Source organism: Haliaeetus leucocephalus, unplaced genomic scaffold (genome assembly GCF_000737465.1).
Source record: "Haliaeetus leucocephalus isolate CR32 unplaced genomic scaffold, Haliaeetus_leucocephalus-4.0 Scaffold340, whole genome shotgun sequence".
Taxonomy (NCBI): domain Eukaryota; kingdom Metazoa; phylum Chordata; class Aves; order Accipitriformes; family Accipitridae; genus Haliaeetus; species Haliaeetus leucocephalus.
In genome coordinates, this window is record NW_010972776.1 from 3834613 (window position 1) to 3978791 (window position 144179).

The 144179-nt window shown below is 36.0% G+C and overlaps 1 protein-coding gene across 1 annotated transcript; it reads left to right on the top strand.

Moving 5' to 3' along the window:
• Window positions 1–69210: 69210 nt before the first annotated feature.
• Window positions 69211–112916, top strand: KLHL4 (kelch-like family member 4). The gene is made up of 11 exons (XM_010572428.1): window positions 69211–69632; window positions 93846–94019; window positions 94477–94613; window positions 97569–97765; window positions 100929–101141; window positions 102224–102410; window positions 105472–105696; window positions 107218–107380; window positions 110138–110350; window positions 111986–112157; window positions 112857–112916. The coding sequence occupies exons 1-11, from the start codon at window positions 69211–69213 to the stop codon at window positions 112914–112916; spliced, it is 2163 nt and encodes a 720-aa protein (XP_010570730.1).
• Window positions 112917–144179: the final 31263 nt, after the last annotated feature.

A 144179-nucleotide genomic window follows, 5' to 3' on the forward strand; every position in this document is an offset into this window, starting at 1 on the left:
TCATTACCTCCATATCTCAAATAATAAGGAAAAATGACATTTACTGCAGAATTTAAATATTTAGAAGAACAACTGAATAATGACTTGTGTGGCCATCAAATTCAGTTTTGTAATTGAACAATGAAAGAATAAGAACTACATCAAGAGGCTTCTGGGAAATAGAGAAAAAATTAACTTTCTAAAACCTAAAATTTTGACATAAATTATTTGCATGCACGTGTCCAATGTTTAGCCCTGCAAGCTGATCTCTGTTGATCTTAATGGTTTGGACATGACATTCTATTATCAGTTCTTGAGTAGAGGTTGGCTACTAAGGAATAGCTGCAAGTATTAAAACAAATGATTCATCAGAACTTCCTAAGTGGCTGTCATGATCATGTCTGTTTAATATTTGCAGTGGTATGGATATTGGGTAGAGCTTTATAGATTGTGCAATGAAAGCATAGACATATTTTCCTTATTGAACAGAGACTTTCCCTGTAGGAGTGAAAAATCCAGAGCTAGACAGACGGACACCACAAGGAGAAATGGATAAAGCACAGTTAAAGAAGTGACCTTGTTAGGAAGCTCCTTGTAGTAGTACAAAAAGTGAATTTTAAACCTCATGTGGTGGAAAATCAGATACTTAAAGGATTCAAAAAATATTTGCAGGGACAGTGAAGTGGGCAAATAAAGCAATCTGAGGAACTGCGGTTTTTATACTTGTAAGGAAGCAATTTCATTGTTGGTAGCTCAAAGCTTAAGAGACTGCAGTAAAAAAAAAAAGGAAGATATGATGGACTGTAACAATTTGGTTGGATTTGGAACAGTTATGGAGAAAGCAGCCATATCACATTTAATCTGGTGTGCTGCAATTAAAGGGGGGGAAAGGGTTAAAGACTTTAAATTTGCTTGCCTAAGATAAGCAATTCCTTGAATCCTTAGCAATTACTAAGTAAGACCCAAGATTTTGAATTGATGAGAATGTGAACTACTTTTAACAGCACCTAAGGTGTTAATTTCTGAAGAATATAAAGTAGACATTCCTACAGTAATTTTTTCCTAGCTGAAACAAAAAGTGAAGACATCATTTAGCCCAACTTCTAAGGGTTCTTTAGAACTGGTGATGTGAGAATACTATGGCAGCACCACCAGGCCTCCAAACATTTGAGTTTAATTTTACTTTGAAGATCTGTTGCACTGTTTTGCCTTCTCTGCAAAACCTTACTTGGCTAAAAACTTCATTGCAATAATTTCATTGTAATAAATGCTTTATTTTTTTATTAATCTTCACTATTTTGTTTTCCATGTTCATTCTAGAGATCATAGTGGGATAGGATTTAGTAGCTTCATATGTGTGAATTTAGGTTGAAGAAGCCAGTTAGATTAGTTATCTGGTTATACTGCTGAGTTATTTGCTATCCTGATGGCACTGAATTAGATTGCTAAAGTACAACCTTTACAATCTGTCACTTTTCCAGATCTTTTAAGTGCCGTTGATATCATCCTAGAAATTTCAATCACTAGAGTAGGAATAGCTTTGGAAATTATTGATGTCTATAATAAGGTAATATGTCACAGCAACAATGTCATTTTTGTATGGATTCCAGCCTGTGTAGATATTAAAGGAAATGAAACGGGAGATAAAGCAGTCAAAAAAGCTTTGCAAAATAATTCAGAAGTCATTGAGAAAAGAGAATTTGGTCAGTCAACAAACGGAAAGGCAAAGCCAAACAACTAATTCTGGCAGCTGAAGGTTAAAGAAGGGTAAGTTAATTTACAATAGAAGAATATTCTGCTTCTGTGCCCAGCTACTAAACCCCACAGAAATGGCAATAAAATAACACCCAAGAACCAGAGGGTGTTTCTTCCTACGTACTGTAAGGCAGACTAATTACACCTGTATGCTAAAATGCTTTTTCTTAGATGCGAGTCCCTTTCATATTCCTTTCCTACAATTAACATTCTCATCCAAGACTGCTTCAGTGTAAACTTATTACAACAGTCAAAATATTGTTCAGCAGTCTACAAGATTTTATATGCAATTTAAGAAACCTAATCTTTGTAGATGTGGACATGTTCTCGTATTTGAATAATTGGTATTAAATGCAAATACAGAAGATCCAAGAAGAATGAAAATTCAGATAGTACCTTACAGCTTGCAATTACTGGAGCTAAAACTATTAATTCATACTTCTATTTTTTTTTCCAACTAAAGTATAAGTAAAATATTAATACTATATAGTTTACTATATATGCTTTCTTTAATGACACTATTATTGAATTTTACTTTGAGTTACTGAGAACCCAGTAAATAAGAGGGTGACCAAAGCACTCCCAACACAATGTTTAGGGGAACGAACATCACCACTAAAATAGACATCAGAGCTGACCATTCTCACTGAATGTCATACTTCAATTATAAAGTGTGTTCCCAGCCTTATACTGGGGAACACTCCCCAGTGAGAAAGAGTATTTTTAAGACACTATGATCAAGAATTCCAATTCCTTTACTTATCTGAATAGTTGCTTAAGCTAGGGAAAAAAAAAAAATTAAAAAAATCCTAAAGGCAGGGAAACAATATACGTTGTGTATTGTTGAATTTTGTTTCAACAATATACTGTTGTAAGTCAATAGGTAGATATTTACCTCCAGTAACAAATTATACATGAAGTATGATATCTTAAAATTGTATTTTTATGTATACACAGCATGAGGCACCTTTACATGCGTGTATATGTAAGATGTACATGTTGTACATCAAACAGCAGTATGTTCTAAAAAAATGTAGCTAAGTCTTGTATGTCATGTATACTATGAAGTATGCAGTAATGTAGTAACACTGGATGATCTGTTACGTGTAGAATCACATGATGTAGAGTCACATTTCCACAGAATGGGTCAATGATATTTTTACTCCAACAGTAATATATATGCATGTACAATATAGTAATAATTATAGAAAACAAGAAATAACAGAAACTGCATTGATATCCATACACTTCTTTCCCTTTCCATTCTCATTTAGTATTATTATTTACCTTTATAAGATAGTTAAAAGCAAGACATTAAGCTCAGCTACAGGCATCTTGGGTAACGTTGCAGTAATAGCCAGAAAAAGTGAACATCACTATCTAAAGATACACTCCCAAATCAATCCTCTGACACTTAATGAAAATCAATATGCAAAGACACATACAGGAACCTAAATTTAGGTGCAACATAGATTTTTTGAAGAGACTATTGATGTAATTTTTCAGCATCTCTCTTTTTGTATGGCCACCCTGAGATATCTTCATTCGGCTTGGTTTAGTAGAAATTCTGAATTGCTGAGCACCCATCATTGAAGGCTACTGTCCTTTCTGGTTTTGGTGGCATACAGATATGATAGGAGCACCACATTCCTATCTGAAAGGGACCCACTACTTCATCCAGTCTTTAGGAGATTGGGTCATGGTCAGAGCATGGCCCTCTACTGTCCAGGGAACAGTGTATTTAAGGAAGAGAGACTGCATTTAGAACCAATACCATCAATAGATATGTGGTATGTAAAAAGCTGTATTTTATTTTTAAAATCATGTACTGGGAGCTGACATCTATCCATGCCAACGCATGACTTTCAATGCCCTTATACCAACACCAAAGGCTTTCCATCATGGAAATCTTAATAAACATTCGACCATCAGATATGGCCTCTTTTCTTCCCTCTACCATGATCATGGCAGGCATTTCTTACCTGTGCGTTTGCAGAGTGCTGCTTGTCTGGCTGCAAAGAAGTCGAAAATACCTCTCTCCCCTTTGCAGGTCTCGTGTAGAGGTACTTAGACATTCTGCCAAAACAAACAGCAATGGGAACTATGCTGCTCCAATTTGTGTGGACTACCAGGGAGAATTCTGAACTTCATAATGCAGACAAGACCTAATACAGCATGAAAGCTCTGTTTTCAGGGAATGGGAGGCTTTGTCTCGAGGCAGGACAGCGCCTTCTTTCTGCCTGTGGACAGGACCAGCAGCAGTTCCTGGACAGCAGTCTCTCTTGTGGAACATGATCTGCTGCCAGTTCACCATGCATTCAACACTCGGGAAAACCCTCACCATTATTTCAGCATATGTCTTTACTGCTCTGAAATACAGTTTACCTTTCAAGAGGGGAATGAAAACTGATGACAGTGCTGATCTATATTTAAGCCTGAAGAACTCTCCCCCACCTTTTGCAGCAGAAACATGAGTCAGTGCAAACCCAACAAGTCACGGAAGTATAACAGAGCCTGAGGTGCTCACACTAACAACCCCCCAATCAAAACCTTTCAAAATACCTGACATACACAATTTCATATACACAAGAGCAGGAAGGAGAGATCTATTAGCAAAAGTAGAAAAGTCCTTATGACTTATAAGATCTGGAGGTGGAGAGTATGGTACTGTGTAAATCACCTTTTTAGAAATCGGTATATGTTTTAACAGGAGTTCAAACGTTAAAAAGAATAGAAAAAAAAGGAAAAAGTAAAATAAAAGGGAAAAAGAAAGGGAAAACTTGAAAATATTTTACTACCCTCTAGTGGCTGAATGTGAGATGGACAAGAACAGAAAAAATTAAGGTGTATATGTGTATTTCTTCAACTATCAAAAAGAATTTTTTTAAAAGCCTTTATTTTGTATCTTGCTGAATTATACTAGGTAGTATAAGACACGATATGAAGACAAAACTCACTGATTTAATTCTTACAACTACTAGTGTAGAATGCTCCTTACCATGAGCTTGATCTTCTTAAGAAAATTTGTTTGAGATATCATTAAACAATGGGGTTATTGAAGATATTTCAAATATTTCATTTAATATTAATCAATGAAACCAACCCAAATTTTTAAATGCCATTTTATACTTAACTGAATACAATCTTTATATCTTGCTCAAGGAGCAACACAAAGTTCAGTCAAGATCATTTTGTATCAGTTTTACGCATTCCACTGATTTCAAATCTCCCTAAAATATTTCAGAGCTTAGAAAATGAAATTATGTTTAAGATTAGAAAATACATATATATGTATGTCAAAACATAGAACAAGTACAGAGACATATCAACCTCACTGCAAATCTTTCTTTCCCATCCCTAGTTCAGGCAATGGAATCCTAGCATGTCCACTAGGGTATCAAATTTTAGCATGATCTTGAGATATTTAATCAGGGTTTTTTTGGTATGGTGGTTATTTTTTTGTTTGGTTGGTCGTTTTTTTTTAACAGGTGGGAGCCTCAAAAATGTCATTTGATCTAGCATGAAAGGCTGAAAACAGTGGATTATGCTGATGTAAATTAACTGAACCAGTACACCCAACACCAAAGCATCTCCATCTGCACCAACTTTGTATCCTCGTGCCAATGCTTAGTCAGAAGGTTGTAGGGAAAGGTCTTTTAAATTGTTAATAATTGAAGTACAGGCTGACCTTGGCAAATATTTTCCATAAATCACTGACACCACACTAATTTTTAGCTGACCTTTTACAATTTTGTATGTGGCCCCTCCAACAATTAAAATTCATCCATACTAATTCTTCAACAGATCTAGGTCACTGGTAGGTAGCCATTCAGATAGTGAATTTGCATCAGATTGTTTTGGGTCTTGTCTGAAAGTTAGAGATATCTTTAAATGCCTAATCAAGTAGAAGCAATATAAAACAACATATTACATCCCTCCCAGCATTCCTAAATCCACTAATTCTTCACTAAAATAGTGGATGCTGAGATACTGTGAAACATGAGGAAAACACCCAGCAGTGCGGATCTCAAAAAACACGGTAGTGTGCTGCACAAACATCTGTGTGGCTCTACTGGAAGGTGACCTAAATCTCAAAAGGTTGAATCCTGCAGAACCAGGTCAGGTGTCTGAAAAATCAACAGGTGAAGCCAGTGAAGCTCTCCATAGTGCTAAATAGCACAGTACAGACTGAATGGTCTTTGTGATGCTATTGCAGCTTAGTATAGGGCCCGAGAGAAAAAGTCTGGCTAGAACTGAGCTGCATTGGTGCTACTGGCATCCAGAAATACAGATGACACATGGATATTTGAGATAGTCTTGCATAGAACCTGTTTGCCCTGCAGAGTTTATTAATTTGTCATTCAGCTGTGCAAAAACATCTATATCACTTTCAACCCAGGCTGTGAAATGGCCAAGAAAACAAGTCTTCACTTCTCTGGGAAAAACCATACTTCCTTTCCTCAAAATGCTCCAATGCCCCTGCTTCAGGGGATATTCCACTATCGCTCTCCTTCTGTTGAGACATATGACTACAAACCTGCTCTTCTCACAAGCAGATAAATGTTTCCTCTCAATCACAGTAAGCTATGTCTGTCAGCTGCTCTTTTCTTCACAGTAATTCATTGTATATTTTGTATTGAATTGTATTTTTGCATGAAATTTTCTTGCCTTATTTAAAGTGGAAAAAAACCCAAAGAAAACAAGCCACTGGAAAACCCAAGGAAAATCACTGAGCTATTTGATTGCTATAGTCTCTTGTTTCCATTAGTAGCTGCATTTTACAAATAGCTGAATATCTGTACTGGGGAGCGCATCAGCTATGAGGTCATACCTGTCAATAGTTGACAAAGTCAGTTCTTCTGAGCCCAAAATTGTCTCTAAAGCTCTCTGGACTTGGCCACTCTGGAAAACAAAGGACAATTTCTCATTTTGCATCTTTGTTATGCTCTGCTGTTCCCCCAACAGCTCCTGAGCTTCTGTGGCTGGGCCACTGCTTGCTCACAAGTATCCTTCTGTCATTCCTGACCACCACATGTCCTCACTTACAAACTAGTGACAACTGATTCACTTCATCACCACTCTCATTACTTACAGTGGTACCACCTCTGTTGTTTCTGCTTCAAAAATAGAAGACTTCTCTAATGATAGATTTATGTCATACTTCCTTACCTTGTTACTGTGCTCCCACCCTCTGTTTTTGTAAATTTCTGTCTTTAACAAAAAATTTCCTTTCAAGGAAATTCAAAAAAGGTATAATACATGCCTCAGCAAAAAGATATTAGGGAACGTAAAGAGTGTGTACCTTGAATCAACTGCCAATACAGCTACAGAACATGGTACGAATTAGCTACCTGCAGTCAGTGATTACCTGCAGTCTTTAATTTGTTCAAGTCCCTAAAAATTTCCCCTTGTTCATATTATATGCAGTGTTAACAGAAAGTTTGTCTTTTTGAGCAGTTTCTGAACCAACTACACATATGAATTGTTCTGAACTTTTAAATTGAAATTTACTTTCTGGGGGATCCCACCTTCTATAAAACATTAACTAAGGAGCAGCAATTGCTGAATTTCCTTTATGAAATCCCATGCATTACTGTAATCTGATAATATCACACACAGTATTCCAATACAAGCAAATATCTATATGTTTTCAGATACTTCTTTTACATCTTCAGCTATTTGTAAAATGCAGCTACTAACAGAAATGAGACACCACAGTAAGCTTCGGATCTCATAAGTAATTGAGCCTTAGGAATCTTATTCTTACTGTAGTGTATACAACAGATACAACTTTGATTCTCTACAAACAATTTTTCTGCCACATTTTTTCTGATCTATTTGTCCTTGTGGAAGTGACAACTATCAATTCCACCTGGCTAATATAGATGTGCTTGAGGAAAACAAAAATGTCACTACTTTCAATTACAAGAGCAGAAGATAAACGTCAACTTATTATAGATTACTTAAAGCTTGAGTCTAAACTTACTATGAATTACTTTCTAAATCTAAATGCCAATATTATACTTAGGTTTATTGATTTAAACATATAAACCTATTTACCTTTCTGGGTCAGAGTTTGCTTTTCTTTTTTAAGTAACTGGTTACTACGGTAAGGATAAGAGTAGTGGTTTTGGATAATAGAAGGAGTTTGCCTCAAGCATCCAGCTTCATTAGTAGGTGACAAAAGCCTGGGTTTTTTTCAGTTTTTGTGGCATGCAATGCATATGGCACATCAATGCATACCAGGCCATTTCTATACTTTACATAATGCTCGAGTCTGAAATTAGATGCTGAAACTCCAATTCAAAACAGCACTTTGACATGTACAAACAGTAAAGGGACTTAAGAATACACTTGAAGCTAAACAAGTTCTTCATTGTACTGGGGCTTCAGAGAGGCCCTCTCTAAATTCAGTTAATTGGACAATAGTCATTGCATCAAAGGCAAACGCACACAATGGAGCTCACATTTCTTAGTGACTCTTTGCCATTCCTTATGTAATTACCTTTTTCTGCAAATTCTAATGAGAAACATAAGTCTCTAAAAAGAGATTTTCTATCTCCCCTCCCACTTCTGATGCCCCTGCTACATAATCTTGGCTACAGAAATGATGATAGCAAAGGGTCTAACGATTCCTTTAAAGTGTCAGAGATTTTTCTCAGAAACCCAGGAAAACTAAATTACTTTCCTGAAGGCCCACAGACAAAGCTCGTTACTAAAAAACAACACTAGCAAAATTTTAAATGATAAAAACTTTAGCAGCAGGCAGAAGGATAAGAGAATAAACTCGAGGAAACCAACAATTAACGAATATCTTCTAAGTAAGACTGATACTCACCAGCAAGCCTCCTTCCCGGAGCTGTCTGTACCCGACAGAACCCCGCCATGCTCCGGAGCACAAGCGGATCCAGGCCAGCCCTCAGCTGAAGCGCGGAGCCCACGCCTGCGCCTCAGCCCAAGCTGCTCTGAGCTGCCCTAACACCTGCCAGAGCTGAAGGAGAGACGCCCTCGCAGCTGCTGGTGGTTACAGATAACACCCTTCACAGCTGCCGGCAGGAAAGCTTGAGGAGCCTTTATCAGGGTAATATTGGGTACAGGTGTGGCCTCTGTGAGGGGAGGTCAAGGCGGCCTCAAGGCGGCCCCAAGCCGGCTGCTGCCAGTTCCAGCCGAGGCCGCAGCTGAGCCAGTCAGCGGAGTCGGCGCTGCCTCAGGGGAAGTGTTCCCTGAGGAAGGGCAAAAGGCTGCCGGGAGCGAGGGAATGCTGTGAGGAACGGCCCTGGGAACAGCGAGGCCGGGGGAGCGGGAGGGAAGGAGGTGAGATTCCCCTGCAGCCTGTGGAGAGAGCACGGGGCAGCAGATACCTACGCTGTAGCCCAGAGGGGACCCCATGTCAGAGCAGATGGATATTTCCTCACAGGAACTCTGGTGCAGGGGAAAGGTGTGAGGAGAAAGGAGCAGCAGAGAGGAACCATTATGGACTGAGTGCACACAGCCCCCCATTCCCTCTGCACTGCTTGGAGGGTGGGGGGAAGGTAGAAGGGTTGGAAATGAAGGAGTGGAGCTGAGCCTGGGAAAAATGGTGTGTATGTGTGAGAGGAAGGTGTTGTTCTACATTGTCTTTGTTTCACACTAAGCAATTCTATTTTAATTGGTGATAAATTAAATTAATTTTCCCCAAGTCAACTCTGGTTTGCCCATGATGGCCTGTTGGTAAGCAATCTCCCTGTCTTCAACTTGATCCACAAGCTTTTTCATCATATTTTCTCCCCGTGTCCTGTTGAGAAGGGGGAATGCGAGAGGAGCTGGGCTGTGTCTGGCAGCCAGTCAAGTCAACCCACCACACTCAGGTAGGCTTCACTCCAAGACTTCAGTGTAACCCTTGTAAGCATTGCTCTCCCTCTAGCCATTCTGCACATGGGTGTCAGCAGAGAGCTCATTTGCTGATGCGTATCTCCATATGCATTCTTCGGATGCTCCAAAATGCCTACCTTCTTCAATAGCAAGTGGTAATACTCAGTTTCCTACTTCATATCAAGTCTAAGATTCATGCTTTCATCCCTAGAGCAACCCATTTATAAGGGAAGGGGTAGATGATAAAAAGCATAAAACAGAGGGCTGCTATTTTTCCCCTACATTGCCTGCTTCCTATTCCCTTATAAATACCCTTGGCAAAGAGGGATGAGAAATTAATTTTCATCCCTATAGCACTTGCTACCACATGCTGGAGGAGATTTTTTGTCAGGCAGGTGTCTGGCAAAATCTACTGTATTTACCTATTTTCACTAGTCTTTGTTCTCCTTTTTGCTAGAAACACCAAATGATGAGGAAAGCAACATATATTTGGAGAAGTACTCTAACATTCCAGGTATTTTAGTTTAGCTAACTTTTCCCCCAAAGGGCAGCACTACCCAGTATAACTGAACAGTGCTGAGGAATCTACGCACACACTGCTTTGCTGAATGTCTCAAAGGAATGTTTTAATGAGTGTAAACCACTTTCCGTGATCCAGCTCTAAATGTAAACTCATAGGACACTTAACAGAATGGCATTCAGCTTCTGCTGTGCAATCAATTGCTGCTTCCTTCTGATATGTTCCTGCCCTCCTACTAAATTCAAGTACAAACACTTCAAACAGCAGGAACTGAATACTTATGATGGAGATTGAACAAAGAGAGATCGGCACTTTCCTTCTGGAAGTTCTGAGGCAAAGTAGGTTTTGTTTCCCAAATGCTACGGCGTTTTGGTTTTCTTTTCCAATCAGGAAGAAAATTATAGTCTACAAGTAGTAATTAAAGTTTACACTACATGTCTACTCTGATTTATTTTTGACGATTACATTTACAACTGACTTCAAAGCATGTATCCTGATTGAAATCGTAACCAACCAAACAGTGAGCAGTAAAAATGCTATGTTTTGGTTCCTATTACATATTTATGATACCAAATATAATAAGTAATAAGTGGACATTATCCATGCAAAATGATATCTTGAAACATATGGTCTACAGTAACCAGCAGATTATTTGCCATGCTATTGTGAAGTATTTCTAGGCTGGGATGAAGAATCCTCTTTTGCCGTCAAGGTAAAAAGTCTGGAAATAACAAAAAACTGACCAGTGATCTAAACAGCTGAGATAATGGCACATACTGATGAGTATAATGGTAATTCCATCCAACCTGAACCTCCTTTTGACCTTTGGTTTAATAGGAAAGATAGAACAGAAACATATAGAAGTGATGGTTTTCACTCAGCAGAAAACTGCTGGAGTTCAGGGCGGGGTGGAAGGTGGGGTTCTGGATCTTCATGCACTCTGGCAGGTTGTTTACCCTATGCAATAATGTCTAGATAACAGAATCAACCAAACCTCTCACAGAGCTCCTGTGATCTACTGTTGAGTTAATCCGTTTTTGCTTTCAACCTTCTTGCAACATGAAGAGCTAACAAGCTGATTTAAATTTGGTGCTCTACAGCCAGCATTTTTATAGAAATAGAATGGGAAAACATCTGACAGCATAAAACAACTGTGGTGCTACCTGTAAGCACACAAAACAGTCTGGTAAAGAGCACAGATGCTGAGATGTTTTATAGCCTATTTCAAGTTCTTGGCTTTGTACATGCTAATCTGGATTGGAGTCAATAATAATTGGGACAATAAGGTCCAGAAGAATAAAGGACAAACCTACAATACTGTATGCTATATCTAAAAAAATCCCCTTTTGATAAAAGAATCTTTTTATGAGTGGAGTTTTGGACAACAGTCACCTAGGATGGGGAGAAAAATGACTGCACCAGAGTTGTGTAAAGTGACTGCACACTTTGATTCTTGGGTCAGGATCCTCACAGATCTGGAAAACAAAAATGACAACAAGAAAGAAAACCTATCAATAGTCATATGCACTCTCGCTTTCTACATATTTCAGTCAATCTGCAAAAGAGAGAGAATCAAGGGAAAAGCATACAGAAATCTTTCAAAACTTTCAACCAGAATGGCATCTGATAGAGATTCCTGACCCTGTTTTTTAGCAAGATCTGTGACACTTTCATTTGGCTCTGGGAACAAACAAACTTATTGTCAACTGGCTCTATTTGTGGGACCTGTGGGAGCTGCCTGCTCACATTGACAAGGATGCCTGTTGAAACTGCTCACAGGAGTTGGAAGAGATGAGTATGTGATTTTATTAGAAGTGGGCTTCACTGGTGACATTCTACACTCACAGCCTTGTTGCTTCTCAGCAGGCTAGAATGAACTTGCTTTCCCTTATTAGTTTAGTAATACATGATGGTGGAAAAGTCTGTGATCATCTCTACGTGGTTACTCAGGAGAATCTCAACATACACTGTGGATATAACAAAGTCTGAACATCCTGATGTGAAGGAACCGCTACTCAAAAAAACCTCTGACCTGAGCCAATTGCTTGTCTGAAGAGACTCCCAAGCTCTGATGAATGTGTTCACTGTGAGTATTCTCATCAGTGGAGGAGGATATAATTGTATATATCTGACACACTCCTGATACTCTTCATCAAATCTCCAAAGAAAAGAGTGATAGTTGGGGACTGATCATTTGCTGAGAAAGTGGCAGTCATTCTGACAGTAAACTGTATAAAGCCACAGCTGCAGGACCCAGAGATGAAGCCAGGCATTAGGTGTCACGAATACACACAGCTCCATATGCTCCATCAGAGACTGGCAGGTTTATAACATAATGGGCTGTCATGTTGAATGGAAGGTGATTAGAGGACCTGTTTAGAGGAAGATAAGTCTTTACAGAAGCATAGTGTATGATTGTCCCAATCAACTCTGTGGACTGAGCCAGAACAGGATATAATTTTTTTAGAACTGTAGCACTCTTATTACTGGCTGAAAATGTATCAGTAACAGCAATTAAGGCTTAATTTGCTGAGCTAAATTAAAAAAAAATAAATCTTTAACTTGAATACTTATCATATGCAATATGAAATTGCTATGTGATTCATTCAAAATTCCATAATCCTATTTTTCAATAAAAGTAATTCTTCAAAGGCAAGAGTTTCCATTAAAAGGAGTTGCACGCAAATTCTTAATAGTAGTGGGAAACTACAAAACAGAGAAGTCAACAGAAATTCTTACATTATTGAAGTATTATCTATCTAATTATCTATGCTTTTCAAGCATTGTTATAGGCATTTCAGTGCTTTTTACAGAAATTCTGATCAAAACCACCTAAAACTGAACCTACATCTTCAAAATCCCAGCCCAGTGCTGATATTCATATTTAGAACAGTCCTCTCATATTCATTAAAAATATAAATAATATTGATAAACATTAAAATTTCACATGTTACTCTTCTAAATCTCTTTGACAGATTTATAGGCAATCTAACTCATAAATGGAATTAGTCTCTAAATAAAGTCAGGGACATTGCTTCAATCAGGTAAATTTTTTTATCTTAGCATTTTGCTTCCCATACAGAGTTGTTGTTTTTTTAAATGGCCAAAAAGGCATAAGTACTTAAAAGAGGGACATTATCCTCCTTATAATTTTCTTCAAATATAGCTATATTATATTGTATTTTAATTATCATTAAAATATCATGAGAAAAAACAATCTTTTTCTTGCAAATGTCTTTGTAAAACTCATTTCTAAAATCATGTGAAGACAGCTGCATTCACTATGTAATGAATATTTGTCTGCATCATTATGAAAATGCTCTGTATTACTAATGGTGCACTTACATTTCAAACACCGTCCCCCCCCAGCCTGTGCAGTGAATTATGAAATGATCCAGCAGAGGGACCCCTTCAGTTAAAAATTAAAAATCATCCTTGAATCAACCCTTGAATCAGAACCCACAAGGGTTTTATTTAGACACACAGCCCCAGATAGTGCCTAAATTAGTAAGATCACACAAAGTGTAGCAATATTTCTGATCCAAGACAGAGAGGTTTAAACCATAATAATAAATTCTCTCTTTGTGTTCATACATTTCCAAGAAAAAGATGTACAAGGTTACTTTGCTATGTGATATTTTAAGAACACCCTTCAATTACATGTTATTTGGGCTGACTGGTACCACTGTCCCCAAGTTGCTAAATAACACTCTGTCAATATTAGAGGTAAGAAAATTAGCTAGACAAATTTTATGTTCTTACCTGACAGTAAAAGAGGAAACAGTGCTACGGTTGGAACAGAAATTATCATCAAAAAAGGTCTCTTCCTTATTTAATCTATTGCCTTCATTAGAACTAAACAGGATGCTCATTGGAATTTGACCGTATGAAAACAATCTCAAAATGAAGTAGCACAGCAGAAACATCTGAATTCATAAAGCATCCTGTAATGTTGGAATTGAAGCATGTTGATGACTGGTACTGAAATACATATATTTAGAAAGTACAGTTCTGAAGCAAACACTTCCTAAATATATCTTTAATTTGAGGGGAAATTTTATCAGGGAATGTGTCTTTTGCAATAGTTGCCATGGCAGCTTACCCAGTCACACCATTGTAGAAAAGCTTAATTTTTCACATTACAGGAACTTGGTATTTTATAACTTTCTGCTTTTTATTCTTAGATTCTGTGAACTCCCAGAATATTATTTCAGTCTATTCATAAGTAGTAAAACCCTTGTAACCAATGCTTATTCACACTGCAATCTGACAAACCCCCATGCTTCTAGAACATTTATTCTAAAAAAAAAATAAATTGTAAGCTATGAAATTTTGCTAGTGTAAATTCAGAAAAGATAGTTTATTGTGCTGTCCATTTCACAGTGCTTTACGATGTTCTAAGATATTTATTACATCTAAAATGCTACTTTACAGCATGGGCCATAACATGGCTATGGTATTATACCAAGAATGAATAGTAAATCAGGTTCCACCCATTATGAATTTAACCAGGTTGTACTTCTTTGATATGTACTAATAACACTCAGATATGGTTTTCAGCCACAAAATAGCCATGGGGAAAAGCATTTAGTTTTATAATGAATATTACCATTTCATAAATTAGGCTATTTACACATAAAAATGTAGTCTGGAATCTGTAAACCCCTTACCTTTAAGTGTATGCTTCCTTCATTAATAGACAAAATTCACAATCCAGCAACTTACTGTGATTAGACAGGAAACTGATCGCAGACTTATCTTTGAACCTATTTATTAATGATGATACAAAAAGACCCATTTTTCTGAATGTAACAGTGATATTGTAATAATAGCAAGACACAAGGAAGCCATTTCCCTGCACAGAACATAATACTTTCACTGTGCCCTTTGTCTAAAAATTCATCTCCTTCCTCATCAGGCTGTCTTGAAGCTTCCTTCTTTCTCTCACTGCAATTCTTACCCATTCCCTTATGTTATCTTAATTACTCAAGTCCTCCTTCAAACATTTTTGTACTTGCATGGCCTTGCAGCATAAAGTGATTGTCAGGATGTCAACATGAAGTGATCATATTTTTTTCAATTCTTCATCAATTTTGATGGACATGTAAAAATTTACCTAGAGTTAAAAAAATCATTTTGGGAAATAATTTTTTAATTAAGTATGCCAAGATGATGGAGAAGTTCATAAATGTATCAGAATAGCAACATGGGAAATAACAGAAAACAGTTTGCAGAGAATTACTGTATGACAGGACAGTATTGATAATTTTTCATGATAAAATTTTCATTTAGTGTTTCAACAAAAGAGACAACTTAAACATTAAAAATAAATGCTCTTCTCTATTCAGAGGCTATCTTAATCTCTAATTTTCACATTCCTAATACTTTTTGGGTTCTCCTTTTCCCAGACATTGCTAGAATGAAATGAAATCCAATTGTATCTACCAATACATACGCAGGATTTTTTTTTTTCCCCACACAAGCAATGGGATGATAACTATCACACTCAAGACAGACAGCAGATGCTAATTTCTACCCAGTTGACACACGGTGAGTTTTTTATCACCATGTGGGGAAAGAATACAAGAACCTGTAAGTTAGTTTGAAAGCCTCATTAGATGACCTGAATTCGCTGGGCAGAAAGCATATGGTCAGCAAAACTAGAAAGAAATGAAAAGGTATGTGATTACTTTTCCTGTCTTCTCAAACCTGTCTATTTGAGTCTATCTGAGTATTTCTACAGAGGTTTCTTACCTCATACATATATATATATGTATAGGTAAGTAAGTAAATGTGAAGTTGAGGAACTCTAAACAGTATATATATCAATATCTATGTAACTATATATGTGTAACTATATATATTAGAAAGTCCAGCCATTTTTCTAATTCTTGAAGTTTTACAGCACTTACATAGTAATAGGGGCTAAATTTTTAGCATCTTGGGATTACAGAAACTCCTCACTAGTCATTTAAAAATGCTACATTTCTGGAGTGCACAGTTAAAGAGAAAGGGAAGAAAACATAAATTCAGAACTATAGGTCTATAAAAATATTTCTCATTTTTTAAAGTTTATGGTCTGACTGCACTTCATTGCTGAACACTTCAGATTTGCAGTAGCATTCAGCTCTACTGCATAGAAAATGTATGCCACATCTCATTTACTAAAAACTGAACTCACAGTACATCAATGTGCTTGAAGACCATATCAAACGCTGTAATTCCTGTAGCACAGGTATAACAAATTTACTTCCAATGTACTTAAATATGGAATTTCTTCCTGTATATTATCTCTACTATAAAGCTGTCCCTGCTATAAAGCATTTATACCAGAACACTACTTTTATCTCTCATCAGCAGGTGGCTTCCTTTCTCCTATGTTAAAAGTTCAAGAACTTAGTCCTACAAGACACCAAGTATTTAAAAAAATGGCCTTTATGAATGACTAAAATTTGCTTTAACTAGCAAATAAAAAATGTTAAAATAAATTACTAACACTGGGAAAAATCTGGGGTAGAGGAAGTATGAAATCTGAGTTTGTTTCTTAGAGAAGTCAGTTGTAATATATTGTGTTCTCACAACCTGAGAATCTAAAATGCAGTTCCAGCTCCTTTTATGTAGGTTATATAAAACACATTTAGCATATTGCTGTAAGATGGATAAACAGTATATTCAGGTAGATAGGCATCAGTACAGAATCAAGACACAAAGTAATTCCCCCAGCCTACTCAGTAAAGCTTTTGCAGGAATGATTTTTGGATGTTGCATTTCAGGAGGAACATGGAGAACATCTAGAGGACAGCAGTGAGTGATTCAGGTCTACAGTATCTCATAAGTGAGGAAAAAGCATGTAAAAAAAGACTGCAAGAATCTGGTTTACTCTAAGCTAAAAAAGAGAAGATATCTTTAAGTCTCAAACACTTCCATGAAGAAAAAGGGAATAATCTACAAATACATAGGGTATGACCAATAACTAGTGGGCTTAAATTAAAAGAAGTTATTTACCCCTTGAGAAAAAAATTTATTGTTAAAGACAGACAAAATTGTCATGTGAGAGACTGTGGAGTCTCCACTGGAAGAAGCTTTTTAGAACAAATCAGATATCATGCATCAGTAATTACAGTATTTGATCCCTCCTTGGTGTTCAAGCTTGTTAACCATTCGAGGTATCCTTTAATCATACTTTTTAAAATCAGTAAACAGCTCCTTTATGTAAACAAGACAAACATCACTGCATCCCCAGCTCAGTAAGAATTTAAAAGTATATAGACAGTTGTGTTTGCTCAGCAAAACAAAAATTTTGTTTGTTTTCCAGATGTAATCTTTGTCATAACTTACCTTAGTTAATAATACATATCCAAAGGACTACAATAAGTAAACAGAAAGAAAGAAACATGTAAATAGGAGACCATGAACTCACCCAAGAGAACCAGCAAATGATAAATATTTAATTCTGTGCTTTCAAATCAAAATCATGAAATCCAATAGTCTGATGAGCTATCTATGGAAAGGATATTGATTTTCTTTTTTTTTTCCTCCTCCCCCCTTCTGTTTTTCAGCTGTGGATATTTATATTTTATTACAATGTAGCTATAAGCTCCTATATATATATAGCACCCTCTCATGTCTGCATATTAGATCTTTTATTGATTGGACTGGCAGCCCTGGTGATTGCTAGAAGCTTTCTTAGTAGTGAAATAAGCCAGGAGATAGTGACAACATCATCACGTTATTGCAATGCTGCTTGCTATTTTCAGGATCAAAAGTATTTCTGAAGACTGAAAAAAAAAAAAAAAAATGCTAACTACTGGTACCACAGATAAAAAAAGACAGACAATTCACAAGATTAGACAATCATTTAGGGAACCAAAGATGAACAGTGGTGAACATGTAGCTAGTACGCTGTGAAGAAGAGGGAACATGAGCACAGGAGCATCTTGGTTGGTTTTACTGGTAATATGTAAACTGGTGGCTATCTCTGAACTCAACATCCAAAAGAAATATGTCATCAAAAACATTACCCACCCATATGGTGAACCACCAAAACAGAGAACTGCACTGTTCTTTTTTGTGGTGTTAATCTGTACTGATGTTAAAGTTTGTGCAGTGTTATCTACACTACACCACTTTGAATCTAATGGCAAAAGATTTTTTTGAAAGCTTAGCTGGAGAGATGAGCTTGCTATAAATTATTTTCAATGGTATTGCTTGACTTTTTTTTTTTTTATTTCAAGACCATTTATTTTTCCCCAAAGCAATTTCAACTATTGCCTTACATAACTTTTATTTAATTTAAAATCAATAAAACAATGGGCATATACCCTTGATATTAAAAAAATGACATTTCTCCTTTGTTTTTACAGCACACAAACAAACAAAAAAAATCAATACATTACCTTTCTACACTTGAATAAAAAGGGTAATAAAGCAGCAGGCTCAGAGTCCTATATGATATTGATTATGGAGTCTTGCAAGATAAATTACTAAGATTTAAAAATGATTCTTGGTAAACCAGCACTACAGGTTTTTTTTACTAGTTGCCACAACAGTTTAGGGGAATACGTGCAGCAGAATATGAGCTAAAACACATTACACTAGGTGTAATTCTTTGTAAAACTTTTCAATGAATAATGTACTCTTAGACCACACTTAAAAGCAAATATGGTTTATATTTTTTCTGTAGGGGAAAATGATGAAAGTTTCATGATAAAATTCATTGATGACAGTCCAATTCTTGTGCAATATATGGAGAATCATATCTAACAGCAGAGATTAGCATTCATCTGGAGTCAAATCATGGTTATTAGCAGAAAAGAAATTTAAGAAAAAAAAAGTTATTCTGAAGGCATTACTTCTTTTTTAGAAAAAAACTTTTCAAGATAGGCCTTTGGTTAATATTACAGCCCAGTCAAGATCTATATTAGTATTATTTACAAAGTATATTTGGAAACAAATTTAAGCTAACAACTTTGTATGCGTCAGCTTGAAGGGCGACCTTTTGTGTGTTGTCTTGAAAGGGTTGCTTTAACAGACTTTTAAATTTAAAGTTCATGCCAATATGAATGTAGCTCACTTACCAAGTTTATTTTCACAGAATCATTAGCGGCCATTGAAACGTGCACATAAAAACCTAAATTTTAAGAGTTGTAAATATAAAGTTATTAAACAATTTGACTCAAAGGACAATGAGCCTAAACAGAAAATGGTTTTAGCAGACTGGAAGTGGTGGCATATAGCTGAATATTATTCTGTAAAATAAATGAAAGCCATTATCAAACCACCTCACTATAATTCAACTTAATGTGTTCACTGATCTTCTAAAATACTAATTGCTTACCAATACCGCAGCATAAAATACGTAACATTATACCATGTGCTTTATCTTGATTCTCAAAGGACATTCTTAGTTTACAAAAAAATAAGTCCAGCTGTAACTCTCAAGAATATTTATTTCTTAGCTTTGCAACTATCCTGTAGGAAATCTTTCTATCATTTCAAGGAGACTTAAGATTCCTGGAGAAATTTGCTAAGATGTTTAGTAATTTTACTTGAAAACAGGATTCTTTCATTTACACGGGATAGTGTTGTACTTTGCACTAAATCCTATGGCTAAATAAAATTTTTCCTGGATAAATTACTGTTTAATGTCATGATGGCAAAACCTGGCCTACAGTTTTCATGCTAATTACTCATAAACTTGGAGGTCAGGTAACTTTTCTTGCTAATTTCTCTGAGATTAGTGCTGCCAAATAATTTGGACCACCTTATCATTTGATTCAAGGGCATCATTAACATCGACCTCAGGACTGATACCAGTGACTGGTAGCAGTCAGAGAGATACCATGCTAGATGGCACCAAGGTTGGCGTGGTCATAACCTGAGCGTACAGCCTCTGGTGCATGTCAGGCTCAGGAGGTCAGATTCCCAGCAAGGTGCAGGGCTCCACACTTATCTGCAGGAAGCCAACAGAGCTCAGCACAGTAGTTCTGACTTTATACTGATTCCTTCTCACAGCTTAATGGACACACTGTCGTGGTTTCACCCCAGCCAGCAACTAAGCACCACGCAGCCACTCACTCACTTCCCCCCCACCCAGTGGGATGGGGGGAAAATTGGGAAAAGAAGTAAAACTTGTGGGTTGAGATAAGTATGGTTTAATAGAACAGAAAAGAAGAAACTAATAATGATAACACTAATAAAATGACAGCAGTAATAATAAAAGGATTGGAATATACAGATGATGCACAGTGCAATTGCTCACCACCCACCAGTCGACGCCCAGTTAGTCCCTGAGTGGCAATTCCCTCCACCCCACTCCCCCCAGTTTATATACTGGGCATGACATCACATGGCATAGAATAGCCCTTTGGCCAGTTTGGATCAGCTGCCCCAGCTGTGTCCCCTCCCAACTCCTTGTGCCCCTCCAGCCTTCTTGCTGGCTGAACATGAGAAGCTGAAAAATCCTGGACTTTGTATAAACACTACTTAGCAACAACTGAAAACATCAGTGTGTTATCAACATTCCTCTCATACCGAACTCAAAAACATAGCACTATTCTGGCTACTAGGAAGACAATTAACTGTATCCCAGCTGAAACCAGGACACACACCAACTATGAGGAGTCTTTTTCTACTTTCAGAGGAGTTGTATGACCTTTTACAAGGCTCACCAGTGCACACTAAGAGTGTCCATAAAAGGAGTAAGTAGCTATGCAATGAAATTTTCCACTTTAGCTAACTGCAAACTAACTCCCTCAGACACATATGTCATCATAATGTTCTGAACTGCAATGTAATGTGCATATGCTTCTTTGACAGAAAGCTTCATGTTCTACCAAGATTTTAACATTTCTTCAAGGTTTTCTCTCAACAGTGTTCAATCCAGATAAGGATTCCTTAAGTCAAAATCCAAAAGCTTACTCACTTTTTTCTAGCAAACATAAAGACTATACTAAAAAATTGCCCCAAAATATACATTTAAGTAAACAGATAAAAAAAAGTCAGAGGTACACACAGTATTCTGTCACATTTCTATCAAAATCACCTCAGCTTCTGAAAAAACCCCACACTGTACTTTACACAGCATACCACTATTACAGCCCTCATATAGGAAGAAAGGGAAAAATGCCATCATATACTCATGGAGAAATTTAGTCATGAGTGCTAATGCTAAAACCTATACAGCTCAGATAGTATTTAAGGGACCAAAAGTAGTTGGAGAAATTTTGACATAACTGTATCCTTATAGAACATGCTTCTAACCAAACTGGAAGCATGCAATAAAAATTAAGTGGAATTTTCTTTCTGACATCATCCCGTTTCAGCATTTTCCAGTTTAAGTATATCCATTGTTAGTTCCAAAATTGCCACTGATTTTTCATTCAGTATTATACTATCAGTTAAAAGATTAAACTAAAATTGAATTAAAATTAAATTAAGGTTAAAATTAGTTAGCCCCCACAGAATAGTAAGGTAACAACTTCTGGAGCGATTTCTGAAATAATTATATTTAGAGACTGGAAGATTTCCTGCAATCCTAAATAACACACAGTGGTAGTGGGCAGGCACGACACAATCTTGAGGCTACATGTTGTTCAGAAAGCAGAAAGTAGAGACCTCAGGAAATGTTCCTTGGCAAAGGCGTTGTTTAATGTAGATGCTGAAGGAAGTTCAACGGAAAACATTTATCAGAAATTTCCGTCCAGAGAGGAGATATGCTGTTTTAGGGAAAAATGCAAATATTACTCAGCAGACCAAGGGCAAAGGAAATAGGAAATGGGCTAGAGAGTTCTCTGAAATAATCTGTCACTGAAATGTGAGAAAACATACTTGTGTGCTGGCAATTCTTTTATTTTAAAGCCTTCCACAACTCCAGATCCTTTTGCAGCATTGTGCCATTATCTGAAAGTTGGCTACTTCCAATTCAAACTTCTTAAAGGTAGGATTAAAAGTTTAATTTGGTTCCTATCTTGACATATCATTTGCATGTTTATTATTTGAGCCTTTGGAATAACTCATAGGAAAGCCTTGAGCTTATCACGGAAACAATACATCTTAGAAACATTGTAACAGTTGACTTTGCTGCTTTTTACTGCCTGCAGAGAAACACTAATGATTCAGCCAAAATCTTTTAGGAGTCTCTCTAGATAAAAGGGCAGCGTACACCTCTGCGAAGGGTGTCACCCCTGAGCCCATCAGTGTTCGGACAAGGGGTGGAGCAGTTCTTTTGGTAGCCGATGCAGAGAAGAGGAAACGTACCCCTCATATGCAACACTAAACTTGTTTGTGGGTAGAGAAAAAGATTGTGCTTTGAGGTCCGCATTTTTAACCTTGAAATACTTGACTATATAGGCACTAAATATCAAAAATGCCTTAATAACAGGTAACATTAACATTTAACTATTGGTATTTTTATCATGATATTATTGGTCAAATGAACAGAACAGTAAGTTGTTAGACAGGGAAATACACTAACAAACCTTCCTTCAGCTATATATTTTATTCTCCACTTTGATGATAAAAAAAACCAAAACAAAACACCCCCCTTGCTTCCCCCCAAGCCCCCAACTTTCTCAAAGGTAAAAATGAATGTTAGAAAACATAGCTGCTGCAATTAGAATTGCATTATCATTTGGACTACAGTATCCTTGAGTTTTTATACAACAAAATATTACTGGAATCGCAGTGATGCCCTTAGTTTGACAGATGCTTTCCAGGCTTATCTGAAAACACAGCGGGAAAGAGAGAGAAGTACGTTATGTGGAATATTCACACTGTTTAATTCCAGATACCAGTAATACGAAACAAAACCCTCTAGATGCCTCATCAGAAGAGAGGCTCCTCCAGAGGGTGATTTAGGGCAACTAAATTAGGCCCGTTGTTCTGAATTGCACTTGAAAAGCTTATAAAGCTAAGCAAAGTGAATACATCCTACAATGTCTGGTATCAAAAGTACATAAAAAAATCGCAAGCCAGGAAGAAGCAATACTCTAGGAAAATAATCAGCATGATTGCAAACTTGCACTCAACTGGGTGCTTGTCTTTGTATACCCGCTCTCCTCTCTCCATTGTTCACTGTTCATATCTTTTCCCTCAGACTACTTTCTAGTTCAAACTACAGTACCATGTGTTCCTCACCATTTCCTTAATTTATAACATAGGTAAATAAATGACTTCATCAAGAAGGATTCAACTAGATAGTGTACTCACATGCCTAAAGGCTTACAACATTTCTGAAGTAGGCTTTAATTTATTGTACACGAACAGAGGAAGTGGATCTTTATAAAGCCTCTCCTCAGTGAGGAAAAAACAGTTTAAAAGTATCTCATTCATAAAGCTTGATAACATCAAGAATGCTAAAATGACCATGGCTGATGGAGATAAATATGACAGTAAAATAGTGAGAATGCAACAGAATTTAAGAGCAGGGCACAAGTACAGAAGCAATTTAAGCTTGGTTTTGTTGAAAGAGAAAAGGACAAAGAAATTACACAAATTAGTTGGGAGATATGATCACACCAGAAAGCATTAAAGATGTTCTCAGTAGCTTTGTTTTTATTTCTGTAATTCATTATGCTTCACTTTGCAATACTGGGAGGACCGTGAGGAGTTCCCCGAGTCGTATGGCAGGATCTCTGGGTACGCACTGATTCTGCAGTGAGCTTGGCAGCCCTGGCTCCAAGACGCTCATCCTGGCAGCATCTCAAAACCAGAACTGAGATCCCTGCAGCCCTGAATGGGCCCATTGCACACGCTGGGGGACTGACTGGAGTATTATAGTACTGGCTTATTTTCCAACTGTTCCTTTGAAAGGAAACCTGAGTGCACATTAGAGCAGAGCACCGCGTGGTTTCCTCCCACGCGGAAGCAGGATGCAACAAAGCATGCCTGGAGAGCAGCATGGGGAGTGCCTCAAGAGCTGCTCTAAAACATGGACTCAGCCTGTATTGCCAACATGTATCATAGTTCCACTACATCAGTAAATGAAAAGAATGCTGAAGTAATCTTTATACTGCACTTTTAATTTTTATTAATAGATAAGTCAAATGGCTTGGCAGGGAGGAAGGAGTTAAAAAAGGGAGAAGCTAAATACATGAAGAAAATACTCCAGTTACTTCCAAGTTTCATGACATTCATATATAATTAGATAGTTCTATCTTTTTTTTAAACACTGGGTATCTTAAAACTATGTAGGTAGTGATGACAGCTAACTATTCATATGCCTATGTAAAGTGTGAGATCAGATTCAGATAAATTTCTCTAGGAGAGTTCATTTAAAAAAATCCACCACCTTGCTTGCAGTGTCAACAAAAAGCAGTAATCTTGCCTAATTCCCTCATGCAGTAGAACTGACCCCCATCGGATCAGGTCTGGAGAATAATTTTGGGAGTATCAAGAGCATGAGGAAGTTTGCAATGCTCTTACTCTTCCTATAAATACTGCATGGATAACTATAAAGTTTAGGTTCAATTGTAAGAACCATCAGTCTGGTTGTTTATTTTTAAACAGTTCATTATTTCTACTATTAATTTTTGGTAGATATATTGTGCCACCTACTGAAAACCAGCGAATATGTTTATTGCTTTCTAGTCCTACAATTAAGAAAGAGTTTTAACTATTTTTGTTAAAATCTGAACAATTTCAGACTGCAACAAGAACGTATTGCCTTTACTCACACTTAGAGCTTTACTGTCAAAAAACTAACAACAAAAAATACACCTCAGAAAACACTCAGCACAGAGCAAGATAATGCATCATTTTAAGTATCAATTTCTGCAAATACCATACCTAACAAGTCTTCCGTATTCATATGAGCATACTCTGAGGCAGGAAAACAAGAACCGAGTAACTATGTGTCTAACTCTTCGCGAATTGACCATTTTCCATTTGGAAACTGCCTGTTAACACAACTACAGCCATGCAAAGCAAGGTTCCTTAATGCTCTGTCTGTTCTGATGAGACATAATTGATTGAAACCTGTATGGAGTCAAATATGCTCTCTGCAATTATAGAAGGTCAAAATAGGCAGTGATGACAGGATAAGTGAAACAACTGAATCCACAGATGTTCATTTTAGAGAACAAGGAACATGTTACTCCTGGGGCACAGAAACCATGAGTAATCTCTATATAAAATACACATGTGATAAATAGCTATTATAAAACTCCCAATTAAACTCTTTTTACAATATGGTGCTATCCTATACTGGTACTAAATAAACTACCTTAGAAGACATCATCCTATATTTGTTCTATAATGATATATCTAAAATATACAACCTGTTTTGCTCAGTTCAGCAGTACCTACTTTGCCACAGAATATACAAGGATAGGGTAGCTGTGTGTTCAGCAGCTGTATTCAAAAGTTTGACACAATGAGTCTTCAAAACAACCAGATGAGGCAGGATTTAATTATTTGGCTTCAATATCAAGAAATAAAATTGCGTAATCTGAAGCGTACAACATTAGAATGTTTTGCTCGGAAAAGGAACAGGATTGTCTGCTTCTGTTTCTCTTAAGAAAATATGAAGTGTTTACATAAAGCCTTGTTTACTACATGCTGGATAATTATCTTGTCAAATAATAAGACAGTGTCAGGTTTTTTCCATTAGCTAGCTGAAGATACTATAAATTACATGGAAAATGTCCAAGGAATAATAATATCTAGTAACACCATCCCCTGGAGGAGTTTTGGGTTTTTTTTTCCTCTCTCTCTACACTTCATATTCAGTGTAGAGAATTTTTAGACAGAAAGGCCCCCAAATTTAGCCCACAGACTAAAGTGTAAATACCCAGAAGGGGAAATCGGCTCCATCAAAGTCTGTATGTCATATTATATTTACAACCAGATCCAAGTGTATGATGATTGGTATAACATAATCTAGATCAGGCTCACTGAACAAGGTCAATGGGATGGAAGAATTGGCATCCCTCTCACTTTCTCTTACCAAAGAATTTATATGTGCATCTGTTATAGCAGCAGATAGTCTGGCCGACACTGTCATTTTTCCCTGTATGCAAATCCAACATAGCACCTTCTCTCAAACACTCTGGAGTCTATACTACAAATAACTCTGTACTATAAATAACCTGCAAAAATATGCACCAAAGAAATTTCAGTATCTTAAGGCAGCAGTCTGCTTAGTTTTGATGAAACTAGGAATTCTTAAATATATGACTTATTCTCTGAACTGAGCAGTGGGCTAATTTTGCTGTGTAACTCAATTTAAAGATGGCCAGTGCTGGATCAGTACAAATAAAATAAGCAGATAAAGCATGATGAAAGATTACAGCATTTTTAAGGCTCTTTGTAAACTTTACTGTTAAATAACAACAATATTCATAAATGAGGGGATTTAGAAGTCACTGAGAAAGGGATAAACCTCTTTAACTGCAGCAATCCTGCAGGTCCTGTTTCTCAGGGCAACCCTGGATTGTCATGGTGTATTTCATGGTTCTTTGCAATTTCACATGTAACAATTTAGAATCAGGGAATAATTAGGCTAGAAGAGTCCTCTGGAGGTCCTATTCCTTCTAGCCCAAACTTCCTGTCAAAGCAGGGTCAGCTATGAAATAATAGCTAAAATGAAATTTTAATAAAATAAGGTATAGAAAGACATATTAAAAGAACAGCAAAAAAGATGACTTTGCAATAGATACTTGTGTATCAGATTTTCAATTAGCAACCTTTAATAATCACTGGCACACATTTACCAAAACTGGGGACAAGACTGTTTTCTCTAAAAAGATTGAAGTAATTTTTTTTTCTTTTTATTCATACTTTTATAAGCATAAGAATTATAAAAGAGAACCAGTAGTCTACCTGGTTTGCAGTCTTGCAGAGGAAATCAATGTGGTAATCACTTGGTTCAGACTGAGGTACTGAAACTTATATCTCTTTATGACTTATCTCAGACACATGTCAGCAGAGTATGGTTTATCAATATTGTAGAAAATAGCTAGACAATATCACATTTTAGATGTGGGCTGAAAAGATTGATCAAAGCTTATACTAAAGTGAAATGTTCTCCCTGTTCTTTGAACTACCTCAGGTCATGTGTTTGGGAAAGCAAACCAGTTTATGACTCACAGGCAACCTGGTACAACAGGATTTGGTGTGGCTTTACTGTCTGATATGGTTAGATACAAAGGAATGTCAACCCCTCCCACCCCCCAGCAAAATCTAAAGAGAAAAGAAAACTGCAATGCAAATAATATTTCAGCTTTTAGTTTAAGGGATTTATGTATCTTAACTTTATGAAAATGTGGGGTTTTTTTTTTAAATCAGATACTAAAACTTGTATATTATGATCCAATACTCTCTTTCCGTTCCAATTTTTCCTTTTTTTTTTTTTTCCCCTGTTCCTACTGTTCATGCTGTCAACATTTCTCTCGTTCATTTTGGTATATCAGCATCCTTACAATTACAAAACAAATGTACTGTATCAAAAAGCCTGAGACATGGAAACTCGTACAACAGCTTGTATTACACTACGTCAAAATGGAAAAGAACATGTGACACCGTTACCAACTTGTGAGAGCTGATATAACACACATTAACTCTCTAGAGATACCAGAAGCATATTGAAGCTACTCATGTAATACAGCAAGCAAATTGTATGCTATTGTTCATAAAACAGGGAGCTAGTGATAGTCAAAGGTAATGGTTTAGAGCATGCAAGATAACTCATACCAGATAAATAATCTATGATGGCTAACAACTTTTGTACTCGTGAGGATATCCTATTCAATTAATTTGAAAAAGGAGTAGATCCTATTTTAACTTCCATTCTTGTTTTGGAAGGCATAATGAAAAAGTATCTTTTAAAAAAATAAGAAATTTGTCCACATGCTACTTTTGAATGTTGACTGAACCCACATATCAGTAAGTCAAAGTGCTTTTTCAATTTATGTTCAGAACTATTCAGTGGGACTTCAGGTTAAGCACATTTGCATGCTTTGTGAAGTGAAAATCATGATGATACATTTATTTATTTCCTTTTCCCTAACTATTTAATTAAACTAGGTACTTTTTCTTAGCATTCCACTAACTGTTTTTCATTCAGACTTTACAAAAATCCTTTCTACCTCACTGGCTTGAAACCTTGTCATTCCGAATCACTCAGACACTTCCCTCAACATGCCTGGCTGTAGTACTGTAACATCTATCCATTTACTGTCTTTCTCCACTTACCTGGCTCATTCTCTGTATCAGTCCTGCAGAGTCTTTCCTCCTTTCTAGCCACTCCTCAATGGGAACAAGCAGCATGCAGAGGAGTAGAGAAGGCATAGAGAGCCGGGACAGAAACGTAACATTTTCTGCACACTTCACAGATTTACAGACTCCTGACAATGGTAAACCATTTGGTATGACTGAAGTGAATGGAGATGATGAGAGTGATTGGCAATAAGTATCTAACTATGTGACAGTGTTGGGAAGAAGAAATACTGTAAAGTTGAGCAGAGGTAGAAAGCATAAGAAGTAATTCTACATAACCCTAGAAAATGTCTGGAGGCTTTTTTTGAAACATGGTTTTCAGTACTTCTTCAGAAACTTTGTTCTATGCTGACAGCAATATTTTTACTGTTTGGAGCACAGCATTTAATATTTATCTTTTACTCAGTTATTCTGAATTATTATTATTATTTATTCTGAGTTATTCTGAGTTATTAATATTTGGTTGTTTATTTATCTTGTATGGATTAAAGCCTTTCACTAAACGTTAAGAAAGAATTTGAATATATCACATAGTTTACTAAGTACATATCCAGTACAAAACCTCTATTAAAGATAAAAAAACCTGAATGGTTTTAGAGAATAGGAGATCAAAGCTGCCTGTGAAAAGGAACAGTGTCTTAATAAGAGAAGTGGGACTGCTTTCCAAAGGCCAGTCTTAATCCTTTCATATAAAATTCATATATGGAAGTAAACTTGGGTCATGCTTCAAATAACTTATCTCAGAAATTAAGTTATGAAATCTAACTTGAGTATTTGTCTAAAAATACTAAGCATGTGACCACAAAAAGCTTAAAACTGAGTTCCTTTAAATCCTAATGCATTATGGAGTATTATTTGAGATAGTCTGAAAAAAGGGCCATGAAAATGAATGCAGTATTGCTGACAGTTTTATGATATTTTTTAATATACTGACTTTAAATAATTAATTTTTGAACTCTGACTTTACTGCTCTAGAAAAGCTGTGAACAAATTGACATCTCTATGCATAACACAAGAGATCATTTATTTGGTCACAAACATTTTCAAGACTTACACATAAAGACATTATGGTAGAACTAGAAAACATAGGAATTAGAACTACTATCTATCTCCATTTCCATTCCTACTAACATAAAATATCCTGCAAGAAGTGAGATCAAATACATAAGACATGCCATGATGTAACCTACTGAAGACACTAAATCCTTTAACAGCAAGTTATGAACAATTATCCTTGGCTCTTGGATATCTTACCTTAACATTTTTTTTAAGCCATTAAGAGCTCTTTAGCAAGACTAAGGTTATTTGTAGTATAAAAAGTATTTAACTAGGCCTCTAGTACTAATGTTATTCTTACAAGCAGTCTTTTGGTAAATACTGTCTCCCTTTCAGTGAGTATGTACCGTAAAAACCTAAAAATCAAGCCTAAGGTATCGAAAAGAAACAAGTTTATAACCTATCAATTAAATAAAAGATTTCACTGTAACTACTGCATGAATTTCTGCTCACACTTTCACTTTTGTCCTATTAGATGCTACAATTAATAAATGGCAATTTGTGGTTTAAAAGAATGGTGTCCTATCACTTTTTCATACTGCAAGTAGATGCAGAATTAAAGTGATCTTCCACTGCTTTCCACTGTCTGCAATTATTTTACACTCAAGCTTCTTTATCTATAGGTTCTTCCCACTGAGAATTTGGCTGGTATTATTAAAGTCAGGTAATTATATTGATGAAATTTTACCAGTAAAATGCCTCACCTCAGAATTTTGAAAATTTGTCTTAGTATGTTACTCTGGAAGGTAAAATGCACAGTCCTTTAACAGCCTTAGATATTTGGCACTATACATCCGAAGTCAGACAAAAATGATAGTAACTGAAAAAGGATAAAAAATGTAGCTGAGTTTCCTTATTCACCAAAAGACAGAAGTAGAAGGAATCTATTTTATATGACATTTACTTCCTCATTATAATTTAGAGTTTGGAAATAGAGAAAAGAAGAAAAGAAAGGAGATATTTAAGTCCTGTATTGCTTAAATAGATACTGGAAATTATTTTGCTGGGATCGGCTACTGAATTGCTGAAAGACAATTAGCTTCCAAGAGGAATCAAACAGTTGGAGGCCTTATTTGAAATTCTAAGAAATAAAAAGTCAGTCATTTAAGGAACCTATAAATTTTCACTCCATGTAAACATCTCAGTGATGCTTCTTTTAAATATATTTTGTTTGAAGCAGTATTTCCTAGATAAGAAATAATAATTACACGTCTTTCATCTGTTTGGTTCATCTGCTCCTACAGTTAATGTCTCCTTCAGCATTTTAATTGACTGTCAGTACTCTTGATGCTGTGGGAAGCATTAAGTCACAATAGATTTATAACTATAGTTACAACTATATTTTAAGAGGGACCAATAGGGTTGTTACTCTTATTATGTTGTAACAGCAAAAAAGCTAGCTTATGTTTAAATGGATTTGTTCGGTTTAGAAAACTCATTGTTTGGAAACAAACTATTTGAGTGTCTTTGTGAAACATAATGCAGACCCAGGAAATGGCCACACGCTTATGAAACCATTACCACGTGTCCCATGGTTCCCCTCATCTCGTTCGTGCCCTGCTCCGAGAGTTCATTATCATCACACAGAATTAATGTGCTCTGTTCTGCTGAACTCACAACACAATATGCTGAGCCCAAAGCTCTGTGAACAGCTCATGGCTGAGCTAATAAATCCAGCCTTTCAGCTGTTCCAGTGTTTACAGTGTAAACACAACCCAACCGTCCCCTTGTCCTTGCTCTGGCAAAGGATGTTAAGCATCAACACACCAATAACTCCTAAACCTCATCCCACTCCTTGGAGTTCTTTTTCCCTAAAAAGTGCTCCTGCTTTTCTGTAAGCTGTCAGGGTTTCTGTACCTCCTCCAACCTGGCCTATTTTCAAAGGCCAAACAGAAATCTCTGTCTCATGCTTTTTGTGTTTTTTTGAAGTCATTGTTGCACAAGCTTACTGTCTCTAGAAGGCTGTACGGCAGCTTCCTGACAGCTTGTTTTGAAGAATTTTCTACTTCCTCCAATTTTTTCTAAGCGCCTTGGTAGATTTATTTCTTAACTGATTACATTACTATGTAATATAGCTACTTCATAAAAAAAAGTTTCATTATAAGGACTTACTTTCCACCAAATCTTATACCACAAACATTACTACTGTGTTGAAGGAAAGTACAAACCTGGCAACAACTTTTCTACAACTTATTATCCATCTAGCATTATACACCTTTGAACTTGGAATGATTAACCTAAAATGAGTGAAAGCAGACTGCTATTTCTTTCTTGTCAGAGAGACAGATTTTTTGTAATAGAACTCTAATAGTTTGGGGAAAAAATTGTTTTCAAAATGCAATATATATCTATTTTACTTATATGAAGTTACTTCTAGAAACTAGACAAGCTTTTGTATTTGTTCCAAATGCATTTGTATTATTTAAACAAACATTAACAGGTATATTATAATTTTCATGTGTTTTAAAAAATACTCCAAGTTGATCTCACAGTGTTTCCTATTTAGAGGATCACATAATCCCCAAGAAACTGAGTTTATAAACAAGGGTACAGTTATTAAGATGAAGCATCTGCAGGTTGTTCTATTGAAAGGCACAGTATGGCTAAAATCTGTTTGGTTTTAAATGTCACTGGAATGAAACCAAGACTACAGTTTGCTGCCTTGTTGCAAATACTAACAAATAGGTACAGAGATTTTTTTTTTTTCCCCTCACTTTTTCTCTGTTTTATCTATCTGAAAATGGAATGTCCACCTCTGGTCTTTTGCTTTGGAACATCCTGGGATAGTGACACACTTTATCCTTAACAGTAATGACTTTATGAAATATTTCAATACTACAAATACTGCAGAATGACCTTTATGAGAACCAACTGAAAACCCAGGACCATTCAGTCGTTGCATCCCCTAGAGGACTTTTTCCACTATTCCAGTCAGCTTCAACCTCGAAGACATTCCAGCTCCCATGCCAGGAGGTGGGCAGAGCTCCAGGAACCTCCAGTTCAAGAGATCCTTAAACAGAAAGGCCTTCATTGACAAAGAACCAAAGAAAGATGGTTTCAGGATTTCTAGGATTATTAGTGTTGTTAGTGCTGTTATCGGGATTAGCAGTGCTTCCTTATGGTTTTCTTTGCCCTCTCAGGATTGAAGGAACAGTAGTGAGGGCAAAATTAATTTTATTCAGCCAGGAATATCCCAAAATAATCCCAGAAAATAACCTGTTCAAGGACAGAAAATGTGTCATTTTCTGCTGTTGTCTAACTTAAAGCCATTTAGGAATACTTTGGTCTCGGAACAGGCATGGCAATGGACCCATCAAAATCTCCGCTCACCATTACAAATTTGATGGGCTAAATGAGTGCCAGACCATAAGCCTACTAGATGAATGCCTACAGAAAGCCCCAGTGATTGAATGAAAATTATTTCTCAGAGAGCAAAAGAACTGTTCCCTGGACTATGTTTTTGTCACCTATCCATCTTGGTACGGAAAAAAAAGATGTTGGTGTATGGTGAATGGGAAAGGGTGTGACAAGCAAGACTGATGAGTCCTGTGAGTACAGGACTGCTAAAAGCCTGAAAGCAAGAATGAGAATTGGTTACGACTGGAACCGTTAAGTATTTCTTGAATGAGGTCCATACGAAAATTTCAAAATACGAGTCTTGCAAGCCATGAGCTACAAACCTAATTCCCTTCTGAAGGATCTGTTAATGATGATAGTAACTAGGATTATCATCCTGAAATCAGTTGAAACTGGGTCTCTTTACACCACAGAACAGATTAATGGTTTGCAGCAGCAAAATTATTTCTAAACCCCTTCCCTAATTTACATAAAGCAATTAATATTCTGAAAGAATGTTGTTTGGTATATGGGTGGAAATATAATTAACAAAATCAACACAGCATTTACATCAGTATTTGTTTTGATAAACAAAAAAATGTGCTGAAGACAATGTTTCTGGAATAAATTGGTATTTGTTTTTTTATGGATGGCACAAGTTGGCCTAAAAGCTTGATTATCATTCAGGATTTTAATTACAGCCATAGCAATGAATGCTTGCAAATTCCAACAATAGCTGTCGAGTTTTAGTCTTAATCACTCTTCCCTCACTGTAGGGAATATATTTTAAAGAGTATTGATTGTTTAAACAGCAATTCACCCTGTAGTGCAGGAAATCCCTCGGGAAGATCAATAAAATCTTAACCCGAAGGGGTTTGACCAAGGCCGACTCACAGGTAAACTACAGATGATGCTCAGAACCAAAACAGTTCAGTATGAAAAACTAAATTTACCTTAAAAACCTCTCACGGTAAGAATACTGCCTCTAAAATTCTGTCTGCTTTAAGGTCTATGGAGGATTAATGTCTTTCTACTCCTGAAAAGCAACAAAAGCCTCTCTCATTGTGTTAGGCAAACCCACAGAACATTTCACAGTCATGTACTGTTTTCAGGTCCATTAAATATCTTTCTTTTGTTGGCATCCACAATGATAATAATTTTCAATACTGTTTGTTCTATAGTAAAAACTGCTTAAGTTTAATATTCTCCATTAAAAGTACATTCATAATTAATTTTCTACCAGTTGATACATTTTAACAGTGTTTACAGCATTTATCTTTGGACTTAGCTGAAAGTCATAAAAAATAACATGACTTCTTGCATTAGTACTCCAAGCTATTTTGTTTGCCATCTTTCTATTTCATTTGGTTTTGTTGGTTTGAACAATGTCAGTGTTACTAGAAAAAAAATTATAAAGAATATTTCTGAAGTCAAGGAGGGAAGGATTTAAAAAAATAAAGACACCCCTGATATTTCCTTTGCTATGTTTTTTTGTTTTGTTTTGTTTTTAAACTGAAACATAACACATTTGTTGCTTTTGAATGTATTATCCAGCTTGTGCATAGATCTTTGTTCTTGATCTAATTATTTTTTGCCAGAGTATGCATTTATAAAATGTACATAGCTTACACCCAGGGATCTCAGAAGAACTACAAGTTCCTTGTTTTATACAAGAATTCAACACGTGGGTTGTTTTGTTGTTGCTGTTGTTAAATCAATAGCTCTGCACAGCAAAATCTGCCTTGAGTTTCTCTTTTCTCTCCATAAATTACATTTCTGTCTAATTTCAGACTGAAAGACTTTCTCATTTACTTCTGTTCTTACACTACTTTTGGTTTGTCTTTGGCCTGCCTTAGAGTTCTTGTTTTATTCAAGTCTATCTTCAAAGTACTGAGCAACTCCAAAGCAGGGTCTGCCACTGTGAGAACAGGAGGATGGTCATTGGGGGTGAGACCAAAAGTTTCCTCTCACAGTGACCAAAAGCAGATATCAGGATAGCGTGCAACAGCAGAGCAATCATACAGCTTAACATCCCCAGAGCCAGACACGGTTTCTTGTATTTAGTAATCCTAATGATTCTCTCTCTGTAAACTTGTCCAATCTTTCTTTAAGCCCGTGTTAACTTTTAGCATCCCTAACACCCTTTGGTAGGAGTACTACCTAATTCCTTCCAATATAAAAAACCCACTCCCCAGTCATGAATCAGAGCAGCACATAGCATTTGAGAAGCAAGTGAATCATGAATTCATGCATTGGCATAATGTTTTCTTCTCTATTTCTTTTCCAGTAATTCCTAATTATGTAGAAATTAATATTATTACTAATAAATGTTATAGCTTTTTTTTTTTTGGTCATTTTTACATTTTTGTGGGACTATAATCATAAGCCAGGATCTTGCTCCTGGGTAGTAACACAACTCAGAGCCCATCATTTAATCAGTGCATAATTTGACATATCTCTGTATTTTATCTCATGTGCCACTTTATTGCCCAGTTACTGAGCTTTGCTGACTTTTTGTTTAAATCTACAATGCTTCACCGTCAGGCCCTGACTTTGCTATCCTGCTACTCAGCATCATCAGGAAATGTTAACAACTTACAATTCAAATCATTTTCCTAATTGTTATAAATAAGCTGGACAACAAGGTCCAAGCACAAAACCTTATGTAACTCTAATAATTTTCCCCAAGGTTAAAAAAAGACCTTTTACTCCTACCTTTTGTTTCCCACTTTAGCCAATTTTTTATTCATTTATGTACCTTTCTTCTTACCCCATTGCTGTATAGTTTCCTTAGAATATTTGATGACAATCTTTGTCAAAAGCTTTTTAGGAATCTATGTAAACTACATAAACAAGAACATGCTTTCTGAACCTGTCAAAAAACTCATATATATTTTTGGTCATAATTTCCCTTCTTCCCAAATACAGCAATTTTATTCATGTGTGTACTAATTCTATTTTTAGAAGTAATACATCTGACAAAACCATGAAATACATAGGCCTGTATTTCCCTGAATCTAAAAGATCTCGATAAGGCATGAAAAAAATGAAGTCTAACTGTGCAATAGGGAGCGGAGAGTATGACATAAGCAGCAAAGCAGCGGACTGACTAATAAGCAGGTTGCCTGTAGTCTGGTTATAGAATGAAATAGTTCTCTGTAAGACTTTTCTGTTATTACATACAAGAGGATACGCAGAGCAGGAAATATCCAGATGTGACACTTGGAAACAGACAGCAGGAGCTGTAAACACATGGATTCAATAATTATTGGTGCTTGTGTGCATGCTTAATGTAAGCATAAAATGAGTAATCAATCAGAAACTGAAATGCCTGATAGAGCATAGCAGATAAGAAAACATGGGAAATGAAGGGTTCTAGCTTGGTTTCTTTCCCTTATAGATGAAAGTTAAGATTTTCAATGCTGTTCATCCGTCATGCTATAATTCTTGCTACCTCAGATGCAACATCAGATAAACCTACTTCCATGGTAAATCCAACCTTGAATCAGGTTCTGCTGTTTTTTAAAGTCTACCTAGGCCTTTCCTTGAAAAATATTCTGGAAAAACCTGCCATATTTGAATACATGTTTTAATGATACTTAATACTGGCATGTAGATACTTTTCAGGACTACAAAGAGAAAGAGGGTTGTTTTCAGTGCCATGATGCCACATATGGGACAAAAGGCTGTGTGATTCTGGGAGCATCTTAGACTAGCCAAACAGACAAATCCAGCTAGAAGTGTTTTTGTTCTGGGCTCTTTTAGATAGCTGTGTTGCCCTCCGCTCCCTAGCTACAGGGTTAACAGTCATTTTTTTCCAGCTTCATCCCTTGCTCTCTACTGACATTTCTATAAGCAGTCAACAGAAAGATTTTTTTTCCCTTGTTAGGCATCTTTCCTAAATATCAGTTAATGTCAATTTCTATTTAGACATTTGTTTTGAAGAAATCAATAACATTTACATTTTTGGTCCAAATAATAGTATTGTATTTGAAAATGTCAAAACTTCTACAAGGAATCACTGCTCCATAATTAGATAATTTCTAAAATGTCAGTATTCATCAGTGTTTCAGCAAATATGGACTGGTACAACTATCACAGTTCTAAGTGCCAATGTTTTTGCTAGTATTTGATTATGAAAAAAAATTTCCTTTGGTCATAGGCACTACTAATCTAGAAACACATTTACAAATCATCTCACATTGATACTCTCTGGCTTGGAGGCATTCAAGCATACTTACTCGAATCAAATATGTAAATATGAACCCAGGACAACTGTATTCTCAGTTCGTCCTTTGACTTTCATGTGAACAGGGTTAGGTTCTAATAGCTGAATTTTAAAGGAAAAACTGATGGCCAGAGTTGCTAGCTTTATTAAGATAAAACTATTCCTACTGAAATGTAAGACCTGCTACTTCTAGTTACAATCAGTATTTAACTTTTGTACCTTTCAGCCAGTTCTCACTCTATCACATGTGCAAATGAAATACAGATAACATATGTAATTGAATTAACATTAAATTCTCAGCAAATAAAAAATTACCTTTAGTCAAATTTCAGAAGAGAACCCTTGGTAGAAATGCAAAGATAGCAAGTCTAATACTTGCTCTAAAGTACATGAGGTTCTTGCTCAAAGTGTTATTTTCTCACATATCTGAAACTCAGGATCCTCTACCACACAGAAAGATGTCTGACATGTATCTACCCAAATCCTACTATAACACTATGAACTCCATTTATAATCTTTTCATTGTAATTTAAAACATGTTTCTGAAGAAAAAAAGCTCCCTTTTATCATGCCGGATTTACTAAGACTGTGATGTTTCTTTCACCATTTATTATTGAAATTGAATAGCCTACAGATGCATCATAATGAACAGTAGCTATATACAATCTATCTCCAGGCTGTCCAACAAGGTGACACTGAAAGACTTTAATTTTAAGTTGTATAAAATTGTCTTTCTTACTGAGCTCTAAGGTATGAAACAGTTCATGTCTTGACAGCTTATTTAACAGGCTTTGCTAACTTCACAGGCAGTTTTATCTTTGGCCATAAAGCAATGTAACTGGAGTCAACCAGTTCCAGAAGGAAGAAAATGACTGAAATAATGATATAAGAAATAGTAAAAATGCGTGCACTATAAAAAGAAAGGAAAAAAAAAAGCTATTTTCTAAAATAAAATAAATCATTTCAAGTTTATGCTCTACTTTTCCTTCTGCAACATCCCTAACATTCAATGCAATTTGCTGAACACTCTTGTTATTCTAAGGCACATACCATGACTGTGTCACAATTTTCCTGTCTAATTAAATAGAAACAGCTTTCTGAGTCATATCCAAAGAGGCATTGCAGTCTTGCTAATACACTTTCACATGCGCACGTGTTGGAAAGGCTTTCACTCTAAAATAGCCTTTTATCTATTCTCACATGGCTAAACATCTCACATTTCTGTCTGCATTTCTTTTCTGAGATTTCCCCTTTAACCCTTAGTTTAATATTTCATATAGCCTTGAAGAGCAACCTTGAACATCTTCTTTCATGGGAAGTTTTGTAGTCTGTATATGACTTAAACAGGACATTTAAGACTTTGAAGAAAAAAAGAAAAGACTTGCCCAGAAAAACTAGTCCATAGCTAAATTAATCCAAAAGGTCTGTTTCCATTGTGCAAGAGGCAGCATTAAAGAAAATGATTGTTAAAAGCAGGGGATAAATATGGAGCTATCTCCATCAGATAAACAGTATATGAAAGAATATCAATAAAAAGTAGTACACTAAGCCACAAAATATTAGACTTAAATGTTCAGCCCTGTAATTACTTTTCCTGATTAAAAAGCTTTGCTCAAAACTCTTAAAATCTAACTATTCAATTAGCCTGCGTATTTTGATTTTCTCTCTAGCAAAGTTTCAGTTTATGAGAATTTTCCCTGAATGTTTTGTGCAGATATAACAATAGGTTGTATTTTAAAAAGTATTCCTATGCAGGTGTTCTTGAAGTTGTAATGCTTTCATTGTATACACAGTACAGTGATTACTGCAAAAATATCACCAGAAAAGTGGGGGGTGGGGGAAGAAAAGTATAGCTATCAAAATAAATGCCCCCCCCTCCCCCCCCCTTTAATTTTGTTACTGGAGGGACTTCATTTTATGCAGTGATTATTTAGGAAGAACAAGTAAAAATTACATGTAGTCCATTTACTGTTTTAAAACTGAATTTCCCTACAAATTCAAAATACTGCTTTGTACACAGTGTTAATATTTTGGAACAGCTGAATAGCTTTCATTACATATTAAAGAGACCAGGACTTTCAAACTGGGTGTTTTTTAATCTGTCCTCCAGGAAGGAAGAATCTGGTACTTGGAACATACCAAACATAACATCTATGTTTGTAGGTAGAGTGCCGGGAAACATTCTCATTAAAAACCAAACCAGAATAGGAAAAGCAGTATTTGTGTCTGCTTTTCATACAAAACTAAGTGGTTAAAGTATTCCCCCAGGTGTGATGACCTATTCTATGCTGTTCTTAGCCTGATGCAAAGCCGTCTTCCTAGGAAAGGGCTGTATATCATCATCATCAAATTACAAACTGCTCTGGGGTAAACGTCACTAACCTTCCTGTAGATAGATCAAGTCCATTACATGGAAAAAGAAAGAAGCAAGGCTTACAGCAGTTGTGATGCTTACCTTGGAGAGGAAATGGACCTTTTCCACATTTGCCTTATGCTTAATAAGATACACATTCTTGGAAATTGAGTAGGAACCCACGTAGCACTTCCAAGACAAATGTCCTATCTACTAAATCAGAGAATTACACTTTTCAGTTACGCACTTTTTCTGGCCCAGCATTGATTATTTTCAGTAGTGGAACTGTTTTAATTGGAAAGTATCTGAGACCAAATCTAATCATGGGGATACAGTACTTTTGTAGGAGAGGAGAAATTAAGAATTCCAATTGATTACCAACAAAAGGCTGTGACAAATTACTTAGAGTCTTATATGATGTATCCAAGAAAATCGTCTAACACATTAACCAGCATGATGAAAGAGTTCATCTGGTAAAACTCTCTCTTAGGTAGTGCTCCATCTGTATGAAAGGTGCACCTTGCAGTCCAAATAATATTTAACAGAAATAGACTTTATCTGAAATGAAGCAATAACAGCTTCCAAGGAACTGCCTGCTTCATAGAAAAATGAGACAGAACAGCAAGAAATGATTACTAACTGTACTCTAAATTAGCGAAGTGGGATGGAATAGCAGTTAGAAGGTGTTTGTTTTTTTTCAAACATAATGATGTTTCCATGCTGTATAGCTTCAGAAAACTTAAAACATAACAGATCAAATAATTGATCAATTTGCAAAAAATATGTTGACTTTTCTCAGCTAATCAATTCCTTTTCCAAAATAAAAATAGACTTTTTAAAAACTAAGAATCAATGTATCATACAAAAAGACTGAATCAAAGTTCTAACAGCATGGTAGGTTCCTGCAAATATCACAGAAAAAACCAAATCAGATTCCAAAACTTAATTTCAATTTGCATCTTTTGTGCAATTTCCACTTAAAAAGCTCAGTTTCATTGAACAGAGTAAGACTTACTCGTTAAGTACCTTCAGTTATGAGAAACTTGGGAAATAACAGACTATTATGAAAAACTACAAAGAAATAATATGGAATCTTTCGTATTACTGAGCATCAGTGTTCAAATCCCTCTGCAGCCATTACGCAGTCATACATCATGTAAGTGTTATAATGAACTTGTATACAAATGTTAATTAGAAATTTCTTGGAAGTTTTAAGAACAGGAAGTGTTTAGTAAGCTCTGACAAACACTCTGCTAAGCCACATGTCCTTTTCCTAGACTTATTGACTATATTTATTCAAATGCAACTAAAGGTGGATCCCTAATACGGATCAAATTTGGACCATGCTGCTCATGCACTGAAGACTGAAGTTCAGATGTAACTTAAACTGTTACATACAGTCATATTAGGCTGTATATGTGGCCGATACACCTTAAAATAATTTTATATAGATTTCCAAAATATCCATGCCAATCTGTTAGGAAAGACCTTTGGCAGTACCACAGTTCCATTTACCATGAAAAGCATACCAACCACCACTACCATGAAAGGAAAGAGCTTCAGATACCACTAAAAAAGCTTTTATTTCCTAGGTTTTTTTTGTTTATAGTTTGGTTTTTTTTTTAAAACAAAGACCAAAACTAATCAAAGCAACTACAAATCCCAATAGTGAATCATATATTTATATCTCTTGCTCACTAAAGCATAGACTTTAGAACACAGAGATGGGAAGCAACTCAGGAAGCACTAAGGTGCAGTATCTGCCACATATTTGCAGCCCATACCAGTCACTCTGTTCCAATCCTCTATGTCATGGTAGTATACTTAGGAAAATTGGTGTCTGCCTGCTGTGTAACCTGGCCTATAGTAGAACGAAAGCTTAGCAGTTAGCACTTGCTTACATTCTGGAAAAAAAATCCCTAAACAAACCAACAAAAAAATATTTTTGAGGATATAAACAAACAGTATTTCAATTCTAGTCACAAAAATGTATAGTTCATGTCTACATTTGGATGTAAAAATCCTTAAAAAGAAAGCAATGAAGACAAACATTTCCATTAAATTTCAAAGCATTGTGTGCCAGAAGTTTTAGAATGTGCTCTGCTTTTAAACACATTTTCTTTCTCATACAGAGAAGCAGTGCTTTGAGCCATGTCATTTAGAGAAATCTAAATTAACAGATCAATGGATGTGTCATTAGTGCCTAACATGCTAACGTAGAATCACTGGTCCAACCAAAAACATCGGACTTCTTAAGACTGCATGGAGAGAAAAAAGAACAAATTTCATTATTTGTGATTTTAAACAATGGCTGCATATGTCTGAAAAATTTTAAAATACTGTGGTATTTTTTCCCTCTGCTTACATACTGTATATATATATTCCTTCACAGACGCACTTAATTGACTGGAACAATTCTACTTGGCTTCAGTGATTTTATAATTTGTCATAACCACCTCACTAGCTGTTGAGGAGACAGACTTCTTCCTCATACTGCCAAAACAATCCTATGAAATATGGTTTGGTTTAATTAAAGTATAATTAATGCCTTGAATTTTAATGACTTCTGCTGTGATCTGGAGATGAAAATATTCTTCTGCCAGAATAATACATTTAATATGAAATGGACACGCTTAGTATTAATACCCACTCTTTATCAACTTCAGTAATGAGTTCCTTTGATTGAACAGGCAGCATTTGGAAAAAAAAACCCCACAAACCTGCAGCTTTTCTGCCTGTCAGAATATAAATGTGGTTGCTGAAAATGGAACTTATTCATTTTACATGGCTTGCAAAAATAAAACTGAAATCTGTTTTTTGAATGCTAAAGGCTATCTATTAGATTTTCCTTTTTATCTAGTGATGTGACTTGGAAAAAATACTTCATGGTTAACAAGCAAGGAATGTTGAGTGACATGTTGACATCAAAATATTTTTGCTAAATGTACATGTTTTAAATTTTAATTCCGTTCTGAGGGATGTGAGAAGGGAAAATTCCCTACTGAATTAAATACAGAGCACTTTCTCTTTAGAGTAGTGATCCCATGTCAGGTTCCTTGGAAAATATGGTAGAAATATTTATTACACAAATTGCTAAGTGTACTCATAATTTGGCTGTAAGACATCATCATTGTCAAATATGACACGGTTAACATGGTTTACTACCACTAACCAGAATTTAACAGCTTACAAAATACTGGAGCCAGGGGAAAAAAACCCAGTTGACTCAGTGTTTACCAGTTTACCATTAGGGAAACTTTTTTTTTTTTTCCTTTCTGAGCTTGTTAAATATTGTTCATTTAGGAAGAACCCCCCCATACCTTTCAAAACCACAAATAGAATCAATTTTAATAACAAGTCACAGAAACGGAAAGTTAAAAAAAAAAAAAAAAATAATCCAACATCTCTCAAAAGCATCACCAGTTTTCTGTTGGTGTGGAAAAGCTTTCTGTTTGCTTTTGAAAATTCATGGCATTTGAGAGATGCTCAATCCTGTAACATTATTACAACATGAGAGAAAGTTTTAGCTGGAGTAGTTAATGCAGGTTTTTTTTATTGGCTAAATTTCATGGCTCAGAATTCATTTTGAGAATGGGAAAATATGGTATTTCTATCACTTAAAATGAGTATGGAGTATATAAAGGATTTATAACACACAGTCTCCTCTGTATTAAATCAATGATCTAAAAAAAGGTGTGCTATTGTTGCCACCACCTTCCTTTCTTTCTTCTCATGCATTTGTTTCCATTTATGCCTCCTTAGGATTCTTTCACTTACTCCCAGAGGAGAAGGCTTAACAATCAGAGCTAAAATGAATTCAAACAGTGACTATAAACATTAATTCCCTCCAGGTTCAGAGTGAAATACCAATATATGCAAAAAACTCTTACACATTCAGAAAAACAGAACTACAAACATATGCAGTAACATATGCCTTAAAATGAACAGTGTAGTTATTTTAAATATTGAAATGTTTTTAATTTTTGAAGACAGCAAAACATCTTAACTAGTAGTAGCATCATTAATAATCTGGCAAACTAAGTTATCAAATGCTAAATATTAAAATTTATTACAAATGCAACAAATATAGACCTAACATTGCCCAGCAATAATCTACATTAAAACCAGACTACCTCCTGTCTTTAGGAGGAGCTTTCCTTATAGGTACTGAAGAAATGTAAGAATTACAAAAATAATTGAAATATTCTTAGGCATTTGGGTTAAAACATGAATTAATTCAAACAATGAAATGCAAATATTACACCAAGACACACTGCATCTGCCTTAGTGTGCAAGAGGAAGGTTTTTCTCAGCCTTGCTCTCCTCCAAAAGCTGCTATTGCACCTGAAAATCTTAGATCTCACTGTGTCAGAGCTGGCTCAGCTGTGGAACAGCAAAATTCAGTTTTATTGCTCCAAAGATGAGGAGCAGGGGCCTGTATAGTGAGGGATGGGAACAGGCTGAGTTTGAAGCCAAAAATGAGACTCAGTCCCAGTGTAAAGAAGCAATTAATTTCTTTCAGTAAGCTTCCCCAGCTCTTGGAGTCACCAACATAACTGCATGCAAAGATAGTGGCTATAGCAATCCTGGCTTTACAGAGCTCTCTCAGGCCATCTTACCCATGGTTCTTTTGCTGTCCCAAGCAACCTCAGCCTCTGTGCAGCTGGTGACTTTTCCTGTGTCTAAAACTGTCTGTGGCCACAGAACACCAGAACTCAGCACCGCTGTCATGATTACATGGGGAGTGATTGCATGGAGGACACCATCTAACACAGGAGATAGATAGCATTTGAAAGTTGTTTTGCTCATCCCCAAGGCAGAGAGGAAGGTCTTTGCTCTTTGTCCATTATTGAGACATCCTTTATTTTCAAGCTGTACAGCTATGAATCTCCCAGACAAAACACCACGTGCTGTGCACTGGGTATAGGTCAAGAGCTATTGAAACTGCTATAGAATCTTAAATAGTAAATTTTAAAGGATAAAATAGCTGATGTGTTTTATATTAAACTTTACCTTACATGCATTCAATTTATTATGAAAGGCTGCTGAATTTGGCAGGCTTGCATTGGCTTCCATGGGACACTAAGTCCATTTATTTTTCCATTTATTATTCTATATGATAATTCTCACTAATACAAAAGACCTCTCTCTTAAGAGAGGCTAAGAGAAGACAAACTTACTAAGGTTTGTCGCTCTCCTTTAGATCCCCAGCTACCCAATGGAGCAATGAAGATCCATACATCCAGTTTCCTAACAAGCTGTCGTGGTTTAACCCCAGCCAGCAACTAAGCACCACGCAGCCGCTCACTCACTCCCCCCCCATCCAGTGGGATGGGGGAGAAAAATCAGGAAAAGAAGTAAAACTCCTGGGTTGAGATAAGAACGGTTTAATAGAACAGAAAAGAAGAAACTAATAATGATAATGATAACACTAATAAAATGACAACAATAGTAATAAAAGGATTGAAATGTACAAATGATGCGCAGGGCAATTGCTCACCACCCGCCGACTGACACCCAGCCAGTCCCCGAGCGGCCAATCCCTGCTCCCCACTTCCCAGTTCCTAAACTAGATGGGATGTCCCATGGTATGGAATACACTGTTGGCCAGTTTGGGCCAGGTGCCCTGGCTGGGCATGAGAAGCTGAAAAATCCTTGACTATAGTCTAAACACTACTGAGCCACAACTGAAAACATCAGTGTTATCAACATTCTTCACATACTGAACTCAAAACATAGCACTGTACCAGCTACTAGGAAGACAGTTAACTACATCCCAGCTGAAACCAGGACACAAGAAAAGAAAATTTATAATAGGGCAGCTTGTAGTTGGTGGGTGAGCCACTTCAGCTATGCAGTAAACAGCCAATTTCAAATATTATTTAAAAAAAGGGAAAAAACCTGAAAGGAAGGCTGACCTAAGCAATGCGATTTATAACGTGCCAGCCCTTGGCTTCTATTTTGGCTGCTTTATTTAGTGTAAGAAGCCTTATTGGGTCAGCTGGAGATTTCCTTGATATTAGGCAAGCAGCTCTGAATCAGGTGCTGTTGAGCCCCTCAATTTCAGCATAAATGCTGCAGCATGGTAGCAGTGTTCCTCAGACCGCTGGGACCCCTTAGTCGCTTGCCAAATCCAGAGCAGCTTTCAGGGTACTTTAGCTTTCAGGAGGCTCAAAATCCTGCAGTGACAAAGGTGGCTTAACTCCTCTGCTTAGCCCTTTTGAAGTAGAGCTAACGTATAGCTCTATACCTTGAAGGTATATAAAATTATATTTTCACAATATCTTCCAGAGCATGATTTCAGAAAAAAAAAAAATTAAACTTTTTTTTCAGATTTTGTGTTTCCTGCAGAATGAAGGATATAAAACTAAGACTACATTAAACACATCTACTCTTCAATAACTCAGAGGAAATATACCAGTTTTGACAACAAGTTCTCATCATTAAGGTTTTTACCTTTCAAGTAGCAGAAGGAAATTGAGAATAAAATTCAGGTGGAATTCATGTTTCATTCATTTGAAAGTGTGAAATCCAATGAAATGTCCTATCCTTCCTACTACTGCAGTACCTTTGCATCAAAAGTCAATGTTTTTTTTCAATTTCTTGTAATCAAACAGAAATTCTGCCAGTAATCCACGTTTGGTATCTCTTCTGCTTCAATCTCAAATACATAACATAGCACTCTCTCAGCCCAAAACAGCAATCCTATACTAGATTTGAAAGATAAATTCTCAAAACTACTCCTCCACACACAGATCACCCACAAAGTTACTTTAAAATATTGAAATTTAGATAAATATAAAAACATATATGAAAGTATATATGTTATGTAATATAATATATCATTATATATGTAAGTTATATAATATACGTTATACATATATAAATATTTCAGCTTGTTAGACATAGAACAGAAAAATCAAACAACTGAAAAAAGGTAGAATCTTACTGGTAACCCAAGTGACTCCTCTTTTAATCTTGTATTACGTATGAACCATAAAAAGCTTAATGTCATGAGAGGTGTGGTATTCTATTAAATTGTGCCAATATTAACTAGATCATGAGGTAAATAACAAAAAAAATTATGTAAATATGAATAGAACCTTGTTCAATTCATACCACTGAGTGGAAAAAAAACCCCATCCATGCTAAAAAAAAAATAACAATAAAAAAAATTGTTTTTTCTTCCTGCTAGCAAGAATATGTTATTGGAAGTTTCCATGCTTGTGGCAAATAGTCAGTCATCATTAATTTGGATGAAACTGTCAGTTTTGCATTATTTGACATTCATTTCTAGTTGGGTCTTATTTTGACAAGTGTATCATAGTACAAGGATTTCAAAACAAAGAAACAGTTTAGGAAGCAGTCATAGGGAGATGCAGAGCAGGAAGGTATTTGGGCTAACAACTGCTTCACACAGAAGTCTGGGAAGTGGAATGATAAAGTAGATACAAATATTTCCAGCGCAGTAACAAACATATATACAGAAAACAGTCCTTGAGATTTGGAAACCTGAGGATATGAGCACAAGTCATGTAATTAATTCTATATTTTTTAGGTGTTTTGGATGACCAGCACTGTGCTTATTTGTGAAAAAAATGTAAGAAAGAACAGATGATATTGAGGACTGTAGATGTTACAAATTGTCTGGACTGAGGATACTTCACTGAAACCAGCTGGTTAGATTTTATAAACATAACTCAGAAGCAGTAGCAAGGGGGTGGCCAACATGCAACCCTTAAGGCGCATGTAACTCACAGTGCATCTTCAATCCCAGCTTGGCACCCTGTGAGACGGGTACAGCTCTGAGGCTGGTCTGCTGGGCAATCTGCATCTCCTGCTGTGAGAAGACATTAAGCTAACACAGGCTGCTGAGGCCAATATCTCTGCCTTGCCCTGGAGTCTGTGCTAGTTTTATACTACAGTGGGACTACTTCTGCCATTATTTCTCAACGCTGAACAAATTATCCTCTCCATTTGACTAATAAGGTGGTGTTGGTCTTAGCCACAGGAAGATTTGGGAAGGCAGGCTGTAGATTAGCCTGTCTTCTTTGAAGCCAGCCTAAAGACCTCCTTTTACTCTGAAGATCTGCAATACCTGCTCTGAGGGCAACTGTATTGTAATTGGATTCCAGTCTTGACTGCACTTCCTTAAGGACAGCACTTCCCAGACTCATACAGATTACTACTCTCGATGCAGGAGAAATAAGGATGACAGCATCCTAAATTCAGAAGCTATTCTAGAACAAAACGCATAATCATCCTTCTAACTTAAAATGTCTGTGAACTGCCTCCACTCACTATAAAACACCCAGTAGTATAACCGAGGTGATGAAAATTCACTATCAAGATAGAGTGTATTCATTCACCTTTATAAAGGGAAAACTTTTTTTGCCCTGGTTTTTTTTGGTCCCATTCCGCTCCCCCCCCCCAGCAGTTCATATTCTCAAGTCAGAGTCTATTTTTGGAAGGGCCTGCTGAACTGTTGCAGGACAGAACATATAATACCCTCTAAGGTTGCCTTCAGCATTCAACTGTGGATGAACTGGCAGGAGGTTCAGTAATACAGTGTTAGATAATGGGTTGCCGTGGCAACATTTCTGCCTGCTGCCAAATTTTGGAGCTCAAGTTTAAAAGCTGATCTCAAACCAAGGTCTTTTTCCAAAAAATCTCTAAGCTCTTATTAAAAAAAGCAAACACACAACCATATTCCTCTCAAAAAAATCCATCCCACATAAAAGGCAGCAGTCCTTTCTTGGTGATTTAATTCCACTGCTATTACTCCAGCTCTTCTGACCACAGTATTGGCTTCTCTTATATTAAAATGCTATATTTCCACTGTGAATTTGCCTGACTTAAAATCAAGCATGCAATATTTATATACTTCTACTGAAGCATGTAGCAGATATGAATGCCACTTCTTAGGCAAGTAGCAAAGTTTAAAAGGCAGTTCTTTTACTGCAGCTTTTCAAAGCACCTTTATTCACTGCCCTGTTCAGTCACCTGCAAACCTTAGCAGAACTCAAAACAGAAATTTTCAAATAACCAATTTTTCAGTTTCCTGGAAGTTCTGAAAAAGCAGTAGAAATGGTTACCTTAATTTTATGGAATTTAGGGGAGCATGAAATAATTCTAGACCTATCAAATAGGTTTTATTAATACAGAAGGTAAGGTAGTAACAAGTTAAATTTATAATAGGGCTTGAATGTAATCCACAAACTGCAGTGATAGCACAATTCTAGCATTATATTCCAACTGTTAAAGCATTTGAATTTGGGTTTCCATCTCCCAGCTCTAAGTTCTCAAACAGATTATATATATTTAAACTGCACCGCAATGAAAAAAATCCCAACAATCTGCAACAACACAAAAACCCTATACAGAGAAAAAATGACAGGAGATAGAGTACATAAGGTTTTTTTTTCCTTAAGAATGTCGATCTTTTTCCACTTGGTCTTCAAAAAGGGCTCACACTTGGAATCAGCTAAAAATAAGAGATGCAGTTTAACAATCACTGGCACTTCAGATAAGAAAGATCTTCATCATCTTCAAAATCCCTCTCAGTGACAGATATGCCTATGGATTTTCTCAAACTGTTCACCGTCAAGCAAATGCAATAATCCCTATATCAACTGGCCAGGCATCAACAGACAGAATTTTAATACCCATGGGTCTGCCTTGCACATCTTGCTTTTTCATGCTAGAAACAAAATGCCTGTGTACACCTTTGCACCGTTGAGCAGTTAGAGAATCCTGCAGCACAGACCAGTATCATGTCTTAGTTGTGATAAGTAAAGGAGGCAGTTTGTGTTCTCTGAAAAGAGAAGCACAAATCAAAATGAATGTGATGACAAGTCTGCAAAAAGTGTGCTCCACTTCATTCAAAAGGCTTCTCAAAAGCAAAAATATACAGATTCTGAATGCAGCATTTGCTCTTGCCTGTTTTTCTCTTTCAGAACATGACGGTTCTGTATCACTAGAGTGTTTCTCTGCAGATAACATCACTATACCAAAGTCATGTAATGGACTACAAATAAATTCAATTTAGTCACAACATGAATGGTGAAATCCTACAAAGCATGACGAAGTTGCCTTTAATAATTTCATGTTGTGATATGGAAAGCTTTCTCTGAAAGTTTTAGATCACTGAGATCTGTTTGCTGCAAAAGCAATGTAATGGGGACAAAAAAACATAAAGCACAACAGGCCTGGCTGATTCATGCATAAAATATAAATCAGATTGCCTCACAAAACATTTATAAAGAAATACCTTGGTGAAATACCTTATTCTGGGTGGTTTATTATACAAATAATGTTGACTAAAAGCAGAAAGATTGCTTTGTTTCTTCTCTTTCTGCATTAAGTGCATGCATTATTATTGTATGTATTTTCCTAAAGCAAAGTGAATCTCCTTCATCAGCTATAAAAAAATCTTTTAAACTACTCAAATCATAAACCTGCCTGATTCTCTGTTGTGCTATGCTCTACGCAGGGGTCTTATTTGTACTTCCTATAATTATATGTCTGCACATCTGCAAACGTGTTTATTGTTAACAGATTATGGCAACACATTTGAATCTTTAGAGGAAAGTTCAAGGATAATGTTACACACACACAAGCAATATGAAAGAAGACTTTTTAAGACTCACGTTACTTCCTCTGCAGTAATTTTAAGAAATTATGCTGGCTTTAATACCTTAGTAAAAATCTTAGGTACTTACAAATTCTAATGACATAGTGGTGTCCACAAGTTTCACTGGTTCCCGCAAGGTTTTGAGCATGCAAGAGCTTTATAGATTCAGATCAGAGAAGAAATGATTTAAAACCTCCCAGAACATATTCTGGGGTTCAAGCAAAGAAGTCCCTGCAGTGTCATTTTAAAAATTGATCAGTAGAAATTTTAGCAGTTTCATTCACAGCTTTTCAAAGAAAAATAAACTCCATCCTATCCCAGAACAGAACTAAAATTGTGGTGTTTTAGAAAATTCTCTCATTACTGATGCAACCAGCTGCAAATGCCTCACTGACATTGTTTATCAAAGATTTTTTTTTTTTTTTTTACAAATACACAAATTATACACAGCACATTAGTACTGCAGAAAGGCACATTAGCCACAGGAAACAAATATCTTCTAACTTTGGAGATGCTATGTTACAAGTTTAAAAAGAAAGTAGATTTATTTTTTTTTTAATAGAAGCATGAAATAATAGCTACTTTACTTTTGTGGTCCTGATCATAAGACAGGGAAAATACATCTCAGAACAACTACAGCTATCCTTAAGTAGTTAGTTATACCTAAATAATTTGAATAGTTGATGAAAACACACAAAACTTCTGGGCTTCTGCTCTCCCACAACTAAGACTGACTTTAAAACACGGTGTTTACAGAATTGTGTTTCCTATTGGCATCAGCCACCTATGAAAGCACATACACAGCCTGACAAGCTTGCATGACGTTCTTCCATTTGACTAAAAAATGACTGAACCTATGTTTTTTATAAGGGGAGATATTTGCCCAGACGGATTTGTTGTCAACATGTTTTTCTGAAATACAAAAGTGTATTAGACAAATACACATTAGTCAAAGAAAAGCTATGTAAAATTCTTTGAGTACCTTATTTTAAGAGTAAAATTTAAGTAACCTAACAGTTGCACTAATCTGTTCTAATCCATTGCATTATTTTCCAGTAAATCAAATATCCTCTGCCCAAAAAAACCTTCCACTAAAGTCACCCCACCCAATGCCATGATCAAACCATATTGATGAGACAGAAATATTGCATTACTTCTGAGATTTTCTTCTACTCAGGGGTGTATCCTTGCTAGGTATTGGTTATCCAGTGAAATAGAATGGAGAAGGATTGGCTTTGGCATGTAAATGTGGATTGGGAGCATGGACACTTTTTGGTATAGTCAATATGTTATCTGTCCCCAAGTATTTCCTTCCTGGATGATACACATATACAGACATGGACAATGCTCAGGCCAAATTAATTATTTGGGCAATTTGCTCTCTGGTCCCTGCTTTAATGAGAGAAGAGTCATGGAGAGTATAAAGGTAATGTATATATTGTAAAGCAAAGACAATACCATATGACTTTTCTAAGAAAACAAAAAAAGATTTCTGAAGAGGTTCCTAGAGCCTTAGATCAAAGATACTGAAAATATACCCAGTACATATTATCATTGTAACTTCTAGACATTTTTGTCAGAAAAATCCTAATGTTTTAGAGAGATTGCTTTTGCTTATTAGGAATTGAATTATCTCTTACCTGTAGCTGCACAAACTCACAGACCTGATTTTGTACTTGTACAAGGAGACAAGTGAGAAATTGAAATCTACCCCAAATACTTAAAAATAATAGGAAGTATGCAAAGTATCTTGTTACCTTTACTTTTATGGCTGATAAAACAGAGCAAAATGTAGTCTAGAGTTGTTGAATACATGGTAAGCTTATTTCTCTCCAACCAAAAATGTTTTCACAACTGTGTGTAAGTAATGAGGACTGTACCATAAACTAGCCAAGAAAGCAAGTCTGAGACTTAGTTTTGTAGCACAGCTTCAGTAGCACAAATAATCACGTGAAACTGTGTATCCCTGACATTTTAAATTGCTGTACAACATCTGTAAACTGACAGTCCATGCCACATAATTAAGAAAAAAGAGAAGTCTGGCAAGATTTATGGGTTGGGGAGAACCCACTGAAACCTAATAGGTTTTTGACAGGACTGAAAAAGAGTGGACCAAACTTAATGACTCTACTGGTGGACCATATAATTTCCTGACTAAGGAATTTTTTAAAAAGTTCTTACATTATGTTTATTTGCTTTAAAAACAAGCAATTCAGGAGACTGTCTCAAACTCAAAATGGAAATATTTACATTAGTTAGGCTATTAATGGAACTGTGTGCATTACATAACACAACACAGGAATTTCTACATAGTTGTGTTTATATTCCTCTGCTAAATTGGAGGTGGGAAATGTGCATTCATCCTACAGGTAAATAATATAGGAAAAAATATCAAAACTAGCTTTGAGGAAAATCAGGAAGATAGAGAAAATAAAGAATAAAACAAACTGCCTTGAGCTTAAAAAAAAAGTAAGGAAAGGCTTTAATCGCACTACAGAATTCAGCACTGAATTCTTTATAGGAATGACAGGACAACTCTGCACAAAAAAAAAAAGTTTAGTTTGCAGTTAAAGAAAGCTAGCCTATTGATAGAAAACGTTACTTCAATGCCATCTCTTTTACAGGGGAATGGATGATCTATTTCAATCACTTTAAAGCTTGCTAAAGAGAACATAATGCAATGACAATTTTGCACTGACCTGGACTAGGTGCCTGAGATCTTCCCATTTCAGATTATCTCATTAAAAATTGAGATTGCAGCTCTGATCCACTTTACATCATTTTACACTGCCGAGAGAGTACTTTAAACAGTCTTCAACAAAGAATCTGATATTTCTTTTTCATTTCTTTTTTTTTCCAAGCATGTTTTTTTAATCCTTGGGCTGAAACCATCTCAAATCTGTGTCTCACAGCCCCCCCTGGGAGGGCCCATGCAGCATTTCTAATCTGCCTTGTTCCCACTAGGCAGAGCCCGTTTGCACGGTGATGGCTTCAGGTGCCATACAACCATGTCCAATGGTTTGAAAAGTCTCTGAACTCTGTCCTTCAAATTGACATCCCTCCTTCTGACAGACTCAGCTGGGATGTGTCCTGCAATGCACAGCTCTCCACAGATGTGAATGTGCTAATTCATGAAACCTGGGCTGTGCTGATGATCAGCAGCAGTTGATGAACACTAATTAAAACTTGTAAAGACTAGGACAGACCTAATAGTTTTGCCTCATTCCCTCTTTTATATTTTGCTGCCATATATCAGTATCATGTGTGAATAATGCCTCCAAACAGTTCTGTGAACAGCTATAAAAACGGTGACACAAAGCAAAGCCTATCCTTAAATATCATAGTAGCACCAAGTAAGACTATGTGTTCCTGCATGCTGAGAATTCAAATACTGTATTTGTACTAAATATATACTTCTTTGTCCTGCTCAAATACAGCCAGGCAATGAGCTTGCGTTTGGTTTTCAGGAGGCAATCTCCTACAATAAAGCCTTCACAGAGTTTCTACTAACATGTATAGCTAAGGATGCAGCTCTTCTGCGGTTTAGCTCTCAGTCTTGCAAAGGATGATTTGTGCATCTAGCTTAGTGAGTTAACTACATGCTGGCAGCGTATGATGTTTGGTACAGATAAGTGTTTTTGCAGGATTGGAGAAGCCTCTTTTCCTCATTCACTGTGGTGGGGGAGCGAGGCCATTACATGCCTGCTGCAATGAAGGGCAAAAAACTAACAGGGGTGCTGTGTTTCTACCATATTTGGGCTCCTGATGGGGAACACTGTTAATGGTGAAAAGCCTGAAATCCTTTCCGACTGCGTGCCTCCGAACGACTCCCATGACAGGAGCCCACGCCGATCCGAACGCCAAAGTCACTTCTCCTTCTCTGCAGGGTTACTGCACAGCAGGGCCTTCCCTCCTGCCCTGCTTTGTGCTCCAATGATTGTAGTTATTTCAGGGACTGAAAAACCCCATATCACCCCTTTCACCCTCCCGGCAGGTTTCTCTTTCCGTCGCCTCTCTCAGGCTCCCCACAGAGCTCGCCCCTTCCCCAGCGCCATTAGGCCTCTGCAGGGCCTTCCCCGCCCAGCTGTGCCATGGCTCCGGCCTGGCCCCGCAGGGCCGCCCCAGGCCCAGCCACGCAGCCGGCGGGTTCCTCAGCCGCTTGGACTCTCTCAAAGAGAGTGAAAACTTGTGGAAAAAATGACGTAGAGGCCTCTGACCGGCTGACTACCTTTGTCCAGTCGGCTGCTTCAAGCTGCAGGGGCCTGAATGAGTCCGGCAGCAAGGCCTCAAAGTGTGGAGGGGACAGGAGAATTCGCTAATGTCGAACTTGGATGCGTAATAAAAGCTAAAGGGGCAAACCTGGAGTCGTGCTAAAGAGTCAGCCTAGTTAGAAATGTGCGGTGAGAGCAAGTCAGATACCGACGAAGAACTTACCAAGAGGGAACCAGAAAGTATCAGGCAGCTGCAAATTTTCCTGAAGGATTCAATCCTCAGAGAGGCAGTGTTTTGACTTTATACTTTCTTTACTGAAGGAAGAGCAAAAATATTGTCCAGATGTTTACAGTATGTTATTAATTGCAGAATGTGTGAAATGTACACAAAATACAAAATTATATTTAGGAATTACAGATTATTGGGTAATTATAATTCTTCTGTTCTCTCAAATAAATTAATTCAATTAATTATAGAATCATAGAATCATTTAAGTTGGAAAAGACCCTTAAGACCATCGAGTCCAAACATAATCCAAAGATCTGTGCCAAAAAGAATAGATTAGAATTTTAAATATCTAAAACTGGACTGGATAAGATATTGCCTCATTGCCATCTATACAAAGCTCAGCTACACATCTTTAAGTACTTTAATAAAGTCTGCAATCTTCATGCAGTTGAAAATAACATCAGAAAATCTACCATCAGACAACGTAGTACAAGTAAAAGGCAAGAAGCATTATGTACTTAAAATAGCTTAGTGTCTTAAACAAAGCACTTAGCAAGATATTGGGGGGAAAAGCTCATTTGTTTCTAAAGGAAGGAAGGATGTTCAGAATGGGGAGATGATATGCAACACATTACATCAAATCAAGAGGTACTCAACAGACTGCATAAGTAGCTTTTGTTATAAAAAAGATACAGTTACAGTCTTTATTATAAAAAAGATCTCTTTTTATCCACCTTTTTGTACAAAACTTTTGGGTTAGTGCGATAGATTACATTAGTATAAATTAACCAATATAGACTGTATACATTTACAATCTTAAATGTAAATTAGAATCTCTCTGGAAGTGAATTTATTTGTCTCCTTTTTCAGATGTAAACTATTGTAAGAATGAGACTTACGTGAGTTGAAGTTTACTTCCAAAAATGCTGAAGATCTTGGATTTACCCCAGTCCAGTACTGATTGTAAGAATACTGCCAAAGAATTTAAAACGCACTCTGATCATGATTTTGATTATTAGCTGTATTTTTTATTTTGCTTTTTTACATAAGGTTTCCTTCAGTAGGCCTTAATTGATACCCCTGGAATGAACCCCCCCCCCAGACCAAACAAGGCAGAATTAACAAGTTTCTTCAATATTTAATGCTTCATACGAATGTATTATAAGCATATAATAAAAAGCAAAAGAAAACTGAAAAAATACTATCAACAGTTGTATAAAAAGTTTTGTGCAGTGTTAATCAAAATATTGACAAAAATAAGATACTTAAGTTAAAGAATTCTCCACTTTAGAGCTAGATGAAAAGGCAACTGTTAATTTGCAGGTTGTAGAAAGAAAATAATTCTTATAGTGGTATAAAAAGATCCAGGCAGACTAATCTTTCCCTTTTTATTAAAGCTTCTTAGAATTTACCAAGTCTGTGAAAAGAATGTATTTAAAGATCCTAATATATAAATTATGTGAATCACACAACAGATTTTTAGAATTTCTGTATTGTTTCCTTTAGAAGATAAAATATGTGTTATTTTCAAGAGGACTATATGTCCTAGTAATACAGTATTTCCTTTTCTGTGGCATGTACTTGCTATTACATGAGAGGTCTGCAAGCCAGAATGATTAGACTGTGTCAGGCAGAAAAACAATGAGGTGTATTCCGGCATACAGAAAGCAATTTCAGAGGGAAAAAAATACCTAAATGGATCAGCAAGAAGGAGTTACTCAGTAAGGAGAGGAAAATAGCTTTTCTTTTCCCACTGTTTTTTCCCCTAACACTTTCATTAAGATGAAACATAAAATTATGAAATAAAGCATTAAAAAAAAATAATAATCAACCACTAACAGCAATTAAGAGGGAATCACATGTGAAAGCCTTTTCTGTATGTTTCAATGGTTAGCTGAATCTTGTATTTTAAAGCAGTGGAATTTGGTAGGTATATTTTTTCCTGTGACCATTAATTCCACATTAACACCACAACTACTACAGGCTTTGTTCTTTAAAGTCAATTGTATTTTACATTAAAATGGTGATAGCATCTAGTATTCCTAAATGTTTGCTGTGTCAAGAAAGTGTAAAGCCATCAGCTACTCACTAACAAGAGGTATTATCAATAAGTTAATTTAGGAAACTCAGTCAGGCAAGATGCCAAACACCGACACTCCAACTGTATCAAGCACCTTAAGATGTGTTCAGCAGCACAATAAAAGTACCTTATGACCCCTGATGTTAAAATTGAGACCTCATAACAATTTGATGTAAACAGCCTTTTAAATTGACATAATCAAACGAGAGCATCTCTCTTGTTTGTGACATATGCTAAACTACATTATTTAGATATTACCAATTTATTTCAGCAGATGTTTAATTTCAGGAGGCTTGCTAGGCTCAATTTCTTCTAGAAAAGCTCTCTGGTACTGTATTTGCAATATGATTTAATTTATTACAACAGAGCTCTCTTTGCTATCTCAAGAAATTCTGCAGTTAATGTATGCAGCTGCAAGTATTTTCCTTAACCAAAGAGAAAAGGGCAACCTTCCATTGCCAAATCTATATATCCATCAATGATGGGTATTTCTGTTCTGCATCTATTTCTACAGTTCATCAATGGACCTTTTGGGAAATGTTGCTACCTGACATTATCACAGAAGTACCAGAAATTCCTGCTGACCAGTACGGTACTGTAGAGTTGCTGTCTTCCAGACATGCAGGATAGACTATCTGCTTCTCACTCAAACACCTGAAACTGAGCTGGAAACTTAAAATGGAATTAAAGCTTTTCTCTTAAGGGCTGCTTGTCTACACCTTTTAACACAGAAACTCTGATTGTTACACCTACAGAAAAGCCTCTTACATCATTGATGTTTGGGATGGCACAAGCCACAGTGAAATTAATGTGCAAGATTAAGAGATGCGGGATTGGATTAAATAAGACTATTGATGAAGTTCTGAAAAAAATTAAGACAGCATAATCTACACTAAAACAAGAGATGCTATTCTCCATCACACCCCTGTCCTAGTCTGTAACTGGATTTTTCAACCATTTTATGCTAAATCAGATTTAATGTGTTACGTTCTGTTCTGTTTCTCTTTCAGCAGGCTGTATTTTTCCCTTGCTTTGGGAATCTGTCATTAATAGGCTTTGCCTCCAAATATTGTATATTATATTCAGTAATCTGTGCTTTCTGGAGGTTTCATGTTATTCCTCTCTCCCTGAAATTTGCAATCACTTGCAAATGTGATCACTATGTTGTTTAGTACCTTTTTATTATTAATAAATATATATGAAGACAAAACATACTATATTTTACTATTGGTTCTCCAATTTCCATCTTATGATGCAGTACTTATATGTACAACATCTATGTTTCCCCCCCCAAATATGAAAAGATTTACTAAAAATTTCTTACATACCAAAACATAGATGCTGAGCCTGTCTATTCTAAAAATTTCAAACATGACAGAACCAAAGTTTTTTACATGAGAAGGATAGGACTTGAACGATTTAAATGTGGTTTTGTGTTTTTATGTTCTGAGCTAGCATCACAGAGTGAAAGTGCAGCCTCAAGGCATCTTGGCAGCTGACAACAGCTAGAGCCAGGCTGAACAACAATAATATTGTGAAGTGGATCTGTATGGCTTTTTGTTAAAGTAAAAATTGAATTATTGTGTGCTTTACAGGTGACATGACCGAAAGGATGGTGTTAGGATGCTGGGAGACAGTTTGCTGACAAGGATATTGGTTTACAGCACTTTCTCAGATGAGCTTTGACTGTGATGCTTATAATCATATGATTTTAAAAAGTGTTCTGTCCCTTGCATTCTTATGGCATTACAAAGGAGAGATCAAACATCAGGGGAAATTGGTAGGAAAACTGATCACAGCTGGGGGGGAAACTGAAGGTAGAAAAAAGGTTGATGGATTATTAAGCTATAAAAACCCAACAGTAACAGCCTCAATCTTACTTGCCTTACTTGTAAAAAAATTGCATGCTTCCCTGTGTTAATCTAAAGGTAAACCAGATGGTATACCAGAATGCCTGTTTCCACACTTGTAGATACAACAAGCCAGCTTGTGTGAACTTGAGTATGTGTCTGTGTTCAAATCAATATGTGTACTGGAAGTTAGGTAAGTCATTATGGAGAAAGACTTGAAGCGACTGCTTCAAACCTCTCAAACACCTGCCGCAAAGCAGGTCATTTTTCCATGAATAATTGAAGAGCTCTGTAACCTCTGATGTCAATGATTCAGAGGAGATGCATGGCCACACGTTCTAAGGATTTTTTTATTGACAGATATAGTGCCTTTCATGAGCCTCAGAAGATATTTGTGGGATTAAAAACTAAATACGTCTAAGAAACATTACATTCTACAGTGCACAGAAATACAACTGCCTCAAGGGCCTCGCTCTCTTGAAATTGAAGGCAGCATTTATTACTTTTTAAGAGACAATGAACAAGAGTCACATTCAAAAACTTACCAGAGAAGACTGACCTTGGGCATAAGTCCTTATTCTGTCAAGGCTTTGAGATAGCATATGATACAGACCTGTACTGACAAGTGTCAAATCTAAATACTAGGTTTTGTTGAGCGTGTGCCAGATCCTTTCCATACTCTTTAATATCCAATGATAATAACTGGTGGATAAATAAGGGTTGTTATTATCAGTCAATAAGCAGAAAATTCAAGTATTTTCTACATGAGTATACCTATCATGATCCTTTTACAGTTATGGAATATATATCATCATGTGCCAAGAATCAATGCTTGTTTTGAAACAGTTGTTACATGTAATAAATGCAAGTTGCATCTATCATTCTACTACTTACTAGGTAAGTAGTAGTCAGCTTTTACTCAGCACTCACTAAACCACCTATGGAGTACTGCCAAGTTTGCACACCCCCACCCCAACAGCACAAGAAAGATATTGATAAACTGAGGTGAGTTCAGCAGAGGGTCACCAGGATTGTTGGGAGCTGAAGCGCTTGCCTTCGAGTAAAGGCTGAGGGAACAGGGCTTGTTCAGCCTGGAGAAGAAGAGACAGTTTCAGCAGCCTCCCAGTGCCTACAGGAAGGTCATCGAGAACACTGAGCTAGGCTCTTCACAGAGCATGGTAGGAGGAGGAAAGATATCAGGCAGTGGGCATAAATTAAAACAAGGGAAGCTCAGACCAGTGTGAGAAAAACTTTTTTACTATTAGGACAGTCAAGCATTGGAACAGGTTTCCCAGAAGTGTTCTGATGTCTCCGTCCTAGAGGTTTTCAAGATGAAAGCAGATAAAACCTTGAGTAACCTGCTCTGACCTCGTACCTGGCCCCGTGTTGATGAGGAGGTTGGACTAGAGAGCTCCTGAGGTCCCTTCCAACCAGAATTATTCTATGACGCTATAGCAGAAAAAGGTAAGGATATGCTTTTCTGTGATACAGCCTATTATAGATTTACTTAAAAACTATAAATAGTGTTGTTTTGAATATCTCCATAGCTCTCAACACCACATTTTCACAATCACGTTGTGTTGGTAATTGTTTTCCCTTTTGATTCAGATGATTAGTAACAGAAAAAGTTGTATGCCAATTCACATAGGAAGCACTGTAGAGTTGTTGATGGCACCTAATAAAGAAACAATGCAGACATAGTGCATTTATTTCAATTTCTGTTTGTAATAACTGCTTTTGTAAATTGGAAACACTACTATCAAAAAGGAGAATGTCATCTCAGTAAAATGGAATTAAAACATACAACAGTTTGAATTTCACAGTATGTAGCTAAATTTCCAATTGCTTGGTTAGTATTTTTTTTCCTTCTGAGAAACAACAATTTACAGGAGCAATAATGAAGACAAACTATATTTAGATCATAGCTGCCTACCTAGTGTTCAAGGTTATTGCAACACAGGATGAACAAGTTCATTCATGCATGCATCTTGCCAATGACCTGTTCAGATCTGTTTTCTTACAATAGAAAGGCTCACCTTACTTCAAACTCTATAGAAAATACTCTTGCAGAAGATAATTATAGGCCAGTGAGAGAAGAATTAAAATAACTTTTTCTGGAGTACTTGAAGTAGTAGGATACTTGAAGAATAAGCAAACAAACCAACCTCCAAATAAAAAAACCCCAAACCAACCCAAAATGACAGACCCTTTCTGACTTGACAGTAGATAGATTAGGATTCAACTTTGCACTTATTTCTAGGAGGTGTGACATTTGTGTGCTACTTGGAGTTAATAGGGGAAAAGGGATGTTTCCTGCATTTCTAAAACACAAGACATTTTTCCAAGTACTTTGTGCAGTTTCCAGAAAACAACATATAAAATATTAAATCAGTTATACTGAAAACAAAAGGTTTCTGTCCTCTCACACTACAAAGATGTGGCGTATCATGTGGAGAGTTTAGTGATGTCAACACATTTCTTTTAAGGGTTCTTATTAATTACTAAGTTGCAGGGAGGGTTGTTTTTATTTGGTTTATTTTAGAGGTCAATAGAGGCAACAGGACATCTTATACAAGCTACCTTAAGCAGGTCAAAGCAGGTAACAAAGCTTGATTATCAAGATACCATTCTTTTTTAATTGCGGAGCTTGCTTAGGATACTGTAACATTGTGAACGTTAGTTTTAATCTATATAGTTTATATTGCCTGAAGTGACAGACTGATTAGTATGTTGTTGATCTTAAAGCCATAAATGGTGTGTGTCATGTTTATATCCAAGTTTCCCATTGATTAGTAACAGCACATATGTCATAATGTCTTTTTATACTCTGTTCTCAGTTGGTAAATGACCCTACTTATTGGCAGTAGGAAACTTATTGTAAAAAAATATATTCCCCTCATGTCTTCTCTTTCTTTTTTGAAATCCAGTTTAAGATTTTTCTATCACAAATACAATAATTAGTTCTGCATTCAACTGTTTTGATTTTGCATAGAAAAGAATTTTTTACTATTTTTTCTGATCTTAGGTCATAGATAGGTCTAAGTCATATTTCCCTTCAACAAAGATCAATAAAATAATATAATTTATTTAAATAACTGGCAGAACTTAAAAGGAAAGAACTAACCACCTGGACAAACAACGCCCTTAAATTAATTAAATTCAGGCTAGTGTCTCTGCAGACCACAAACTTTTGCTCATACTTAATTAGTAAAAATCAAAACCAGAGCAACAGGAATTTTTAGGAAGTCATACAGTAAAACACCTGTTTCTGAGACATGCAGAACAAAACTTTTCCTAGAAATGTAGTTTTATCCCTCAAAAGAAAATCAGTATTAAGTTTGATGTTTCACCGTGGAAATATCATAGGGATTTTTTCATCTTGGGCATATTTAAAGTTATTTTAAGACAAAAGTTGCTTGTTTAACACACTTGGAAAAATGCTTTCTTAGAAATGGGCTCTTAGAAAGTAAAAATGTACTCATTAGCTTTCTACTCTACATATAATAGTATGCAAAGCACCATTTGTACATGCAAAACTAGAGATTGCTTTTTACCTGACTCTGCTAATCCTTCTTGATAGCTGGGAGTGTTACTCCTCATAAGGGGCAGATTTTCTATAAAAGTAATAGTTCTATATAATATCTCTTCATAAAAATTCCATGGGTTTATACATGTGCTATATGAAGAAAGTCTGCAGACTTCATAAGTAGCCAGGGAAGGAGCCGAGGAAAACTGCCCCCAGCATACCACGTTCCAAACTCTCATACCAGCTGGCAGAGATTTAGAACAGTCATTGCTTCAGCAGAAGGGAAGGGAGTTTGCAGAAGAGCTCTGTTACAGCTGTACCACATACCTGCAGATTGAAAAAAGGGATACTGCAAATTGGCAGCATGTTTACAGTACCATTTTCCCTGTTAGTGTTGGACAGGGTAAGAACCACAGAATGGATGAGGTTGGAAGGGACTGCTGGAGGTTGTCTGGGCCATAGTAAACCTTAAGGGAAAAGATGAAAATTAGACAAGATTTTCTAAACTGAACAGTATATTTAACTGTTCAACACAGTAGCACTTAAATAACTGTGCTTTGGAAAGTGCTATGTTTCTGTTTCTCAGATCTCTCAAATAAGGCATCCAGAATAAGTAATGATTTTGGAAAACCCTGGCCCTAACCCTTTGCCGCCTTTCTTCATTATTCAAATCTGTTAGCAATTATCTTTTCTCTCTCATCTGCCTCAGTCCCTGAGAGCATATAATAGGTATATTTTGGTGGGTTGAAAAGGCTTGTTATCTCAGGCAACTGATTTAATATTTTTGTACGCAGCAGAAGAACAAGTATGATAAAAGGCTAAGTTCCACACTCTTAATAAATTCTTAAGTTTTTCTACCTCTTCCATTTTACAATGTTGTATTGTGGTCCTTGGTTTTACCAGTAGGTGATGAAATAACTACTGTAACAGTTGGCTTTTCTTGAGCACAACAGTTTGAAAAATAAAAAAAATCTGAAATTTTACTAAATTTTATAAAAATCATTATGAAATATTTTTATACTTCTTTGCATCTATCAACATTTTTTCCATTATTTTATATCTTGTTCTTTACCTGTGACAGGAGTTTCTTTTAAAGTCATGTGTTTGAGCTTACTTTTGCTGCACTAGCGTCATCACTTTCAAGTCCTTGTTCATGGCAAATCCTTCCCAGTTGGCTGTAAAGTGGATATTTGCTATTTCTTTTTTCACTCTAATATTCTGGTTTCATTTTGAGGGTGACAATGTTCTTCCTGTTTAGCAAGATCTTAATCAGAATTACTTATACTACTTCTCACGTTCTTTTTCCTTGGATCTTGTAGAAATGCTGTGACTTTTTCCAATTTTGGCATACGTCTTTGTAGGTGGGTTGCAATCTGTAGTACAGTTTCCAGTTATTTGAGGAAGCAATTGCGTTTAAATGTGTCAACACTTCCCCTTAAGTGGATCATCTCTACTGCCTCCTTTAGTAGAAAGTATCTAATGTAACTGATTGTCTTCAACTGATTTGCATTTGCTGGGATTCAAAGTTTTCTTTTAAAAGAAAGTTGAACTTTCCTGCAGATTTTAAATATAGCTATTTGTTTTTGGTTTAGTCATGTTCCTTTCCATTTAACTTTGACTTCTGATAATGCTGGCGCTGTGCTATGCAGATGTTTCCTGGAATATCTCTTTTACAAAGGATGGACTAATGGGAGCTCTCTTGAAGCACTATTTTCAAAACAGTGTAATAAAAATATTCAACTTCTTGTTTGCTTTATCTGGTCTCATGTGCAGTGTAAGTACACAGGCTGAGTACACAAACTGTGAAGACCCTGTAGAATACAGTGTTTGGGTAGAGAGTGTACAGATTTTTTACACAGGATTTTATTTAGTTATCAACAATCTGTACATATGTAGATCTTATTATGATGTTTTCCCCAAATGTAAGCCCTGTAGAGTATACAGTATTGATACAAGCTTGTAATTAACTTGACTTTCTAAAAAATGTAATGTCAGAATAGACATCAAATACCTTGAAAAATATGAGAAAACATTCTTAACTTTCTGTGCTTAGCTTGCTTTTTTGACTGTCTCGTTCAGCATACGCAGATTTTTCCTATTTGTGTCAGTGAGCTTGGCACTGAAGACCTCTGGTCCAAAGCTATCCTTGACTATTATCTAATAAAATTTCATTTTTTCTGGTCTGCCTCACATCTAGCAAAGATCTACTTCATTAGCTCTTACTAGTAACCTAGTCCTTGGGATACTCCTGGCTTCCGAGTCTGCAAATGGTATCTTTCTTGAATTACTCTACAAGAAAGTTAGATGATTCCATTTTATTATTCTTTGCTAGGCTTGTGGGAACAGAGAGAGATTTTTCTAATAGGCTTTTCATACATGCACTGTACTACCAGCTCAGGGCAAACAGAAAAAGAATAAGAAATTATTTACTATGTCTCTTTTGAAAGGAGAATAAACATTACATAACTGCATAAATATATTCCACTTGCTTAAATTCTCAAAAAAAAAAAAAATTACTAAGTTATTAACTAGAAAATCTGGACATTTTGAAATGCATCAGAAAACTTGTTTCTATAAGGCATTTTGGTGGCAGATGAACATGGGAAGCAGCTGTAGGTAAAAGTCATCTTTCAAACCTATTAAAAACATGGTTTGTGACAGAAAGAAAAATCTCGATTTTGTCTTGTAGTTTATGACAAAAGTAATTTTATAATTTGGTAATTCAAATGTTGTATTGGGTATTTACACTTGTAAACTTAAAATTATTATAAACACCTATTTAGACTCTTACTATTAATACATATCTTTCAAATTATCTGGAAGTTCAACATGTTTATACAAACCCTTTAAAATGATGCCGAATTTCCTGCTAGATGCCAGTCTACCATCATATTTAGTGCTATTTCCTAACTTGATCAAAGGTCTTCCTCAAAAGCTCCTGCCCATTGACTCAAATAGAGGTTTTTCAGAGAATAAAGGCTTCTTTTTCCTCAAACTACTAGCAAGCTTCCTATAGGATGAACAGTTAGAAATCCTCCACAACTGCACAACTTAGCTGTTTTGCTACCAAAACATCTAGAAATGTACCTCTTTCTCATAACTGCCAACCGCATTAGTTTTACTTAGCTCTGCTGTAGGCATTAGAGGAACATCTCAAACACTCCCTAGCATGTCACACAGTCACAGAATAACAGGTTGGAAGGGACCTCATCTAGTCTGACCACCTGCTCAAAGCAAGTCCAGAGCGGTTACACAGGACCAAGTCCTTTTGGGATCTCACTTCCTCTGAGGAAGGAGATGCCACAGCCTCTCTTGGCAATCTTTTCCCACCTGCTTGATCACCCCCATGGGTATTTATTATACCCACGGGTATTATATCTAAGCAGATTTTCGCATGTACCAACACGTGCCTGTTGCCTCTAGTCCTGTCACTGGGCACCTCTAAAACAGCCTGGCTCTGTCTTCTCTGTACTCTCCCATCAGGTACCTGAAGACAGCAATAAGATGCCCCTGAGCCTTTTCTTCATAAGGTTGAACAAATCATATTCTAGCAGCCTCCCCTCATCCATCATATGCTCCAGCTGCCAAACCCTCTTGGTAGCCCTGGCTAGACTTGCCGTAGCCCTAGAAAATCCTGTTCTTTGGAGATTTCCAACTGTGAGGGGAAAAAATAATGCTGTTATGGTGTATATTTATTTAAATGAGACCAAGCATATTAAATTAGCTCTTAAATTAAATTAGGAGTAGTAATAACAGAAAAATCTGATATCTTTTCACATTTAGAAGTTTGAACACAGTCAAAGATACACCTAAAAATACGTTACAGATTTATAAAGAAATCATTCAAGAAGTAAGCACTCACATTGCATTCAGTTTGAAGGGAACCTAGTTTTCTCACCAGAAACAAGATCTAAATGATCAGGTATATGGCATATATATGTATAAACATGGTGCAGCTTTATGCCACATACCTGCTTCTAATCATTTCAGGCCTCAAGTTTTGGATTATCAAATCACTTATAATGTCCTAGTACAGCACATCGAAATTTTAGCCAGAATGGTAACAAGCTATGTGAAAAATAATCTACTTATGCCCTACCTGGAACATATTCTGTGCTGACTCAAGCTGACTTTTTGAGCAAGACAGACTCTTCAGCAGGCGTCCAGTCTTACTATCTTAATCTTAGCTAGATACACTTTACATCTGCCAAAACAAGTACTGAGTTAGTAGGAAACAAAGTAATTCACAAACAGAAGTACTGTTTGTACACTCTCAAGTGAAATTCAAGGAATATGCTTTTGATGATAACTTGGAGTAAAGGACAACTTATGCAAAAGGGATTTAAGGAAAGGAAACCAACAGAAGCTTTATGACGTGGTGAAAAAATATGGATTAAATGTATCAGAGCTGTTGCTAAGAGGAACTGACAGAGCCGCTGAGATAGCTCAATGACCTGATTAAGACAGTAGCAAGAAACCATGTTCTCTGTTCACCTCTACAAGATTTTATCATAAATAATTTTATTAACTTGATATATCGAGACTCCCTCCTTAAAATATATCTCAGATTACCATGTAGGTAATCCTGCGGAATATACATAGATAGCACTAAGTCTCATTACTTTTATGAAATTGAAAAGAATAACATCCATAGGTGTGTAGGCTGAAATTGAAACACTAAAAACCATTGAATTAAGTATTATTTAATTATTGTAGTGCAAGAAAAAATACCTGAAATATTTGTGTCTCCAGAAAATTTCAGATTGTTATAAAAGGTCATCATTAAAGTGTGAAAACCTCTTACACTGACTGCTGGACATATAATAATCTCTCTTACTCAATGGCCAGCATTTTCATTTATCCATTCACTCCCTATAAATTCTTTAAAATCCCTGAACCTTCGGAGCAGCTTCTTTATTAGCTTATATTCTCAACGACCTTAAATTGAAACCCTCTATTAAACTCACAAACAGGCCTTTATATACCTTCTTCTTAATATAACTTCTTACAAGTTGAACAAGTTTTCCAGTTTCTATTCATTCCTATAACACATGAAATGAAGTATTTGAAAAACACGTTCCTTTAAGAACACTTACAGCCTGATGTTCTAACAGAGATATCCTTCTTTCATTTCACTCTCAAGTAAATATTACAGAACACAGTTCGTCTTAATGAATTATTGTTAAATAGAGTATTACTTCTATAGGGGAGCTGCAGCGGTTTGGGATGTCTGTATGTGACAATGTGGTATTCTTTGCTGTTGTGTAAATCGCAGCGCTGGGAAGAACAGCGGCAGAGCAGACTGGTTCTTGCATCAGAGCTGCTGAGACCCAGAGCCTGGTGTCTGAGCGTAAGCCAGCCTTTGCTGGATGTTCAGTCGTGACTTTTAACTGAAGCAGCCAAGGCACATGCGAGCTCTGACGACTGCTGTGAGAGCAGTAGCCCCTAGCAGAGGGCTGGGGTCAGTGATGGGAGCAATTATGCCAAAGCACTGCAGAAGGCTTGCTGAGGCTTGTATTTTAGCTCCCACAAATAGTTAATTTTTTCATATAAGAAAGGATTCTTATCTGCAACCATTTTTTTCTCGTTCTGTCTATCATAGACATTTACCCTACTATCAAAATCCCATGCTGACGTACATTTTATTGCAGTAGCTCAGCCTCAGTGTTCTATACAGCAACAAATATGCATTGGCTAGGTCTGTCAAATATCTTTCCTCAGCTTCTTCCTTTCTGCCTTTTGTGGCCAACTCTTTCTCATAGGTTTTCTTTTGTACAAAGTCTTTTCCTTCCCTCTGTGTATCTAAATAGTACAATATCTTCCAACTATTTTACTGGTCTTCACTTGTCCTGTAATTTCTCTCACATGCATCCAGTCCATGATACTGCATTTCATTTCCTTGAATACCATGAACAGGACAGGAGCTTGACAGCCCAGCATGAAGGATGATTCCTTAGCCCTATCCTCTCATTTTGCTTTTTTTTCTCAAAACGCTACTTCACATTTCTCTGTTTGCATCATATGGCACCAAAGAAGAAAAGAAAGCAGATTTTAGTGTTTGAAGGTTCAACATCCCATCAGCAGAGTTTAGGAAAAAAAGAAGAAAAAATCACAGCACAGACAGAGAAAAACGAAGTTAACATGGGAAGGTCTGAAGAGGAGTCATAAGAAGATGTGCTGGAGAGGGGTACCCTCCTTTATCCTGGTTTACTGACTCTGCGTTACAGCTTTTTTTATTTCTGCACACTGCTTACTGTTGTATAGACCATCAGTAGCAAACCATGGAGAATATGACATAAGAAAAAAATCCAGTTCATTTCATTATTTTCAATTTGCATGTGAAAACATCCTGTGTACGTTATTTCAGAACACATGGGGAAGAGTTCACACAGCCCTGCCCTATTCACGAATGTATGGGAATGAATATATAGCATCCATTAAATTTGCTGAAAACATGTTACATTGTACACTATCAAAAGAAAGGTGTTTTCTAAAAAAATAATCATACTTGTTTCACTGTCCGTGAGAAATTAAGAGCAGGATGGCAGAGGGTGTTTACACAGGCACTTAGCCAGGAAACAGTGTGTTTTCCACAGATACAGTCATTCAGGGAGCACATCTCCGATTTTCATGAGCTCCCTCCCTCTGTTCTCATACCTCTGTAATTATATCGAGAAATCTATCTGTAGGTAAGAAAATACATACAGTTCTGCACGATGTATTCGAATGCTGCCTCTTTCCTTTAGGTAAGTGCTACCACACTGAGGCCATTTGTAGGAATTTTACACAGCAAGATAAACAAATGAAACCCCCTTAAGGAAACACATGAACTGCAGGATAGTTTCACAGTGAATCGTTACCAAAATCTGCGTAAGAAGACTGTAAAAGAATGCTCTATAAATCTTCTGTGCAATGCAGCATTGCTTATTAGCAGGCTTGGTGGAAAACCTCGTGAGATAGAAAGTCTTGTCACTTTATTTGTATGTGCTTTCCTGCATCTTAAGTTGCAGCTTAGGATCCCTTAGGATCATGTGAGGCTAGGTTATATATTAGAGAGCTGTGCTATAGTGCTGTGAGTGTGTAAGCCTAGCAGCTGGGTAGTGTTATGGTTGCTGCTTTCCTGTGCTAAGCTGATTTACTTGTTTAAGGTCTGACCTCATCATCCTGTCAGTATGGATTCCCACCTATACAGTTAGTAGCAGCTTAGCATCGGCTTGAAGAGCTTGCAGTATATTAATCAGAAGAGAGAGGGAGAAAGCTACCGGTATTTGTTCTTTTGTTGTCTTTTCTTAAGAAGAGGAGTTGAAACACAAGAGATAACAAAGAATCCATTTCCTTTTAAAAAGAAAAGGTTTTTTTTTTTTTTTTTTTTTTCCCCCTGAAAAAAATGTCAGTATCTGGAAAGAAAGAGTTTGATGTGAAGCAGATCCTGAGGCTCCGCTGGAGGTGGTTCAGTCACCCCTCGCAAGGCTCCACAGGCACGGGGGGCTGCCATCAGCAGGAAGGATATGAGCACAGAGGGACACCGGTTCAGAACAGGTTGAAGAACCACTCTCGGGACAGAAATGGGCTGAAGAAAAACAGCAGTCCTGTCCACCACAATATACTGGCACCCGTGCCAGGTCCAACCCCAGTGCACCACCGATCTATTCAAACCTGGCATCAACAAAATCTCATAGAACAGCTTCGATCAAATGAGGATATTCCCAAAACAAGCACAGAGGAAAACTGTGTCAAAGAAGATTCAAGTAAAACCCCACAGGAGTTGCAGATGATCACAGAAGAAAATTCAGATGAATCTGCAGAGAGGTAGGAGTTTTAAAGTCTGCACTTAGAAAGCCATACTTCTATCCAAGTTATTCCCTAAAACTGTCTTTGTTTTTAACCAGAATTCCTTACTGAATTAGTCTCACTTCATATATGTGCACACCCACACTCAAGGGAATAGGAACACGTTCACATTAAAAAAAAGAACAGGAACGTTGTCATGAAATTTTGATCTTTGCTTAAGATACATCATTCCATAACTATTCCATAAAAATAAAATCTGCCAGTTTGTCAAATTTTCTCTATTACAGTTTACAGCATATTAATTTTTTTGTCTTCATTTATTATCTTTAAGTGCAATGAAAAAATGAGCCTTCTGAAATATTGTCCTCATTCTGACTTTATCAATGGGTGCAACTTTGACAAATGGGAACTGCTGGAGGTGCACAGTCTGTGTGGTTGCCATCGATCTGTCAAATTTCTCACTGCTGTTTTTTATTGCCTTCTTGACAAGTATAATTAACCTTGAACTAAGTGGAAAGGAAGCATCATTACTTTCTTTTTTTAAGGGTTTATTTGAAATCACATTACTTTCACAGCTTAATATACTAAGACAAATACTTTCTGCAAGGTCAGGTGAAAAAACACTACAGCTATGAGACCTTAAAGGTATAAGCACAAAGGAAGAGCTATTTTTAAGATGTTAATACAGGGAAGAAAATATTAATACCAGTTATTTGATTAGAGCATGCCTTTTAATTTTTTATGGGGTTGTTTTTCAAAATTGATGTCAGCATGATTAGTTTATACAGCAACAATTTTACCCCACTTTTACCCCACCTTGGACTCAAATTATGCATTTATAACATGATTATTTGCACCATTTAATGAGATTACCATCACTCTTTGGCAGCTATTTACATTTCTTGCATTGTATTTAAATACAAATCTATCTTACTTGAAGTTATAGTTTCTCTCAGTAAAACCAAAGTTGACAGTTTGTGTATTTTTAGCAGAGTTATTATTTTTCACGTTTTACAGCTGCTGTAGGGAACATCTGCAGACTGAACAGAAAAAAAAAATGCATTCCAAATTGTCATTTTGAAGACAGTACTAGTAGTCAATATGTACTGCATAAAATCATTACAGAATAAAATCAGTAAAGTAGGAATGTGGTAGTTCTGTATGTTTACTAGTGTACTAGTTTGTAATACTGTGTATTACACTGTGATGTGTAGGAAGCATACTCTTAGTATAACATTTGGAATGATTACAAATCTCCTGCAAGGGGGGAAGAAAAAGTAATTTTAGGCACACCTTAGAAGGAAAATCAATTTAATTTGAAGAAAAATAAGGAACACTGAATAATCAAAGTAAGATTTTATTCCAGGTGAAGAAGGTAAAAAAAATATAATCAATTCAGTTTGGAAGTTATAAGCCACTGTCTTCTAAAATAAGATGTGACATTTTCTCCAGCTATATATAAACTTTCTGCTAAGACCTCATGAAGTTTTGTGCCTTCATATTCATTCAAATATAAGTTCTTCTCTTGAGCTGTTTAAGTTTGCAGCTTTTAGAAAAGTTTTAGGAATGTATATATCTTATAAATTATTGTTATATTCAAGTAAGTGTATTTTCTGTAAAGTTATCAGTAAAAGCTTTTTATGCATGTTGTAGGCTAAAACCTATCTTAACATACACCTTAAAAGGCTGAATTTGTAAGAAATTGTTTAGAAAGTGAATCCTGACTATGAGTTTCTCTAAAATTTTATTTCAAGACAATAAAGTCAATCATTAAAACCAGCTTAACATAGCTCAAATTTCTTAAATATATACCAACAGAAATCATTAAGTAAACCACTGTTCTCTTCCCCTATCGCATCCAGCATAGGCCACACACAAATTAATATATGAATTGATTGGGCAGAAATGAAATACTGAGAAGAAGAAATAAAGAGAAGTAGCCTTATATCTATATCTACCTATATCTAGTTGCTGGATATATTTTCATCTCTTCAGAACAACGCCTCATCTTATGCCTTTGAAATCATCCCTTTAAATCATTTTGGGCCTCCTTTTTCTTTAGAAGTTCCAAATAGTCACGATCAATTGTAATCAATGAGATCTGCTAGTAACTAACACATCTGAAAAATCAGGCATTTGCAGGATCCCGAGTCCCTCTTCCTACACTATTAAAGCCACTGCATAAGGAACTATACAATATTTGCAGCCATATGCTCTTTCCCATTCATACCTGAGGACACCAAAGACAATCTCATACAAATTTGCCTTTTATTCCCGAAAAGGAATCGTATCTTCAGAGTGGTTTTCTCTAATCCAGCAGGTTTACCTCTGCCTGTAGAAGTCCCATTTTTAGCTGGACTCTAAAGCAGGACACTGCTACATGTCACTTGGCCATTGAAAATAGTAGAAAAGGACAGAAAATGAGGCCAATACCTCAATCTTGAGCAGACTATGAAAGCAATTTCTACTAGCAGCTTAATGCTTCCTATGAAAAAGCTTTGGAAACATGAAATCAATATTCTCAGTTTCTTCAGAAAAACTTGAGATGTGTTTCTCTAGAAACCTCAGGACTTAATGCTTTCAGTGATACAGATATAGCACTCTGGGGATTGATGAAATAAGGCTTGTTTATTGAGGAGGAAAGGTAAATAAGAAAGTTCCAAACAGTTCCATTTTGAATATACTATCATCAATACACTTGCTTCTGCTTTCTTCAATAATTTTTGGTAATCCTGTACCCAAATTAAATAGCGCAAGACCTAAAGAAACCTTTCTGACCTACAGGCTTGTTCCTGAATGATATCGCATGGCAAATGACGGACAAAGTAAATGAGGGCTTAAGTGACCAAAACTCATTAGTTTTGTAGTAACAGTAGCCAGTTAAGATGTGACCAACCAATAAATGCTAGATGCATAACAGATAAATAAATTGCTTATTGGCACAAGGTTAATTAAAGCCTCCCAGCATGCCTGGGGACTGTCTTATCCAGTGTTTCTAAGGGAACACACTCAACAGGTATCAAACAATCTTCTAGAAGCATCTAAAATGATGGGCCTTGACCTGTTATAAGATCCTTATGGAAGTTGCATCTATAGTTTTGAAAAAAGCTGAACAGTGGACAATACACATTTAATTGACCTAGTCTGATTATCACCGATCTGCTCCTTGAAAGAGGATTGGGACTTTTCACAGGTGAAAAACAGAGAAACTAGCTAAAACGTGAATAGATACCAAGATATTTTGTTCATTTGTACACTGTATTTCCCACTATAAAATATTATGGTATTGCTGGGATGGTCAGAAAGCTAAACCTGCAAAGTATGGCTGTGCAAACAAAGGGCAAAAACCTTCAAAGATTTTAGACTTGGCTTAAAGTAGGAGCTTATGTGAGCTCTGAAAGAATGCATGGTAAATAAACTGAATTCATCTGGTTTCAGAAAGCATAGTTGTGGATTTTTGTGCACTTTAGCTAGCTGATGTTCATCTGATCTACTCTAACTGCCTGGAATCTTTTGAGGTTCAGGTTCCTCCGTCAGGGAGACCTTGAAGCAAAAACTGGGAAGATTTGATTGCTAGATTTTGTTTGAGAGTCGACAAAACCTTTGCTCTTGCGTGCAACACGTGAACACACGCTTGTGCACACACAAACTAAAAAAGCACTGATAACTCCAAATAAGAAGAATCCATGATATTGAATTACCTTGATTATTTCACTTGATAAAGTTTGGACTCACAGGCATGACTGTATTAACCTTTCAATATGAGCATTATGCCTAGTATTTAATAATATTATGCTACATTGCCACATCAATTTATGTATGATTGCTAGGAGATATATTATGATTCTATAAGTATACTATTGAAGACCATGTGTGCTGGTAAAGTACGTGTGTACCTCTTCTCCTAGTTGCCCAAAGGCAGTTAGATTTCAACAATGAATGCAGGATCCATTCATCATTTTTCTCTCATGCATTTTTTCTAATTATATGGCTGAAAAAATGCTGACAAACTATAGTTTGGTTGAAAAACCTGAGTTTTGCTAAAGATACATGCTTTCTAATTTCCCATATGAGACAAAATATACTTCTAATTAATTTTAATAGAATCTTTTGATGTCATAATCCAAGCAGTCAGTACTAATGTACATGGAAACAGATATTTGGGAGGAGTATCCTCCTAATTGAGGCAATGTATTTTCTGTAGTGACTATTTATGATGTTTGGTTATTTTGATCCTTCATCTTAAGACATGAAAACTCATCTAATTGGCCCCCTTTTTTTTTGTCAGCCACATGGAAATAGCTAACAGACCATTTCCATTACTATCTCTTACATATACGCACACATACATGTACATAACTATTTCAGATGTTATCCCCTATATGAGGGTGTTTCTCCTGGAGTTCTATTTTTATTTCCAGTAGTGGCTAACAGCCTTGGCTCACATTCCAGTGTGAAATAAAGGTACCACAAGATAAAAATACCCCTTTAATTGTTGCATTATCCCAGAAAATACTGGACAGGTAGAAATGAATGAATCAGTGGGCAGTGCCTGACTGCATTTTCTTGCACACACGATGCCATTTTTTTGGTTAGCTAATGTGGCACAGACCAAGGACACATGCTGTCATGTTTTCTTCTGCTGAGCACTTTTCTGGGGAGAGCCATTACACTACACATGCATCATGTCCTCTAAAGTTTGTAACAGATACTCACTGAAATGATGTCTGCTTAATTTTCCAATACAAAAGATCATTTCCAAAAAAAGAAAACAGGTGATAATTTTCCTGGTGAAAATGGAACGTAGAATTATTCTAGAAACCACTGGTCAAACCAGATTGAGAGGGTTTTTTACATTAAAAGTACAGTTCTGGGTATCCAAATAAGCAGAGTCCTACCACTGGTTCATAAGAATGACTGATAATGAATGACAATGCCTCTAGTAAAGGGAAGGACTGCAACATGTCCTTTGCAGAGTTGATGATAAAGCATTGCATTCAGAGTAGTACATCATGACACTATTTTCCCCTCATGAGTAAGAATTGAGTTTTGTGAACCATCTCTGATGCCAAGGGTAAAAGCTTAGAAATGACTATTCCTAATCTCACGTAGCAGCAGCCTTTATTTTTAAATGAAAACATAAGAAGTGCTCCAATTTTATTGTCACTGAACTTCCAACATTTTGAAAAAAAAGCTTTCAAAAATCTTAACTTTAACAAATAAAATGTTTGCAAACATAATAAAGAATACTGGGCATCTAGTCAGACGGCATGTCAATCCTTCTATGACAAAGTTGGATCAACTATATTTAGGTGCTTCCTTGGTTATCTGTAGCACAACTTAAGCTCATTATTTCCTTGATCTTTCCCCCATGGATATAGATAGCATATTTTCCCCTTTTTCTTGTATCCACACTATTGTTCTTTAGAGCATTTGTTTATATATTTGAAAATTGCTATAAGTCTGAAGAGCTGCAATTCTTGCAGAAGAATCTTTTTTCAGAAGTCCTACGCTAGACAACTATGATAATTTCCACTGCTCTCCTGACTTCCTCAGCATGTCTGTCTGCACTTGCAGTACTGTGGTCAGATCTGGATATGTTCTGGTTAAAATCTGACAATTCTAGTGTAGAGGGCAGGATTACTTACATGTCATTCTGACTAAAAATCTGTTTGAATATCCTGCTCAGTGGGTTTTTTGTCAACAACATGGTGCTATTGCTCATGCCTGGCTTGTGATTCACATGAAACTCCTGACCCTGTACCAAAGACCTGTTCCCTAACCATCTGTACATTTTTGCAGTTATTTGTTCCTAAATATAGTATTTTGCACAAATAAATTCCATCTCATGTTTATCAGAAAAAGTCTCCGAATTTCTGAGTTAATATTCAGTTCTGATCCTATTTAATGTGTCCAATTTACTGATTTAATATTCAATTCTGATCCTATGCTCCAATATACTTGCAGATCTTCTCAGCTTGGCATGATCTTCAATTGTAGTAAAGTTCCTACCAAAGCTTTCCCTTTATTTCCTCCTTTGTCCAGGTAATTTAGAAAATTTAGGAAAAGTCATAGTGGAACTTCAGTGGAAAGTTCCTTAGGAACCCAGTTTGATTTAGCTTCCCATTTATCAGTGAACCATTGATAATTACTTTAAAAGTATGATTTCAAACCAGTTTTGCACCTGTTCTATAATGGTTTACTCCAAACAGTAGTACTAGGTTCAACCAGAAGTATCTGATATGCGACAGTGTCAAATAATATTCTCATGTCCAAAATATAAATGACAACTACTTCTTTTCTGTTCTCCATAATGCCTTCTACAACCTATTCATGAAGGACTTCAGTTTATTTTGACATGTTATTCTTGACAAATTTTTGCTGACCGTTAGTTTTCTCTTTTATTTCTAAATGCTTAGAAATAATAATGAAATTACTTTTACACTGCAGAATTTGGCAAGAACTAAGAGCTAGGAAAATAAATTATCTTTCTGTCTTGCGGGGAATTTTGTGATTTCTTTAATGCTTATAACAATTTAATAGATACTTCAGCAGTGTATTTTAAAAAGATGATTTTATGCCAGTCTGCTATGGAAAACCAAAGTGCTTTATTGCTACCTCAGGGACAAGCAAAAACTAATTGTCTTCTAATGATGGCCTTTAACTAAAGGTCAAAATATGAATTTGAAATTGGAGACATTTGAAATGGGTTATTTAAGATATTGTAGTTCATCTCCTCTCAGAAGTGGAGATCTCCACGGCTCACATGGCCTTTCAATGCTTCAGTGCAGTGGAAGAGCAGTTTGCGGCAGGGGAGCGAGGGGGACATTGTCAATGATGGTTTATGTACACCCCATTGGCATCATTGAGATGCTGCATCCGCTAGTGCCAGAGATTACTTTAGTTTTACTTATGAACTCAACAATGGCTCAGGTAGCACATGAGATAATTAGTGACATTAAGCTGAATTTTAATAACATTTTATGGAAATTCACTCACAACTAGTTGAAAAATGATAGGTGAGAGTAACCAAGAAAATTTTCCTTTGATATCTAATGTTTTCTAAGTGTAGAAAATTTGTGAAATTATAGTAAGTGTCATCTGATGCAGGATTAAAATCTAAAAGGAGAATTACCTTTTTCCCAGAAGCTGATAATTCACAAGGAGGGATAGGACTTTTCAGCCAACACGCGAACGTAATGAACAGTAACCAATGAAGTCATTCTGACTAAACAAATCCTGTTGCCTCATACAAGAGGTCTTGGTACAGACATTAGAATCAATATGTCTCAAAGGCATCCTCAGCAGATTTTATTCCTATGTTCTCCTTCTATTATGATACCTTATGAGGAACTTGAAAAGACAAAATGTACGTGAAATTAAAGTGGTTTGAAACAATTATTAAAAAATAAAAGAAGAAGTAGGCTTGTATTTTGAAATTAGTTTTATACTTAGCCTGTGGAAGGAGTGAATATTTATGCAAAAGACTTTTTTTTCATAGCTACATAAATAGAATCATAGAATAATTTAAGCTGAAAAGGACCTCTGGATGTCATCAAGTCCCCACACGCCCCACCAAGAAGGCTATGATGAGAAATAATATGACTTAAAACACACACTATTTTACAGGCTTACTCTTAACATGCTTAGCTTTCAAAGATGAATTATTACAGGCAAGGGGAAAAAATACCATTTAATAGTAATTTAAGAATCTAGGACAATTCTATTCATTTCAAAACAATTTCTTTATGATTCAATTATCTTCTCATTTCCACTCCATACAGCTTGCTCTCAGCAAAGACAGCTGTTAAATTACTTTTTAAAGAGTTATTATTGTTCTTAAAATCACTTCTTAATGTCTCCAGAAAAAGTTAAGGAGATGATTAAACACATGCAACCAATGCAGAGCAGTTTTTACAGACATACTGAGCATATGCAACGGTAAGATCAACAGGAAATCGTATGGTTCTTGAAGCATTCTTGGAAAAGGGGGAGAGAGTTTGCCTGATTTGAAAGATACAGCTAGACAACATTCTGAAAGAAATGAACAATTTATTTTCACTGTTGTTTTGTGGCTGAATTGTTCGCCTTGAACTATTTGAAATATCGTAATGAGGAACATTACTAAAATCTTTCACATTTAAAGAAATGGATTTGTTTGTTATAGTCAAACAGCTAAGTTAGCCCAATATATACCAATTTAGTTTAGCTCCTTTCATTCTGCTAGAATAAAATAATGATACTACATTTAAAGAATAACTATATCAGGTGAAAAGATAAAGAATATGGCTTGTGTATAGCATACCTGTAGGTATGCAGGCTAAATGAATACAAAAATGCAGCTGAAGTACTGTTGGGATTCACCAAAAGAACTTAAGGTAAGTGTAGGAAATAAACCTAAAAATTAATCTCTAACACAAAGCTATAACAAAATTTCTTCCTCTGTAAAATCAGACTCCATCTCAGTGACTCTACCATCAGATGATACGCTCACACGAGAACTTCCCACACAGCTCTGACAGAAAACCTTCTCCCAGTCCACCCCCTTCCCTCCTTTTCTAAGCAAATCCTTAATAGTCAAAACTCAATTGGAAGCTAATTAAAATAGATAGAACAAAAACTTAGAGCCTGGCTCTTTGCAACAATTCTGCCTGTCCAATAATTATTAGCATAAAACATCTTTCACTTCATTCGAGTAACTGTTTCCATTTCCATACCATAAGTCAGGATATTTCACTAAAAGTCTGTCCACTGCTCACAGGTAACAAGGATAACTAAAAGTATTTAAAAGAACACCCTACCTTATAGCCATTACTTCATTTGAGGTTGAAACACATGATATGGTATCTAAGTGACTATAGTTTAAAAATGTTTTGTCAGGAAATCGGCACTGTATTCTCATGCTGTGTTCTACAGCTGCACGAGGCTGCCTTATTTAGAAATGTAACAGCCCATGAAGAGTACATGATTAAAAGTTTGCTTCATTGTTTTCTCAGCTAAAACCCATTTAGGCTAAACAAACATATTTATTGGAAAAGAAAGCAATGTCTGATACCTGGTTCTTTCTTCAGTTGAAAGTCTTTGGACAAGAATCTAAATATCTTACCTGTATATTAACATTTGATTTAATCAAATTCAAGCTTTCTCAGCCAGCTTCTAACTTTTAAAATGTATGAATTTATGACTAGTTGTATTAGGATCTGAAAATCAATATCTGTGGGTTATGTCTCAGATTTGTTTCTTGCTTCTTATATAAACTCAGAGAAATCACTTAGCCTCTTGGTATCACGATTTACACATGTTAAAGATAGCATTTTCCTAGGGACACAATAAGAACAGATCAGTGTTTTCAAACATCAGAATTTGCCTGCAAACTGCTACTAAAATGCAAAGTGGAATGCATGTACATTATGGCTGATGCATTATACTATATAGTTGCACAGTTTATCTTCTCATGGTAATAATAACACAAAAAAAATCAAAGTCCATGACTTTAACTAGAAGTTTCCTGTTACAATAAGCAGTAGAGACTACCACTATATTTACAATAAAATGTTTTAAACAGCAAACAAAAGGAATACATTTGAAAAAGTGGACAGCCACTGTCACCATTTGCTATGCTTCAGTTTACCTGAAATTAGAAGTCAAGAGGAAGGGAGGCATTCTTGCAAGAAATGAGCATTTTCAAAGCCTGCTCATTTTAATAGAAGTTGAGAAAATGAAGAACCTTTTGAACTGGGCAAATATACCTTGATTTAAATGGAAATTGTGAGCAAACCACTAAGAAATCCTAGGAGTTGGAGAAAAGCTATTTTAAGCTATTACATATGGTTTGCGTTGCTAGGGAAACTGCTTTTACAGTGTTCATTTAGCACAGATGCTCAGGAAAGCTCTGTGTCTCCATGTCATACCATTTCAGAATGCTTCAGAATGTGAGGAAACAGAGATGCACATATACACACATGCAGACATAAATATCTCTGTAATTTTACCTTAGTCAAGTTCTGTGTATTTGGCGGAAGTTAGATCTTTCCATTTCTGCCATGACCATGGTGATAAATCAAAAGCTTTGTAATTTAAACCCTCTGTTTCCAGCCTGAGGATAGTTGTTCAAATATTACCTTCAGTTTTGATCCATTTGTGTTCATGTTTTAGATAATCGTCTATTTAGAGCAAAAGATTTGCCTTTGCCATATATGTAGTGAAAATGCAGGGGGAAAGACCAGCTCTGGTGACACCATTTCTGGCCCACCCTTTTGACCCTAGGGCAGATGTGACTTGCCAAAACGTATCATATAACCTGCTCCATGCAGGCTTTACTGCCACAGTGCTCTGCGTTCTCCCTTTATGTCTTCAGTGCCCAGGTAGGTGACAGCCTGGAAGGCGGCTGCAGTCTGCCGTGCTCAGAGACGTACCTGCCTCTCTGCTGGGTGGGCACGAAAGCCCAAACCCTGAGCACGCCACTGAGCACGAAAACGTGTGCTGCCTTTTCTTTTCTTTGTCGGAGAGCAACAGCTCTATAAATTTAGAAAACATAGGATTTGAATTATTGAGAAAGAATTACTTTTTCAAAATTTGCTATATATCAGTCTCTTAGATTTAAGAGATCTTGTTTATAATTTGGGAATGGCATATTATTACTGTATGCCATTATCCACACTTGGTGCACTTTCGGATCCCGCTACAAAGTGAATGCATTCTCACTGTCTATCCAAGTAAGGTACTCCAAAATTGCATTAAAACAATTCATGAATTCAGGTATGTGAATTGTAAGCTCTGTGCACGATGGACCTGCAAACACATGCGAAATCACATTTTGGGGACATGTCTACCTGCAGTCACATAATAGGTATATAACCAGTCTTACCGACTATGCTGCAAGCTCAGGAACCAGCTTTTGAGGTTTTATTATTGGACCATATGGTAATCCAGGAACCAGTATTTTGAGTACTAAACTTCTAAGGCCTTGAAGTTTTACTTACGATTTAACAATGATTTGTAGTTTGAACCCTCCTCAACAAAATAATAATAAAAAAGAAACAGAAAAAGTTTTTTTAAGAAAACATATTTTAGAAAGCTAAAAATTAAGCCCATCTATGGATGTAATGTTGAAGGCACCCCATAATGTGCTATTAAGGGCACTTGACTTTCATTTACTCAATAAACCCAAAAGATACTTGCTAATGAAAAAGAGAATAAAGACATACTCTGAACAAAAAATTTGGTGTTCTACAGTTTGAAATTGTGTTTATAATGGATATATACTGATCTAACCAAACATTAATAACTGTAGAACCCGAACTTGCCACTATTGCCTATTTGTAAACTATACTGTTACTCACATATCAGAGGGTAATGTAAGAAAAAGAAAGAGAGAGTAGGTTAGAGATTTGTAGGGTCTTTGCACTACCACAATAGGTTTAGACTAGGTAGGAAAGAGGCAGAAATTTGCTACAAAGTAATTTAATTGGAGTAATGAAAACGATCAGTTATTTTGGACATCACAACTACAGCTTTCTGCAGAAAGTTCTCTATTTTGTCCAATACACTGGAGCATTTTGTGCTTTTCTGGGTCATGAAGTATAATTCAAAACATATGTAAACACTGAACTATGACTATATCAAGAGTTTTAAACCAAACATACATAAATATCTTTTAGAACAATGCTTTGTAAAAAGCATTTAAAGGTTAAAATGCTTGTTCTGAGTCATGATTTTCATGACTGTCTCACAGAGGATATTCACAGAAGATTGCCTCCAGTCTATCTGGCTGGTCATTCAGTTTACAGAAAGCTACATGTAAAGCCAGAAATTCCCTCCTATGCCATTACTTCCCCCACGCCCCCCCGCACCCCACATGCTAGTACAGTGGCTTCAGATGGACTTTTGCTCTTTCTGTCTGAGATGCTTGACCTAGTAAAATCATCCAGCAGTACAGCCAACTCAGTGTCTTGATATATCTTGTCATAGCGGATTTACAAGCAGCGTAAGAGAGCTTACTGGGAAGTTACAGCATTATGATCATGCAGGAGCCAGACTGTTCAATCAGAACACGATGAAGCAGTGAGAAAAGCACAAAAAGGAACAAGGTTGTAAGTCAGGACTAATTTTTTGTCTTAGTTTGTTTTTTTCATTCACTTAAAGGATCCTAAATTCATCCATAAAAGAAATTTAGAGTGGCTTGGTGTTACAAGATGCCAATAAAATTGCTCAGCATGAAGCTCCCATGGGATGCCACAAACCAGTAGAGCTCATATGTGCCTCTTACTTCCTCGTTTAGTAAGTAGCTCAGTTACTAGTTAGCTGTTTAAAGTTTCCTTACACTTTTTCACTTAGTGTTACAGTGAATTTGAACTTGAACTTAACACAGTTAGTAAAAGAACAAAGTCAGGACTGGAGGGACAGTTTGGTCTGTTCAGTGGAGCAATAAAGCTCTGATACGTTTACTAGCAAGCTACTGAGCTTTAATTCTTCATCTGGAATTATTTCCTTATATATTTTAAACACTATATCAGGTTGATAGCTCATCTTTGAATTTTCACAAGTTGTTTTCTTTTAAGTCTCTACAGTTTCTAAAACATCCTTTGTTGTTCCCCATATGTCAAGCCATTAAGTGAAAAGGCTGTTATTTCACTTTTACTGGCTAATGCTGTGACATTTCATAAATCAATTGATGGTAAAACCCACAATTTTTTACCTTTTCTAATAAGTAGCTTTCAGTCATAACCATATTTTAAAATAATTTTGGAGAATAACATAGCTGAAATGTGAAATTTCTGATTTCTAGACTCCTAACTTTCTCATCTGTTACTTTTTTATTCTATAAACTGTTTCTGAGGTCTTTTCAGTTTTCCTATACCCCAAATACTCTCTCTCAAATGCAAAACCAATTGCTAACATAGATTATTTGGAGGAAAGACTTGTAATATATTAAGGTGATCTGTACACTCCTGGCAAGATAGAAAGGTAAGACCCCAGTAGTAACACAAATATAGTTTCAGCTTTGCCTGTTCTATTTAATACATCAAATTTCACATTGAATTTGGAGGGAACATCATTTTTATCAATAAAGAGGTGTTCAGCAGACAGTGTCTAGCAAAAGGTGAGCGGGAAAGGCTGACCTACCCTTGAAGTATTTGATTAGCTCTCATTTGATCCTCTCACTGGTGGAAATACAGTCAGTAGGAACACAATAGAATGTGTGTTATGGTACTGCACAAAGATTAAACAACTAATAGCAGTTTTCTACAGGCATAAGAGAAAAGTGTGTGAGAAACTGAGCAACTTCCCAAAAGAGAAGCTAGATCATAATAATTACCAGAGAGGGGAGCATCAATGCTTTCACAACAACCTTAAAACATTTGGATGGTAACAGATAAGTGTTTACATTAATCTACTTAAAGCCTTTTTACTCTCCAATTCAAAGCCTCATTAAGTATATTATTACTTCTTTCCAGTTTTTTAAATTACCAGGAGTCATAGGCTCATAAGATCACAGGATAATTTGGGTTGGAAGGGATCTGAGGAGGTCTCTAGCCCCATCCCTGCTCAAAGCAGGGTGAGCTGTGAGATCAGCCCAGGTTGTTCTGTGTTTATCCAGTCTGGTCTTGAAAACCTCTAAGGATGGAGACTACATAACCTGGTGAACAGTCTTAAGGCATATCTTGTAGCATATTTTACCTGAAACAATACAGATTGCAAGCAACCTAAATAATCAATTCCTTCTTCAGGAGGCAGAAAACAAATCTAAGGAAAGATTTGTTTTTTCTGTCAAAATTAGATATGATAGCATATTATCACATACTTTGTTTAGTTATTGTTATATTACAACCTCAGCAAAAGTTGTAATACATATTTTATTGAATAAATGTGATAAAATTGCTCTGTTATTTTTTGTAAGATCACATTATAATGTTATTTTGCCTCCCTCCAGCCTAGAATGGTGAATAGTACAGGCACTCCAGGAAAAAATCTGTCATAATACTATAAGCAATACTTTTCGCAGTTCCTATCAGTTCCACTTTTACTTGTCAGCCTTTTTTAATTTTTCTTTTGATTTCATATACTACTTTTATTTAGGTTTCATGTTTTTATTCCAATTCAATTACAGCAAACTGATGTTGACACAGACCCTGGCTTGTTGGAGCAGTCAGTTATCACTATTATCTGCCAGGATAAATGCCAAGTCATAACGGCATCAAGAGTACAGGTTTTCTCAAGACATGTTGTCAGAAATAGTGTTAAATACACTTGATACTGTCAAATAAAAGTAGACCTAATACCCTATCTGTAAAGGTTGTACAATTCTCTTTCTATCTTACAAAGATGCTAGGGACTCCTGCCTAGAGGTTTCCTCAATAAGCAATTATTGTAAGTTGCTGTCTCAAACCCCTACTTTTCTGAGCAAGCATACTAGATGTTCAGTGGACATTAATTTCTGACATTAGAAAAAATGCATTTAATAATGAATACTAAGATATTTCTCAGATATTAAACAAGTGAAAGTCAGTGACCAAGGCTAAGAGCAGGAGGTAAAGCACAATAGTCTACATAACTTGTAACATTAACAATTCCTTCCAGTATATGTAGAAGGGTATTCAGAGTATGCTGGTTTTATTGTACTGACTTGAAAGAAAATCCACTCAATTGAGCCAGATATGAATACAGCAGGTTAAGTTATTTTAATACCTTTCTAGACCTAGGTTTGAGCTATGTTTTCTGACACAGAAAACCAGAAGATAACAACTAGCTGGAGAATACTTTGTTATCAGGATATCTGTACCTATGAACACATAGAAATACTTGGCTATAACAGAGGGAAACACTCTCAGGGTATAATTACACAATTAAGAAATGGGGGGAATTAGCCACAGATAAAATTATGTAGCTAGCAAAACCTTATAGAATAGAAAACTTCAGTCTCTCTCTCAAGTGTGCTTTCTACCTGAGAGGCTGACCATACCTTTATATACATTGTCTCTCACTCTTTTCTAATAAATCTGTAATTATGACAGGGCACGCTGGCTATATAAGTTAAAAATCACACATTTTTTTTTTCCATTGCAGTAGTGTTTAGCCTTGAATGAGGTATCCAGCAGATCAGCTGAATCAGGTGAGGAGATATTTTGGAAGAAACCTGTAGATTTTTACATGACTGGGGAAGTATCATGTATAGTGAAATGAAATTTAAAGCCGTGCCTTCAGCTGAAGTGGGGATTATCACGTTTTCCCATTTAAGTGAAACACAAGTCTTGTTATTGCTTAGTTAAAATCTAAACAGATAAAAGTAGAAAAGAAAAAGATGCAAAAAATGAACTGGTCATGGCAAGCTCAAGAATAGAGTCCTTTTGCATTTGATGAAGTACAAAAAAAGAAGGGAGAAGCATGTGTTAATGTGTTATGGTAGTGGTCTGAGTTTTCATAAATCAAGACATCTTAAATCTCACAGCAGTATCCATATCTGATTAGCTGCAAAGCTCAAAATGATAGGGGCAAAGATAGTTGCTATTGAGACTGTTACACTCTGGCTTTTCAAAATTGTGTTCACTGGAGATGGAACCACTTCACATTCATTTTTTTTCTTATACTTGTATCTCCCAATATCTGTTTTGTTCCACTTTTGCCAACAACAGTGAAAGGGGATAGCATAAAGCAGGTCTTCTTCCCCACAATCTCTCCCATCAGGAGTTTTTCTGAAAGGTGCTTAATGACATAAGAAACATGGACTTAATTAGTTTCATCTGGCAATAGTTATGGTTGGATTTAAAACATTTTTTTTTGCAGTCGGCTTGTATTTTGTTTTGTATGTCTTCTAAATAAAAATGCCACAAGGTCATGTCCAGCATTTAGTCATTACTTTTCATTTTGTACATTTTGACAGCTTGAGATAGTGCCATATCATGCCTTCTGGTCACATCAGTTTTTGTTCTTTAGAAGAGGCCATTAAGTTATCTAACAATATTATCAACTAGCTACAACAAAGTTGAGCAAGAAGTAGTCAGCCGCACTGAACTTCTCCTTCATGACTTTTAATTTCCCTCCAACATAATTGTGTAATAGAAGCATTAGATTAGACATCGTGCATTGCAGTGATGACTGCAGAATGCTTCTTGTACAGTTGGAGTCTGTGTTAATTAAGAAAATGAAGTATTCCTCATAGTTTAGATTATATCACATCTTGCATTGTAAATGTCAATGTACAATGACTTAGTATTGATTTTCTCATTTGTCTTAGGAAAAAATGAATGTTAATTAAAATATAATGTTGTTTAAAAATGAGTTATACAGCAATATCCACCATGCCAGACATGCAATATTACCATGCAGGGAAATACTTCCTTCTGCAAGAAATGGCTAAATCAGCACATTAATGGTTAAACATGCTGGTTCAGAGAAAAGGATAGCCTTTTTATAAGGTTGCTATAATAAATTATAGCTACAGGTCCTAATCATCACTAGTGTAAACAACATCATGGCTAGTGTCTTCGGTTTCTATGAAGTTGCTGCTTCCTACATCAGCATTTAACCTAGTATTTTCTAATCAAACTTTTAAGTTAGTTCAAAAACATCTATGGATATGAGTGTATGGAAATTGATTTTATTACTGATGAACCATAGTTACAGAGCAAGATTCAATTTTCATAATTCCTTATCCTTATATGGCATTTGCTTAACCTTGTGTAGTTATCAAGGTAGTTATAAAGGAACGACATGCAGACTTTACATCTGATCAATTCTAAACTAATTTTCAGCAGTTGTAATCTCAACATACCTACTTTGAAACTTTCTGTCTATGAATAGTAAGATGATAGCTTTTATATACATGCAAACAAAAAGTAAAAAGTAAACTCAAGCATTGTTTATGATTTGAGAAAAAAGGCACGTGGGTGTTTGAGATAAGTAGCCCCCACTACATTTGGCATTATCAGAACAAAGGTGAATTTTAAGATGGTAATATACATACTCCTGTCTTTTTACCTGAAATGTTTCACTTAGTTATTATTCTCTATTACATAATGTAAATGAATACAGTGTTAATTCTCCTGGAGTATAATGTTCTTGAATGGTGATTTAGGATGGCATTATTTTAAATTATTTCTCTGAGACACTCACTTCATCATTGAATATAGACATATATCCATTATAATAAAACACTCATGGACGTACAGGCAGTTTGCTCTCCAGACTGATTAGATATTGCTAGAGATCCAAGTTTTGAGAAAGTATCTCACGCTATGGAAAGAAGTGTTAAGTCATGTCATTATAAAGTTTATAGTAAAATTTCACATTCAGATTAGTCTGAATCAGGAAGGGAATCATTATTTAAATTGAAAACTCCTACTATATTACAAATTTTAACACTGGCAGGTCACTGTGATAAAGTCCCTAGTTATACTGAGTAACCCAATGGCCATCATATTTCAGAAGAAAGTTTTGCTCATTTTTGCTCCTACAGTCCTTTTAGTGAATTAAACAACTTAAACTGGCTCACTATAAACCTCTTTGTTCAGCCTATGAATATTGCACTTTGGGCAGCTACCTCAGAGCTGGGGATCTTGCTCCCGGTGGAGCTGCACGACAACCCCAAGGCCTTTTGGGAAGGCAGTGTGGGGCGCTGCACGCAAAGCCCCCGAGGCCGATAAGACTTGCTCCACAGCCTTTCCCAACCTATCGTTCTGACTTATGAGAAGTGAAGGCCAGCTGACTCCTAATTTTAATGTCACTTGAAATTTGTGAATGGATCTGCAATAAATTGCTGAGCAATTTTCAAAACTCAGCCCCAGAACTCAGGAACAAAATCCCATAGATGGTGACTCTTGAATAGGCATTTATGTAACAGTGAAATTTTAAAATGTTTGTCTTCAGCAGATAAACAAAAACAATTCGCGTAGTACTATAGTGAGACCAAAGAAGATCTGGACCAGATCTTACTGTGCTTTTACACAGTAATAGATTACAGAAACTACTTTCTATGTGCATAGGAATATCCCATTTCTTAACTATCTGTATAAAGCAAATTGCGAGCATAGAACTCTACTGTAGACACAAGATGCCAATAAAGGAATGCATGAAGCTTTCAACAAACTGTTTTCCCAGTAGCAAAAGATCAACAACTGAGGGAGTACAGATGCTAATAAGAACAATCTGCACTGCAGTGAGCCTGAAAAATAATTTTAAATTAACCTCCTCTGTTAAAAAAATAAATACACAATTTCCAAAGGAAAACAGCTTCCTGGGGACAGTGTTTGGCTCTACCCCTCTCTGTAACATGAAATCATGATGTGGCCACAGCTGACATAAAGCATAAAGGGCTGTACGGTGCCCCGGGGCTCTGCGGTTTGGTTGCAGCCTCTATTTTCCAGTGGAATTACCCCTCCAAATACATGCTTTCTATTCATAGGAGAATTCAAAATATCATAACCCAAATTCATCCTGATATGAATCATAATGGCATTCATCTGTATATTATCATGTCTGGGGGGGAAGAACAAAACTCAAAACAGCTATAGTACTTTCAGTGATACGTTGAAGCTCCTGTGTTTAATGATATGCACACTTATACTTGTAATCCCAAATGGAGAGTTATTTTAACTAATGCCAACTGAGAAAAGTGGCAGGTTTATGCTAACACTAGCAATAAAAAATCATTAAACCAGGCAGTTTCAAGAGCTCCAAGTTCTAAAGGAATTGTCAGTATGAACTTTCAATTTAGATAGGTTAGAAGTCAGCAGTCTCTCCATTAACTTAAATAATTATATATTTCAATTGCTTATTTCTTTGCTACATCTTTTTCTGTCATTGTTACTACCTCATGTTAATGTTACTACCTCAGCAGTCATCAACATATAATACAATTTTCCATACTCTTTTGGATCCAAGTTTTTTACCCATACCCTAAAAACTTCAACAAAGTCTTTAACTGTTATATTTACAAAGAATAAATAATAAAAAGGGCAATCACCCTAGAAAATTAAAGGCTGAGGTTGGGACAGTTACTGATGTGGTATATTTATATCAGCAAGCAGTCAGTACGTGTGCATCGACTTTATCATTATTTTACCTTTGTTCAGAAATGGCTTCCTAACTGAAATATTTTTCTTATTTCTCAGCCAACTGATGTGGTTTATCTCTAACAGTTGCTACGGTCCTATGATTTTGTGTTGAAAACCAGCATCTCTCAATCTCCAACCCCCCGACACTGCCCAACAGACAGAGGGTCAGGGCTCAAACAGCTGCATAAGAGAGAGTCTGCCCATGGGGGGGTTGACTGCAGTTTTCTTGAATAAGCAGAAACAAATGAAAGAAAGAAAAATGATGAGTTGCATTGTAAATATTGCTGCACAAACAAACCAAATTGATGAAGTTGCAGTTTTGTCTCAAGCCTTGTCGCTGCTAAAGCACACACAGTGCACCACAGAGCTGAAGTCACATTGGTGCTTTCAGCTATGATAAAGTCCTTAGGATGCCTGATGTCTCTAACTGGTATCCAGTTTGCTGCTGATGGCTGGTATGATTTACAGTGCGGAGGTAAGGTGATCCAAAATCAAAGTCTGTGAGTGACACTTATAACTGAACTGTTACTTGATTAAACTGAATTTCACAAATATTATAGCAGGTTAAATAGGTACATTCGACAAATATCCAAAAGAGAAGTAGTCACCATAACAATATAAATAACAGCCTTATCAAGAACAACAAAATTAAAATACTGCTTTTCATCACCTGGTTTTCATGCAGTATCATGCTTCTAAGCTTCCTTATCAGGTTTACTTTCTGGTTTTTGGCCATAGACACACTTAATGAGGCCCTTTAAGAACATACTGAGTTTTAAAAAGGACATGGCAAATAAACGGCATTTATGTTTTATCATGTTCCAATTAAATAATGAGGAAAATTGAATTTATCCTTTATATACTGATTAATGAAGAGTGCCGTGCTGATTAATGAAGAGTACTTTATAAAGACAGAAAATTAATTTTAACATAATTTAGAAATTTAAAGAATTGTAGGCCTGGAATGAATCACAAAACTCATCACATCAATTGTCCCAACCAAAGAAAGTGTGAAATTTTACCTCCACAACATCATCTTTGAGTCACAGCTTGTTTGGGGTCCAGTATAATCTAGCTGTTACCTCAACTGTCATTTCTTAGCCTGTGCTTCATTCAGGTAATTACTCATACACAAGTGTGAGCAGGTCTTTGAAAAGTAAAAATTTGCCTAAAGTTCAATGACAAGGACAAAGGTGGCTCTCTGAATTTAAACTCTATTCCCAAAAAGTTTGTGACTTGCTATCATATATTGATGTAACAATTAAACCCCGCTTCTATCAGAGGCTTATCTGTAATAAAAATATGGAGCAGCATCAGAGGCAGATTTTGCCTGGAATGCATTCCGAACATCTTCTGCCTTTGTAAGTGAATCCCTGCTACATTTCAAGTGTAGCTATACCAGTTATTCATATCTCTTGTATTTGTTACACTTAAAACATGTCATCCTAGCTCAATTTTGAAAATGTCATGTGAAATAGTGTCAGAAGTCATCCAAAAGTCAAGATGACTTCTGACAACTAATGTTTTTCTCCCAGTAAGCTTTGTTATCTTGTCAAAAAAAAAAAAAAAAAAAGTTGTTATGACATGATTTGTTCTGAACAGCCATGCTGGCTGGTATTTATCTCCTTGTTATCATCAAGACGCTTAATGCTTTTTGATTATTTCTTCAATTTTTCAGTTTATATTGTCTGCTTCAAAATTTCATGTTTCTTCTTTTTAAAAATGGTACCATATTTTCACTATCTTTCACAAATCCTTACAGGAAAAGTCTGAAATTATTTCACTTGGCTCTCTACCTAAGATTAAATTCATGGAGCTCAGCTACTTTGGAATCATTTAAATATAGATTTATCTCTGCTCTCTCTAGGCTAATCCATGTTCTTAAGCCATTATTACTAATGCTAATGGTGTTAGCACAACTCAGCATCCTAGCGAACACTAACCCAAAGATGACTTTAAGCAATTTGGGTTTCTGATTCTTCATAACAGTTCATTGATAATTTTGGAAGTAGTGGAAAACTAATTCCTTGGTCATTATAGGGCTAATGCACTTTTGAAAACTTCTATTATTCAATATTCAGATTTTGTTTGTCCAAACTTGTACACATTTTATAGATGACAAATATTTCTCCACCTTCTACATTCTTCCTTTCTGAGTAGGTTCACATGAACCTTGACTTCTCTTAATGTGCTGTTCTCGACACATTAACCCATACCACATAGAACAAGATATGACAGGTAGACATATTCATACCAGCACATTTACAGCGAGCTTGCCTATCTCTGTATTACAGTCCAAAGCATCCCCTATTATAATTCAACATAAAAGCATCAGACTCAAGGATATTTTCACTGACTTCCTTTAAGATACTTTAATCTCTGTCTTCTTTAGTTTGCTGATCCCCAGTACTATATTCTGAAGGTCAATATTTGAGTTCTCCGCAGTGACAGTCATACACTAAGGAAAGTATAGAAATATTTTATCTTATATATAGATATATTATATAAGATATAAATATTTACCTTTGAATTTAATTTTTCCCTTCCATAATATACTATAGCTACCATTTTTAATCAGCTGCTGAAGATAAACTAGCAATTATAATAATAACATTATTAAAGTTAATGGAGCACTTTTTTTGCTTCCAGTATTTTTCAGTCTTGGAAGACCTCTGTCTTTGAAATAATTAATTATGTTAGTGGTATTTCTGCTGTAGTTAAAGGTCACTCTACAAAACATGTGAAAAAAGTACCCAGGACCGAAGGAAATTATTAGACCCTAAGTCCCTTTGTAAATATTTGCAGCTTACAAAATTTGCTCTACCCACAAATACATACACACTATGGGAAATTATTTATTTCGGGAAACTAGTACTATGCATTTGCAATAGAGATCGTTGAGTATTATTTATTTGATTTCTGCAAACATCAAGGGTAGGTGCAGTGTAATACATACTTAAATACAGTACTTAGAGTGGATATAATGAATCTGAAAAATATTTTTGAAAAAATAATTTTCTGAAATATGTTAAACAAAACTTAAGAGGTAAATAGCAAAAGAAGGATGTTACAGAGTATGAATTTGGCATAAAGTAGCTGATGCAAAACTAATGAGCATATAATCCAATTTTGCAGCTTCTTCATTTTCAATGAAGCATTGAAGGAAAACAAATAAAAAAGTATAGTCATTAAACTCACTGAGACAAATTAATTTTTGTAAGCTGTAAAGTACAAAGGATACACATTATAGGTGAACTTGATTTGCCCCTTTTTCTTTAAAAAAAAAAAAAGCATTTGAAATTGTAATAAAGAGTTTCAAAAGAAAGCTAGACAGTTTATTGCACTATTTGGTATATCTTAATGTGTTTGCAATTAGTAGTATAATCTGAGATTGCCCAGACACACACACACGTGCACATACAGTGCACACGTGCAGTGCATCCAAGGATTTCAGATGCATCAGGTCTGCTGTTTTTCAGGTGACACGTACATACACCTCAGGGCTGACATCATACCTCAGTTATACCAGAAAAAAACGTGTCTCTGCAGACTGTAAATGATCTTACAGATCCAGCGAGTCTGGCAGGGCCAGGCCTGAGAGAATATGTTGAACTCTGGTGCATCTGAAAGACAACAAATACACTGGGGATCTGAGGGGGTTTGACATACCAGTGCCCAAGAGGTGCCATATTCCAAATGGGCTGTGGGATGTCTATAAATGCAGTACAGAAATCCAGAAAACTTCGTATTGGTAGATTTTCAGATAGAAGAAAGAGATATGTCTGGAAAAACCCGGCCACACAATAGCCATACCAACCGAGATTTTGTTCTATACCATTCTGAAAAGCTCTGTTGTACAGTAACTTTCTTGTATTGCAGAGGGGACAGAAAACTCTACCGTGCCTCAATTCAATATTACTTTATAATTTGATTTCTAATTATTTCCCTTGAATTCTGATTAGCTATTTAATGAGGTATGATCTTTGAAAATGTATGATCTACCTTATCTCTACTTTCTGATAATATTACTGATTCAACCTGATATACCCATTTTTTATTTCTGTATTTTCTGAACTAGATGTTCAGTTGTGAACATAATCCAATATTCTGCTAAATTTAATACGTAAATTTCATGAAGAGATTTTATCTCTCCTAATAATTTATGAATATGTATTAACAGTATCAAAGACAATCAGTAAATTTAATCAAGCAGCTACCATTATTTCCTAGCTGGGCTTGGAAATTTAAGAAGTAGGTGCTTTACATTTTAATAATATATGATATTAAACTGAGAAAACATTTTTCAAAAAAAAAATTAATTAAAATAGTGGTGAAGATATGTGATATACATGTATATCAACAAATGCATTACTATTTTACTAAAAACAGATGAATATAAAAATAAATATTTTTCTAAGAAAATATCAAAAAGGTGTTTCAATCTGCAACATAATCCATATTAAAAGGCAGTAACGAATGACGTCTTAAAAAACAGTGTGGGTATTTATAAGTGGGACAGCTAACAGAATTCTGGAGTGGGAGGAATATATTTATAACGTGCATTTCCATGAAAAGGCAGAGAAATTAGTTTGTCTTTATTATTTGCATTCAGATTCTAAAGGCTATATAATGTACTGATTTCATCAGCTTTGAGTTTGGTAATTTGTCTAGAATTATATGGTCCTTGTCAAATTGTCTTCTGATTCATTCCTATTTAGTAATGTAATTTAATGTGTAGAGTATGAAGAGAAACAGAAATACGACCTAAAGACACGTGATATCCAAAATTCCATACCACAAGATATTTTAGCTATTAGTATCACAGGAAAATAGGTTTGGTTTTTACGTATTCTGTTTGTGAATTATCAGGAGGCTGCATTTATCCCATCAATGCTCAGCAAACAGTGCATCATTGACACAAAACTGCTAGGAACTGGAAAACTCCATAGCACCACCTACTACAGGTAACTGTAGTAAACTACAGTTTATGTGCAGCCTTATAAATGAAAACTTGCAGATACCAAACAGAAAAAAAATGGAAGAAAGCATAGTAAGACCAGGATCGTAAGAGCTTTGTTATTTTAAACATTTCTGTACTGCCATTTGAACAAAAATTACAGGAAGAACGTAATCAGCATTTATAATGCTACACTCATCACGCTGCCTCTTTCCCTTGCAGGCTGTCAACGACCAGCAGCTCACTGTTTGGAATGAACACCAATGGCTCAGATGAGTATTTCCAGTCTACAAACCACGCAGAGCAAACTTTCCGCAAAATGGAAAATTATCTGCAGCAGAAGCAGCTGTGTGATGTTCTTCTTATAGTTGGAGACCAAAAGATTCCAGCTCACAGGTACATTTCCCAGTACTGTTTACATGGCTTCAAAGCCTGAAATTTCTGAATGCTAGGTCAATTTATGCCTACCCTGTTTAATTATGAATGCACGGTTACTGTAATTAGGGCATCAACTAGCAATGGAATAAAATGATGTGATCAATGTTTCATATTCGTTATTTCAAATAGAATGAAATTCAAATATGAACCATTGATATTGTCCATCGTCCCTTCTTGCTGCTGTCAAACTGTAGCAAGATCAGTGAAGAAAATCTGCCCAAACAAGAACTATGGGAGAAATTTAGATTACTAATTACCCTTTTAACTTTATTGCTCACTGCTATAAGATTTGAATCCTATGCTAAAGATAATGTTTCTATTCCACACGCAATTTATTATATAATAATAATGGATTTTATGCTTGCTATTGAGATTATGAAGTAATTTGCAGTCCTAAAATGCTTTTATTTTCAAGGTTGGTTCTCAGTGCAGTGTCTGATTATTTTGCTGCAATGTTTACTAATGATGTGCGTGAAGCAAAACAAGAGGAGATCAAGATGGAGGGCGTAGACCCTGATGCGCTGAAAGCTTTGGTGCGCTATGCCTACACAGGTAATTCTTCCTCCATTACCCACATCATTGTTGTAAAGGAAGATAAAATCTATTCAATGCATACATAATTGTCGCTTTTTCCATTTCATACTAGTACATAAGTACATGCCCACATGATTTAAAACTTTCTCTAGAGAGGATGAATAAATGTTAGTGTTTTATATAATAACTTATTCTAGAAGATATGCAGAAAATTTAACACATATATTCATATTAGACATCTGTCTCTAACTGGATACAAATTATTTCAAGAATTTTAAAGAGAGAAGAACATATTTTGCCTGTTGCCCACCTCATGCAGTGACACAGAAGAGTGTACTATGAGCCTTCCTCTCATGGGTAGCTATAGAACTAGTCTGCCTGGGTGGCAGTTATTTGGCTCACTCAAGGTTCTTGAGTAGGAATAACTGGAGGAAAACAGGAATACGATCACACCCACAAGCAGAGCAACTTTTACTACAAGAAAGTGCCATCACATTCTGAAAAAGGTTTACTTATGTTCTCTTGAAAAATTAAAGAGATTTTATCTTAATGAAATTAAATATTTTATTTTAATACCAGAATGCTGTATATATGTTTTTTCCCTAATTCCTTTTCTCCCATTTTCAACACTTACCCCTGTACTGCTGAATCTGAAACGGTTGAACCAAATAGCCAAAAAGACCAAGTCAGAGAACTGTGAAACCCCTTTCATCTGCTCTATAGTGAACAGTGGAAAATGCTGTAGAACATGACCACTATGTTAGTATATATTACAATTAGAAATATCCAGATCATTCAAACCTATGCAGATTCTGGAAGTCTGCATATTCTGGTATTTGGCAAGTCTCTCTATGCAGATGACAACCACTCCAGCCAGAAAGGTAAAAGGGAAACCTGTGCAGTTCTGTGGCAAAAAAAATGCCCAAGTCTCAAAAGGAGAAAATTATCCCCCTAGGAAGTTACAATATTTAACTGACCAGAATAACAACTTTATGAATTTATGAACATTTACTCCTAAACTGATCGATCCCCTCAGCCAACTGCTATTATCAATAACATTCACTAGATCGTTGTCATCTGATGTCCCGAACAGGACATTGCTTGCTTGTTTGCTTTTGAATGAAAGAATACCATTTCAATACTAAGATGGGGAGGTTGGAAGCTGTATCACAGGTATCTACTGATATTTTTACAGTACTTTAAAAGGGCTTAAAATAATTAAAAAAACCCAACAAACACAAAGTAAAACAAAGACCCCCATTATATTCACCATATTGGCATTAGCATAAACGTTAAAAACAGGAGACTTCTTCACTTGCTAGGTAAGGCACTTCATAAATCTGGACTGTTGCATAAAGAGAGAAGTCTTGAGAAGGTTAAGCAATCTGCAAACCAGATCAGAAATGTAAGTTTCTATACACAAAATAGACCCTGTTTGTGAGTACAACCAAGGGGATAAATACAGGGGACGAGAGGGAATGCTGCATAACAGCTATAATGCAGTGATATTGTGGCACTGAATTAGCATACATTACCCGAGGAAATAGATTAGTACAAGCACAAAGAAGCTGGGCAGTGGGCTGCTTATTATCCACATGTATCTCAAAATCATCCCACTTGATTAAATTTCATTTCTCTCAGTTTACTTAATGCAAAACCATATGAAAGAACATATATAAGACTCCAAAAGCAAATGCCAGACTATGAACTAGTGTAAGTTTGCTTCTGAAATCAGGATTGACCCTTTGCTTTGAGGCATTATATTGCAGTCTTTATTTACAAGAACATGTACCAGTTTTGCTATATACATTCAGTAACTATTCTGAGTTGTATAGTAAGAATCAAACCCAAACATTGCCCTTATTCTGCATCCTGCCAGCCCTTCCTCATTTCTTGCAGAAGTTGGAAGGTCTATTTAAGTTACAAAGCAAGGGACATCGGAAAGAGATGGGGTTGTGCTAAGGTAAGACTGCTGAAGACTGCTATGGAAAACTGAATTTTCCTACTGTCTCTGCCATAGGTTTTCATGCGATAATAACCAAGCCTCTAAACTGAGTGCTACTTTTTTCCTAGGTAATGAAATATAAATGTGACTTTCAGAGACGAAAGCTATAACTTTCGGAATTGTTTACATGTTCTCCTGAAATAAATCAGAAGTGAACTTTGGACAAGAAACCTCTTACAGTTCTACTCTGATGATAATTTTGATTGTAATCTCTCAATACCACCCTTCTCCATGTGTCAAATGGAGATTGTGTGTATCATCCTTTCACAGAAGAAGTTGGAAAAGAAATTACTGTTTCTGAGGCAATTGGATGTTGTAATGATAAATGGAAAACGCAGTCATAAAAAACTCCCTACAGTTTCAGAATAGGATTTTAGTGCTGTGTGTCAGCTACGGAATTGAGCCGTCCACTGAACAACAAGAGTGGAAGATCTTATTAAATTAACATCTTTCAGTCTATCTATGAACATAACGGAATTGCCACGTCATGTAATAACTTCCTTAAAAATTTAAATGCAGAAGTAGATGATGGAAGAAATCAGGTTTCCTGCACACACTGCTGGCATTTCCTAGCTTTTGATACTGAAGTTCTTGTGTACAATATAAACTTATGATATATATATTTTTATGAATTAATACATGAATTTTAGGAAAGGTTTTTCTCTAATCACACCTTGCTTTTTATTTTACTTTTTTTTCAGGCAAAATCAGATCTAATACTGTTAAAGCTTCAATAAAAATGTTCCAATCATTGTATTCAAAATCTACCAAATCCTTTAAGTCTGTTAAAACATATGTTTAAAGAATCCTTCAGCAAGAAAGGACAATGAATTTGTGAATCACAGGACACTACTTTTCAAAGTTTTTCAGAGGAGGAGAAAAACTGGGGAGTGGGAAGCTTTCAAATAATAAAAATACAAAGAAAATGACTGAAAACTTTTTTGTTCCCCTATATGCAAACTGCACAGGTATTCTAGAATTAAAGGAAGACACTATAGAAAGCTTGCTAGCTGCAGCTTGTCTTCTCCAGCTATCCCAGGTTATTGAGGTATGCTGCAACTTCCTCATGAAGCAGCTCCATCCTTCCAACTGCCTGGGGATTCGCTCTTTCGGAGATGCTCAGGGCTGCACAGAGCTCCTGAAGGTGGCACATACATACACTATGGTAAGATGAACAATCTAACTGCTTTGCAATTATAATATTAACAGTAAGTGTGAATACTCTCTTGGAAAACATATGGGCTTTGGTGAAGCAGAGCCAGCTGAGCAGGGCTCAGGGCTGCTGCTCTCTCCAGGACTGATGCCATGGCTCTGCCCTTCCTCTGCTGGCAGGGTCAGTTCTGTGAAGTCCCTGGTGCAGGGACATCTCTGCCCAGCTCAGTCTCCAAAGGGAAATTTAAGAACTGTGACCGTTACAGAAGTATTGGAAGGAGAGAAAAGCATGCTTAGAAAAAGAAATATTCAGTTCTATTTTCTCCCATTTCAGAGTTTTGCCTTGTAGAAGGATATACTTATTGAACTTAAATTTGCAGTATGATTGGTACGTATTTCTTCCAAAAAATGTAATAGGGCCTTAACATGGATAATGTCAAGAGGCAAACAGCAATAGCCCATTCTTATGCTTTTGATTCAACACAAAGAAAATTCTAAAGCTGATTTTAAGGTGAGACACACATAAAAAGAGCCAAAATAAAGAAAGTATTGGAACGATTTGGAATGCTAAAAAGCAGCACATCCCTGACTGGAGCATAATCCTCCTCTGGCTCAAAGCAAGAAATGAATATTCAGAGCGTGGGAAACAGAGAAGCAAGATAGCTTGCTGTGAAACCAAATCAAGGGATAAATATTCAGGGCAACAAGATGTGCTATAGCAACTTTAAACACAAAAAGAATAGCAACTGCTACAGCTAAATAGATATAAAAAGAACTACTTGTTAGGAGACATGTAGCAGCTTTATGCTTGAAATATTAGCGTAGTATGTCAAAACCAGTTTAGAGGTTTCATAATGCTGAGAGCATTCCAGCAAGAGATTGTACACTTCCACGTGCTGAAATAAATGAGAGTGGCATGTGCAGATTGAGGGCACTGGTTGTGCTCCTTCCTGTCACACTAATGAATGGTTTGTTTAGCAGCAATCTAAATTCCTTTTATATTTTAAGGTTTGAAAAAGGGCATTTAAGATAGAGGTTCCCTCAGCTGCTATATAATAGTGTTGTCCTTGCTGCTCCACACCATTTACTTGGCGAAAATCAGGAATTGCCCCACTCTGTTGTTGCCTCTTTTCTCCCACCAGCCCCAGCACATGGGTATCACCTTTAAGCATTTAAAATTCATGGTCCAGATTTCTGCAAAAATGAAATAAAATCATATGGTTAGACATAGGATTTTATAATGTCAGACAATAAGAGAGCCTTTTCTGTGCAGATTTTTTTAACCATTTGAACCCTCCAGTCTTCCCCAGGAGTTATACTATTTTTTGAAGCTGTGAGTCACAGAAACGGCAGTTGGCTCTTTAAGAACACTGTCTAATGTGAAGAACCGTGATGAATCTATGAGACTGAGCAGTATTGTGTATATTGGCTTTACCCTATGTCTTCCTGAAAACAATCACAAGCATTTCCACCTCTAGAACCACCTCCTGTATCTTGCGTGCAATACAGATTGAGAGTGCTGCCATGAAAGAGGACCTTGCATGTCATAAAACCACCTACCAAGTTTGCAGCTACTGACAATTTAGGGACAAAAAAGGAAATCTGCACCCCTTTGAAATAACCTTAAGGGAAATTTGCTTTTAAACCCTTGAAGTGATATTAAAAACTCTGGAGAATAAGAGATCATAACAGTGTGTACAAACACAGATGTTGTGGAAAAGGATAAATAAAACATTCTGTTTTGTTTTATGCCAACTTCAACCACCTGAAAAACTGTACCTTAGGGGAAAGACTATAAAGTTGTACTGTGAATATAGAGACCATTCAAATGAGCTAATAGTATTTAAATATTTTCAGAAAAGAATCAGCTATAAACACTACATCCATTCGATAAAACCAGACACAATAGAGACCTCTCCCTTCGATTACTTTACCCATTGATGCAAAGTATTAACAGTTTCCTGCCTGGTATCTTTTTGTGCAGATAGAGCTTGTTCTGATAAACATCTTGTGCTATATTTGTAACTAAATGTGGACTGGCCTTCCTGTTCCTATTCTCCGAATGTCACAAAATATTAAAGCAGGATATGCATTACAGAGCAAAGTTAACATCTCCTTTAATCACTGATACTTCTATATTTGCATCCTTGGTACTCTTTTCAAAAGAGTTGCAGAAAGCTAAGAAACTACTGAAAACAAATAATACAAATATCAGTTACTAAAATTTCTTCATCTGCCCTATTTCAGTCTGGTTCCCAAATAAGATATATTACTTCCAGGTACATAAATGGAAATCAATATTTCAAATGCAGACATGAATTCCTACATGCATTTCTTTGCAAGTAACGTGAAAACCCCATCTCTCTTAACAAAATTTCTTTTTTCCTTTGGAATTAGCACAAGCAAACTTACTTAATGTATGTTTATATCAATTCTAATATTGTTGTAACTGGACTGTACAATATATTATTTTTATGAAGAATAATCCTTTGAAAAATTCTAAGGATTTAATATTCATGGCCATTTCTGGAGCTGGTGAGTTTAATCACAGCAATAGCTTAAAGACTGAGACCCCTTTGTTGGGACCTGTCCAATTTTCTACTGCCCAAAAAGTAGTGTTAGAAAAATGAGTTTAATTTCCTCTGCTATATTTTCTGCTACTAAAAGCAGAGACATACAGTCAAAGCCTGGCACAGCTCATTGCAAAAGGATTGGAAGGTTTCAATGGAATTTACTTAAAACTTTTGAATCTGATTGTAACGGAAGTTACACAGTTTATTTGAATGCCCACTTGGCTTTCTTAAGATACACATGATATCTTCAAATTGTGTTTCTGTTAAGCTGCAGTGTTAAGATCACATTGATGGACGAAACTCAGTGACAAATCCCTAAGACGGGACATACTGACAAGAAGCCTGACAAACACATCTGTAAGCATGGTAGCGTGAAGATGAGTATTATTCTTCAGTTCTGCAAGAGTAAGGCAGCAAAGAGCAACACAAATCTCCTTTAAATGGTAGAAGGAGATTCAGTCATCTTTAGAATATATATTGCATTTCTCTATACCCTAGAACAGAACAGGAATGAAATATATGCAAAGCCTACATTATCTAAGAAAATGTTATTTCAAGGTGTGAAAATCATCAGTGCATTGATATCTTTTTTTTTCTTTTTAGGAACACTTCACAGAAGTAATAAAAAACCAGGAATTTCTTTTGCTCCCTGCTAATGAAATTGCAAAGCTCTTGTCTAGCGATGACATCAACGTTCCAGATGAAGAAGCAATATTCCAGGCATTAATGATGTGGGTGAGGCATGATTTGCAAAACCGGCAACGAGACCTAGGAATGCTTCTTTCTTATATTAGACTGCCTCTACTTCCACCCCAGGTATGAATGTGAAAGGCTAACAGGGAACTTTACTAGCAACTGAAATACCTGCCTCAAGCATCATTTAGAGAAAAGAATTCTGCGGAAAGGGTCTGGTTTTGGCTGGGGTTTTTTGGTGTTTTTTTTTTTCCTTTTTTTTTAAACTGTATAGAAGATATTTTTATTATTTGTAAACACAGATGAAAAAAAAAATCCCACAATGCCAATGTAATTACTAGGCTCCAAATTATCTCTATAAATATATCAGTCAAGCGGTATTACAAAGGTACAGTGTTTCTTTGTTGGTTAGCAACAGTAGTAGTTTTCCTCTAATAACAGAGAAACTTGGATACCCTACAAAGATATTTATTTAGATTTACCAAACCGCAGGACAGATAAGGCACAATACTTATTTCTTTATTGCCATAAAAAGTAAACAAAACCAAAAGGGTCTAGATTATTGCTGTCTATTCTGACCATTGACGTTACTTGTCGTTTAAGACTGAAAGAGTCACTTCATTGAATAAGTTCCAGAGATGGACATACTGTTTTATAGTAAGCTGACACTATTGTATCTGTGTCATAGAAGTATCTGTATATCTCAATAGAAAAGCTTATAGGAATATCGGAACTGTCAGGACACTACAGCAACTTTATGGATCTCCATGATTGGAGCTGCAAATATAAAACTTTGGATTAAGTATCAAAATACTACATACATTTCATTTAAAAATATTTACTATATTTAAAATATATTTAATATATTCTAATACTCATAGAGATGTCAAGTACTATATGTTAGATTTGCTTATACTCACATCAAAAGGAGTTTTGCATTCAGAGGGTGCGGTACTAGATTCACAATTTTAACCTTCCGTAAAGGTTAAAAGAAAGTTTTCAGAAAAAATAAAGCAAAGACGACATAATATAAAGGTAGGACAAAAGGTCTTTAAGTGTTTTGCTTGCATTAAAGTAGAGTTTCCAGCAAACCTTGAGTGAGTAGAGAACTGAAAATGAGTGTTTGTAGCAACAAATTACTAAAGTACATACAATTTTTATGATTTAGATATATGTAAGTAAGTCCCTCGCTTTTCATTTCTTAGTTACTAGCCGATCTAGAAAATAGTCCCATGTTTGCAGACGACCTAGAGTGTCAGAAACTTCTTATGGAGGCTATGAAGTACCATCTTCTACCAGAAAGACGGTCCATGATGCAGAGTCCTCGAACTAAACCTAGAAAATCTACAGTGGGTGCGCTTTATGCTGTAGGAGGTATGGATGCCACTAAAGGTAAGTTCAGAAATTAATTTAATTCTATTAATTAATTATATTCCAGACACCCTGAGAATATATGACAATCATCTGAAGATTTCTGTTAGGAAAAGAGCAATTTAGGGATGAAAATGAGGAAAAAAAAAAAATCACAGAGCACAATCCTATGTGTTAGATGTTCTTTCTTATTGCAAGAATCATATGTTTGTAAATGATATACATACAGCTTGGAGTGCCGACTAAAGAAGTTTGATTCAGATGGTGATTTTAAAATTAAGTTTTGCAAGAATTTGTGTATATAGTTTGACTTTACAAATCAGAAGAAAAATTAATATTCAAAATACTTCAAGATTAGTTTAATGTTGTTTTAGAACCCTGTGCTCCATTTTTTGACAAAAGTTAGAAGGCTCAAAAAATTTTTAAAGAAGAGGAAAATAAAACCAAAAAGCATTGCTAAACTATGGAGAACTCTTAGCTAAAGCTTATCAATTCTTATTATAAAATTTCAGATGGAAAAATTTGTACTTTACCGTGAGTGCAACAGTAAGTGCAGCTTTTTTTCAGGACTTCATACACAGGTTTTTTGCAGCTTTGTAGTTGAAAGTTAAATGTTATAAATGTATTCCAGTTTTTATTATTTGATTTTTCACAACTGCAATCAGCTTACAGCTTTACACATTACACTATTCTCTTTAGTAGGGAGTATAATTAATCATTTTCTACAGGAACCTTAACTTCAAACCCACAGCTTGGAGCCAAAGAACTATAATTAAAGTCTAGCGACTTGCTGAACAGTAGAACTTTTAGCTGTGTGAGTTCACTTTTAACAGAACCACAAAGAAGCTAATCCATTTCATGGTTTGCAAAAAGTTGCTGATGACTGAGTTTTCCTATATGAGAGATCTTGCAGTGCTACCTTACTATCTCTATGCAATCAAATCAAGTGCAAAATACACATTCATCACCATCACAACATGAAAACACTCATTCTTAGGACAACTTAGCAAAATGAAGTTAAACTGTAGCAATTAGTATAGTTTCATGAGCGATACTGATAATTTATGAATTATATAAAACAACCGAGAATTCAAGGTAATTTTTAAACTAACTTCCATGAAACTAAGAATAAATTTTCTAATAAGTTTTTCTCAGTAAAGGTTATTCAAAGAAAGGGCTATTTCAGTCAACATCTGCACTTCCTGTTGGTGCCTCTTTTACTTATTACTTTGGAATAAAGCCAATTGTTTGAACTTTTGCCTTTTGATGGTTAAGAAGAACAGCACTTCCTCTCCTCCCTGCTGTCCTCTACAGCTCTGACTCATACTTTGAGCCTGTGCTGGATTGTAAAATAAAGGAAACAGCACCTAAGAAACTACGTTGCACTGGAAGAACAGCTCTGAGAAGGAGTAACTACCACCTCTGGCAATAATATGCTTTCTGTGATAAAGAAAACTCTCAGGGAATGCCAGGTTTGGCTTTGTGCTTATCTCAGGTGGTATATGAAGTAAAATCTCAACTTCAAATGTTCAGAAGATCAAAGAGCTACTTTTGGGCTGGTATTTTGAAAAATGTGAGTGTGCCTAAACCACACTAACTTTCAAAACCTACCTTCCAGCCTCTGTAAAAATTACAGCCTACAGGGTATGTATGAACACACTGTATACCTTAATGTATTTTTCCTGTTTTTTTAGCTAGCGTGAGATACTTCTTTTGAAACTGAGAACTTCGGGGCACTCACATATTAGCATAGAATAAATGAGAAGAAATCAAACCAAAGAAGAGCAAACAGGCTAACAAAATGGAAAGAACAGTCAAAGAAATCTAGTTGCTCAGAATAAAAGAAGACAGGAAAGGGGAAAAAGTAGAATTTCTTTCTTTTATTGCAGATGGATCTGGTAGTTTCTTTCCTGGTCTATGCACCTGGAAAAGCATGTAGAGGAGAGAAAAGATATCATGAGATAAGCTCTTATTTCACTAAATTTATCGAGTATAGTAGATGATCTCTAGCAGATCTCTAAACCAAATGCTGCTTTTCTTTTCTGCTTTATTGCATGGTTGTTTTGCTGTTGTAAATCATTCCTTAGCCACTAACTGCCTATTGTAATTCTCAAAATACTATTTCTCTAGTCTCAAATCCCAGTCAAAGAACAGGCAGGAAATCAGCTCTGTTTTTCTCATCTGGTTGCCTTCAGTTGAGCTGAAGCTGAGCTCCAGGGTGCACTGTATGCGCAACTGGCAATTGTCTCTTCTACCTTGGTTGTTACTCAGCCCTCTCCCCACTGTGCTGAATCAGGTCTCAAAGGAGCAATTACGGCTGCTGAGTGACTGACAGGAGCCAGTGCATGGAAAAGTGTCAGTTTTGAATGGCAGAGAGCTAGGGCCTTATGAATAGTTGCAGTAAAAACATTACTAGAAGTTCCGTGACCTGAAAAAATTGAAAATACAGCTTATATATTACAGCAGACAAGCAGTTATTGCAAGGCTGCTGCAAAGGCGAACCTCAGGGAAGCTACCTGTGGGAACCAAGTGTGTACTTACACACAACTCAGTCTTCTGCCTGTCTCCACCATAAAAAGGAAAATATCCAGACTATTCATGAAGATGCATGCCCAAATCCTAAGACAGACAGACATGTGGATATATTTTCCAGTTTTGATATCACTAATGGTTTAAGCAGAAACATGGTTAAAGAGTATATAGTTGTGATGTACCATGTTTATAAAGAGTACAAAAAAAGAAAAACCAAACCACAAAAAACCTACCCTCATGGTATTTAAATAAGTAACAGATTTAACTTCTCTCCAAAATGATCAATATTAAAAAAAATTGTGGCATTTAATTCTGCATTTTCTTGCCCCCTGTTTATTCTCATGGATTTGACAATCATATATGCGTGCAATTAATGCAGCTTTCTCACCAGGTGCAAATTTTGTAACTGAAATTCTCAAAGAGCCACAGTAAATTCCACACACAAAATTTCAATGTTTTAGAATTTAATAATATTTTGGTTTGTACCGACTACTGACTGCTGGGTACTCATCCGTTCATGGCTATCTCACAATACTTATGTTTTTAACAGGTACCACTACAATTGAAAAATATGACCTTAGGACTAACAGTTGGATACAAATTTGTACTATGAATGGTAGACGATTACAGTTTGGAGTTGCAGTAATTGACAACAAGCTCTATATTGTGGGAGGAAGAGATGGTCTGAAAACTTCTAACATTGTTGAATGTTTCAACCCTATCACCAAAGTTTGGACTATAATGCCTCCTATGTCAACACACAGACATGGCCTAGGTAAGAGGTGCTCTTTCTTTGTAAATACCTTGCATCACATACAAACGAATTTTGACTGATGCAAACACTGTTGACATAAATTTTAAAGCTTTTAATAACATAGCAATATTTGTAGAAGATGTTTTTCAAAGACAGAGTTGCCTATTGCCATAATTTTATGACATTCACAGTGAACAAATAATATGAATATGAAATCTAGAATTTATTTCTGGACCTATAAAAAAATAAGGATAAGTTTAAAGTTGAGGAGACTGTAAGGGAGGGAATATGGTGATTTCTGAATGATTTATAGATCACAGTTCTTGTGAAAAAGCTGGCTTCTCTTAAGTTTACAGAAACAGGTATTGCTTGAAATCATTGATAAGTTAAAATGGCATAGAATATTTTTATTTTAATTAATAATAGAAAAAGATTGATCCAGAATTATTTAGTAAACCTTTGTGGCCTGTATGACCTTTTCCACCTCTTGGTGGAGAACATATAGCGTAAGATTCTTACCGGCTAGTCTGTCAAATTTATAAAAGCAAATACTAGGAGGTAGCAAAGGGAAAGAAGACAAAACAGATTAAATAATCCTCATTGAAGTCTTTATAATTACCAACTGCCGGGGCATAATTCTGCCCAACAAGTAGGACACAGCGGTAAATTTGAGTACCCAAAGTTAGGCCTCTCTCTGTGCATCAGCCTGGTTTGCAAAGCTGCCTTACACTTACAGCTCCTATTAGCTTCAGGGTAATTTTGGGGAGAGTTAGCACTTTTGAAAAAATCAGGCCGTGTATATTTAGGCCTGAAAAGACAGATTTAGAAAACTTTTAAGCAGTCAGATTCAAACATTTTGCCTTAGCTAACAAAGGAAGCAAAGAGCAGCAGCTGCCCAAAGGGAAGGCACCAAAGGCCTTCTCTCTGGAGAAGGACAACCACGCAGGATATGTCCACACCAAGCTTTGCAGAAACAGCCACGTTTGCTCTCCTGTGCCCCAAGGACAACAGATACAGGCCATCTCTTATCAAAAGTGTGTTCCCCTTACAGGCATTAAAATGTTATGGTACTTCAGCTAGTAAGGACAGCCAGCTGCACACCCACTCAGGCTTCATGCTAGCAGGAGCACAGAGCTTCAGCTGGCTCAGAAGAAGGATAGGTTTGGGCATATTTTTCATTGCCTGGCTCAACCTTTACCTTTCTTTAAAAGAACAGCATTGTTTCTCATTTAGGGGCTCAAATTTGTCTCAACAAGGTCAACAGAAGTGGAAGAGATAGAAGTCCAAGAAGAGTGCATTAGAACTAAAGCAGCTTTCCTCTAATCTTTTGGCAAAAGATAATGCTTATTCAGAAAAGCACTATATATGATGTATTTTGTTTATCTTTGTTCGTTCTACCAAATGACAAGGCAGCTTTTAGATAGTTTAATACCAGCTGAAATTGCTTATCTGCATTCAGGGAATTAAAGTATGAAGTTAAATACAGTATTGGTCACTGAACTTATTAGATGCTCTAATTTGTTCCTAATTCTATCTTATAAGGAGTAGCAATGCTTGAAGGACCAATGTATGCTGTTGGTGGCCATGATGGATGGAGTTACCTTAATACCGTAGAAAGATGGGACCCACAAGCACGGCAATGGAATTACGTTGCTAGCATGTCAACCCCTAGAAGCACCGTAGGGGTTGCAGCATTAAATAGCAAGTATGTCAACAGGAAAAACTCTCTTTGGTTTTTCATTTGCTTCCTTCCTTGGAAATACAGTTTCTTAAATTCTCTTTTCAATCTTACAGTAACTAATCACCTCGAGAAAACAAAAAGAAAATATAATGCACAAAAATAAGAAAGGAAACCTCCTCTGTTGTGTGGTAAATTGTTTTCAAACTTGTAGTCATGTTTTAAACATATTTCAGCCCTTTCCAGTTACAGCAATTTGAAAATGTTATTACATGCATATCAGAATTTTGCCTGGAATATAACTTATGGGAATATAAGATCAGCTACTTTAAAAAAATATTCCAAGTTTATGTTTACATTTTAAAATTACTATGTCTAAGGAAGCATTATTTGAAAGAACGTGTACAGAAACAGTCATTCATCTGTCTTTTTACATCTCCTGCATGCATCTACAATTTTAAAATGCAATTCACAATCAAGAATAATTTTTAAAAGTTTAAAGGTATATGGTGTGTTCAATGAAAGAAAGACAAGTTTAGTAATTAGGTATGGAATAAACAGCCTTCTGTAAGACTTATCCTACCCAAATTTATTCTGTCCTTCATCTATTGCTTAAATACACTGAGGTCATGTGTTCACTGTACATTGGTTTTCCCAACAAGGTTTTCAAAACTTATTTAAACATCCTCCTAAGACACTAAAGCCACTCAAGCACTTTTACATGGGAACAGATGCATGCATAAATCTACTGTGTAACCTATAATGAACACCTTCTTGTATGTTGGAAACTGTGGCTTAAGCCAGCCTTCCTTCTTATTTAAATCTGTGGAGAGCTCTTAGCAATGACAGTTTGTAGGGGCCAGGAGTATTACAGTGGCAGGCAGACAACTGCATTTATCCTGAAAATTTATCACTGGCTTCCCTGTTGACTTCTTAAATTCCAGAGGAAGAGAAGGATAAAGAGCAGAAACAAAGATGTCAGCAAACAGGTATTTGCCAATGCAAAACTTCTTCACACACAAGTCAGGGTTTTGCATTCAAACATGACATGATTTTAATCACTAACTCAAAAGTCCAAGAGAGGCAGAACTGCCCATTCAAGTCCCTGTTGTATCTCAGAGGAAATGTTCTCAGCATGAACTTCACCAGAAACTCCTGTTGGTACCTTCCACAGCAATATGCAGGAAACCACTTTGTCAAAGAGGAAATCCAGCCTGATCCTGACTCTGTTCTCAGTCACTCCTGATACAAGCTGTCTCCAGCCTGGCTTAAATCACGTCTGTTAGTCTAGTGATGTAATTTCTGGCATACCAGGGGAAGCTGAGATCAAATGTCCATCATTCAGTGCTACTGCTGCGGTCTAACAAGCAGAATGCTTCTCCTTTTCCTGTTTTCCTAAGTCACACCATATTTTTTTTCTATTCAACCTCACCAGAAAAGACTTTAAGTTCTGTGGAGCAAGACTTTTTGACCAATAAATGGTCTATTGAAAACATCAATCAATAATGGTATACTTGTTCTTTTCCTTAGAGAATGCGAAACACTACCATGTTTCTAGACACGTTTCAGAAAATAAAAAAATCCCAACCAATCTGTTTGTATATACAGTGATTTCCTCTCTCTGTGAAAGCTGTGTAAACAAGTAGTCTGTATCTAATGCCATGATGTGAAAAGAAAACAAATCAAATCCTCAAGTTTTTTATGGGTCGAGCAACAAACTGCACAACCGAACTCAAGTCTGTCTTCCATTCACAAACATTAGAAGAGAGCGCTAGAAATTTTGTATTATTCTAACAGTGGTCAAGAATTTTTTAGTTAAATTATACATCAGAGCGGTCTAAAAATTTTTCCAGTCACTGGAGAAAAACAGGCACTTCTCAAGCAAAATTCAACTGATCTGTTTTAGGTGACTTACTCCGGACAAGTCCACACGTTGCCGAGGTCTCTAATTAGTTGCACTGCATAAATTCAATTTCGTGGCAGTAAGTAATAGCCAGGATTTGAAAGGGACCTGAACAGTTGGCACACTCAACATCTAAACACGTCTGCTATTATATCCAGTATGCCTACTATCATAGCCTAGCAGCATCCAAGTTAGCTTGAAATACAAAAGAACTTCAGGCTTTGTACAATTCATTGACACAAAGCCCCCCCCCCACCCCCCCCCGCTTCTTAATGTCCACCATTTATTCTTACATGTCTCAACATCAGCTGGTTTAAATCTCCACTTGTTTGCTAAGTGCCTTTAGGCTGGACAGACAAGATGACATACCTGAATGGTAACTTCTGTCCAGCAGACTTTCTTAAATACAACCATTGAGGAAAATATATTTATTATCTTTTTTTGACATATGCTTTTGGTATATAATGATATTATTGAAGTTCTTTTACATATTAACCATATAGGAAAAATGTTTAAAGTAATACTAAGATGTCAAATACTCCATAAGCCTGTCATAGGGAATACTACCCATATGTTTCAAACATACATAGCATCTTTCAATCAAATTCAATCTATAGCTCACATTTCAAGAAGCTGACATGCATTTTTAAGATTAATTTTCATATGTGACTGCTTGAAAATTTACATTGCAAATGAAGAATGTAACTTCCTTCATGTACCATGCAAAACCCTTTGTGCAAAGAAAGTTCCAGAGCGTAGCTGTCAGATGGGCATAATGATAATTTTACAGTGGTCTGAATGAAGTTAACCAAATAAAGTTCCTATTAAAATGAGAGGCTAAAGACTGAAATTGTTTGCCTTCTTGTGGGTGATTATCCCAGACTGTATGCTGTTGGTGGACGAGATGGGAGCTCCTGCTTAAAATCAATGGAATGTTTTGATCCGCACACAAACAAGTGGAGTATATGTGCTTCGATGTCCAAGAGAAGAGGGGGCGTTGGTGTCGCAACGTACAATGGATTTTTATATGCTGTGGGAGGTCATGATGCACCTGCTTCCAACCACTGCTCTCGACTTTCCGACTGTGTGGAAAGGTAAGGAATTTTTTTTTTTTTTTTTTTTTACATTCCAGGAAGGAAATACAAAATAATTTGTATCAGCAATGGAAATTTCTTCACAATTGGAATGTTATGTTTGTAAAACATATTATGCTTTTAAAAATAATATTTTGAGCAGAATAACTGATTTCCAATGCTCTTGTGATAACAAAATAATTAACCCTCAGAAGCAAATTCCTCGCAGATCTCCCCTCTATTTGAGCTGCCCAGGAGCCAGGTAAAGACTCCTTAACAAGCAAGACAAATTCAGCATGTGACCTTTCTATTTCTCAAGTTCCAAAACCCAGGTTTGGGCTACTTGTGTCATATATTGTAGGAACTAAATACTTTTTAGTTGTGTCTTCCTTCAATAATTAGACTGATATTGACCAAAAGGTTAAAAATATAATAAATATCACATACTCAAACAGGCAGTAGTCACTACACAGGTATATTCTGATGGAAGAGACTGATAGAAAGAGCCTTGTTTCTGTAAGAAATCAGGCTAAAGCTTATGCTAAGGGTCTGATTTAGCAAGCAAAAAAAAAAGTAAACATGGTCAAAGCAACTACTTCGGCTTGAATTCACAGTTTAAAATTAAATTGTATTACAATAAAATTAAATTATAAAAATTAATACATTGGCTTAATGATTTTGGTAGCACACAGCTGCAAGCAGTGAAATCCTGGCTTGATATCCATTTCTCAAATTACCTTTTAAAATGAAAATACTGTTTATCTGATCCTTATTTAACCTCATTTTTGTATTCTCCACTGATGAGCACAGTTCTTAAGAAAATGCAAATGCTGGACACTTCTTTTTCAGACACAGAAGTATTGTGTGTCAAATGTTGCTTTGCCGCTGTGGTGGCATGTGGTACAATGTAGGACGACAAGAAAACACTTGAGCCCTGGGTGAGCAGGGAACATAATGAGTGAGGACAACTCCTCTGGCTGTTTAATGGGCCGTGGGTATCCATTGACTCTCTTGTGTCATTTGGGGACAAAAAGGAAAAGGGAGCAAGTATTGAACTCCCTGGTGTGAATAACAACAGCTAAGGTTGTTCTCAGTTAGACAGTATAAAGCTGGATCTACCCTGGAATTCACCTGAATTTATGTTGGAAATGGACTGAGTACGTATTGGAAATAAAATCAACACTGATGTAAAATATTGCCATGCATCTTGTGTTACAAACTTTTATAAATTATATGAGATATTTAACTTCTTTTACAGTGAAATTTTCTGGAAACATTAGTTCTGACAAGAAGGAGGAAAAAAATAATATTTATGGAGAAAGAAAAAAGAATATATTGAAATTAACTTTGCTGAGTCAACTGATGGCCATGCTATCATTCCCTCGGGCCTCATTTATGTATAAAATGTAATGATTGTTTAATCTGATAGAAATGGAGAGACTACTCAAAAAGGGAAAATATGGGCATTTTTCATGTGCTTGAAGATCCCTCTAGTGGCTAAATTAAATATTTAAGCACGTTACTCATAATTCTCTCTACTAGTTCATGGTGTAAACTGAACTACAGTACAGGAGAAAATAAGCAAATATCAGTAATTTAAATTTGAAATGTCTTTCTACAATGTATTTTTCTAAATTTGATCATAAAACATCCTAGGTATGATCCAAAAACAGATGCTTGGACAACAGTGGCCCCCCTGAGTGTACCTCGGGATGCTGTTGGAATTTGTCCTCTGGGAGACAGATTATATGCTGTTGGCGGCTATGATGGCCATACGTACCTGGATACCGTGGAGTCCTACGATGCTCAGAACAACGAGTGGACAGAGGTAATAGGAAGAATTGCCTAATAAATAATCGGAATTCTTCCTGCAGATGGGAAGAATTCTGTCTGAATAACGGACAAACCAAAAAAGTTTATGTTGCTAAATTATCACTGGTTTTGTGAAAACCGATATATAAGGATACAGTAATACTGTAGCTTGTATAAAATATTGGTCGCCTCTCCTGTGAAATAACCGTATAAAATTTTTCAGACTAAAGGGTAGAGGCAGCACATGGGCAAGTGAACCAGCTTGCCCAAAGCATTTTGTGCTTGAAGTGCTGCACCATACTGTTGTTAGAGCTGGCAAGTACTTACCAGCCATACTCTCTGCTGGAGGCATGGCCACTTCAATAGTTCACATTTACGGCCGTCACCATTGAGACCAAGAAGTAATATTTAAAACTCAAGATCCTTTTGTAGCTACACAGTCCATGGTTTCGGAACATAAGATATGAAGGTCTTTTACAAAAGTTAAGAGCAAGGACACCAGCCTACACTCCTGTAACTCTCAGCATCTGCTAAAGCCTTATCCCTAAAAGCCGAAACTCTGTTTTTAGAGCCCTCGTTAAATCCAATTTTTTTAGAGTACATAAGTTTGAATAAACAAATTTCTTTCCTCTTAATATGCAAGTAATTTCTTCTATTCCTATCCATAGGAGTCTACTAAAAATGTTTCCTTCTTTTTCTTTTCCTTCTTTTTTAGGAAGTTCCCGTCAATATTGGAAGGGCTGGAGCATGTGTTGTTGTGGTGAAGTTGCCCTGAGGACCACAAATATTGTGAAACTAAACTGAATGGAGTTTCATGAAGGCTGAGTCAGGAAGATAAGAAATATTTCCAGAAAGCAGTACAGACTATACACATCTTAGCAGCCCGCCATTATAGAGAATACTTATCTCTGAGCCATTATAATATTAGAGCACAAAAGTGTCTTCCTGCATTCCAAAAATCAGACAATTTTGCATAAGTGAATTATTTTATTATAGCTAATGCATACAAATTCAACAATATGTTTAAAAGGTTCAGGTTTGTTACAAAAGTATCTGTTATTTATAAAATGCAGTAGTAAAGTGATAAACGGGTGTATAAGATTTCATAAACTTTTTTCTTGTCTATGTTCGCAGTAATGCTAATGTTTATAAAAAGAGCTTTTATATTTTAAGTACATGAAAATGAATAAGAGAAACACCTTCAACAGCGAACTGCACAGAAAGAAATATTTGCCCATAAATATCACTGGCAACAGGATATTCTCTGCAGAAGTAACTTCGTTTCTATATTCAGAAATTAAATTACTAAATTAACTTTAAAATCAAATCAGAGAAGCAGAGAATTTAGTTGCTATTCAACCTCCGGCATTGCTAGTACTGTGACAGAATAACCATTTTTAGCAGTATATTAAACTGAATAGTGCAAGTTAAGAAATAGTAGGGCTAAAGTATCTTTATGTTACTAAGTATGTGCCAACAGAAAGAAATCTCTTTGTCAAAACACAATGCTAATATAATTTCCAATCACTTTCACAGTGCATAGATATGTGATATTTTAATGCTGATCAGTGTGTCAGGTTATTCATGGACTTGTCTTTGCCCACTAACCATCTGTCAGTTTGCGTTAAACTAATTCAGCTATTCTTGGGATAATCACCATGCATTAAATTTTAAAACAATCAGATAATTACATTCCTTGAATATAACTAACAAAATGAAATTTTTATATCATATTGATATGACAATCTTTGACCTCAGCTGAAGATTACCAGCTTTCTCTCATGTACAGTAGAAATATGGTAAGAAAAAACCCATATCCACTGTGTAATGTTATATACCAATTATATAATAAGCATGTTTATGTTTTATTTGAAATTAAGGGAATGTAAAGAATCAAGAATAAACAGGAAAAGAATCACCTGAAAAGAGCACATAATATTCCACATGCATGATATTTTCTTTTTGTGTGCCAATTTCTAATGAAGGTTTTGATTTGTTTCACATTAATTTCTTTTTTTAATCATTTTAAATGCTGAAAGTGTATTTTAGAAAAAGAATGTATGTAAGATATTCTATGCTGTAAAGCACAATATTTGGACAGTATCTACTTTCGTGTTTGTTATGTTGTTGTTTTGTCAGTATCAGAAAATTCAGGACAGAGATGAAAATTCTCTGAACGTGTAGACTAACTTTCCTGATAGAATACTGTGTTTTCAGAATTCAGCAATATGCTATTTTAAAAAATTCATAGTAATAATCCTAATGAATGCTTCTAAAGATGCAATCTCATAAGCATATTTATAAAAGGAAAAACATTTTTAACTTTAAAGATCAGTTATGGTTATATATAGCATGCTACATTCAAATAAACTTTACTTTCTCTGCTAAGAAAATTTAGATTATATTTTAACAACTTTGTGGGTTTTATCCTACATCTTTTCAAGAATAGAAAACACAGAAGTATCAATCTCATTTCTGTACTCTAAAAGAAGAAAAGATCCTGTCTTAGTGTCCTTACTGCATCTGGTCCACATAAACTAAAATTTACCTTCCTTCTAGCACTTCTTCTTAGACAAAGTTCATCTTTTTTCATTCTTTGAGTCAAAAATAGTTACCAGCACTGTTATGTCAGGATGTCCTTTCTATGAAAGGGGCTCACACACCCCAGCCCTTGGCAACCTGAGTTGATTACCTGCAGAGGGCTGAAAGTACACTACATTTTAAGATGATTTCTTTTGCAGCCATTACATGAGGCTGCCCTACAATAGAAACTTAGCAGTGTATCAGCTTAGAACTACCTTCATTTTGTTGTGGATTTCTAGATCAACACACAAATCTCTTGCGAGCTTGGTGGGCCAGGAAAGAAGCTTTATTTCATTACTATTTTCCTTTTGTATCTATTTTTGTGGAGGGGAAAAAAAACCCCAAACAACAAACCCACTAAAAAACCCTACTGACACAGAACAAAATGAAGAGCCAAGCAAATAGGGAACAAACCCTACACCAGCGAGTGGGTCACAGGCCCACACAGAGGAAGATTCACATCAGAGGAAGAAGGTATTTTTATTTCCCACCAAATCAATAATCTGAAGCAAATGCAAGAGGGCTAACCACCAAGCTTGACAGTGCATCTGCACAGTAAGACATTTGTGAATGTGAGGTAGATGATAATTTTATCTTTCTCTCTCTCCCCTGTCCTATAGGGAACCTGTCTGACCACCTACCTAGAACATCTTTTTGCAGCAAATGTTAACTTTTAAACATTAATAATAAAAATACCAACATTTTTGCCCTATTCATTGCCTTTCCTGCTTTGGTCATGCAACAGCCATGTGCACTCTTTTATATAATAAATAAAGATTTGTGTAGATCAGAGGGAGACGGTCACTACTGCTTATCACTCAGGCTCTAAAATCATGCTTTTCTCATGCTCTCCTGTAACAGCACATTACTGTTCCCAGTAACCAGTACAACCTCATTTATTCTGCTCTTGTTTGGAAAGCACTGCTATTGAATGCCCATTTTTAAAGCTCTGAAATACATATTATACAAACAATGTGCAAATAATGTCAAGATATGTGCAAGAGGCACATCAGAAGAGACACCGATAAACTGCCAATACCAACGGGTCTTTCTCATCGAGCCTTTGCATGGAATTTGAAGTTTGCTTCGGGTACAAATAAGCACGCAGCCTCAAGTGAGAAAAAGCAGGCACGGGTCCTAGGCTAGTAGAGCAGTTTACGAAATATAAAGCCATATCTAAAAACCTAATCAAGCCTACAGTAAGGAAAGGAAATGAAGACTTGAGCACAGAAGAGGTCAGTTTTGAAGAACAGAAATGGTGGGTGAGTACCTTAATGCAAACACACAAGACTGGCCTTTGATTGCTGCTTGGCTTGCAAATGTTATAACTGCAGAGATGACACAGAATTCTCCTGTCTTTGTCCCCTCCTTCAGCTCGCAAATTTTATTAAATGCTTTATCAGTAAACAAGAACTTAGGAAAAACACCTAGATATAAATAATCCCCCTAAGCGTATCTTTAAACATACTGCCATTTCCATAGTTTAAGAAAGTCTCAAAAAGAATATTAGAAGAAAATTACACTTTCTGTATTTCTTTACTGTTCTCTAAAGAAATTGTGTCATGAGGTTTGCTTATTTAAAAAAATACCATAAGAAAAAAAAAATTTGTAGCATTCTTTTAGCTTGCAGCATGCAGCCACATTTATCAGTTTGATCAGTAGCTCTTCCTACCATGAACCACAACCACTGAGGCAGAGTATGTGAATATTTGCACGTATGTGTAATGTGATGAGATAGTCTACTAATTTCTATGGCCAGGCTGTGGTAACTAGTACACTTTCTAAATTTTAAGTTTAAGGCTGTATCTTGTTACAGAAACAACACAAAGACAAATACAAGTAAAGGTAAATGGGAAAAGATGGGAAGGGTGTGAAGCAGAGAAAAGTCAGAGAGCAATCTGCATGCAAGCTTATAAATTAAAGCAGTCAGCTTGGGGAAGAATGGATTGAAAAACCACATGTGGAGAACTAATTCTGCATGTCCCTCTCCTTGAGTGAAAACTCAAGCTTCAATCTCTACCTGAAGAGGTGGTGTTAAGAGATCTGCTATTAAGGTGCCATGGAAAGCAGAAGTGATCAAGTATCTGTTTCTTTACACGGTACTTTTATGTGCAACTGTACAGCTGGGAATCAGATTGTGCACAAGCTGCCAACCCTGTTTGGAGCTATTGATATGAAAGTTCATTTCAACTTCTAAAGAATAAGAACAATATTAGACACTCACATCCTGAATTAATTTCAAAATAATCTATTTTAGGATGAAATGATGACAAAAATTATCATGAGTTTAAAATCTTAAGTGCTAGAAAACAGAAAAATAAAATTTGAGCAGATATTGAATTTAAGCAACAAAATGGCACAACTGAATTTTCTAAAGAAAGCAGTTCCTCGGTGGTTTTAGTACTAAAGTTTGTTTTAGGTTTTTTTTTTTCTTTCATATTATTTGTACAGCAGTGAAAAATCATGTGAAAGGAAACTAGCAATTCACAAAAGGAAATTGGACACCTAACAGGAAGATAGAAGAAAAGCAAACTGGAGAGAATTTGGAGAAGTTCAGACATTATTAGGTGAGAGGAAATGCTAGAGAGGTTCTCTGATGAGGTGTCATCCCTTCACATTTCCTCTGTTTCTCCAAACATGAGTAGGTGCAATAGTTATGTAGCATCTTTGCTTTTTAGGTACCCTGACAGCTGCACACACAGCTGGCTGGCTTGCAAAGCGTGGGAGGGAGCCATCCTTTCCCACCTCGTACTGTTCTGTGTTTTTTATCTTGACTCTCACTGATAGAATGATTATCGTGTTATTTCTTTTTTTCCCAAATCATTGTGCTTGTTTTCTTTTTAAGCACTGGCCCTTAAAGCACCTTTTTGCTCATTGGACTGGCTGATAAGCTCTACATGAACTGGACCAGCAATGATATTTTATATAATGTAATGAATGGGAAGCACGGATACCGCTTACCCCATGAAATCAATTCTGGGAAAGACTGAAGGTTCAGCTTAACCACTATCATGTCTCTCTCTACCAGTAGGAGATATTTAGGCAAAGAGCATAAGAACCAACTAGCCCAGAAAAATCCCTTCTATTACTTTAGCAATGTTACTTTCAGTAACGTAACTGCATTACTGGAGCATTCATCTTCATAACACATCTATAAGGTAGGAAAGCGGTACTACGGCTATTTACAACTCTCACAGAAAAGAAAATAAATTATTTCCCTGATGCCATAGTAGAAAAAATACATTAAGGGAAGGACTTAAGCCCAATTATTTCAACACCCAGATTAGTTAACAGGCTAGACTGTTTTGGACAGTATCTCTACTAAGCCAACAAGATTCATAGAAATTTGAAGCTTATTTGAGCTACCTAGTCAACTAGCTGATGCTGCCACCTTTTCTTTTTTCTGCCTTATTGGTTGAGGAACTTACAAAACCAGCTTTACTACAGTACACGCTCGATTGGTTGAAGAGTGAAAATAAATCTTTTAACATGAAAGGAGACAATTGGTTGTGCATGCCTGGAAGGAATGTCCAGGGTAATTTCCTCAAAGGGAACCAGTGAAGTGTCATGTAAGGTTAATCCTGCCTCTTTCTACATGTATATTTCTGCACATGGTTATCACATGATGTAATTTATTTGCTTCCTACCTGACCCTAGACTCACTCAGAGATGGGGTGCATGATGCTAAATACATGCTAAATACCTGGGCTTCAGTATCTGACTCCTCAAAAGCAAAATCCTGCACTGAAATTAGCTCATTTTCTCTGAACTCGAATGTCATAAAAATTGCATGCTGAATAAACTGCAATGAATTTTATTTGTACATTTCAGCGTGGGTCCTTCCCTTGGGGAAATTTCATTTTATTGATTAGAATTAATTCCTGGAGAGATTAAACTGAACTTCTGTAATAGTCACCACTGATGTAGTATTTCTAAGACATTGTATGCTAAGAGTACCTACATTTGATATTCGAGCCTCACCTCTTATTCCCTATCTCCTCTTACAAGGAAAGGGGGAATTTTATCAGAACAGAAATCCTTTCACTGCCACTTCCCCTCAAAACAATGAAGGTCTGCTTTTTTTCACAGTAAAACTATTCTTTTTATCTTTACGATCTCTGCTGACCTCATCTCTTGCCAAAGAAACCTGACAACAAAATGCTACATTCCACCATTCCTACTTTTTATAAAGCTCCACTACATCATTCACACATAGAGTCATTAAAGGTGACATACCTTTTCTTCCTCATGCCCACATCCCCGAGGAATTTTTTTCTCCATTGCAATTCTACATACACAGAGAATTAAAAACTCTGTTCTCTTGTATACGAATAATCACATTTATGGAGCATACAGAAGAAGATGGCATTAACTTCACATTATGAAGATTTTCACAAGCCAACCACATATGACTGAGAAGAAAATATATCCACCACTTATTGCTTGGACAACTCATTTGGGAACAACTGTCCAGGAATTAAGTTTTAAATATGATATTTTAAGTATAGATTAATATTTTATACTTAATAATAGAAAACCTATATCTGAAAAGTGTGTTTGCATGTTAGTCCAGCACGAAGTTTAATACAAGACATTGTCAGCTCCATTTGTCCTTTTTGGTGAGAGAATGAATCTGTTTTAATCAACTCAATGTCCAAAAAAGTCTCAAATTACAGGACTTGTTAAGAAAATACTCTAAGGTTTAGCCCAAATATTTCTGCAGTGGATATGAAGACTAGGATAATTTTGGGCAAGACTGTGTAAGATTGAATACAAACCCAAAATATCATCTAGGTGACTGTAAGAATTTTGGCTTTTCAAGGCAGGATTTCTCCATCTTACATTTACCCTTTGTTATCCCTTCTTGTGTCTGTAATTTATGTGGCATTCTCTGATCCATTCGAGAGGCAACCTCTCACATTCTCTTCTTCATTAGATGTAGGCAGAAAAATATATAGGAAAGAAAAAGAAAAAAAAGACCCCCAAACCAAAACAAACCCACAACCTTGCTACATAGATAAAATAACAAATCTGAGTGCCTTTGAATTGTCAGATGACAGACTGACATTCTGTTAGCAGATTATTGCTTTAACTTCTGTTCCATAGATAAACTTGGTAAAAGGAGACTGTCCCTTTCCCTGAATAAATTTCACAACAGAATTCAAGTAAATTGCAGTAAATTACAACTAGTAAAAGTCACAACAATCAACAGAACACCATCTAACTTTAACTGCAGTCCTCTGTTTTCCTTCCTTTGAGAGTGAAGCATCCTTCAGAACAAATATATGACTGATATATAGGTATATTAACAAAATAACACACATATAAGGCTTTTGTCTCTAACTAGGTTTTCTCTTTTCTTCTAGAAATATACCTTTCATCTGAATGTTACAATTTCATATACATATTGTTTTCAGTTTTTCTGTATATGAGGCAACCTGAAGTAATTTCCTTGTATGTGTTTTCTGTTATTTTTTTCCTCTTGGTTTTTTATAACCCCTTTAATTTACATGCACTTATAAAACTGCTAGCCTTTGGCCACATCATTTTCAACCTTTAAAGCATCATAAGCATCTCTCTATTCTATTGCAAAATAGATTATTACAAAAATATTGCAATATTCCTGTAATATATTGCCAAATATATAGCCCAGAAAACATTTTGTAGTATTGAGCAATGCAGAAAATATGAAGAAAAATAACATAGGCAAAAATAGAGTTTAATTTTTCATTTCTTGCACAAAACAGTTTCACTAAACCACAGTCTCAACTGATCAGTGCTAGATGTTTTAGAATTACAGAAACCAAGGTTTGAATAGCCTACATTCAGAGTTTACAGGAACTTTGTCAGCATTTCTTCAATCTGTGCAGTAACATGAGATCTTTTTATCAACAGGGTCACACATACTTCATTTTCTACATAGTCTTTTCTCATTGTGAATTTACTCAATGTTTGTCAGTGAATTTTTCAGTCAGGGAAGACATGAACCTGTTAAACACAGACACACTTCTTATAAACTGAGTCCTCTTCCTCAGTAAACTGGATACAAGTTTGCTCATAATCTAGGTCTTGAAAAGTCAGGTATTGAATACTGAGGTTTTCTTGTATTGCTTGAGTGTACAGTGAGGCCGTTGCAGCTCATGAATTCAGTTTAGGCTTAACATTTGCAATACAGGGTTTGCTCAGAAGATGGTGATATGTGACAATTTTTTAGAGAACCCTGGCTCTTACTGAGGCAATATGAGGCTACCTTGTAATAGTATTTATCCTTTAAATACGAATAAACTCTTCCCAATATCATAATCTCAAGAACCTACTACATTTTTAGTGAAACTGTCTTCCGTTCCTATACTCTCCATGTGCACAAACACACACGCTGCTGACCTCTTAAGAGTAATTTTGGAATCAAAGTTACAAAGTTCCAGCACAGCACCTTTGTAAATATTTCCAATGCAACAGTTGGTATTGCTGGCCCTGCGCCTGTCCTGTGGTTTTGACAGGTTGAAAAAGTTGCTTGTTTTTAATTTTGCTGAGCACAAATCATGAAAACCATTTCTTTAGTTGCAAAGGCTCAACATGAAAAGCCAATGACATATGGACAGACTGATGAAGAGAAGCCTGTATTTTCCGTTTGGCCCATTAGCCCACATCAAGTTGCCAGCTAGCCCATACCACCTTTCCCTACCTTAACCCAGACACATTTAAGATGCAGTTGCTGAGATGGGGTATAATCTATACATCTCTGCCTTTTCTAAAAGTGACATGTTTTCTAAGCAAGACAAGGCCATAAATGCTAAGACCATAAATACAAAATGACTTTTCTTCTGTTTCCCCATTTTCCATACTAGGAGAGTCATGAAAATGGTACAGAGATGGATACAATGTGCTTTACATGAAAGGTAAGGAAACTTCACGTAATCCTAACGTTTCTTGCTATAGGGTATAAAGCAGGGCATCATCCCTCCTCTGTAGCAGTGAACAGAGAGACTGCACCCAGATATTGGATGCAACTTTTCTGGGATTCTCCAACAGTTCCGTCTCATCTTACCTCTCTGTAAAACTACTGACCTGCAACTTGCTTTTATATATACAAATTATTTCTCCCTATCAGCTAAACTTAATATACAATTCAATGATATCACTTCTGGAATTTGGAAAGGGATTCTGAAGTACAACATTAAAAAAAAATACAGCTTATTAATTATTTCTTTCAGAAAATAGAGACCAGCTTACAATCAACTTTATGCAGTTTATAAGACACCTCTAAATAAATTTTTGTTAAAAAAATAAATATCTTGGGCAAAGTGAAGTATAACACCACTTGAAAACTACCCTTTCCTCTGCCATACTTTAATCAAAGGGATAACTATTCATTACTGGCTGACTTGTTCTATCAACTGAAGAAAAGTCTAAGCTCCTAAATTTTTGACTATGGTCTATCTAGGCAATTTAAAACACCATAAATGTATTAAAGATCTGTTATGAACCACCAACATTATATGGAAAAGTTTGCTTTTGCTTTTTTAGGACACCCTCCCCCCTTACCCTCCAAGATGTTGCCTCAATAATTACAAATGTGGGGCAAAAGAAACCCCCAAAGACTTTATTTCTGGGATACAAGCAGTAGAGATGGAAAGAGATAAAAAATCCAGATAGATTCAATGCCTTAGCTTCCCAAACTGCTCAGTCTCCAACTGGTCCCTTTTAAAAGCTAGAGCTAATATTTGGATGCAACTGTTTACATTAACAGTCTCAAGGGCTGTCTTCCCTCCCTCCCTCTCCCCTCCTCCCTCTCATCGCTAGTCAGGAGCTTTCTTCCAATTTCTTGCAAAATTTAGAAGCATTATTTCCTTAGAGAATGGCTAGGCTATTCTACCCATTACCCACTCTTCTATTCTCACAGACTCCTTAAAACCAAATATCCTGCCGTCAAATTCCCCAAAGCTCTACATGCCAATTGCCTGGCTTTCCTACCTTTGAGTTTTTCCTTCTAAAGATTTAGCTAAATAGTTATATGACAGTGCTTACATGTAAAATCATGCAAGATAAAATAATGCCAGTTGGCAAGAAAGCAGTCCAAGTAAGAACAGTTTTAATTTCAAGCATTCAAATGTAAGTTAATCTTTCTTAAAATAAAGATAAAATCAGCACTTCTAGATGAAAAAAAAAGCCTGTGTACAGCTACTGAACAACTGATGATAATTGAAAAACCACATTCTGCCCAAGACATTTCTGATAAGAATTGATTATCAAAGACCTCATTAGTTTCTTTCACTCTACACTGTTTGTATTGAACAATAGTAAATAAAAAGTCTTGTGATGATTGTGTCTTTACAACTTTAAGTATTACACTGATACTCAGAAAAACATGTGCTTGTCAGATTCACAGTTGGGAAAAACAGTTCACCATATAAAGAAAAATTCATTTTAATCACACTCAGTAATCAGATTCTTTTGTGAAAAAAGGGGCCTGCAGCTGCTAGATGGAATCAAACACACTTTAAAAATAAAGAAAAATCACTGTGGCATGTTTTTCCCAAGCAACATTGTACACACTTCATTAACAATATTCTATAAAAATGAGAAAGATCGGAGAGAATAGGTCAGGAGCCAAAACAGACACTAAAGAGTAGGGGAAAAAAAACCCCAACCAACAACCCCCAAAAGAAAATAAGAGGGAATAGATTAGAAGAACTCTGAGGAACATCTCAAACTCCATTTCATCTTTTAAATACAATAAAATGCAATACAAAAATCTCATTTGGTGATTTACTGCACTGAAGTAAAAGGACCATGAAGCAAAGCAGAAGCAATGAAGCTATGAGTATTCAAGAGTATTCGTTACAGACTTTTTTCTTGTTTTCTTCCTGTCAACTAAATAATTTTGTCAGATCAGAAAGCAATGTTGTATTTGGAATCTGTTTCACTCTATACTTAGTATCTTAGAGATTAAAATTGTATATACAATCATATTTCAATTATTTGGCATGCAGACATAGCAATAGAGTGAAAATTCATAGTGATTAAATGCCAAGAAGTTTTTATTTCATTTAGCAACAGAGGACTTAAGGGCCTTAACTGATCCTTGGTTAAAAAATCAACAATATCCAAAATGCAATAGAACTTTCTTAAATTTTAAACATCAGCCTCATGCTCTGTGAATTTCACTTTACATATACCTTGTCTGTTATGTCCTTGTATTTGTTCTCTTTTGTTCACAGTCAAGCCTTTTTTTTCTTTTTTTCTTCACTAGGTTGTCATCATAAAGCCCTTATAATTCTCTCAGGACTGTCAAGCTTGTTCAGCCCTCAAGAGGCAGATATAATGCAAGTTCTACTACATGTGCTGGCATCTTGTCATAAACATACTATAGCTAGAGATGAAAGCAAACTTTTGTTACAGTTATTTCAGGAATATTGTTTGGAAACTGATTCAATAATTGTCACTATCTTGAAAGGTTTATAGTCCCATAATTTATTGATATAACTTTTTTTTTAATTATTATTATTTAAAACAAAATCAAGGGAAACAAACTTGAAATGTTTTTATGTAGTCTGATCACTTATTTTCCCTCCTGGTAACTACTGCGGCAACACACTTTTTTCCATGTAGTACGTGTTCACGTCATCTCAAAATGGTTGGCAATATGGCATTAAACAGGCATGCAAGAGAAGAATTTGTTATGAGCCTCACAATATCTCACATCCAGCCTTGACCAATGGATCATGTTTTAAAGAAAGATAAAAAGTTGACTAGGAATCAAACTATTGTCTATTTGTTTCTAAATGTACCGTAGAGTTACACATTTTATTCTCAAATTCTCATTTGAGAACAGACACTTGTAAGAATATAAACACAGGATTTTGTAGACTTGTGCTTGGATATTGATTGGTAATTACAAGTAACAAGCTGTTGGTCTGAGCATGCAACTAACTTCTTGTTTCTGAGATGCTAGAGTTAGGTTTCCAGAGGACACTACTGAGTACATCAGAATTAAAAAAAAAAAAAAAAAAAAAAAAAAGAGAGAGAGAGAGAAAACAAACCCCAAACAAACCCCCCAAACCAACTCCCCCCCAAACCAGTCTGTAATAAAATACTGCATTCAAAATCTTTCCCTATTATTTCCCAGGTGCACATTTTGGACATGCAACATCAGCTACATCAAATACTGCATTTGAGCACGATGAATGAGCAACAGTGCAATGTGATAGATGTAATGCCTCCAAAGGGAAATAGAAAACAACTTCTTAAAAGCAACAGTTAAAAGCACTTTTTATACCTTGCATATTGCTAGAATCAAGACTTACGGGGTTATTGCAGGAATCTAAAAGTGATTTGCAACTTAAAATATACCTTCTGTGTGGTGTATTAAAAGTTTCTCTTTTCTACTGTTAAAAGTTCATTTGCTCTTCTATTATAAACTGCTGTTAAGTAAAATAAATCCAAGCTCTACGGTTCATGGAGAAATAAATCTCTATTATATACATCATACCATGCCTTATCTTTTTGGTAAACAGATTTTATTTTCTAAGTTTCATGACCTATGAAAAGTACAGATGCACTTCATAAAACAATAACTTAATTTTAAAATAAAGTACCTGGCCGACATGTATTCTAATGTGGTGACGTTTTTATTTTTTCAGCAGCCTACTGCCAGCCCCATCTCTAGACACTGCAGTAGTAAAATAAATAATTTGTTTATTTATTTAGTTTATTTCTCAGTTTTTCAAACCTAACCCACTAAGCAGATAAACTTGTTGTTACTATGACTGGAATTCATTACAGACCAAAACTCTGCTCCCATACCTGAGTAGATAATGTGGTTCATGTTTCCAGGTTTGAGATACGGGTAGATTGTAGATGTTAATTAAAACCAATACTGAAATGTGTCATGCTTATTTCTGTAAAAATATTATCTACCTATTTCTGCATAGATAAGCTGATAAGACTAGGAGAGGGTTGTTTGGTTTCTGTGGTTGAGAACCCGGGTCATGGCAACTGAGGTCTTGTATCGTCCTTCTGTTGGGCGCAGACTAATTCTTTAGTCCCAGAGCTGTAACTTCTGTTATTACACAATGAAAATATGCAAATTTAGTATCTTACTGAAATTCCACATTAACTTAGGAAAACTTGAGATACTTAGTAGTTTCATATCGGTGCTTTTGAACCATAAACTGAAACAAGCAGAGCTAAACCAACATGAAAGTTTCTAAGTGAACTGAAACCAAAGACAAAGAAAAGCATCTTTCTTTAAAATGGTCCTGTACCAAGTACATACACAAACCGCATGCATTTGCTGGCATTTCCTAGAGTTTGCCTCATGGAAATTGAGCGTATGTTAACGCAATGAGCTTTTCTGCCCCTAGCCAGCCTTTCTTCCCAAACATGAGAAAGTCACCAAAACCACTCTTCCAACAGCAGTGTTAAAAGACCTTCTGTTTTTATTAGAGACCACACCAATAATGGTATTGTTGAAAATAATTATGTGTATGTGAGATGAGGCTGAATGAAAGAAAAAGGGAGGAACCAATAAAGCAAAATTAATGAACTGAAAGAAAGGCACTCCAAGGGATAAATTACCTATGTAATATGTATATACCTACCTATACACATTACAGTATATGTCAGTGACTGCATGGCACATTTTACACTCTACCATGAATGTTTGTTCTTTGTTCTATTTACTAGTCCAGCATTTTATACCCTCAACATTTCTCTATTATAATTTCCTCCTCCACTATTGAATTTTAAACACTCTTTAGAGCTAAACATATAATGTCATAGGTTCCATATGTATATGGAAGAGAAATATGAATATATTTTTGAATCTTGAAAAACTGATAATTAGATGCTATACTTCAGTTTCCTGATTTTTTCAAAGTTAGATTTCTTTATGTTCTGATTAAGATATTTTCTTTGATTTCAGGAATTTCTCCCCTTCTGCAGTTTTCATAGGAAGTGAGTGGAAATTACTAGAGGTTGAAAGAAGTATATTACTTCTCACAATTAGTCATCAGCTTTTCTACCGACATGAAAAGCCAAAAAACAGTGGTGAGAATAAAACCTGGGTTGTTTTGGTGTTTTGTTTTGTTTTGGTTTTTTTTTTTCAAAAAAAAGGAACCATTGTGGTGGATCTCCAAAACTTAATTTATGTGTAAACTCCTAAATTTAAATTACAGTCCTCTAAAGTTATGACTGCCAAAGGAACAGAAAAGTGAAACAGTCTCTCACTGTGGAGAACTAACAAGGATCAAACAAGAACAAACAAGCAAACAAACAATTTGAGAAGGATCAACAAACACAAAAATATGATATGCCTTTTGACTTCTAATCTTTTATTAACCAATACTGGAATAATCAATCGTTGAAGCTGAGATAATGAACTCTAGGACTGAAACCATTCAATAAAAGCAAGAAAACTCTCAATATATGCTGTGACCCTTCTGAATGAATGACCTTGGGATTTGCTTGCAGTTCAGTCTTAGGAAAAGTTTGTATTGCATTAAACATTATATCTCTAAAACTCCCTACAACTGGAAACTCCTGGCATTTCATCTCTGTCTACTGGCATGCACAATAGTCTTGTAAGCCAGTACAGACAAATTTTATTTTTAGTCTCCCGCAGGTGATATCTCAGAAAGTCACACAGTCTAGCCAGTATATCTGTAATGGCAGTCCGAGCTATTTTTACAAAGCCAATCAATTTTTAAATATGGTATTGAATTACAATATCAGTAATTTAATTTATAGTTGAAAAAAAAATACCACAAACAGCAGACTGTTTTGCTGATTGCATAAAGGAAGAGAGAGGAAAAAACTGCATTTGAACACAAGAGGAACTGAGGTTTGGATTGTATAGAAAATTCAAAATTGGTCTGAAGCAGCATTTTTGATGAAAGAAACAAAGATATACCATACTCCTGACTGCATATCCATTACTTTTATGTTCTTTAAAAGTTTAAAAGCTTGTTATGTGTCTCAATACTAACAGATTTAACAGCAGCAAATGATATTACTGGAAAAAAATAAATGCATACAGCTCTTACAAAAGGGAAGTACCGTCTGTGTATGGTAATTTTACAGTGGACTCCTATTTCTTTGGGGGAAGGAAGGGGTGACCATTCACTCAAAATGCTAACGAGGAAAGGGATTTGGTTGGGAAGATAATTCATATTAAAACTTGATATGCTAATTAGGATACTGAAATGCATAACATTTTTAAGAAAAAGTGGTTCTTTCCACTGCATATTAATTTATTTGGACTGACTTCCAGTGACTGGATAATGATGATAAAACTGATTAATTTCAAACTATCATGAAATCTTTGTCACATTTACTAAATGAAATTACTCTTAATTTACCTGTTAATAGGAAAAGTATTACTATGGCACTGGGCTAAGATTCTAACCATGCTAGATATTTATTTATTTATTTTTATACCTCTTAAGAGCTGAAATGGCCATTGGACTTGAGTAGCGTTTTGTTTTAAAAAGAGAAAAGAATAAAGATTAGTGCCACAACACAGTGGGTACTTCAGGACTTCAAAAACCTCAAATTCTTTTAGGGAAATTCTTTAGTTGTCTTCTCCACCACCATGCTCCTACATTGTACAGCACAATCATACAGTCTTTATGGTCTTAAACAGAAGGAAGGGACAAAAGGAGATATTATCATGACTTCTAAATAAGGGGGGGAAAAACAACATAATGAATCAAATGGGAAATGAGCCGTAATGGTGTTCTGCACTATTTACCAACAATCGAGGTGAAAGTTCTGCACCATTCATCTTCAACATTCAGACTGCATCATAAGATAGATAGCTACCAAGGAAAGCTAAAATCTCTATTATAAGATGGCTACCTGATTTAACCTGTTAAATATACACACAATTTTTAAAGCCCAGAACAATAAATTGTTTCTAGCACAACCCTGTGTTTTAGACGTCCTTAGAAAAAATTCTTCCATTAAATGACTTTATAAATCAACATACCAGTCATCTGGGAAAAGCAAATAAATCAATGATCTCATTCTAAAATGCTTCTGCAAGGTAAAAATTTGAAAAGGTCAGAAACAGCCAAAGATTATCTTCACAGTCCCAATTAGGGAGTTTCTCAGCACTGTTGGCTATTCAGGCTGAGTGTAGCTGTATCAGTCCACAACAGCTGAAGACTTGATGCAGTGAGCCTCTTGCAGAACAAAGACCACATGCCACGTGTGAGACCAGGAAACCACTGCTCTGAAAGAGTTAAGTGTGCTTCAATGTACAGACATAATCAGTACTTAAAAACTGCTTGTCTTTTTAAATTCTGTGAATAAGCTGGGGAGTCTATAATCCATAGCCTTTAATTGCTGATAGCACAGATCAGGATGGAGAGCTGGATGTGGATGATCAGTCCTTAGAGGCTCTTGGGAAAAATTGAGAAAGTTCAAGAAAGACCACTTTGGTCTTTACATTTGTTTTACTATGTCTGCAGTGCCAACAGGCCCATAACAAAGGTGCTTGGAGACTACATTTAGGTCTGCTGCAATCTAATGACATCAGTGGGAATGTAGGAGAAGAGGAGCCAAACCTGTGCTTTCTATAAAAGGCACAAAGACACATCAGACAAACCTGGCCCAAGGCATACTGAAACCTTAATTTGTTAGCTAGCACCAATTAGTGGCAGATACAAGTTTGTATAATCAGTGAAACAAACATTAAAAAAAGTGATATTTGTGTCTTATGCAGGCTGTCCAGGAATAGAGAGTGCGGTGGAATCACAGAAATGCTAAGGTTGAAAGAGACCTTTGGAGTTTGCTGCCCTGCTCAAAACAGGGTCAACTAGAGCAGGCTGCTGTGTCCAGTCAGGTTTGGAATATCTGCAAGGATGGAGATGACACAGCTGCTCTAGGCAACCTGTTCCAGTGCTTCACCATTCTCCCTGAAATACGAATGAAAAAACTTGTGTGTTGTATGGCCAGGTCCCTGAGCACCCTGATCTAATTTCAAAGGTAGGTCTACTTGGAGAGTCTATGACATGAAATGTTCTGTTATTGCATTATTTTTTTTTCAGAACAACTCTTACATTGGACATGAAAGCTTTTTTTTTTTTTTTTTTTTTGTTTTTGTTTTGGTACAAAACTCGCTGTCTCTGTGCATACTTAGAAAGCATAGGAGAAGTTCTGGACTTTAGAGACTGACATACTTAGCAGGAAATTTCACAGGGCTGTCAAGGAGCTATAGCTCCTGGCTGAAACCTAAAAGTAAAGTGCTCTAATCTTACACTTTCAGAGTCTTTACTTCAGAAAAGCAGCAGAGGATATAAGTTTCAGATGGAACTACACGAAGACATTAAAAAAAATAATCCTATTTTAAAGAATGTTCACACTCCACCAAATATTTCTTTGGTCTTGGTCAGCATTAAGAACATTACAGGCTACAAGGAAAGGAACTCTCACAGTTCAGTGATGTAGTATCACGATGTCATGCTACTGCTGTAACATTAGTTATAGGAAAATCAGTAGGATCTGACCTCTGATATACTAAACTTCTAAGTGGCCATACATAACTGGACAGAAAGATTGGAGCAAGTTTAGTAGCTAACTCTTCATTAATGCCTCCCCATCCTTCTGTGTTAGCCTTGCTCCTTTTGTACACAACAATAAGAAAAATCACAACAGCTTCTAAATAAACCTGTATTCTTCAGTACATGAAATTCTGTTAGATTTTCAAGTTTATCTTGACAAGGAAGGGCAAAAATTTTCTGAAATCCCATGACAGAAAAGGTGTTACCACACGTGGACTTAAAGGGAGGTTACTGAAGCATTAAGTGTGTTATTCATATATTTGTATCAGTTCTTTCTCTTACTCTATGCCTATTACACAGAAATATAATTGCAGCTTAATAGACTTTTTATGAATAGTATAATTTATATAATGTATAATTTTTAATGTAGACTGAGGTTACTTTTAAAAAAAGGTAAATTAAACGTTTTAAAGAGTAAAGATTGTAAGCAAATGGAAATGTAATTCAAAGCTGGAGAAGAGTCATGCTACTCCTTGGAAATGGAAAAGTACTAATTTGCATTTCTGTAATCATTAATAGGGGTTATGAGGTGTCAATTATGTTCCACATGTGACCTTTTTAGTTTCTAGGTAATGTACCTCAATTAATTGTCTGTGGCATCATAAAGCACCTTTTTCACTGCACCATGACTATGAAAAGCAATAAAATTCTTCCTCTGCAGCTGAAGTATGAAATGCACAACTGACCTTAGCACTTAGCAGTAGCTCACTGATGCTAATGCAGACCTTCTATTGGCATAAATTACAACGCAGTCAAAATTTGAGTGCTTGGCTAATGCTTTCCTAGTTCATGGTAGATTTTTGTAAAGTCACAGAAATGACCATGCTTTGAAATTTCTGTTGCAGTCCTCTGTTGAACTGCACATTGAGAATTCTGCTTTAAGGAAACTGAATAAGCTGCTTTAAATTTCAGCGTAGAAATTTCTACAAAAGGCAAAACTATCATTCAGTGACACTGTTCCTTTCTTAGCAACATAAATCAACCAAAAATCTTGATGTTGACAGGCATGAACACAGATTAATGAACAAAATCAGATGGGTATCATGCAATATTTTCTACCCAAGAGCTTTATGCTGTAAATATGATGTGCAAATGTAATCCATGAATTAAAATCTGTCATTATTTCATTATTTCTTAAACATTAATATGAACAATTTTTCACATGACTATTTTTTAGTTTTTAAAAAATAACCCAACAACCTTAAATTAAACCTATTGAAGCAAGAAAAATAATAAGTTTTTCAGCTTTCAAAATTATTCACTTGCAAAATCATACAGAAGAAATAAGAGAAACTAAACAGGGAATCGAGAAAATATAAGAAAATGCTGAGTGGCATAATAACTGAATGCTACAGTGGATAAGATGTAAGAAACCTCCAGTAGATCTGTGTCTGTAACAGGTGTGTTGGTTACTAGAGTGTCCTGGTTTCAGCTGGGATAGAGTTAACTGTCTTCCTAGTAGCTGGTACAGTGCTATGTTTTGAGTTCAGTATGTGAAGAATGTTGATAACACTGATGTTTTCAGTTGTTGCTCAGTAGTGTTTAGGCTATAGTCAAGGATTTTTCAGCTTCTCATGCCCAGCCAGGGCACCTGACCTAAACTGGCCAACAGTGTATTCCAGACCATGTGATGTCCCATCTAGTTTAGGAACTGGGAAGTGGGGAGCAGGGATTGGCTGCTCGGGGACTGGCTGGGTGTCTGTCAGCGGGTGATGAGCAATTGCCCTGCGCATCATTTGTACATTTCAATCCTTTTATTACTACTGTTGTCATTTTATTAGTGTTATCATTATCATTATTAGTTTCTTCTTTTCTGTTCTATTAAACCGTTCTTATCTCAACCCAGGAGTTTTACTTCTTTTCCTGATTTTCTCCCCCATCCCACTGGATGGGGGGGAGTGAGTGAGCGGCTGTGTGGTGCTTAGTTGCTGGCTGGGGTTAAACCACGACATAGAGGGATGATCTGGACAGAGGGAGGACCTGAAGTCAGTTCTGTTCTCAAAATGTTCAAAGTGTTTCATAGTGATTTAAGTTCTAGATCGTAACATATTAACAACCTCTGGTCATTAAATGGTAAGGTAATTCAGTAGTCATTTATTTTTTCTAAAATATTTTTAGGAAGCCTAAATCATAGTTGCGCTATCATTTTAAAAAGGAGAACATTGTGAAGAAATGAGTAACTATAAAAAAATCCTCTCAACTTGCCTTCCCCTGCTCCCCAACAACGTACTACAGAACTGAAAAATTCTCATCAACAAACAGAAAGTCAACTAAATCAAATGAAATGCTTTATCTTTCTCAGCTTTCTAAAGCTTCACATAAATGTTATATGTAAATATATTTTCCAACCTGACAAAGCCAAGGTGTAAGAAATTCTCTAGGGCTTCAAGCAAATGTTTTTTGATGCTAACAAAGACTGTATGAATCAATGGTGAGATATCTACTGAAGTTTATATTTATTGCAAAGATTGCTTTTCAAAGCCCACCTGTCAGTAGTAGTTTTATTTTGTTTTCATTAATTATTGACCCACATGTCTCTACACAAAGACAAACATGGCAGAGGATTTATCTCAAGTTCAGAATCAGAAGACTGCTCAACAATTTCATAAAGTATGTACTGACATGCATATGAAGTTGGCATTACTGGAACTTTTAAAAGAATAAAATTATATTAAGTGAGTTGAAGTACAAACATCAACATTTCATAAAAGCTTCAAGCAGTTCTGTGAAACTAACATGGTCAAGCACACAATAAATGTGATCAGTATGTATCCAGATTAAAAAGGACTTCCCCAAAACACTTTCATTTTTTTCCTGACATTTTGGCCTTAATTAATAAAAACAGTTAAAAATGGAGATTATTCCAAATTAAAATATTCAAAATGTCTGGGTTTAGAAGTAATAAGATGTATTTAGCTGCTTTGAAAATGTTGTCTTTGATCCCTTAGCCTACCCAGCCTATGTAAAAAATAGAATATACGCATTGTATATGCAATTTTATGGCTCTGAAAAAATGCAGACATATGAAAGTCAGACTTTTGTCTTTCCTTCCCACTTAAAAGTATTCAGTCAGCTATACTATAAATAGGGAATTATACTTGGGAATATACCTCAAGCACCCTCAGAACTAGTAGGTGGCTACCATACTAGTAGCTGTAACGGGGAGTGAGAGTGTCTTAAGATTTTGCCTATTAAAGCAAGATTTAACAGACATACAAAAATGTACTTTATGTACTCAAAAACTACCTGGCATTTCAGTATAGCATACTTATTTTGCCTTGCTGGTTCGCTGTTACAGCACAATGTAAGCCACATTGGGCACAAGCTCTCTCTCACTGGTAAATCTTTCTCTACGTAACAAATAAAATTAAGTCTATTTATTGAGTTGTTTTATGAAACAGAAAGTGTCCATATGTGTCCTGTAATAAACAGTATGGTTGAAACTAAATTATATCAATTCTCATGAAAAAAAGTATATAACTGTATTGGAGAAGATAGCCTGTTGATTTAGTGGGCCCAGTATTGACTAAGCTGCTTGCTTTGAACGGCTCTAACAACTTACAGACTAACTTTTTCCTCCAAAACACTGTATGTGACATTGGAAAATGTCCATTTTTAAAAGGAAATCAGTATAGGTACAGGAAATGATGTGTAAAATTAAGTAGAAAGACCTTCACTTTTTCTCCATATTTATTGTTGCCAACTATTCTCAGAATGGCGAGATTGACAGAGCATTCAGTAGAAGTTTCCATCCATCTGTAGCTTGTTTTCATTAAACAGTATAATTTTATGTCAAAGGAATTTATGTTCTGTTCTGACATGCATTATACTATATGTCTTAGATACAATAAAATGGTTTCTGATCACCACAGTTTGAGAGATATTCATTCATTCCACTTACCTTATTCAGAATATGCCCTTCATTTCCTTCCTAATAATTTCTGAAGCTTTTCTTTTGGGGAACGGTGATTCTGCTAGTAGGATAACCACGAATCTTGAGCTCCTGGTGATCAAGTGGAAAAGTTTATATTAATATTGAAAATTAAACATTTGGTTACTTCTGATTACAACAGTCCTGAAGGTTTTATTAGATTATAATATATCAAGTGAAAATACATAAAAATAAATCATGGTTTTGCTGTATTGTCACTTCATAGACATATATAAAGACATATACATATATAAATGTACTTAGAAGATAGTTGAAAACAACATGTGTTGCATAACACAATTTTCCTTTTTAATTTTTCAAGAGTAATTCTAAACACATAAAAATTGTTAATTTCTAATAAGAGTGCACCTGAAGAAGACATAATAATTCAGGATATCCATTTTTTTCAGAATTTGGGAAGAACAAATATGCCTGTTCCAGAGAAAAGACATCCACTATGGACAAAACCAACAACCAGTCTCAGAGATCAAGGTGAGCTGATAGGAAACAGCCATAACAGACGAGGATACTGATTCACAGGAAATTGTAAAAGGTAGGTCATGGCTATAGAGTAATTAGTTGCTCTGAAAGGAAGTTTTTCCTAATGTCTCAATGCTTAGTATTAAAAGTCAAGGTAAAATTTAGCTTATCTGGGCACAATGAACAGATCATCACCTTGTTTTTACATTAGCTATTTATTTAGGTGTCTGAAACCTGTTGCATCTCCCTCTCAGGCTTCTCCATTTGAATTGCCAAATTACTTCAATTTTATAGTGTGGATCATATTTTCTAGGCATTTAATGACTCCTACTCTCCCCTGGATTCTCTCCAAATGTAAGACACCTTTCTTGAAAATGAAATATAGGTAAGGGCTTATAATGTGGCTCAGAAATGCTAAATCTTGCAGGTCTGTTACAAGTCCAGTTATAAAATATGACTTTCCCCGGTACAGAAAAATTACAGACTCACAGTCAGTTTATGAAACAAAATAATCTCTAGATCATTTTTGGGGGGATGGGGAGGAAAAAAAAAAAAAGACCATTTGGCTAATTGTTCCCTAACTGTCTCTCTTTCACTGATTAATTCTGCTGAAGTGTGGTGTTGTGCATTTAACATATTTAGCATATAGGAGCAGCTTAACTGTGTCCAACCTAAGTACATGTCAGGGTATCTAGGCTGGTGTGCCCTCTCCGCTGTTGGCAAAACAAATTTCTGGGGGAAACCAGGACATATGTATGAGATACTACATTTCATATTGTTTTATTCTATTGTGCACATTGCTAATGAAAAAAAATGAACAGAAGTGGGCAGAAGCCAGATGCTATTATTGTATCTCCTTCTATTTTGACAGTGAACAACAGACTAAGTAATAGCATCAATCAGTTTTGCACCTGCTCTGTATTATCCTCTGTTAGACCATGCTTATTTTGTAAAGCTTTATTTAACAATCTATTTCCTGATGCCATTTATATGCCAATTAAAGTATAAAACACATTCAAGGTCATGCTACCACTAGAATGATGTAAATTTAAATATGTTGAATATAAGAATATCTTTCATTACAATTTTAATAAAATATTTTAAAATAATAGAACTAGCTCATTTTATAAACCACTTCAAAACTTCCCTTTGGGTAGTTGGGGAAGGAGGTGGCTACCTAGCTCTTTTGACAGCAAAATGTATGTTATTAAGATGACATAGGGCTTCTCTCAGATACAGTTTGCTGTAACTACAAGTTCTTCTGGAAATTAATAGATGATTAAAGTAGCACATCACCTACATACAAGAATTTGAACTATTTTGTGTTATCTTTTCAAGGCAGTTAAGTGTATAACATGTACTCAGTACCTGACATTCATTTACACGTGCTCAATACTCCCTGTACTTTCAGACGCGCTTGATAAAATCAAGGTCTCATCAGGTGAAATACATACATATGCCAGGTAATTTGTTTTGGTTCTCCTTTACATTTAAGAGGTTTGGCTACTTCAGTCACAGATAGCCTATTGCAGTACTTTTTTTTTAATTATTAAAAGTTTAATTCCAAGTCCTTAAGCAATCTAAATTGGTAGACTAGGATATTCTTAGCATTTAGAAGTTTTCCATAAAAATGTTTAAACCTTCACTAAGCAAATAGAAAAAAACCCCAACCTTATGAATTTGTTTCTTTTTTTCCCAAAATACAGTATGAGATAATTAGGAAGCTACCCTTAATATATCTTAAAAGAAAACAAGTTTTTTTAACCAAAACAAAATGAGATTTCTTTTTTGTTACCATTTCCACACCACCACACATTTGCACTTCCCTGTTTGTGACAACCTCACTAACATGGCATGTAAGGATTCTTCGAGGTATCCACTATATGCAAAAGCATGTAGAAGAGAGAAAGGACATCTCTCAAAATAAAAATTTCAACATTTCTGATCTTATTTTTGATCTTTGTATGATACAGAGAAGAATTCAGTATGATGGTGTTACTATGAAGTTCTACCAATGTATTTCTGAAAACTTGTAAAAGAGAAGGAAAAACCCCCCAAAACCAAACCCCCCTTCCTAGAACCTGGGTATGTTAAGCAAAGCATGCACTGGACACGGTAATCAAAGACCTCCTAGAAGACAGGGGAAGGACATGACTCCTTCCTGCGACGGAGATCTGGAGAAGAGAGGAAGGAAGCTTTTGTAGTTGGGAAGTAAGAGAGACTGGTGCATTCCAGGTCAGGGCAGCTTAAAAGAAGGGTCATTACTTTTGCTCCATACACCTCTTTGCTTTTCTGTCAAAGAAGGAAGCAGCAGCTACTTTGAACACTAGAAATCTGAGAGGAGATTTAATTTTAACCTGCAGTAAGGTGAGTACAGATAAACTGAGATGTGAAAGCAGCCACAGAGAGTCTTTAACTCTCGCCTGTTAATGCATTTTATCTTCTTAAATGTTGTTTCATTATTGCAACCCCTTATTTTAAATAAATCTATAGCTTCAATCTTAAAACTTGTCAGGTGATAGAGATGAGCATGAATTATTCTAGCATGCAAAAAGGCACTCAATTCTTACAAAGGGGGGCATCCTTAAAACCTGACTATAGGACTGCTTAACAGGTTTCTAGGCATATGTTTTTAAAAACCACATACTGGGTAGAACAAGATGTGTTTCCAGAAGATTTGCAAAGGCCATTTGGGAAACATGTATCAAAGGGCTCCAAAGAGGAATAAGCATCTTCAGCAAACACGCTGTCACCTTTTGGCACGTTGCAGTGGAGCTGGGGAGCACGCCTGAACTCTGAGGCTCCTAACAGAGGGATGACACATGACAACAACTGAACAAATACTGGTTCTGCTCTGCTAAGCAATCTATTCCTACATGCTGTGAGCCTCTCTGAGGATTCTGAGGATTTTGTGCTTTTCTTCTGTCTAGAGTTTCCCCAGGAGCAAAAATGCAGTATAAAAGACAAAACAAGATCTTCATGGAATGTTTCTTATTTATAACACAGTTTTGATCACATTCTTTATGTATTGAGAAATTCATTAGCAACATTTCAAGGTTGCTTGCCTCACTTGCTTGGTAAATCACTTAATGTCAGTAACAGCCAATGAAAGAAAACAAAATAAAAGTGCCAGCTGTGGACAGAAAAAATTTAGTATTTGCTACTCTTATCTTCAAGAATCGTTCTGAATTTTAATCACTATCAGTACAAAATACTGGTCCACATGTAAGACCATCTTCTGACATGTAATGTTTTTAATTCACAGCCTATACTATCATTGGAGAAGGGAAAAGGAAATAGAAAAGGAGAGGAGTTTTTTGCAAGCAGTTAAACTCACTGCCTGTGTTGATGCCCAGACCTGCGAGAAGTGGCAGGCCAGTGAATTTCTGCTTTGTTGATTTTCCCATGGATAAGCACAATCAGATGATGCTTGTGCATAGAATGTAAATAATGGCTTCTTTTAGGTCCATACCATTTAACTGTAGGATGCCTTGACTGTCTTCCCTGAGGGATGAAGATCAATTACTGAAGTTTTAGGAGAACCATATATATTCACCCAAGGCTTCATTGGGATTAAGACCAAGATGACAGCAAATGAAGGTACTATGTAAACAAAGCCAACGTAACTGGTCACTGGGCAATCCTATAGGCAAGGCAATGTTTGAAGAGTACCTATCAGCTTTTAAAGCTCTCATACCTTTCATTGCTTATAACTGCAAATTTGAGTCAACTATACTGCCATTCCAAATGATCCAACTAATCATTTGATGAAAGACTTAATTCTTTAAATTTGATCCTTTTAAACACAAGAGCTTTGCAGACTGATCCTACTTAATCAACTGCATACTTAAAACTTTAATTGTGTGAATACTACTAATTTAAGGCCAAAATTACTAATGAACAATTATCTTATTATTGACTGTCATTTTATGCAAATCACCCACAGATCCTGACCAACTTTACAGTGCGGTTTCCTGTTAAGGGTCATTAACACTATTTCCATGTACTCTGCGGTATATCTACTTTTATTGTAGCCATAATGAATGCTTAAATTCATAAGAATGAAGAAAGATTTGTTTTTTCAGTATATCTTGATGACTTTTTCAGAAACTATCCTTAGACTTAACCTAGTGATTAACTGCCCCCAACCTTCTATGTTCTATATTTCATTTTCTTAGAAAGAAAGCTTAAAAAAAGAAAAAAAAGACATAATTTCAAGTCATGAATCAATGAACAGTCCCCCCTTTTTGTTTTTTGGTTTTTTTTTAACAAAAAACGTTGTACGAGGAGCTGACAGCTTTGTGCCTGTGAAAATGCCATATCATAATCCACACCAGTAGATCAATGAACTGTTGGACAGAACCACTCAAAATCACCTCCCTTCCCATTATCATGCTTTCTGGTCTTCCAAGCACAAATTACCCATCAACCTCCTTGACCTAGTTCCAGAAACGCTGTCGTAAAGAGCACCTGTCAGAGTGATGCATGTACAAGCCCAGTGCAATGACAAATAGGAAGCAATAGCAGTTATCACAAGGAATAACAATTTAGCTACAAATCTGGTTCAGCATCAGACTGGTTTGATTTCCCACTGCAAAATCTCAAGATTATTACTGGATAGGACATTATCATGCCAAATCTTCATGATTCACCATAGGACAAATTGCTGGTGAGGTGTGTGACTTCAGGAATATCCTCCAGTCCTTTAAACACCTGACACCAGATTACTTTCTCTCAAGTAAAGCCTGCAAAAGACAGCACGGAGGAAATACTCCCCTCTCTCTTATCAGATCAACTTCTAGAGTCGAATTCACAGCCTGACATCCTAGAGGGTACTCACCACTGCAGTCCTTAGTATTTTCTGCCTGTTAAAAAATAGAGCTTAATTAAAAGCATATATGCTTCCAAATTGTAATTAGTCATATGTGAAGTCTCCGGAGATGTAATGTTTGGCTTAGATTTTATGCTTATCTACTGTTTCTAGGATAGAAGGACAAACCAGAAGATTTTCCTACTTGACATTTAGTTTTGGCATTAGTAAAGCTATGCAAGGAGAAAGGATAGACAGGAAATTAATTGGCTGTGTCCATTACCATGGAGCCCTGAAGTTATCACTATAGAAACTATTATGGGGAGTCTGCCACAGCGATAACAGGCTTGTGCACTGCCGTCACTTTATAAATTGCCAGGGCACAGGCCAAGGGATGGAGCTGAGAGAGGCGAATGAGCTACTCATGCATAGGAGTGAATGGACTCTCACATACTCATTTGTGGTTTTAGCAACATGGAAATTAAAGTCTGTAATAAAGGCTTCCATTATGTAATGAATTACTGACTTCAGTTCAACGGGGTCTTCTGAAGTCAGAGTGGTTCCGTCTATGGTGACAATTTAACCCACTCTTGAACTCGAATGCTGTGAAGTGGCTTGCATCCTCCCATGCAAAAGGAAGAGTTTGTTTCAAACTCAAGCCTAGTGCTCAAACTTTGAGCCTTCGGAAATATCAGAGCCTACAGGACGAACGTCCCAGGCTGTGCACAGAGAGAAATAGTACCCAGGACTGGTGCGTGGGGAAAGAACATCCTCTGATCATACTGAACCCATGAAAAGGGAGGGCAGGAGGGCAATTTTTACAGAGAAATTCCTGCCACAATTCCTACCTTATTCTGGCCAACATTTTAAAGTGACAAACTGCTTTGCTGGTAGAGATTTTCAAGAAGGCTGATTACTGGTTTCATTCTGCTTCTCCTTCTGGAAAGGAAGGTCTGCCTCTGGAAAGGGGAGGAAAAGGAAAGGCAGTAACAGCCAGAGCTGGGGAAGTCTCTCTAAATTACCAGCCAAAAGGATGAAGTGATAGCACTTCACAGGCACTTATATTTGCCTGGGGGGGGGGGGGGGGGGCACAGGGGGACGGTGTGTGTATGTGTATGGAAGCTTCAGAGCTCACAAGAAATACATTCGTACATCAGCAGAATTACCTAATTCCCTCCCCAGTCATGCAGAACTCAGTACTATATCATGCAATTTCTCATAGGCAGTGAGTGAAAATGCTTGCCAAAACCACAAATTCGTAGTAAGTGGTTGTAAATTCTGCAGAAATTCGTCTAACAGCGTGGCATTTTAAGATATTCGTTTTGGCAATTCTCTAGTTCAGTTTATTGAAAAAAACAGAAGGTAAGGGTAAAATAGATTGTTAACACTAGAACACTATTCTTTAGATGTGGCACTGCAGTACATGAATTCATGCCAAGGAATAATAATTCTATGAATTATCAACCGAGCAAGTGCCACAGTGAACCTGCAATACACATTCATGACATTAATTAAAACTTTTAACATTTCCATCAAAGTTTCTAGCAACGGGTGATGATTGCCAGCTTCCAAAGTGCATACAGAAATATTAGTGGCTGAAGTTTTCAAAAGCATCTGCCTGATCGAGGTACGATTTTTACCACAACATCCAATTTTCAATTTTATGCCAATGCCAAATGACATTTAAAAAAATCTGTTCCTAAAGCACAGATGAAGAGCAGACAGCTATGTGAAAAACTTATGGACATTGTAGCATTTCTTAAAAGACTTTTAAGTTTTAGTAGTGAATCTGCAGGAGAGTGAGCTGAACACTTTTGTCTGGTGTCCAGTAGATGGTAGCATAAGCTAAAATACTAAAATATTTAGTAAAAAGATGGCAACAGTGATAAAATGACAGCTTTTGTTTTTAGTAAGAATTCAGATTTTTTTTGTCTGGTACTGGGATTCTTTCTACTTTGTTCTCCTTATTCCAATCGCTGTCTTTGTTTAAATTTTTTTTAAAGTTGGAGGGAAAGGTGTATTTTATTGTCTTCATTCAAAACTTAATTTTCGTATTCTTTGATATAATATTTTATGTTGCAATTCTACTGAATCAGAAGGCCTTCACTTTTATCACTCCTGATCATTCTGTTTGTTACTTATTTAAAGTATTTAATGCAGAAATAATTAGCAGGACGGGGTATGATAGACCTTCAGACTATAGCAGCATTGCCGTTCCTTAGCACAGGCCAAAGAAACAACAACATAACAACAAAAGTACTTTTCTGCAGGTATTTACTCCATAGTGTTATACACTGCAGTTCATAAATCATTCCTGTCCCAATACCAAGAAATGGTGAGAGAAACAAAAGCAATTTACTGTTCTTCATTTCAGACTATTAGCAACTGGGAAGCAACTGATAGATTTGGTGAGACTGGAGCAACAGCAATGCTCAGTCAACACCCAGTCCAGCAGCTCTCTATTAGGTAAAGGGCACATAAAATCCTTTAAGTTTTTCCCAATATTAAGCCAAAATTGGCTCTTGAATTAAATAACTGCTTCCTAGGTGGATGAAGGTGAGATGAAAGTAGAGATAAAATGAGCTTTCAGAACTTACCACCGTTACTCAGAGTATCTATCAGAAAGCAACAGAATGATCTAATAACTGGAGGGCACCTTTGCACTCCCTCCTATTACTTGGTGGCCAAATAGGAACAGTAACAAACCCCATCCATTTTCTCTCTCACTCAGAGTGAAGATTGTTCTAAAGCTTAACTATATAGAGCACTGCAGCAAAAAAGTAATGTGAACAAGCACTAAGAAATTTGGCCCTTTCAGCAAGGCAAGGCACTGTGCAACTACACAAGAAGTGCTTACTCTAACGCTATTTAGTTCAAGATTTCTTAGTACCCAGTATCTCCAAAGTTTCAAGCAGCTCCAGTTCCTCTTTCAACAGAATGACCTACAAAAATTAGTTACAACCATGAAAGAAGTTTCACAGAGTCAGACTTACAGTACAGAATTCACTTCCATGAGAAAGGTGATGACTGCAGAATTATTCGAATTCTGATTCTAAAGTCTTTACTCAATTATGTCTACATACACAAATTAAGGTATACAGCACACACGCTCACAAACATAAATAAGTACCCCTAAAGGCAAGGCTGCTTTACAGTGCCACAAAATAATCTCATAGGAGTATTTATAATGATTTTCAGGATATAAAATCTGAACACGAACCATTGGGATTGTTCTCAAATGGTTCATGCTATGAAGTTGATGCACACACATTTCAAGTTTGCCCTTGTGATGCAGTCCCACTTTCATTGTCTCTAAACAGATACTTGCACAATTAGAGAATCTGACTTTGAATATTGTGCTCTTCATTAAGAAATTAAGTTTCAGTCTCTGTCATCTGGATCTAACAGGCAGAAAACACATATCTACAATGCGTTTAAGTCAGGAAGAAGGGTTAACAGAAGTAAGGAAACTCAGATCTCATACGGGTAACAATTCACCTAAACAAACACATTTAAACAGCAGCTGTTCTTCTCTAAGGAATAAAACAGGTAAAGAAGGTATAGCTAAATTATCAAGAAACGAGCTAGGTGAAAATCAAAATCTACTGACATGAAATCGGATTGGTCTCAATGGTACTGTCCAGAAAGAACACCATTTCTACCAGTACCAAACCACAGTTACCACTGAGGTAATCTGACAGACAACTGATGACTAAGTAGAAGTATGACTTTTAATTTTTATTTGGAGAACTAACAATGGAAACATTTTCCCCAAATTGCCTCTATTTTCAGGGCTGAGCTCTAAGCACTATTACTATTTAAATATGTACTAAAACCATGAAAGGAAAGGTATGTCCATTTAGGAGGGACCAAATCAGTAATATTTAATTAGTTTTTTAAATTTTTTCCAAACGCCCCCATTTATCAGTATATACATGTAAATGAATAGAAATCTGCATTTCTGTTCTGATTAACAGCCTTGAGAGAAATAATTATAATGTCGATGTTTATAGAGAAGGATTATGGTAGAATTTTTTCAATAGTTTTAAGGGAAATTTGTAGGATGTATTTAAACAACTAAGTATCATACAAATTAAAAAAAACCCCACACCATGCACTGTGAAGGGCTGCAAAAAATGTAGTGAGAGAGCAGGAAAGATCATCATGAAAGAAAATACTGAACTCATTTAAAATGCTCAGCTAACAATGAATAAAGAGTGGAATAACAACAGTGGAGGTGTTTTAAAGTCTTTTCAAGCTGGGAAATATTTATAGCCCATAGTTCATGTATTCAATGACATTAGACAAAAGGGGTATGTTAGACTTTCTACGGTGTGGAATTCTTCCTCAGAAGTCCATGAGGGAAAATGATCCATTGAGTTATTTAAAGTTAGACCTAACAAAACTCTAGCAAGTTTCTGATGAAATAGTTGAGTGTTGACAGGGAACTAGACAAGGTTATTATCAGTAATCATCTTTTTCCATCCCTGAAGTTTGACTACATACTTTTTTGACTCCAATAAAAATCACAGATATTTACTCTGTATGACTTTAGGGAATGAGATTTCCTCAAAGCAAGTTACTGAATAATAGCATAATTAAGTGATTTAATCTCTGTTTATTTTCAAATGATGTAAAAAATAGAGATGGAATAGGTTAGTTCAGGCC

Excerpts from the sequence above, each read along its gene's own strand:
- KLHL4 (XM_010572428.1), top strand. The coding sequence starts at position 69,211 with ATGTCAGTATCTGGAAAGAAAGAGTTTGATGTGAAGCAGATCCTGAGG. Across the intron at positions 69,633-93,845 it reads TCAGATGAATCTGCAGAGAG|GCTGTCAACGACCAGCAGCT; the intron begins GTAGGAGTTTTA and ends TTTCCCTTGCAG. Across the intron at positions 107,381-110,137 it reads GTTGCAGCATTAAATAGCAA|ACTGTATGCTGTTGGTGGAC; the intron begins GTATGTCAACAG and ends TGATTATCCCAG.